This window comes from Pituophis catenifer, unplaced genomic scaffold (genome assembly GCF_029215685.1).
Source record: "Pituophis catenifer annectens isolate HBS135680 unplaced genomic scaffold, rPitCat1.0.hap2 SCAF_1, whole genome shotgun sequence".
Taxonomy (NCBI): domain Eukaryota; kingdom Metazoa; phylum Chordata; class Lepidosauria; order Squamata; family Colubridae; genus Pituophis; species Pituophis catenifer.
In genome coordinates this window covers 72,002,934-72,139,547 of record NW_027256881.1, presented here as the reverse complement: position 1 = coordinate 72,139,547, position 136,614 = coordinate 72,002,934, and the positions used below count along the sequence as shown (strand labels likewise).

The 136,614-nt window shown below is 38.0% G+C and overlaps 5 protein-coding genes across 9 annotated transcripts; 2 read left to right on the top strand and 3 right to left on the bottom strand.

Annotated features, from left to right (window-relative positions):
• Positions 1-48,901: 48,901 nt before the first annotated feature.
• On the bottom strand, positions 48,902-57,623 carry PSMB1 (proteasome 20S subunit beta 1). The gene is made up of 6 exons (XM_070932584.1): positions 57,466-57,623; positions 55,784-55,891; positions 54,272-54,353; positions 53,190-53,319; positions 51,115-51,221; positions 48,902-49,212 (listed from the first exon to the last, which is right to left on the bottom strand). The coding sequence occupies exons 1-6, from the start codon at positions 57,570-57,572 to the stop codon at positions 49,027-49,029; spliced, it is 720 nt and encodes a 239-aa protein (XP_070788685.1). The 5' UTR covers positions 57,573-57,623; the 3' UTR covers positions 48,902-49,026.
• A 2,450-nt stretch (positions 57,624-60,073) lies between these two features.
• TBP (TATA-box binding protein) lies at positions 60,074-73,522 on the top strand. Of its 2 annotated transcripts, XM_070951085.1 has the most exons (9): positions 60,074-60,105; positions 65,956-66,187; positions 68,496-68,824; positions 69,923-70,010; positions 70,854-70,945; positions 71,126-71,293; positions 71,933-72,027; positions 72,874-72,997; positions 73,332-73,522. In XM_070951085.1, exons 2-8 carry the CDS (start codon positions 66,134-66,136, stop codon positions 72,951-72,953), a joined length of 906 nt encoding a protein of 301 aa, XP_070807186.1. In that variant the 5' UTR covers positions 60,074-60,105; positions 65,956-66,133; the 3' UTR covers positions 72,954-72,997; positions 73,332-73,522. The 2 variants fall into 2 exon arrangements, with proteins under 2 accessions (XP_070807186.1, XP_070807178.1); XM_070951077.1 differs by having other exon boundaries at positions 72,874-73,522.
• A 664-nt stretch (positions 73,523-74,186) lies between these two features.
• Positions 74,187-81,208, bottom strand: PDCD2 (programmed cell death 2). 2 transcript variants are annotated; one of them, XM_070932582.1, is made up of 6 exons: positions 80,844-81,201; positions 78,601-78,843; positions 77,337-77,468; positions 76,607-76,722; positions 75,770-75,886; positions 74,187-75,573 (listed from the first exon to the last, which is right to left on the bottom strand). In XM_070932582.1, exons 1-6 carry the CDS (start codon positions 81,136-81,138, stop codon positions 75,415-75,417), a joined length of 1,062 nt encoding a protein of 353 aa, XP_070788683.1. In that variant the 5' UTR covers positions 81,139-81,201; the 3' UTR covers positions 74,187-75,414. The 2 variants fall into 2 exon arrangements, with proteins under 2 accessions (XP_070788683.1, XP_070788684.1); XM_070932583.1 differs by lacking the exon at positions 75,770-75,886 and having other exon boundaries at positions 80,844-81,208.
• A 4,947-nt stretch (positions 81,209-86,155) lies between these two features.
• GNPAT (glyceronephosphate O-acyltransferase) lies at positions 86,156-121,248 on the bottom strand. Of its 3 annotated transcripts, none has more exons than XM_070932577.1 (16): positions 121,083-121,248; positions 113,539-113,730; positions 112,151-112,327; positions 106,602-106,731; positions 105,509-105,636; positions 105,138-105,213; positions 103,350-103,501; positions 101,794-101,924; positions 101,143-101,366; positions 99,371-99,616; positions 98,145-98,224; positions 94,116-94,256; positions 92,736-92,835; positions 92,552-92,645; positions 90,457-90,518; positions 86,156-86,747 (listed from the first exon to the last, which is right to left on the bottom strand). In XM_070932577.1, exons 1-16 carry the CDS (start codon positions 121,131-121,133, stop codon positions 86,704-86,706), a joined length of 2,028 nt encoding a protein of 675 aa, XP_070788678.1. In that variant the 5' UTR covers positions 121,134-121,248; the 3' UTR covers positions 86,156-86,703. The 3 variants fall into 3 exon arrangements, with proteins under 3 accessions (XP_070788678.1, XP_070788680.1, XP_070788681.1); XM_070932579.1 differs by having other exon boundaries at positions 113,539-113,727; XM_070932580.1 differs by lacking the exons at positions 86,156-86,747; positions 90,457-90,518; positions 92,552-92,645; positions 92,736-92,835 and adding an exon at positions 93,031-93,266.
• A 94-nt stretch (positions 121,249-121,342) lies between these two features.
• FSAF1 (40S small subunit processome assembly factor 1) lies at positions 121,343-134,663 on the top strand. Its single transcript, XM_070932581.1, has 7 exons — positions 121,343-121,532; positions 124,051-124,394; positions 130,484-130,540; positions 132,342-132,437; positions 133,438-133,524; positions 133,942-133,994; positions 134,496-134,663. Exons 1-7 carry the CDS (start codon positions 121,421-121,423, stop codon positions 134,620-134,622), a joined length of 876 nt encoding a protein of 291 aa, XP_070788682.1. The 5' UTR covers positions 121,343-121,420; the 3' UTR covers positions 134,623-134,663.
• The last annotated feature ends 1,951 nt before the right edge of the window (positions 134,664-136,614 follow it).

Genomic DNA, 136,614 nt, shown 5'->3' with positions numbered 1-136,614 from the left:
GAGGAGGAAAATAAGAAAAAAGCTGATTGGTGGGTGGATCGGCCTCCCAGAATACCCCCAATCAGCTGTTCCCAGAGGTGAATTTTAGCAACAGGTTTGTTGGTTGTGAGCTCTGCGCCTTGCTTTTTTTTCAGCCTCTGAAACCTCTGTTTCAGAGGCTTTTTTTCTGAAGCTCCCTTTCAGAGGCTTTTTTTTCTGAAGCTCCGTTTCAAAGGCTTTTTTTCCGTTTCAGTTTCAGAGGCTTTTTTCAGCCTCTGAAACCTCAGTTTGAGAGACTGGGCGGGGCTATATTCGGCGTATAAGACGCACCCAGATTTTCACCCTCTTTTTTGGGGGGGGGGGGGAAAGGTGCGTTTTATACTCTGAAAAATATGGTAGTTTTTTCAAAATCTACAACTCAAATATACAAGAACAGGTGTCCTTCACTTGCAACGATTCATTTAGTGACTGTTTGAAGTTACAACAGCACTGAAAAATGACCTACGACCAGTTTTCATGCTTACAACTGTTGCAGCGTCTCCAGGGTCACATGATCAAAATTTCAGCACTGGTAACACATGTACAGGTAGTCCTTGACTTACAACAGTTCATTTAGTGACCGTTTGAAGTTACAACAGCACTGAAAAGAATGACTTATTACCATTGTTCACACTTATGGCCATTGCAGCATCCCAGTGGTCACATGATTTACATTCAGATGCTTGACAACTATCTTTATGATGGTTGCAGAGTTCAGGAGTCATTTTGCAACCTTTTGACAAGCAAAGTCAATGGGGAAACCAGATTCACTTAACAACTATGTTACTAATTGAACAACTGAACAACAACAAGGATTCACTTATCAAATGTGGCAAGAAAAGTTGTAAAATGGGACAAGTTCACTTAACAAATGTTTCAATTAACAACATAAATTTTGGGCTCCATTGTGGTCATAAGTTGAGGACTACCTGAATTTACAGCAGTCAGACTCCTGGGGTCATGAGATTGTCCTTTGCGATCTTCCCAGCCAGCTTCTGACAAACGAAGTCAATAGGCGAAAGTGGATTCACTTAATCATTAAGTTATTTAACAACTGCAGTGATTTGCTTAATAACCAACTGGTTGTAAATTGAGGACTACCTGTAATCCTCAATTTATTATCAATTGTTTAATGACCATTCGAAGTCACAACAGCTTTGGAAAGGATGCCTTATGGTCTATAGAGCATTCCTGGCCGTTGTAAAATGTTGCGCTGCCTCCCAGCCCCAGTGTTCATGTGACCATATTTTGGGCGCTTGACCACCGGCTCACATTTACATTGGGTGCAGTTTCCCATGGTCATGTGATGATGATTTGAGGGGGGGGTTTAAAGCTGGTTTCCAGATTTTTTGCTGGTTTCTGGCAAAAACCGGCCATTTGGGAGAGTACATTTGATTTACATCCACTGTAAAAAAAAAAAAAAAAAAAACCTGTCAAAAATTGGTCATCGGTGCCTCCATTCAAATGAAAGATATATTTTGGAATGGAGAAGATGGATTGACTATATTCAAAACAAATATGGGATTAAAAAGTTTCAAATATTTTATGAATGAATAAAGAGACTTTAGAAACTATTTAAATTTAGTCATGTAAAAGGGGAGTTAAAAGTACAAGAGGGAGATAGGAGTCTATAATAATAATAATAATAATAATAATTTTATTTCTATACCGCCCTTCTCCCGAAGGACTCAGGGCGGTGTACAGCCTATTTAAAAACACAAGACAAAACAGCAGTTAAAAATTAAAATGATTAAATAGATTTGGCTCAATTTAAAACCCCAGAAATTTAAAAATACCCCAATTTAAAATTATTATGTTGATAGGCCAGCCTGGCGGAACAACAGGGTCTTCAGTGCGCAGCGAAACACCCGGAGGTCGGAGATCTTACGTATTTCCGGGGGCAGTTCATTCCACAGGGCTGGGGCTCCCACAGAGAAGGCCCTCCCCCTGGGTGTCGCCAGCCGACATAACTTGGCCGATGGCACCCTGAGGAGACCCTCTCTGTGGGAGCGGACTGGCCAGTGGGAGGCTATTGGTGGCAGAAGACGGTCTCAAAGGTACCCAGGTCCTATGCCATGGAGCGCTTTAAAGGTGGTAACCAACACCCTGAATCGCACCCGGAAGACCACTGGGAGCCAGTGCAGCTCGCGCAGGAGAGCGCGAGATAGATAGATAGCATATGTTAGTATATGATTGTTAAATGCTATACCCTGCATTTTGCTCTGGGAAGTCGGGGGGGAGAGGGTTGGGGAGGGAGGGGGAAGGTGGGATGGGAAAACATTTGTAAAAAAAATTTTTAAACTTTTTAATAAAAAAAAAAATTGGTCATCAGTGCCTCAAGTTACAACTACTACAACTTATATCCAAATTCCAGTCCCAATTGCAGTCATAAGTCAAAGAATAGTTTTAATGTGGTTTAAGTTTAACCATGGTTTGTTGGGTTTGGATAATAAAACAATCCAAGCTTGTCCAGAACATCTTGTTGTGACTATCGGATCAAACATGGGAAAGAATAGGCAGGAACTATTTTCTTTATTATTGTAAAAAAAATAATAATGGTTTATGTGAGTTGTGAACATAGACATCAGGAAAAAAGATGCTTTGAAACCAATGGGATTTTTGAATCAAATACAGAAAATAATATGGGGTCTTTTTTCTGTTTTTATTCTCACTTGCGATAATCAGTCACACATAACTCATCTTGTAGAAGTAGTTTCATTTTTTTCTACCAAGTTCCTTCTGCTCAGGAAATAGCTATGCCATTTGTAAATACAAGCACTTACATGTCTATACATTAACATATTCAGAAAGCACCTTGGATGGATGCCAGTTGGCAAAACCCAGGAATCAAAGAGATTCAAATGCAAGCTGTGATTCCTATCTTTTTTTTTTCCTGGCATGCTTAGCTGATCTCTGGCATGTGTCCATGTCAGGATGGCCTGTACCTAGTACTTGTCTTTGTGGACATAATTGCAAAATAAGAATTTAAACTTGATGTCACTTGATGTCACACAAAAACAGCGCTTAAAATTAAATAAACTATTGTACAGTTATCAAATACTGTAGATTTAACTGAAGTTAAGTAGAGAGTATTCAGTTCAGATAAATTGAGAATATTTATGATAAAAGATTGTCCTTAGGAATTATATCTGTACTACATCTTTTTATTTCATAATAATTATAGCTTACCATCTGAAATATTCCTATAAAAATCCTATCTATCGCACCTATTTTGTTTTATTTTTCCATGAATCTATGTGGAAATACCTATTTTTTCTTATTCAGGAACTTCAACATAACTTTCAGGATCAACTCTTTATGTTATTATCTTTGTGACTTTTATTTTAATTCAGGCCAAATTAACTTTTTTAATGTTGAAATGCCAACCTAATTATGTCATGCACAGTTGGTCTTCATTTTGATTTCATTATTATGGGTTCATCTTCAGTTAGTTTACATATTTTAACATGCTTTTACAATTTGACATTTATGTTATAAGCTGCTGTGGGAGGCCAGGGTTTTTAAGAAGTAGCTGAGTATCCCAATTTCCAATTCCCCCTTTTTTTTTTCAAAAAACATTTGAAACCAACCCACATCTAGTGATTTGCAAAGCTCTCAAGTGCTGAGAATACCATAAATCTATCATAGCTCCCTCCATCTGACCATTGGAGACTGCTAATAGTGGCATTCAGTTAACATTCTTCTACCTCCACCTATCTTTATTGCAAGTTGTGTGCATCTGCTTGGTATTTTCCCAAAAGAAAAATGTGGTAGGAATGGGAAAAGGCTGCCAAGGCATCATCTGTTTGCTGCATTTTAAACAGTGGGAAATATTAATGTCTTAGCACAAGATATTGTCTGATTTTCTGTTGCTTTAGTGGATAACATTTTGGTAGCCAAGAGTTATACTAATAAGGGGGAGGGAGGAGGAGAGATGCAAAGTGGGCAGTGTTGTCACACAAGGGAGGTTGGGGAGGAATTGGGTGAGTCTATCAGCCCTTTGAGGTTGTCCACGCAGGAAACCCAGACCATGAGCACTAATACTACTTATTATAATAGAGAATTTTCAAGTCGGAAAGGCCTTTTCCCTGCCTTTATCCTTCTGAGAATTAGGGAGGGTCCTTCCTGAGATGCTTTCTCCATTCCCATTCCTCATTTGGACTCAGATGTCTATCAGATTATAGTCCAAGCTACAAATCTTGCCCCTGTCTCCCAAGGTTATTCTTGGAGCCCATTACTATAGTCTTTGTCTATAATTGCAATACACTAGCTTTCATCTGCACCTCTATAACTGTCTGGTTTGGTTCTGCAACCCAACAAGACAGACACAGACTTCAGAGGATAATTAGAACTGCAGAAAAAACAATTGCTACCAACCTGCCTTCCATTGAGGACCTGTATACTGCACGAGTCAAAAAGAGGGCTATGAAAATATCTACAGACCCCTCACATCCTGGACGTAAACTGTTTCAACTCCTACCCTCAAAACGACGCTATAGAGCACTGCACACCAGAACAACTAGACACAAGAACAGTTTTTTCCCAAATGCCATCACTCTGCTAAACAAATAATTCCCTCAACGCTGTCAAACTAGTTACTAAATCTGCACTACTATTAATCTCATCGTTCCCACCACCCATCTCCTTCCACTTATGACTATATGACTGTAACTTTGTTGCTTGTATCCTTGTGATTTATATTTATATTGATTATTTCCTAGTATGATTTGATTGCTTATTGCACTGTATGACTATCATTAAGTGTTTTACCTTATGATTCTTGAAAAACATATCTTTTCTTTTATGTACACTGAGAGCATATGCACCAAGACAAATTCCTTGTGTGTCCAATCACACTTGGCCAATAAAAAATTCTATTCTATTCATCTGTCCACCATCTCAAAGGGGTGGGAAAACAGGACCATCAGTTTTCAGTTGTCTTGATCCAAATGGGCACCAGGAAAGTGACAAGAAGATTCAGGGGCTGCAGGCCATTCTGAGTATAAAAGGCTTACCTCTGTCCTACAACAGAAACAAAGGAACTGTGAAATTGCTCATAAAGAAATTGCCATTTGATTATGCAGGATGCAGTCAAATCTTCACATGGATGCTATTAGTTACTGAAGTCTGAAGTTGTATCAAATATGCGATTATTCACACATGCAGCATTTGAAAACTATTGCCATCAGAGGGACTATTGTTTAATTATAAGTTTAATTTCAGAATATACTGGAGCCTTAAAACTTCTCATTCCCTTTTCAATATTCCACTAGGAGTATTCCATTCACGGTAAAAGTTACATGAACTGTATGGAAACCATTTGTAATAAACCACTTGTTAGCCTAAGATGAAAAGCCTTCTAACATTCGTGTGATCTAAGTATGCTGATAAAGATGAATAAGAATCGTTCAAAAAGGCAGACCACCGTGGGAGTCGGAATACAAGTCATTCAAACAAAAATATTTCTAATGTGAAGATGACAAGGTAACATCCAGGTTAAACCAAAAGGGAAAGAAAAGCAAACCCAGGGAAAATCCACTTTCTGAATCAAATGACCAAAAAGCAAGTGATGGCCCAAAATACCTCCTTGTTGCCTGGCAATTCTGATTTAAAAAAAAAAAAAAAATCCTCAACAGAAAAATAATGTTTGTAAATTGCCTGGCTCTATTGCCACAAGTGAGTCTCGGTTTAGAAGGGGATTATATCCAAATTATATCCTTATCATTAAGAGATTGTACTAACCTTTCACTCACAAAACCTGAAGAAAAAAATTAAACATTGTCTTCAGTGCAAAGCTAGACCTTATTTTTAATGAGCACTGATTATAACGCAGTATTGCAGGCTAACACTACCCACCGCCTGGAGTTTGATCCTGAGCAGCTCAAGGTTGACTCAGCCTTCCAAGGTCAGTAAAATGAGAACCCAGATTGTTGGGAGAATATGCTAACTCTGTAAACCGCTCAGAGAGTACTGTAAAGCACTATGGAGCAGTATATAAATCTAAATGCTATTGTTATTTTCAGTTCCTTTGTAGCAGGATTACATATTTCTGACTGTGGTTCACATTAATTCTCTGGAAATTAATTCTCTCTAAACCCCAATGCTGTATGTATTGTAAGTTAGACCATTATTGGCAAGCAAAGTAAGCTGCTTCACTCTGAAATGCAGTATTATCATATTTACATCATTCTAGCAATATAGTTTGAATCTGAAGTACTGCTCTTCATTATTTGGGATTTGGGATTAATGTATGTGATATGTTATGCACTAACTACATCATATTTTAAGATGAACAAATATGTGCAGCTTTGCTTAATTTTCACATGAACTTTGCATCACTTTGAGTAAGTTGGACAGCCGTATCAATTTTCTTAAATAAATAAATCTAAATGAAGAGCAGAAGATAGTTGTATGGAGATATTTTCATTCCCAACAAAGATCTGATCCCAGCCTTCACGTTCTAAATACCACTGTTACGATACCTCATTATGGAGTAAAAAGGATATAAAGCCACTTTAAACAAGGCTAAAGACACATTTTCTTCTAAAGCACACGAGCTTTGAAATACAAATGGTTTGATTAAAATTGGGTACCACTAATGTCTCAATTTATACAGATAAAGTATCTCTTTCTCAGCCAGATCCTCTACTTTAGGGGTAGAATTGGGCTACTAAATCTGGATTGCAAAAAATCCAGAGGATTGGTAAACAGTGGTATTTTGCATCTTTTGTTATCCTCCCAGTATTTGCAGCCTAGGGCGGTTAGCTACAAATTCAAGCTGTTGGGAAAGCAATGGAGGTCACCAAGTTGGAAAGACTAGTAGAAAATGTGGTAAGGCAGTTTCAACATTGGGTCAAACTGAAGAAGAAGAGGAAACATTTAACACTGCAAATACCAAGCAAGTGCTGTGAATTCTTTTGTTACCAATAAGCCACTTCTGAACCTGGGAAAGTTTGCTATATAAGGGTGGCACATAGAGCAGAGCTGGATCAAATCATGATTAGAAACTGTGCCAACAAAATGGATATAACTGTTTAAAAAACAATTTTGGGAAAGATGTTTAAAATCATTTCTGGAGCCCTGGATAGTGCAGCTGGTCCATGGCCTTTATCTTGAACAGCAAAGGCTCACTCCCAATTCACAATAGCCCTCCTATTTATCTGGGCTCTACCAGTAGCAATTTGCAACAATGGAGGAACAAAGCTGCCATTTGACCTAGAATACAATTTTCAACTAATTAATAAAGTGACCATTAGTGCCCAAGGGGATAATAACAGGAGTAAGAGCAAATTACTGTGCTAACTAATGCTTGCTAAGGGGGTGCAAAGGAGACCCGGCCATTGTATTGCAAATGTCTTGAGGCTCTATTCTTCTTTTCTCCCACCCCACTAATACTCTTAAAGTGCTCCCACTCAACACTTGCTCCTTCTTAGGACCCTTGCAAAACTGTGTAAGAATTAGCTCTTCAAAGATCAATCAGGATCTAATTGTTGCTAACAAAATGCCACCTGGTGAGAAATGTTACAATATACCTTCATTACAAAGCATTCAGTCTCTTAGCCCTATAACTGCGGTAAAGAGCTGGTTAGTGGGAGGGAAGGAGGGAGAATCTCTATTCCCCCACCCCCATTGCTGTTTTCAGGCACCTGCAAGACTTGTAAAAGGACTTCAAGGCAACATGCCTTTTATAGGATCAGGGCAAAAACAGCTCTGTTATGTATGCAAAAATCTAGGAACAGTTATTCACAGGGCTCAGATGCATTTTTCACCAACTAGCCGTGGTTTCAGGGTGATGCAGCATACTAAGCATCTCCCTATCAAGAACATAATTGCCTTCATCCCTCCAGGAATTAAATAAAACTTTCTCATTTCTCACCTCTTTACCAGTGTTGGAATATCAATTTTAAAAAAGTCAATTGCAGCATTATCAGCAAATATATGTTAGGCTTTGCAGATGTATTGTGCTATATTGATATATTAGCTAATAATGCTGATATTTTTTAAAAAATGAGATTCAATTACGAAGGAGAAAATTACATCGTTGAATACAATATCAAATAACATAGGGTAGGCGTACGTATAAATCTACTCCTTTGAGTTTAAACCACAGAGGTATAACTCATACCAAAGTGGCCCTAATACCTTCATTATCTAGTTATAAGCCCCATAATTACCTTTGAAGCAAAGCACAATACTATTTCCTCCCATGTTGCTGACAAGGAGACTGAGACTGAGAGAGATAACTTAACCTAAAACCAACTAATAAGTTCACGGCCTAAAATCCACAGGTTCTAGTTGCAGCTTGGATAGATTGTATTAAGTCAAGCTGTTGTTATTTGTCTTTTAGATTTCTCTGTAAACATCAGCCCTGAGTAAGAATAATGGAAAGATTCAACATTACGTAGGCAAAACGTTCACAGGAACTGCTGGGGAGAGGCCTACTTACTAGGCTTAACATTGGCATAGTTTAGCTAAGATCCTAGTCCCCTTGAGTATTTTGATTCACACAACATATAGCATTCGTTTTGCCAAAAATTGTGAATCTGCAAGAAAGGAAAAAGGCATGTAGAAAATGAGTCAGGTTCATCAGAAACCAAATATCTACAGCAGAGGTCTTCAAACTTGGCAGCTTTAAGATGTGTAGACTTCAACTCCCAGAAGCTGTGCTGGCTGGAGAATTCTGGGAGTTGAAGTCCACAAATCTTAAAGCTGCCAAGTTTGGGGACCCCTGATCTACAGGGTCTGAGACTACACCAAGACTTTGCCTCATTACAAATGAATGATTTCTCACAGGTAAAAGAATGAAAGAGAGGAGGGGGGAAGCATAGGTATCTTTTGGACATAACCATTGGTCTATGAATCATATTATCATAAAGTTTCCTGGAACACCCAGAAAAAGAAAATACTCCTTTGCAATACAAACTGTTTTCTATAAAAGAGGAAAAAGTGGCTCAGGTTGTTGAATATGAGTTTTCAATGGTAATGGAATGGTACAGTCAGGGGTGAAATGCTACCGGTTCGGACCGGTTCAGCCAAATCGGTAGCGATGGCGGCGGGTGGTTCAGAGAACCGGTAGCGATGGCAGCGTGAGGCTCCGCCCACCCATCCAGTTGTCGTACTTCCTGGTTTTAACCAGGAAGTAACCTGTTTTTTACCCTCTGCGCATTCGCAGAAGGGTTTGCGCATGTGCAGAAGTCTGCACGCACACGTGACGCAGTGCATGCACTTCCGAACTGGTAGGCAAGGTAAGTAGATTTCACCCCTGGGTACAGTCGTATCTCATATATGATATTCCCACCGTTAAACAACTGATACTATCACTGATTAATTATACCAGTTAATCTGTTCAGTAAAACCATAATAATACTCATTGTAACGACACAATAAAATTGGTTGGAGTTTAGTAGACTCTTTAATCTCCTTGCTCACAGTTAGTGTCTGATGTATCTTGGCTGAAAAATAAACTTGGGCAAGAAATTTCCTTGTGTATCTTCAGGAGAATGAAACAATAATAAGCTCCCTGTCACAATTACTGTACAAGTAGTCCTCAACTTACAATAGTTCATTTAGCAACCATTCAAAGTTACAACAGCACTGAAAAAAAGCAACATGACCATTTTTCAACTTATGACCTTTGCAGCATCCCTGTGGTCACGTGATTTACATTCGGATGCTTGACAACTGGTTAATATTTATGACAGTTGCAGTGTCCCAGGTTCATGTGATCCCCTTTTATGACCTTCTGATGAGCAAAGTCAATGGGGAAGCCAGTTCCACTTAACAACCGTATTACTAATTTAACAAGTGTAGTGATTCACTTAGCAAATGTAACTAGAAAAGTTGTAAAATGGGGCAAAACTCACTTAACAAATTTCTCACTTAGCGACATAAATTCTGGGCCCAATTGTGGTCATAAGTCAAGGACTACCTTCGTTTTGATTGAAGGTTTCAGACTGAAGGTTTCAGACATCTACAGACTGAAACATATTTTTCTGAATAGACTGGTGTTTCTACTCCAAACTATTTATGGAGATTTTGATCACTGCACTCTTAATATATTGAAGAGAACCAGTTTGGAGTGGTGACTAAGGCACTGAGCTAGAAGCCAAGACACCGTGAGTTATAGTCCTGCCTTAGGCACAAAGCTAGCTGGGTGACTTTGGGTAAGTCATACTCTCTCAAGCCTAGGAAGAAGGCAAGGGCAAACCACTTCCAAAATCTTGCCAACTGCAAGAAATTGTTCAGGCAAATCACCAAGAGTCACCAACAACTCAAAAGGCAAACAGACACTCTTAATGTGGAAGGTGCTAGGTTGGAAAGACTCACCAAGAATTCCTTGAAAGGGCAAGTTTTCATTTCTATATAAACAGTCACAACTTGATCTGCAGCTCATCCGGTTCTCAGTGTCAGCCTAACACCAAATAGCCTTTTCAGGATTAATTTATTAACTACAGGGTAAGCTGTGAATGTGGGGTAAAACCAGATATGGACAATTGTCCCTGATTTTTGCAGAATGCTTGCCCATATCGCTCACTCTGTGAGGCGTCAATGAATTGATTCCATAGAGGTACCAAGGTTGGCCCATTGCTAGGTTGCGTGAAAGCACCTTAGGTCTGTTCCCCTATTGACAGAAAAAAGATGGATGGAGATCCAAGTATCATTAGCATTAGAGAAAAGCACCTGTGAAAATCTCTCGCACCCTGAAAGGCATCACCTACCGGTATCTACTATAATATATAAGAGGGGAAATGACACATGAATATTTTACCTCTTTTCACTGTTATTTTCTCAGCATGTTTCAGCTTGGTTAGGAAAGGCTTTGCAGCCAAATAAGCCACTCGCTTTCATATTTTGAAATGAAAAAAGGCTCAAGCATGGATAGGTGTCTCTATCTCTGAGTTTCCTTGATCTTCACTGGCTACAAATATGCTGCCACTGGAGGTATATTGGGTGTTTTCTGCCTTTCTGATACTGAGATTTTGTATTTTATGTATTTTAAAACTCTTTTCCCATTCATTACATTTTGCGTCTACCCCAGATCATTGGCAGGGTTTGAGGAAATCCTGAGGAAAGTCTCGTTGCCCTTAAAAGTGTTTAAATGGTGACATTGAAGCAGATGGCTTCTATTACAAAGAAAAAACCCAGAACCAAAATTACAACCCAAGCTGTACTTATAAAATGATACTGCTATCAGATCAGCTCCTGAAAACTTTAAATTGGATTTAAAATTCTTTCTCCCTCCCTCCCCCATCTCTCTCATCTCTCTCATCTCTCTCTTATCTATCTATCTTATCTATCTATCTATCTATCTATCTATCTATCTATCTATCATCTATTTATCTATCTCTATCATCCATCCATCCATCCATCCATCCATCCATCCATCCATCCATCCATCTCTATCTATCTATCTATCTATCTATCTATCTATCTATCTATCTATCTATTTATCATCTTTTATGAGACAGAGCGAGAGAGAGAGAGAGAGAGAGAGAGAAAATAAATAGATAAGGTAGGACACCTAGGCTTTGGCATTCCCTGTTAATTAGTGTTCCTGGGAAAACCTGCCACGGATGAAGATAAAGGCCCTTCCGTTAAACCCACTGCATTTCCTTTTGTGCAGCTGAATGTTGTTAACAATGTTGCATTCTGGTGAAGTAAAAAATCTAAAACTGCATTGAAGTGTGAGTAATTGGTTCTTGAGCAGATTCTCTAATGCTATTCACTTTTCCCTGCTAATCTTCCTGTGTGAGCTATAACAATGCAGCACCAAGTGAGAAGGAAATGTCAGGTTATGTTGCAGGGCCAGCCTCCTGCCCACCCTCCATCTGTGCTGATGTCAGGGCTTATTGGAACATATGCTGCCTGTTGCTCACTGGCCATCTGTTAGCTGAGCTGATGAAGTGTTCCAGTTACTGGGGCAACGGAACCCTTGATTGTAAAGGCCACCACAAACATTCTCTGCTCTGGTTTCACTTTTATCCCTGCTAAGGAATGGCAGGACGGGGATGGGCTGCTCAGGCTCTCTTCTACCACCTCTCTTCCAGAGAAGGCCAGGTTAAAGTAACCAAAGGGTTTAAGTTTCCAGTCCTCTAGGGGCTTTTGAGGGAATATGAATTGAATTGAACAGAAGGTCATCCTATGCAAGTTGTGTACCCAATGTAACTGTTGTAGCTCCTTGGTTTTTAAAAGCGGGGAGGGGGTTCCTACAGTTTTCCTGCTTGCTATAATGACCCTCAGATATGTCACTGTGATTCCACAGGAATCCACAGGAAATATATGTTAGTTATTTTACAAATAATAGAATAGAATAGAATAGAATAGAATAGAATAGAATAGAATAGAATAGAATAGAATAGAATAGAATAGAATAGAATAGAATTCTTTATTGGCCAAGTGTGATTGGACACATAAGGAATTTGTCTTTGGTGCATATGCTCTCAGTGTACATAAAAAGACAAGATACACTCGTCAAGAATCACAAGGCACAACACTCAGTGACAGTCATACGTACTGGTGGGTTGCTCCTGGTTCAGCCCGGTTCAGGTGAGCCAGTAGTGGTGATGATGTGACATCAGCAAACCGGTTTTCTATGACTGTGAGCTGGGCCCTCCCACCCGCCCCCGCATTATACCTACCTTTATTTGTCGTTTTTTAGCCCAGCTGATTAGGCGCGGCAGAGTGGACTGTTGTGCCTCAGCCGAGCAGAAATCTAATGCGCTTGCACATAGCGCAACTTTGGAGCGTGTACGAGCAAAGCAAGCAAGAGCGCGGCAATCGTGCAAAAACCACTGGCGTGAAGAGAACCGGTTGTAACATCAGCTGGAACCCACCACTGGTCATATGGTACAATAAGCAATCAAATCATACTAGGAAATAATCAATATCAATATAAATCACAAGGATTACAGTCAAATCAAAGTTACAGTCATGCAGTCACAAGTGGGAGGAGATGGGTGACAGGGATGATGAGAAGACCAATAGCAATAGTAATGCAGCCTAATGTGAATAGTTTAACAGTGTTGAGGGAATTATTTGTTTTGCAGGGTGATGGCTTTCAGGAAAAAACTGTTCTTGTATCTAGTTGTCTTGGTGTGCAGCGCTCTATAGCGTCGTTTTGAGGGTAGGAGTTGAAACAGTTTATGTCCAGGATGTGAGGGGTCTGTAGATATTTTCATAGCCCTCTTTTTGATTCGTGCAGTATACAGGTCCTCAATGGAAGGCAGGTTGGTAGCAATTGTTTTTTCTGCAGTTCTAATTATCCTCTGAAGTCTGTGTCTGTCTTGTTGGGTTGCAGAACCAAACCAGACAGTTACAGAGGTGCAGATGACAGACTCAGTAGTTCCTCTATAGAATATATATTTAGTGGGAAATAAATACATTTAGTAGTAATTTTACATTTAGTGGGAACTCATTCAGAGCCCCGGAATTTTTCTGAAAGTCCAGTTTCTTGAATAGCCCTCATTTGGCTGTTGTGATTGTGTTGGAAATTTATTCATTTATTTGGGGGCAGGGAAGTTGCCTTTCCTTTATGAACATAAAAACGTTTGTCAGGAACCAAAGAGTTTATATGTGATGTAGAATTATTTTGAAGGGGAGGAAAAATTATGTTAAATTGTTTGGGATCCATTCTATTCACTGGACTTTTGACAAAATCACTTGGTCTAATTTTTAGGCATTGCTCCAAATTGCAACGGCAATAGCTGTCTGGCAATTTCCAGAATTGTGGAAACAAAGACTTTATCTTTTACTCAAAGGTGCTTTTTCAAAAGGCAATTGGACTGTGACAGCTACGACCTTTGAAAAAGCACCTTTGAAACAATTATGACTTGGATGAGTGAGAATCTCCATAGACATTTATCTTTTATTCTTTTTTTCCCTTGTATTTGGTTAAGGGCATTTAACCAAATTACCCAGAGAGCGATAACAAACAGATTTTTGAGAATATCTTTTTTACATATTTAAACTTTTTTTTTTTACATTTATATCTGTAAGTATTCAGCTTTTAATAAGAATTTTTCAACAGTTGATATCAGGATGAAGATAGTGGAAACTGGTGCTTTCAAACTGGGATCTCTCTAAACATTCATTTCTAGAAATCCATCACATTCTTGATATGCTTCTATCATTAAGACATCAGCTATTTTCTTTTATATGTACAATGTAACATTTTTCCTATGTCATTCTTGTAAATTGTCATTTTTAAATCCACTTTCAAATCAATCTTATCAGGTAAAACTTGTTCCTCTTCCATAATATCTTATAAACACAATCTATAGAGACAGACACTCTTGAAATTAATTTCTGGGTTCATTGCTCAAAAATATCCTTCCGTATTACTGTATTTTGCCTGGTTCTGTATTTGTAGGTTGAGTTTAAGCCAGTGGTAGAATTCAATTTTTTTTACTACCGGTTCTGTGAGCATGGCTTGGTGGGCGTGGTGTGGCTTGGTGGGCGTGGCAGGGGAAGGATACTGCAAAATCTCCATTCCCACCCCACTCTGGTGCCAGCCAGAGGTAATATTTGCCGGTTCTCCGAACTACTCAAAACCTGTCAGAACCTGCTGAATAGCACCCCTAGTTTAAGCGTTCTTCTCCTTTAATTGTAATTTTTAGTTCCTTCTAGTTCTTTTTTTAATTTAATTTAATTTAATTTTAATTTGATTTATATGCCACCCTTCTCCGGAGACTCAGGGCGGCTTACAATGCGTTAAGCAATAGCCTTCATACTTTTGTATATTTATACAAAGTCAGCTTATTGCCCCCACAAACTGGGTCCACATTTAACCTACCTTAGAAAGGATGGAAAGCTGAGTCAACCTTGAGCCTGGTAAAATTCGAACCTGCAGAAATTGCAGGCAGCTGTGTTAATAACAGGGTGCATTAAACCACTGTACTACCAAGGCTTCCTTAATGTCCAATGTTAATGTCCAATGTTCACCTATGTATCCTAATTCAGTAAATGGAGACTGCACTCCTTTTCCCACACTCCATCTTTTGGATGTGATGATGTTCAAGTCCACTCTTCAACTCCTCTCTTTGCCTAATTCCATCAGACCCAAAATGACCCCCCCATCTGCCCCAGACAAAGCTATCTTGTAATCCCATCTAGACCTCAAAATAGAAGTTCCCTATCAGCTCACAGTCTAACCCAAGGAAACCCTTACAAGGAAATTGCAAACCGGAGAACCCCCAGTCTTCCATCTTCTTATTAGCTGATGACATCAACATTCCATCTCCTTAACAGTGGACTTCTTCTTCAGCTCTGCTGTCTTCCTGAAAGGTCCCTTTTGTCTAACAATAGAAATAATCCCATGTACATGGACAAGGACCTGCCTAGCTTTCACAATAATCATTACAATAAACATGGTTCTTCTTGGGGTTGTGTTTCTTTTAGAAAAATCTATGGCAATAAAGCCACCTTCCTATGACAAGGGGTAACAGGATAAATTAATCTTCCTCAAACCATCACCCTCCAGATATGTTGGAAACTTAGGTGCCTGCATTTCCTGCTGCTTTCCTCTAAATGAAGAAAATGGGGCCACCCTTCATTCTGCAAACTATGCTTTTCAGGTGCATCTCTAGTGTCATGCTACTCTTGTAAGATTGTCACTCACTCATGCTACCCCAGGGATGCTGCTAGTCAAACTCTTAAAATTATTTATTTATTTATTTAATTTAATTAATTAAATTAATTTTTTTATTTAGCATTTGGCATATCATACATGGACTAGCAATATATATTAACATTTCACCTAGATTAGTAAATAATAAATATCAATATAAAATACAAATATTAAAAGATTCTATGTTTAAATATCAATATCTAGGCGATCTAACCATTGAAGAGCAGCTATATTTATATGAAAAAAAAATCAGATACTGGACCAGTATATGCCCTCATCTTATAGCCAGTTGTGATGTGATCTACAGTTTGATGAGGTTCTCCATAGTCACATTGAGGGAGGATATTATGTCCCATTTATACAGTAAATCCGGGCAGATGCCATGGTACCCTTTCTGTGGGGTCATTTATATGTCTTCCAAAGTTCCCTAACTTTCAGTTGTCCTGATTGAGAATTCTAAGGGGTACCAATATAGAACAGACTATATGTAGCCCCACAGGTTGAACTGTGGAGTCAATTTTAGGAGGCCAATACAGTACATCCCAAAAGTTGTGTTCAGTTGTCTAACAACAGGAAGAAAAAGAGAAAATGACATTCTTTATGAAATAGCATTGGTCATAAATCTATGGCACATTATATTTTCCTCAAATGGGACAACAAGAGGCACATGGACATTTCTTTGCCAAAGATATCAATGGAAAATGTGAGCACAACTTCAGTCTTGTTAAGTTTTTGCTTGCTGCAACAAGAATTAGCTCTTTTGTGGCCATTATCCTAAGATGGCTGACTATATTCTTTACCATTTAGGGGTGTGGCCTCAGATCTATTGATGCATGCAGCATTCAGCTAATAGAAAAGCTGAGGCATCTTGAGAATTTCCATCCAGCCCTTGGCCCCACAGTATGGCTGTCCACTACTGTTGAGCATTTCTGCACAGATGTCCTCGTGGCTGTTTTCTTAGACTTCAGTAGATGAGGACAGGAAGGAAGATCTATCCAGTCGGCCATGAAGGGAGAGGGTAAATTGGCATCCTCACTGTGGAACTTCCTTGATGTTTCTTCTTTCCTAGCAAGTGATGATGGTGATGGTGGAGAGACAAGGGCCCAGAGTGTCTATTCTTGAAGTTGGCTGCTAGTAGCCAAGTCATGGGATGAAACAGGAGTCCCATCAAACTGTCCTCTCAGCATTTATCTAGGCTGAGACAAAACAGGTGCCAGTTACATAATGTGAAAGCAAAAACCTGTTTCTAAGATCTGAAGCTCAGTTGTGCCACGGGTTATTACATGAGAAGGGAAATAATTTAATGGCTCCATATAATTCTTATGGATATATAAACCCCCTGTTTGATAACACATTGCAGCCTGCTTGCCCGCAGCTCCTTTTTCACATTCTGGCCAAACACATTAATGAACATATTGGTGAGGTTACAGCTATTTTAATGACAGCGGTCTCCTGGACAATGAATAAATGAGGCAAAATAGTTTCTGATAAAACATCCAGGAGATTTAGTCTTGGGTTTGAGCTGTTTTGTTTTTGTTTTTAAATAACAATCATCCTTGATTGGAGTGAGAAGAGGAATAGATGGAGCTTGTCTGGGTTTTTTTTTTTTTAAACTATCTGCCATTCAGAGCCATCTGGTCATTCCAAAGAGAAGCATGGGAGGGGGAGGGGGGCCTCTATTCATACGTACTTCCTCACCAGCACAGATGCTTTGCTGTTATCCTGATGTGAACCCCATCAGCACTAAATTATTCCAGACTTACCTGAAATAATGCACACCGATTGTTTAGTTGCAGGACAGAGAACTCTCGGCTGCAAATATATGGGTGTTCGGTATTAGGCATTTATATATCATCAACATGTACATTTCCTGAAAGGGGAAGAAAGACTTTTGGTAGAGATTGTGTTAATTTTCCCAGGGTCCGCCCTGATTCTAGTTAAGCTTCATGGTCTTTCTTGTCCCTCAGCCAGAGTATGCCTTCAAATCATCCTTGGAAAGTGAAGTGTGAAACAAAGTGTGATTTTTTTTTTCTTGGTGCCATTTGCTTTTTAAAGACTTCTATGGCTCTTTTCACACCAGTAGCGGTGTTAGCTATTTTCCTTTTTTTAACCTAGTTCCACCTTTGGGCTATTAGGTATTTACATTCCCATGCTACTTAAATTCCTTCACTTCTCCTGGCATATCCACCAACAAATGAGTCTGCTTTTATTTTAGTATTCTAGGTGCAACAGAACAGTTTGCTTCCCCCCCCCCCCCCCGATTTCCAAATGGATACCTGGACAGTGTAATCTACACTATTGAATGCCTTGATGGTTTGATAGATCAGTCATTCCCAAACTTATTTATTTTATTTTCATGTATTTATTTTTCACATTTTTGAACCACCCATCTCCTTCAGAGAGAGACTTTGGGTAGTGTATAGCCAAGTTATCTTCTGGAGGGTTTGCAGATGTCTTCATCTTCAGCTTCCACCTTGGCAGATGATGATTGGAGTTGTGGTGCAGCTTCCACATCTTAGGGAAGAGAAAAGCATCCCACCCTATCTTAAACTGATTGGAACTGTTTTTTCTGCAGCTTGGGAAGCTGTTGGTTAAGAAACTCACACACAGAGAAGAGTCATGACATATGGAACTGGATGCACAAAAGTTATGAATCTTGGTGGGGGGGGGTGTTTTTAAGTTTACATTTAAGAATGTTCAAATCAATGCTGCTCGCAGAATGTTCAGACTGTTGATAAGAGATAATAATTTTTACCAATTCCTTTTTTCATGAAAATGTATTTAGTGTTGGAAGATAGTATGGGGACAGGACACAGAAAGAGGTATTGGCCAAAATCACTTCCTTCAGTTCCATTCAAAGGGGAAAAAAACACTCTAGATGTGGCTTACTTTTTAAAAATATAACTTTTTAAAATCAGGTAATACAAAACAAGTGTATGAATTATATAGTCATGTAACTGGCTGGGGGATTCTGGGTGTTGAAGTCCACTTGTCTTAAAATTGCCAGGCTTGAGCAGTGCTGCTGTAGTGTTCCAGTCAAGCACTTTTTCAACAGCTAAAATCAGGGTGATAGCACAGTGCTTCAATCATCATCATCATCATCATCATCATCATCATCATCATCATCATCATCATCTCCTGTGCAAAGCACATTGGGCAGCAAGTGTTTTCCAGCAGTTTCAACCATTTGCAGCATCTTTGGCATCATCCCAAGGGATATTAATAATCTTAAGATCTTCCTTAAGTGTTTGGTGCCAAGTTTTCTGAGGCTGACGGTGACCACATTTCTTCTCCTTAAGTCACTCCACTGCAGATGTTTCTTGTGAGGAGGGGTGGGGCGACCTTCTTCTGAGTATTTATTTATTTATTTATTTATTTATTTATTTATTTATTGAATTTGTATACCGCCCTTCTCCCAAAAGGGACTCAGGGCGGTGGACAGCCAAAATTAGAATACATACAATACAAAAGTTAAGATAGCTAAAATAAATTAAATCTATCGGCCTCCCAATTTAAAACCCCAAGTCTATAAAATTTAAAAATTTCCATTAAAAAACCATTTAGGCTAGGTTGGCTTGCTGGAATAAATAAGTCTTCAGGGCCTTACGGAAAGTACAGAGGTCTGGGATCAGTCGTATTCCAGGAGGTAGCTCATTCCACAGGGTGGGTGCCCCCACAGAGAAGGCTCTCCCCCTGGGGACCGCCAGCCGACATTGCTTGACTGACGGCACCCTGAAGAGGCCCTCTCTGTGTGAGCGTATTGGCCGGCGGGAGGTTATTGGTAGCAGCAGGCGGTCTCGTAGGTACCCTGGCCCTAAGCCATGGAGCGCTTTAAAGGTGAGAACCAACACCAAGAGTAGCCTTGCAGCTCTTCTCTAAACTTGCCTACACTCTATTCTTCATGCCCCAACCAATCCTCCCTTGTGTCTGTGAAGGCAGGCAGCTCTCCGTCTGGTCAACCACCTCCAGGTGGCCTGGGACAGCATCGTCCTCAGTCCCAGTCTCTCCAAATATGCCAAAGAAGACATGCTACCCCTGTTGGACGGTCCCAGTTCCTCCTCCTCCTCCAAAATGGGCTCTGTTGACGTCATGACAGGTATAGATGGTTCACCTTCCCTTAAGCTCTTGGAGAAGTGAGATTCAATTGATACATTACCTCATGTCTCCCTGTACAGAGTTTTTCATGACTTTGATGATTTTTGTATTTTTAACATAGTGCATATACTGTGTGGCATTTTTAGTTGCAGGAGACATCACATGTACAATATATGTACTAGCAGTCCTGAAGGGTCACTTTAAGCTGACAGCTGCAGAACTGGCCAGGAGACCACAAGGTGTTCAACTTTTGTTTGCAGACAAACCTCACACCATGTTATAACAGGAAAATGGCAGCTTTGTCTTCCAGATGGGAAAGTTCTGAGCAGAAAAGGCTTTGTCTTCTCTCCATGTCTAGCCTGCTGCCCATGGCTGCTTAAATCCCATGTCCCACCTCTGTGGCTGTGCTTGTTGGGGCTATGATATTTGTACAGTGGATCTCATCCTACAATCCTTGCAAAGAAGAGATGGGCTGGGTGCTAATTAGCCCCTCTGCCAAAGCCTCTCTGTGCATGATACCTGTTGTTTCTGTGCTTCAATGCACATAAGGCAGGAAGTGGCTTGAGTTGTTGGTCCTCTCAGCCTGAGTAATTCAGCACTACTTGAAGCACTCCTTTGTGAGACTGAGGGTAGGGAATGGCTTTCCTCCATTTTCTGGGTTGATTGTTGAACAAAGATGTTCCTTCTTAGCAGGGGTGAAATCCAGCAGATTCCGACAGATTCTGGAGAACCGGTAGCGGAAATTTTGAGTAGTTCAGAGAACCGGCAAATGCCATCTCTGGCTGACCCCAGAGTGGAGAGGGAATGGGGGTTTTGCAAAATCCTTCCCCTGGAGTGGGGTGGGAATGGAGACTTTGCAGTATCCGTCCCCTGCCATGCCCACCAAGCCACGCCCACCAAGCCACACCCACAGAACCGATAGTAAAAAAAATTGAATTTCACCACTGCTTCTTAGCATCTCAAAAACAACCAGCTTTCCCCTACAAATGTAAATGACTATGGTCTGGATGATCATGAAAATGGTTGAGAAGTCTTAGGATGAGGAAAGTTGCTGCAGCATAGATCAGAATGTCCAACTCCACCAACAATCTGTCCCCGGTCTGTCCCTCAGTGGTAGTAGCATCTCCATGGCTACTGTCAATCAGGTGGAAGACTGAACTATGTCCTTCAAATCTGGTGTCATTTTGGTCCCTGCTAAGAGTTTCTTTGGAGAACTGACTCTTTTCTTGGGTCCTGGAAGAAATATTAAAACGTATGTCACATTTCATTCCCCAGGTCTCTTGAGTTAACCAGCTGGCCCAGGAAAAAAATCAAAATAATTTTGAATATCACTCCACAACCTCCTACCCACCCAAATTTGTGACTCTTTTCCAAAGTGCTCAGAACTACCCCAGGAATTGTGACTCATAGTTTGAGAACCTCTGGATTAGTGACCAGTAGCAGTTCTTACTTTCTGGAGAACTGTATTTAAACCCTGAGCTATGGATGGATTCTTGAGGACAAATCATAATATTTGCTATTAAGCTCCAAATCTTAGTTTCCAAAATGTAATCTTATTGAAGCCACTTAGGCTTACTTCATCCCAGGGGTGGGTCCTAATTTTTTTTACTACCGGTTCTGTGGGCGTGGCTTATTTTGTGGGCATGGCTTATTTTGTGGGCATGGCTTAATGGTCATGTGACAATTATTTAGGATTTAGCAGAAGTACTGGTCTACCAGGCTGTACCGATCTACCCATTTATTTTTGCAGGCACTGGTCTACTCATGTATTTTTGCAGGCACTGATCTACTCATGTATTTTTGCAGGCACTGATCTACTCATGTATTTTTGCAGGCACCAGTCTACTCATTTGTTTTCTTTTAACACTGATCAGCTGTAGGGCGGCTCTTTGAAGCCCTGAGAAACAGTTTTTTTCCCTCTAGCCATCAGCTGGGACTCAGGAGGCAGCAATAGATTGGGGGTGGGGCTAAATAAAAGGTAAGAATGCGGGGGGTGGGTGGGGGCGGGGGTGGGGCCAGAACCAGTTCGATGACATCATATCGTCACTGCTACCGGCTCGGCGGAACCGGGCGGAACCGGGAGGAACCCACCACTGCTTCATCTTGTACGTACACCCAAATAAACTTGGCATTTCTCCTTCCCCCTCATTTTATTTGGTTACAGGAGGTTTTTTTTCCTATTCTGAAAGTGAAAACTAGAACTGTCTTCTCCTTGTTTTCCTTCTCTTAGATAATAGAAATAGTTGGAAATCTAAGGAAAGGTTTTCTCACATCTTCCACCTTGCTGAAGTGATTCAGTTTCAGATTCCTACAGAAAACCCACAGAGCATTGCCACTGGTGCTAAACTGGTAATGTGCTCCATAGCTGAAAAAAGAGGGAGAAGAAAAAAAAAAAGATTAAGAGATACCTTTCCTTGGGGGCACTAGCTCATATTGCAATGAGGCAATTGTTTGATAAAAGATCCGAGACTCTAGAGAACATTGGCTGGGCTGCCACTGAGATGCTTTTCAAAGAGGCATCTGTGCTTAGCATATGGCAACTATTTATTATAGCTGTTGCACTGAGAAACAACAATTCCCATGACAATTTTTTCTCATATATCAAGATGCTTCCATTTCTGTTTCCCACAACATTCTGCTAGTCTGGATTGCCTGTGCCAACTCTACCCTGGTCCTAGCAGACAGTCGTCTACATTTTGTCATTATTGAGAGTAAACAGACATGACTTGAGTGGGGAGGTGACCTGCTAATTTAGTCTGGCTTTAATAAAGAACTGTGAATGGGGTATTTGAATAATTGGTCTGCAATATTTACCAACCACCCTTTTACTGACACCACCCTTTTCTCCAAAGCAGGCATTGTTTCTCAACCTTCATGCTTATTATTTTGCCAGAATGTGATGTAGAGACACGATTCCGGAGGGAATCTTTCATGTGTTAAAAAGAGTGTTTTGGCAATTAATCTTAGTAGTAATTTCCACCCAACCCCAATATGTTCCACTGTGTCCAATATAATCAGAGATATAGAAAATATAAAGAGCTATACTCCATCTCTGGAGATCAGTATGTGCACCTTGTTAGTGCAAATGTACATTACAACTACTTTTGGATCTTCTCAAATCAAATGGGGCATGTAATATACATCTTTACCTGGGCACAAAGTTACACAGTCCTGATCCTGGACCATAAGCAAACCTGTAGAGGACTAAATTTAATTCATGAGAGCAAAGATTCAGAGATAGACTTGCTTTATGAGACATGCTGTTTTGTTTCTAGTGGGTCTGTAACAAGTTATTTTTAAAAGGAGGGATTTTAAAATTATCCTCTTTTGCAAAAGAGGTATGTAAAAAGCACTTTTATTGAGATTTTAGTAAAATGGCTAGTTTTGGTGATAGCAATAGTACTTAGACTTATATAATGCTACATAGTAGTTTAGAGCCCTCTCTAAGCAGTTTACAGAGTCAGCATATTGTCCCACAACAATCTGGGTCCTCATTTTACCGGCCTCGGAAGGATGGAAGGCTGAGTTAACCTTGAGCTGGTGGGAATCGAACTGCCAAACTGCTTGCAGCTGGCAGTCAGTAGCCTGCAGTATTACATTCTAATCACTATGCCACCATGACTCTTATGATGCCATATCAAAGAATATTTGTGTCCTTCTCCTCAAGTTTTGTTTATATAATATATCTATTCTATGGAACATAAGATTACACGTAACATCCTGTTAAGCATTCTGGTTAGCTACTCAAACATTAACCTCCATGTATCATAATATGGGGCTCCTTCAGTGACTTTAGGTCAGTTGCTATCTTTTAGGCCAGTGGTTCTCAACCTGTGGGTCGGGACCCCTTTGAGGGTCGAACAACCCTTTCACAGGGGTCGCCTAAGACCATCGGAAAACACATATTTTCAATGGTTTTAGGAATAATTTTATGGTTGGGGGTCATGAGGAACTGTATTAAAGGGTCGCGGCATTAGGAAGGTTGAGACCCACTGTTTTAGGCCAACTCATCTCACAGGCTTATTATGTTAGCTCAAAGTCCTCCTTCCTTTAGAAGGACGATAGATTTACAAGATACTAATGAAATAAATCTGTCACCTCACTTTTTTCCCCCTGTCCTCCACACCACAATGCTCAGCCAACTAAATGCCCACTGAACTTTTTGCAGTGCTTGGTGGTAGGGTTTTTCTCCACTAAAACTTTCTCAAAATCCCTGGTTTCTCTAACCGTGTTGAAATCTCGGTCTTGCCTGTAGTTGATGATGAGCCACTGTGATCCTTCAGCCCTAGAAGCAATTAAAATGGAACTCTGAGGAATTTTCAGTACTCTGAAAATTAGAAATCTTTGCTTTTGGAGAACTTATATTACTGTCATGACTAGTAGCCATTGACAGTCACTGTACACCTGAAATGCTATTCTCTCTTCTTAGGATAGTTGTATGATTTAGACCTACGGTGTCATGTTTATAAGAATTCCATGGGTACTAAGTAGATTCAATCTTCACTGAAATCTTTGAAGCTCCCCTTCTGAAATCACAATCAGAGAGGACCCAAAGCAAAGTATTTTTTGGCAGTCAAGGCCCTTATAATTAAAGACGGCATAATTTGGTTCATTAATTTATTTTTAATTTAGTCTTAAAGACAGCCAAACAAGATCTGTGTATCTTGCACTGATTTAATCTGCTAGCATGATATATCTTAAACCCGTTTACCCTCCATACCTTTCACGCAGGGAACTGTGCACTTGGATTTTGTACCTCACTGTACTTCTACATTCATCGTTAAAATTGGGATTTGAAGCCAGTGTGGCAGCCATTTCACTTGGCACAGCATAAAGAGTTTTCACTCAAATCATCGGCAAGGCTGCTCCATGAGGCGGGATGAATATGTAATCAGTAGAAATAATGAAGCAATAGTCAGCTGCAAACTGCTGCTCCATTTCAATATGCACATGGCATTTTGTTTAGCTGGCACATTGCTGAAGTCTATTAAGTTAAATTATGAGAAGTGTTTGAGGCCTTTTAAACCAAATGGTGAAGCTTTTGACTCCTTATTTAAACACGACAATATATGCACGAAAGATGTTCAACCCATGAATTATCTGCTGAGGAAAACAAATCACAAAACAGATCTCTCCCGCCAAAGAAACTGGGTCAGGATTATTTTGCTTTGTTTTGATTTTTTCCCCGTCTAATCTCAAAGCAAAGACACGTTCTAATAGAATTTTCAGATTAATTATTCAAACAGCTTAATTGATGTATCACAACAGGCAGACCTAATTTACATGGCAACTGAAAATGTAATAACAGAGTTTTTCATACTAGTAAATAAACCAGCTGAGCAAATGGTCTATCCTCATCATCTCAACGTGGTGTCCTCCACTTATCTTTACCATGCTGATGGTCAGATGATGAGAGCTCTTCCAACAATGAAGTAGTCAAATCCTGTTCTTTTGTATTGATTTATCGAATTTAGAAACCACCCATCACAGAGGGACATTGGGCAGCATACAAGTAATTATGAAATCAATATATATGCCACTATTTCAGCTCTACTCTGTGCTGTGATTTTTAATAGCATATGCAATTTAACAGGCCTTTGTTCAAATGGAATGCTAATTATTTATCTATGAAAACCACTATACTTTCTGAGGCCATCAGTGAAAATCATCCTCCAAGTATATTTGGCGCAACTATTTCTTTTATTATGCTTTTTAGCAATAATCTTTAAGTAAGAGTTTCAGTGAGAAACCTGGTTGAAATCAACTTTATTTGCTGTTTGGCACGATAGATAGATAGATAGATAGATAGATAGATAGATAGATAGATAGATAGATAGATAGATAGACAGACAGACAGACAGACAGACAGACAGACAGACAGACAGACAGACAGACAGACAAAGATATAGCTGATGAAGACGGATGATAGATAGATAGATAGATAGATAGATAGATAGATAGATAGATAGATAGATAGATAGAGAGATAGAGAGATAGAGAGATAGAGAGATAGAGAGATAGAGAGATAGAGATAAATGATAGATAGATAGATTGGCACAATAGATAGATAGATAGATAGATAGATAGATAGATAGATAGATAGATAGATAAAGATATAGATGATGAAGATTGATGGTAGGTAGGTAGGTAGGTAGGTAGGTAGGTAGGTAGATAGATAGATAGATAGATAGATAGATAGATAGATAGATAGATAGATAGATGAGAGGGAAAAATATAATAGTTTTCTTGGACATCATAGAGGCTAACACATGATATTGAGAATTACACTGATTTTTTTTTTTTACTCTTCATTAGCAAAAAAATGGAAAATATACTTGGAAATATGTTTTAAGTCATATATTCATGTTAATGGATTACTTTAAAAGCCATATCGAGAGGCAGGCAACAAGACCTTCTATCAATAACTGAAACACATCTGAATTTACACAGGCCCTGTGACACAGTGGCACAGTGGCACAGTGGCCCTGTGACACAGTGACACAGTGCCATTTTTAAACATGGGGATTCCAGATTCAAATAATGGCCTGGCTTAACTACAAAGTGGTATAAAATGGCAACTATGCCTGAGGTGCAAAAATCCACTAGTTAGCGGGGTGGGGGGGGAATAATTTTTTTGAATGTCTTGGTAGCTATCTAGTGGTGATCTTCATTTGCGTGGCACGGATTTGATAGCTCTAATGTGTATACCTAAAGCAAATGAATTAATTGTGTGTAACTGTGAGATTAAAATATCATTTTTAGCTTATTTTAGGAATGGTGCAATAGAAAAACAATTCAATTTGGTACTACAAGTAGATCATATGATCCTACACTACATGTTCCTATCAGTTGCTCATATCTAAGAAACTTAACTCTTTTCTGCCATTACATTCTGATATATTTGTTAGGTTGTAGGCTTATTTCTAGGTCCTGTTCATATCTGGAGGAATTTAAAACAAATGCAGAAGAAAACAGACCTGTCCTTGTGTCTACGTTTGTGGGGGTACAGATCACCATTATTGGAAGGTGTTAGATAACATTCTTGTGCTGATGACTTCTTTTTGTTCTTTGGACTCACACCAGTGGAATAGAGGACTTCCGGAGCTTTGAAATGCTCCCAGTTGCACCTCCCATTACCCCAAGGGCCAATAGGCTATTGGAAGTGGAAGTAAATCGGTAGCACAGAAATGAGTGTCACACTTTCAGAAATATAATGTCTTTCTGGCCTAGACAAGATATATCAGAACTGAAGCCACGTAGAATAGCCAACTTGAAGCCGACTCTTCCTTTCAATTTTTTTTTCCAAAGAGTTAAACAGAAAAAAAAAAAGATACCAGCTTGATTTGTTGAAAGGAGGAGCATGAAAGAAGCAGAAATTTTCTGGAAAATAATTGAGAAAATAATTGACACAAACTGTTTATTGTCATATTACATTGGATGGGGCTGGTTAATCTAATAGATTCATAAACTTCTACAATAGAGAGACTACCTGACCTAGCAATGTAGGCCTTTTCCTCTTTTCTGAAAATTCAAGGCAATTTGTTTATTTGTTTGTTTGTTAATAAATTTTATGGTCGTACATCTTAGAGGAAACACCAGACATACATTGAAGTCTTCCTGATGCTCCCCACTAAACAAAGACCGATTGAGGTAGCCTGCATTGTGAGAGAACGGAGAATTTGAAAGAGAAGAAAGAATTTAATCCATACATGGACTAGAACATGGACTCATCCTGGACAACGTTAATTGACCTCACTCATATACCAAAAAAACCACATTGTGGAAAATTCCATCCTAAAAGTAACACCAACATATTTACTTTCTACACAAGCTGAATCTAGTTCAGAGCAGAAAAATCTAATTTTCTTTTCCTTTTGTGGAATGTGAAAATAGTATTCAAAAGGGATCACCTGTTGAAAGCAACTTTTCCATAACTTTCCATGATGAGACCTACACTGTATCCACACCAGGAGCATTTCTGAACAAGAAACAATGCTTTCTCACTACTTCCGGTACTTATGTTCTTATTCTACACCAGGTATAGAAGAGTTTCTATTGAGCATGTTTATGATAGGTCATCTGCCTTAAAATCCCATTTTGAAATGAGAAATGGAAACAGAACACTATATTTAAATTTAGTTTTTAAAAAAGAGCCTCATGCTTAGAACAACTGTTTTATCCCTCTCAATATGAATTGAAGCTAACACAGGTTCATCAAATCTTCACTGTGTGAATTTCAAGGGAGGGATGCAAACTGAACGAAGTGTCAGGGCATTATAACTTTGTCTTGACTTTCTAACAACACAGTTCCCTGCTGAGGGGCTGTTCTCACATCAGTGTGAACGAGTAACATCTCATCACCTACAAAGCTTAAAGGTGAGATTCTGGTGACCCTTCATTATTCACAACTTTCCTTGGGAGAACCAAAGGGGTCAGTGATGAGGGGAGGAAGAAACACAGAAAGAAAAGAAAGGTGCAAGTTAATTTTTTCCCCTGTTCTCCTTTTCATATTAAGAGGAAGGTGGCAGAAACTTCTAAAGGGGCAAAGGATAGCTCCACATGTCATATCTCCCAAAATTCCTTTGAGCAATTCACTTCTGGAAATGATACCTGAGACGTCCTGGGGTATCTGAGATGTGAAACTGGCAATGCTGATGTTCAAATCTTATCTATGTCAGGAGAGAGACCCATGATCAACCTTGACTGGACTTGGAGGAAGAGGATATTACAATTCTTGCATATTTAAAAAATTGTTGTGAGAAATTGTATCTGGACTTTAAAAAAAAAAAACTAAATAAAAATACAAAAGGGAAAGAATCTTAACTCTGTTTAACATTCTAATTAAAGAATAAAGCAAATATAATAAACACAGCCATTGACAAACAGAACCAATTGGAGTCTATTGCCCAGAGCGCAGAATACTGATAAAAACATTCTGCTTCTTTTGAACACCCCTTGAACCATCCAAACAGAAAAGAGCAAAATCTCTTGAAGCAAAGTCTCATTTGCTTATCTCAAATTTCAAAGAGACCATGTGGGACTCTCTCAAGACATTTTGCTGCTGCAACTGGGGTCCAAGCAATGCTCCAATTCAGGGGTCTCCAACCTTGGCAACTTTAAGACTTGTGGACTTCAACTCCCAGAATTCAACTCCCAGCAAAGCTGGCTGAGGAATTATGTGAGTTGAAGTCCAAAGTTTTAAAGTTGCCAAGGTTGGAGACCTCTGCTCCAATTGGTACAGGGCCAACCATATTCGATTTACAGGGTAGCCTGAACTACGTCTCTTCAATTTGCTACCAGTTGGGTGTAGGCATTTTTTTTCCTAAATTAATTTCAGGCACACTATGTTTTAACTGTAACTATAACTAACATTTAACTATAAATGTTAAGATGTATGGTTTAGGGGTTTTCCTTTAAATTTTTGTAAAAAATAAAGAACTTTTGCACTGCTATAGAATTTGAGCATATATTTTTTTTAAAAAAAAAATTCTAGTTATCTTCATTTTTCAAGGTAAATTTAAGAATTTTCCTCCCTAAAAATGAAAAATATGTTTCTTCTCTCTTCATCTGTAGGCATCTATTTCTCATGCCTTTCTCTTCTTCTTAGTGTGGGAAAAAGAGCCCATGGTTTGTCAGGGTCCTGCTTGCATTGTAAAAAGTAATTCAATTTTACACCATAGCAATGACATGATCAAGGGAATTCATAGAAAGCTTTGTGGTCTGAAGCATTTAGCAAGGATGTGAAAAGTTCTCCTACCTCCCCCCAAGAAAGACTGATTATGACAACGGCAAATAACTAAGCAAAGCTAAAAAGACGATAAAGGAGAATATTTGTAGTTCAGAGTGGAAAAGAGGCGTCCTTGATACACTCTGAACTCAGAGATGGCCAAGGATCCCAGAAAGCTAAAAAGAAAGGTTTATGAACAAACCTGAACTTAAAAACACAGTATTTTCATACAATTATTTCATCCAAAACATAAAGTCCAATTTAACATTTATTAAGATTAATTAATGACTCTGTGATCCTTTACTGATACTCTAATCTGATACTGGAGACCATAAATGAAATAGATACAGCCCAGTACAACTCTTTCTAGATATTAAAGGTACATTTAATGTAGCGAGTTACATGATTGGTCTGAATTAGTGGCATCGGGAGAGTAAGTGTTAGCTGTCAGTCCCTTGGGTCTACATCAGGGGTGAAATGCTCCCGGTTCGGACTGGATCAGATGATCCGGTAGCGATTGTGGCAGGTGGTTTGGAGAACCAGTAGCGATGGCGGTGTCAGGCTCCGCTCACCCACCCGGGTGTCGTTACTTCTTGCTTTTAAAAGATTAAAAAAAAGGCTCTGACAATCACAGCTGTGGCATGCGATCGTCAGAGCCTTTTTTTACCTTTTAAAAGCATTTTTTTACAACCTATTCGCCTGAATAGGTTGTAAAAAAATGCTTTTAAAAGTTAAAAAAAAGGCTCTGATGATCGCGTGCCACAGCTGTGATTGTCAGAGCCTTTTTTTTAATCTTTTAAAAGCATTTTTTGACAACCTATTCAGGCAAATAGGTTGTAAAAAAATGCTTTAAAAAAGTAAAAAAAAATTGGCCACGCCCACCTAGTCACATTACCACCACCCCCCACTAAGCCATGCTCACAGAACCTGTAGTAACAAATTTTACATTTCACCACTGGTCTACATATTATACATATCAGAGAAATCCACTGTTGTGAAGATTAATACTGCAATCCTAAGCATGTTTATCCAAAAATAAACATCATGTCCATTTGGTGGAACCTTCTCAGAGAAAGATGCTTAACATGTCACCTCGTCCTGAGCTGCCTCAGAATTAAAAGATGAGAAACAGCTAAGCAAATGTTTGTGGTGACTAAAGACAACAAAAATGTGTCTATAACCTACTAGATATATGACAGCAAACATGCTATATAATTGGGACAGTTCTATTCTTTGCTAGCTGGCTATGGAATAAACACCATGTAGCACCAAGGGGCATACAAAAATGTTGATCAGGTCACTCAGCACCCTACTCAGGACTTAAGTCCTCTTGTTTCAACCTGAAGATGCCAATATTGTAAATAGGGGTCTGTAAATTCTACAAGATTTCGAGCCTCTTTGCTAGCAGCTCTGAACCTTCGTGTTAGAAAGATAAGTTGACCAATTTCAGCTCCATTGTGCTTGGTGTGGGATTTGTTTTGTTTTTAAAGGCAGTATATGTTTTTTCCTCATGATTGGAACTCTTACCTTATCCTTCCTTCCAGCACCTATAAGAGAAATGGTAGCTTGATGGTTTTGCAAACTCCTCTCAGTAGCCTACCTGCAGTAAGCAAAACTGAAAGTAACAAGTGTGTTGTGAGTTTTGGCAAAGGTACCTGCCTGTCTTGTGTGGAGCAGAGGTGAGGGAACTTGGGCTGGTGCAGCACCTGCAGCAGATTAGTTTCCTTTAAATTTGGGTTTGGACCGTGAAAAGGTGTGGAAATACTCTAAATTATTAGACATAATTTCATGCAGCTGTATGAAAAGTTTCTGACACATGGCTGAAAGCTTTCATTCATATTTATAGCATCTCTATCACTTTCTTGTATGTAGTTGTCAACTCCACTCCATAAGATCAGACTTCCTTCATTCAGAAATTATACATTTCTCTTAGAGATGCTGAGAGACACCCAGCATCTCTCTTCTTATTTCACTTCTTTCATATGTTAAATCCTGCTCTTTACTCCACATACATTCCAAACTTCAAAAGAACCAGTCAACTTTGACCACAAGTTCAACCAAAATCTTTTTTTCCCCAGACCATACTCATACTATTCCATGAATCTAGAACCTGGGACCTCTAATCTACATAAAGTAGACCACTTTACACACTGATACACCCCACCACCTAAGAAGTATATGCAGTATACAACATATATTTAAGATGCAGGGATATATGAAATTCATCTATATTGCAAAGTTTAAGCTTCATTTAAGCTTGTCCTATAGTTTTCCAATTTTGGTTTAATACTTATTCTATTTTTAAAGGAATTTTGGAAATTGCTATATAATTTGAATCTAATATAATTTGAATTGTATATGAAAAACATGGATTTATGGCACTGAACATCTTTCATAATAGAAACTTTTTAACTGCTACTTCAGCAGTGATCTCCTCTACTCTTTAGTCCTATTGAACTTAATAAAATTAGTATTCAACTGACATGAATATACTAATATCTTTCTATCCTGGCTTCTATCATAGGCTGTTTCTTATTTTATCTTGAATTTTCACCTCTGTTTGAGGAGTTCATCAACTTGATCCAGCCACAGCCTTCTCTGTCTTCTCCCTCTCCTTGGGCTTCATACATTTATTTGGGGAAATGAGCCTCATTCATTGCTTCTGTATAACCAAACCAACTCAATATCTTATTCCCCCCCTTTTTTTATATTTGGTCCATTCAGCACCATTTCTCCTTGATCTTACCTCTTCATAGTTTTCCTTCTACTTTTTCACTATGGTAACTCCTCCCCGTTGCATTCTGTTTAATTCTATGTTTGTCCTGAAACACCCAGCTTTTACTTTCCTATATCAACGTGAGCAGAACCATTTTGCCTCTTTCAGCAAACACTCATTGCTCACAAAAGACCGACTACCTCTCCACCAACACTTGTACATCTTTAACATTTCTCCACCCATTTTCCCATGACAGAAGACATAAGTATACACTTACTCTTTCACATATAAATTATAATGAGTTGTCAGTGGTGGCCCAGAATAAAGAAGGTTGTGTTATCATTCCCCCTTTTTAAGGAATAGAGACCCAAGAGGCTAAAGTTTACATATTATTTACACATCCATCCTTTCCAGAGCCCATTAACAATGTTAATGCTGGGCCGGTCTTTGTTTTGTAAATATTTTCCCTCTATTATGTTCCCAGCCTATCTAAAGGCCATCAACACCTAACTGAGGATAAACTGAGAATGCTCACCTTCTATAGTCATTGCCTCTCAAATGAACCATGAAAGAGCCTTTGGAGATCAAAGGATCAGCTTCTACCCTTCCCCCACCTTTCATACTAATTTGGCTGAGATACTGATGGGGTTTAGCACCCATGTGAGATATGGATATGGCCCAGGAGCTGAATGATCTGAGAGAGAGATGGCAAAGGAAAAGGTGTTGGATTTCTTAGGGTTTCCTTACAATATAGTTAAAAGCCAAAAGAGAAAGCTGCAATGATCTCAGGTACCTTTTGTTCATGCTCAAAGGGATATTAGTCCATTTGTGAGGTGGTCTTGCTAATTAATAAATCAACATTTCTCAGTTCAAATGGATTAGTCATATATACTCTGATATACATGATTTATTCTCCACAGTGTAATGTTTCTTTGCTAGAAAGTTTCTTTCTCCTTTGAGAAAATGATGTGTATTTTTAGAAGACTTTTAGGACAGAATGTGCAATCTAGACCTATTATACCAGAACTTTATAACCTTACTATACCCTAGTTGAAAAAGGATACATAATAGTTTTTGCACCCCAGATCAGGTAACCTAATAGAATTTCCTTGCCAGGATGTTGTAAGGAATTATTTTCCAATGATTTTACTATAATATATTTTTTTACTTAGTTTAACTGATGTGGGCTGTATAATATTCTGCAAGGGCACTTTTAGGAAAACATCCTTAATGTTCATTTTGGAAATTAAGAAAAAAATGCACATCACGAAGCAAATTCCCCCAACTTAACATCTTTCAGATATATTATACTATAGCTCCCATTATCCCCAATCACCAACCTCAAGAGATGTGGAATGTGATAACTATTACCAATCAGAGACACAAGGCTGAGAAGACTTGAAATATAGGCACAACACATTCAATTCACACCTAAATTATTACTTGATTTTCACAGAGCAAAGTTCCTTGCATAATAAAATGAAGAAATTACTGACCTATGTATTCAAAGTAATTTAATCTTCCTATTTTGTAGAGAAAGAGATGTTTTGGAGTCCTGAAGAATGCAGTGATATCCCATTCCCATTGATAAGCTCCAATATGTGGAATTAAATTGGAATTACTGTCCCTGTCTGAGAAATATAGGATTATATTGTTATGGAGCTGGAAAATCTGAAATAAGGGGTCTCCATCATCTTTTGCAAAGTTGCCACACCAGTGCCAGTCTACCAACTCAAAGAAATAATGATTGAAGGGAAGACAAAAGTTATAGGCCAAGTAAAGAATTAACTAAAGAAAATTCAAGGGATTAAAAAAAATGAAGAAATATATTTTACAAGGTAGGAAGGTTTTGAAAAGTATATACCAATTATTAAATGTGCAGAGAGAGAGGTTTTCAGATTGCTGGGAATTGCTGAGAGATTGCTGGGAAGAGAGATGTCCTCTCCTAAATATTCCATTCACAATGAGGGCTTTTTCCATGGGCTTTTCATTGGAGAATGGGACTGAGAGCATTTTCATTTCCCAGCCCAGCATGATAATCTTTTTTTTTTTTTTTTTTGCTATGTGCCCTCACCCCTAAAAGAGGACAATGGCCCTCTTACTGGGTGAATCCCTGTTGACTGACAATTCTAGCACAAAGCTGAACTTTAAGAAGTAATTCAGTTAGGAGTCATCCATTTTTGCCACTTTTCCTTTATACCATCCTCTTCCTCACCTCCCCCACACATTTCCTCCCTGCCCCCTTGTTGGCACAGGATTGCCATCTACCAGCTGTTCACAGTTCCTTTATTCTCTTCCCTTTCAACTACCATGAAATACACTTAAGAGGAATTGCTTCTAGCTCAGAAAGCCCTTCTTTTCTCTGCCTTGGATGCTGATTTAATAATAATATTTTTTTTTTAACAAAAAGCAAACCAACTTTTCTAGCTTTCCCAAAAGTCACTTCCTAAAGTGCAAAGGAAGTTATTATATATCCTATCCCACCACAGTTCAGATTTGCCAGTCAGCTGTCTTTTAATTGATTTAAACCGACCTCTGAAGTGTTTTTCACAATCTGTATTTTATTGTGAGTTGATCTTACGCACAAAATGATCATTAGCATTTTCTGGAAAAGGTTTTTACCCACCAAATTAAATGCAAACAAAACTGTGTTTCTTGCAAGCACAATAGCTATGAATGTGTAGGAAGGCTAAAGTAGCATCTCTCATTACTATTTACTCCTGTAATTGAGATAGTCCTTGACTTACAACAGTTTATCTAGTGACCGTTTGAAGCTACAATGGCACTGAAAAAAGTGACATGATCATTTTTCCCACTTACAACCCCTGCAGCATCCCCGTGACCACGTGATCAAAATTCAGATGCTTGGTAACTAATTCATATTTACGACATTTGCAGTGCCTTAGAGTCATGTAATCAGCTTCTGCAACCCTCTGACAAGCAAAGTCAATGGGGAAACCAGATTCACTTAACAACCGTGTTACTAATTTAACAACTGCAGTGATTCGCTTAACCAAATGTGGTAAAAAATGTCGTAAAATGGAGCAAAATTCACTGAACAAATGTTTCACTTAGCAACAGAAATTTTGGGCTCAATCATGGTCATAAATTGAGGATTACCTGTAGTTGAGCTAGCCTAATATGGTAAGGATCCAAATAAATATGTTCCATGCATGTCCTATCATTGAACAGAATGTAATGACTGCCCCAGACTGGATAAAAGTTGATGGACAGCAGAGAGAATGGGTTTCATGAAGCCTTGGAGAAAAAGAACTGTGTTTTCCTCAGGTCTGCCCTAAAGCCTTCAACTGTGGCAGAGGATGCTATCTTCTGCCAAAACCAAACATTTCAACTGCTCAATTTTTGACTGCTCAGTTTTTCTGTGTGGAATGCAGAAGTGGGGTTAAGGGGGGGGGTTCCCTTCAGACAGTAAAAAATCTTGCCCTCATTTTGCCTATTCCACATGACAAGCCACTCCTTAAGCTGCAATGAGATGACTCCCAATACCAGCTGGTCAATGGCAAAGGGATCTGCTATTTAACCAAAACTATATAAAAACAACAGCCAACCAATAATGGTGCAGAATTGAAACTATCCCTTTCTCATTTTAATTCTAAATTTCCTCCCATCAGGGTACTTAAATAGGAGCACCTTGTGTTGGAACAAAACTGGAACAAAAATATCAAGTAGAAGTAAGCTCAGATTTGGTTAGTAGAGAAATGTTATCAAACCTCAGAAGCTCCTTAAAAGATTTAGACTCCTTCCTTCCCCCTCCCCCACACTTGGTTTATTCATGTTTTTTCTGTTCATCTGGGTAATAATTATATGTAGACTGTATGTCAGTGACAAGAAAGAACTATGAGCAAGCCATGGTAGAGTATGCAAAGCAAAAAAAGAAGGAAGGCAATTCACTCATATATGGTATATTAACTATATGATCGTTTCATATCAATAATGCAGAACTCTTAGCTAGTAATTATTATATGGCATTTCCACAATTTGAAGGATATTGCTGTCAATAAAGTGTCACATAAACTCTCTTACATTGGCCCCCAGCCTTTTGGGCACCAGGGACCGGTTTCGTAGAGAGAGGTTTTTCTGCACACTGATGGGGCGTGGTTTTGTGTGCTGCTTGTATCCCATGGATGGGGCTTAGCTTGTTTGTGTGGCCCCGTTTCTGGCATGCCACGGCCTGGTGCCAGTCCATGGACCGGGGGCTTGGGGACCCCTGCTCTTGTAGTCTGATAGATAGATATGACCAAAAGCATAACACAACACTCAAAAGAAAGAAAATAATTGTTGACATCTGAGTGCAGAAATAAATACATTACTATATATAGTTCACAAAAAAGAGGCAAAAACTTCACTTGGATTGAGCTTCTTTCTGCCTGAATGGTTTTTTTAATGCAATGGAAGCCAAAGCAGATTTGTTTGTTTTTTTTCTTCCATAAAAATCATTTTACTTTTCCTTAATAGCAAGATTCTATACTTTTGCATTAACTGGAGGGTTGCTTTTTCTTCTCTTTTCTAAGAAGAATTTCCATGGATTTGTTTAAGCTGCCTGACAGTCTATGCAGCTATTTAAATATGTGAAATTAAGGAAAGCTTGATTAACGATTCCATTCTGCTGAATCATTTTCATTTTTATATAGGAGGAAAGGATTGTTGGTAAACATTTTTGAATAGGCAAAGTTTTGATCGTACAAACTTTCAGATTGAGGAAACATGACCAAAAAAGGATTGTGGTGTAAAATCCATATTCTGTTAACTTCAAACCTAGTTAAAAGAGCCTTGCTTTCAAGTGAAAGCAAATCTTCATGCATCTGAAATGATGAAGGGAAATGTACATTCTTGGTAAGAATGTATGGAAATATTTCCCCAGATATAGTGAGGGAAACATCCACTATAAATACAAACTGTTTGGAACCATTGGTTGTTTTAAAAGGGAAATACTGGATACATACACAATTGCTGTTTCAGTAATGTAATCAGTTTATTGGAGATAAAAATGTAAGTGCTTTGAGGACCATTATTCAAAACAGCAAAAGGAAAGACTATAGGCATTACCAACATTAAAATATATGCAGTAAAGTTCACTATAGACTATGAGACTTATATTTAAGAAGGAATATGTGTTGCTTTTCCTACTAAGAAGTTATATCAGCCTTAGGCCAGTGCTCCGTTCAGTTGATTCTGCACCCTACAGTTGAGTACTACAGCTTTTCTGAACTTCCCGCCTCTGCTCCCCTTTTCATCCCTGCTTTTGTCTTAGGATAACACCATTTGGCATTTCCTGGACAGCCTGGACTCCATAAGGCTGCAGAGCTCGAAGGCTAGAATGACTTGAACATTGCCTGCTGAGTCTGAAGAAGAACTTGAGTGAAAATAATCCTTTCTTTTGTTCCACCCGGCTTGCTTTTTGTTTGCCTGACAGATGTTCAGCCTCTGTGCGGGTACACAGAACGGCTCCTCCAAAGAGTCACCAGGCCTTGTGATCCATCAGCTTATTGATTTCTGAATCTCCGCCTGCTTCTTCTGGCACCCACTCAAGGCAGGCCTGGCTTCAGAGCCTCTAAGGCCTCCCCCCTTCCTCTCCTGTCCCCTTCCTTTTTCTGCTCTCCTTGACATCTACATATTGATACCTGAACTGGGACACCTCCTATTGTGAAGCCCCAGAGGAAATCATATCTCCCTTTACTTGGGCTGACCATGCAACTTTAAAGGGCAGCGAGCGGGGAGGGGGGGAGCGAGGGTACAGCCCAGATGAAATTCTGTCAAAGAGGCAGATGTGATGATGTGTCTTGATGTGTCGTGACATGTCATTTGAAACAGGAAAGCCCTTGGGGATGAGAGGCCCTGCCACTTCTCTAAGCTGATTTTGGCTTGATCTGAATAATAGATCTAGGGGTGGAACAAAGGTATACATCTGAATGTGACTACGCACACTACACAGTTGTTAGGCTGGATGAATCTGTATCCCATTTATTTAGTTGTTGGCTTCTTTAACCTGGAGTGCTTTGTGTTACTTGCTGCCTTATATGGTTTTTAATCTTTTCAGAAAGACAAGAATAATTCTGCTGGATTAAACCTGACTAATCCAACAATGTGTTCCAGCAGATGCCAAAAGACCCCTGTAGGAAGCTCTAAGTATATTGACAAGCAAATAATGTGCTGAGCTTGGAGTGCATTAACAGGCAAATGACTTGCTGAGCAATGAACTAGCATTTAGCATGTTATCTGAACCCAACTTCTGTGCTTACTTTATTGTTCATTGCAGGAGAATCAAAGACTAAGCCATGAGTTAAATTAGCCTTAGATAAGCACATAAGTTGTGTACAAGAGCTGAAGCCATCCACGAGATATATAAAGTTCAGAAAAATCTATTAAGTTACCAACAGGTATCAGTAAAGTCAGGCAAGTTACAACAGGATGTGTTATCTTTATACAAAAGATTTTTGTAGGGCAGGTTGCAATTCCAGTTCAGTCATTTCAATCAGTAGAGTTGATTTAACCTTGCTTCCATACAGTATCTGCATCTTAGCTCCTTTGCACAGTATTTTCACTGTTCTTGTGATGCTCTCATAAGCAGATTATTGTACATTTTTATAGGTCTGATATTGTAGAAAGATATAGTCATTGTGACTGCCTGGACTATCTGGCAAAGATTACCTCATGAAGTCCCAATAATTTCATCTAACCCAGTGTTTTTCAAACTTGGCAACTGTAAGCATGCTGGGAGAATTCTGGGAATTGAAGTCCAGATATCTTAAAGTTGCTAAATTTCAAAAATACCAAGCTAGCCCATTTAGATTTGGCTCTACACTGGATCACTCAATATTATTCAATTCCTGTGGAATAATTAGGTTGGTTCTATTGACAATAACTATACTGTATATCAATACTAATTCAGTCTGCAGCAATTCATCCATGTGTACAATCTTTGCCTGATCGTAGCCCATGGGGTGATAACAATATGAATCAGATTTCAGAATCTGATCAAGTGAAACATTTAGCTTGGCAGGTTGTCCAACAATCCCAATATAGTTGAAGGTTGTATATCAACATGTGAATTGAGCACCCATCACAAAAGAATGGAAAAAGAAATATAAAAAGAAAAGATGTACAATATTCCCATGGCTACTACCATAATTAAAAAAGGAGTAGCCTATTTAACATTGATACAAAATCTCAGAAAATTAATAATTGTGGAAAATATTTTTCATGGGACAACAAACATATTTTGTTCTTTTTAAAAAAATTTTTAAAAATTTTTAAAATTTTTAAACATTTTTTACGAATTCATTTTAAAACCTAATGACATTGAATAGAATATCAGTTGCTGACTTTCTGCTCCTGATACTTGAAAGTTGGCTCATTTACACAAATCTGGGCATATGATGAAGCAATTCACGAGCTGTTTCCTGGCTGTGCTGAGGGCTTTTTTATGTTTCTCTGCTGCTGTGTGTTTTATTTCTTGTTTATTTTGTATTTGTGTATATTTTTATTTGTTTTAATGTTGAGAGCCACCCAGAGTTATAGATGGACGGCTCTGCAATTTGATTGACTGACTGACTGACTGACTGATTGATTGATTGAATAAATAAATAAATAAATAAACAAATAAATAAATCTAGGTAGCTATACAGCATAGCATGCCACAAGGTATTCTCACAGTAGCAAGATTAGGTGGATGTATAAGTATTAACATTACAGGACCAAATTTTCCAGGTGTTTCTATTTGTCCTGTCCAATCTGGCAGGAGTGGCAAGTTGTAGATTCCATCAGCCAAAGAATGTTGGCTGGCAGAATCCTGAAGACCCTTTTCTGTTGATCTGCCTTCCACCTGGAACATCATTCCTCCTGAGATTAAGTTGACCCTCACCATGCTTGCCTTTGAAAAAGCTTTGAAGACCAGGTTCTTGCCAGACCCTGGGGCCCTAGATGAGTGACAGAGTCCATCTTTTGGCTATGTTGAGGGTTGTTATAATTGAGGGGTTGTTACAATGTCTAGTTAATAAAAAGAAGGACTAGGGATGACATGATAGCAGTGTTCCAATATCTAAGGGACTGCCAAAAGAAGAGGGAGGCAATTTATTCTCCAAAGCATCTGAAGGCAGGACAAGGAGCAATGGATGGAAACTAATCAAGAAGAGAAGCAACCTGGAACTAAGGAGGAATTTCCTGTCAGTTAAAACAACAATTCCTAAGAAGGAATTTCCTGTCAGTTAATTCAGTGGAACTGCTTGCTTCCAGAAGTTGTGGATGTGCCAACAGTGGGGTTTTTTAAGGAAGATGGGACAACCATTTGTCTGAAATGGTATAGAGTTTCCCGCTTGAGCAGGGGGTTGGACTAGAAGATCTCCAAGGTCCCTTCCAACTCTCTTATTCTGTTAAATGTTCTTGTTGCTATTTTCTTTTAATGTTTGTATATGCTTTAATTGTTTTAATGTTGTACTTGATATTGATATGAGCAGCTATAGAAACTGAGCAAATAAAGTAAAATAAAGAAGGTTGTTCCAAATCTCCATTATAATATTAGCAGATATTAACTTTTCTTCAATATCCTGACTGTGATCTTCTCTAAAAAAATGATACCTACCTGGTGTTTCTGACTGACAGTGCTAGAGGAGTAATTTCTCTGACCTTGAGGGAAGTTGGACCTTTTCTCCCTAACACATCCTTTGAGGCGTGAAACTGAATCTAATTTTAATGTTGCACAACAATGGGGGAAAATAGTTGTGAGAAAAGCGGCAAAATCTTTCTAAAATTTATTTTACAAGTGTATCTCCCTATTCAAAGATCATAGAAGTTGCCACTGAGGAAGGAGTTAGGGAAACTTTTAGTCTGGGCAGCTGTTAAAACTGTCCATTTACCTCTCCATTTGGCTGAAGGAGTGAATGTAGCACCAACAAGATTGTGAGTCTACTCTACAGCTAGCAAATAAACACTTATCACTCCGTATGTTTGTTGCCACATCTGCTTAAGGGATGGGATTAACTATCTGCTTAATGTCACACATCATTATCCTGCATTTAAAAGATCCTTCCAGCTAAATTTGAGAGGGGGAAACCAATTGCTAAGCATGAGATTTGTGAGAAGGGTGGCTTTCCTGAAATCTAATCGGAACAGAAATACCCCATGCATGGAAGGGACGATAATAGCTTTTGTTACTGGCATGTAGGCAATATCAAATTCCTCCCCAAGTCCTTTCAGATTAGAAAAACAGTTTATTTTCAATGATGGTAGAGATAGAGATCAAAACTGACCAGGATCTGAAGGACAGGGGGTGGGGGGAGTTGTCATTTCCTGTAACTTTTAATACCTTCCATAGTCATTGTATAGGGTAGTTCAGAGCTCTTGTTTCCGTTTAATCCTTCTGCATGTTTGGATCACATCCTCCCATATTAAAATTTATTATGGGATTGAAATCACTTCAATTTACTATTTCTAAGAAAAAAATACGTAGAGGAAGTCTGGGAGGAGGAGGAAGGGGAGGAGGAGGAGGAGGAAGGGGAGGAGGAGGAGGAGGAGGAGGAGGAGGAGGAGGAGGAGGAGGAGGAGGAGGAGGAGGAGGAGGAGGAAGCCTCTACTGGATGGTACATTCTACCTCCCATTTCAGTTCATTTGAATCAGTAGTTATCAGAGCTTTCTATACATAAGAATATATTCTAAATGTATGTTCAACCAGAGAAGGAAACATGATTCAGTGACACAGGACACGCTCTGGAAATGGAAGATTTCAGACTCAGTCAGTGCCATCTCAGAGGCATTTCTCACGGTATCCGAAAGGATCTGATAGCAGATGACAGGACCTATTAGTCAGGGAACTATTGCCACTCTGAACAGGCAAATCAAGTTTTCTGCCTTGAACATGGCAAGCAACAGATCAATTGTGACAAAGCATTGCCATTTAAGAAAAACTTACAGTAGCTGATACAATATGGCATATATAATAATCTGAACCAAACATACGTTCAAACAGAAAATGATTTTCTGTGTGATCAATTTGAAAATAGGGCTTTTTAAAAAAATGTTCATTCTATAGCTGAGATCAAATAGATTGTAATTCTAACTATCCTACAATGTAAAAGGCTTGTTTTGAGAACCTTATTTAAAAATGAAGTTGAAAAAAAGTAATGGCATTTTTATGTGAGATTTTTAGAAGTGTGCTTTATGTTATAAATGTCATTAATGTGGGATGGAACAGGAAGAGTAACTGAATGTGCATAACAAGGTGATACCTTTACATCAAATAAATTGAGCCAAAAGAAGCAGTAAGCTTTCAGGTTCTCTAGAACCTGCAGATAAAGATACTAAACCACTATGGATTAAAATTTTAGATATTTTCCCCATCAACAAACATTATTTTTATTTTTATGATCACATATATTCACTCATTTAATTGTCAAAATGACACGAACATATAGGGTTGTTTTTGTTTTGTTTTTTTGCTGAAGCCACATTTAATATTAGTCCGATTAATTCAGATTCAGCTTGCTGAGGGATTGCTGCTACTATGGCATGGTTAAAATACAACTGTTTGCTCAGTTAGCAAATAAATACACTTCAGAGAGAGGGGGGAGGGAGGGGGAAAGAGGAAGGAAGGAAGGAAGGAAGGAAGGAAGGAAGGAAGGAAGGAAGGAAGGAAGGAAGGAAGGAAGGAAGGAAAGAAGGCAGAGCATGGGTCCACCTTCTGGCGTACTGAAATCTCATCAGCTAAATGGCAAACTGCACACTGGTCTAAACTTAAAAATTTCAACCCACAGAATGAACCACAAAACTCTGAGGAGTATTGAACAATGAAGAGTACAAATGAACCCATTTGTTCTTCTGGATTGTTTTCAGATCAAATTTAAAGTGATCATTACCTCCCCATTTGTGGCAACTATGGCTTTCAAAGGCTACATTAAAGTATCCATGGTCCCTTCTTCCCATTTATATCTAGAAAGAAATGTTAACCTATGTGGAAAAGAGATGATGGGCTACTGCTTAAATTGTTAGCTGGTAATGTACTGAAGCCCTAATGTAGGCTTCTGGGCATCATAAAACATGTATATTGTAAGACTTTCATTAAAGTTATACAAAATATGAGAACTATGTTTAATCCTGCACATAACTTACCTCCTCAGAATAATGTTTGAAAACCACACACTTATACTTAGGATCAAGGATATGTTATGCAGTAAAAGCAGATTGATTTCAGTAGCTCTTCCGAGAACATCCAACTCACAACTGACAGTGAGAACATGGTCAAAGATAATTGTAAGCTCTTTTCGAGATTCTGAACTGTGCACTGATAACTGAACATTCATGTGTTTGAATGAAAACTACTTAGGATTAAAATTGGATATCTCTGTGGGTTGACATTATACAAACGTGAAAGAGCATTGTATGATTGCTATACCAGATGGCCTACTTAGGAAGATGATCCATGAACAAAAAATAAACTCATTATCCAATTAAAATGGGGGATTTCTGAATCCTCTGGTCCAGAATATGACTTTGCCTTGGTGTTTACAGAGAATAGATGGACTGCTGAACTTTCAGTCATTCAGGGGCTATTAGCTGTGTTTGATCATAATGGCTGAGCTTGTTTGAGGAGGGACATTACTAGGTGATGGAGCTTGTTATGTTTAAGGCTTTATGACAGCAGCAAATGTTAACTTACAATCTTCTTACTAAATAGTGTGTGATAAATAGACCTTTACCACAATAAAACAAAACCAAGCAACAAGATGACCGTATGAATTGCAAAAAGGGGATGTCCCTGAAATATGCATACCAGCCTTTCCCCATTTGTTGTCACTCTGAACTGACAGCTTCATAGATTTGCATTTACAAGGGACCAAGTATAATTAAATTAGGTAAGCAGTATTCAATAAGCCAGTCTGATGTAATACTTAAGGCATCAGGCTAGAAACCTGGAAACTGTGAGCTCTAGTCCCACCATAGGCACAAAGGCAGCTGGATAACCAGTCATTCTCTCTCAATTTAAGGTTTGTTTTGATGGCTGTACAAGTAGTCTTCATTTAACACTAATTGGCACTGAAAACTCCATCATTATATGACAATTATTGACACAATCATAAGTGGAAAAACCTTGTGACAACAGGTTGGCAAAGGTTGGTACACATATTTCATGTAGTCCTGGTTGCTGTTGTTAAGTAGCAATAGCAATAGCACTTAAGACTTATACACCGCTTCACAGCCTTCTCTCTAAGTGATTTACAGAGTCAGCATATTTCCCCCAACAATCTGGGTCCTCATTTTACCCACCTCGGAAGGATGGAAGGCTGTCAACCTTGAGCCTGTCAGGATTGAACTGCTGGCAGTCGGCAGCCTGCAATATTGCATTCTTAACCACTGCACCATCATGGCTCTCATGTAACTTGCAACTTCCTGCTAGCTTTCCCATTGACTTTGCTTGTGGGAAGCCAGCAGGGAAAGATCATAAATGGCAATCATGTGACAGCAGGAAACTGCGACAGTCGGAAGTGCAGACTGGTTGTTGAACACCCAAAACATAATCACATGACCAAAGGGATGCTGAGATGGCCACACCTTTGAGGATCCGTTGCATGTACTACTCATTTGGCATCATCATAGATCACTGAATGAGTGATCATTAAATGAAGACCACCTGAATAACGTTTTGAAAATGTGCTTCTCTTATTTTAGTCCCACCTTCCTCTTTGCACTGCGTTGGGCCCACAATTGCTGGAATTCCCGACCAATGAGAACTAGAAGGAATTAGGTTAGGAAATGCTATACATTTGGCACTTTCACCTTTCACGTAGCATCCAGCTATTCAGTTGTGTTAAAAATGTGGATTTAAACCTATCAGGAGACCTTATCCTTGACTGTTTGGCTAGGATTCTGGAAGGATTGCTCACTCTAATTTATATCAGGGCCTAGCTTTTCATGGCATGGTTCACGATGAACATCACTTTTTTTTTATTTAGGGAAAAAAATAAATCACAAGACATGATTGTTAGAGTAATTGCATCCTTCATCAGTGATCACTCTGCCTATGTTTCAGAATTATAATTTACAGCAAATTCAACCACCAGGAATAGAAAGTGAGGTTGGAAGTGGAGAGTAGCAGCATCTGATGAGGCAAAGCTTCCCCCTAGTCAAGGTGCTGGAGATGTAACTCCTGAATGTTGCCTAAACTGTTGCATAAAAGAAGACATATATGCTGAGATCCTAACAGCAGGATTTAGTATGCAGAGGAAATGTGGCAGAGCTGAAATTGATTAATCTCAGATATGATAGAGGACACTTAGTAAAAATCCTGGTACTATTTTGGTGAACATGAACTAACTTTAAAAATACCATATTAGATCTGTTGGGAGTTTTCTATATCATTTGGAAAAGCTCTTCACTTACCAATTTTTCCTCCTAGCACCTTGAATTTATTTTTATTTTATTTTTACAATGTATACAAAGCACTTGAACTAGTCAAGTGAAAAGCACGCTGGGGAAGAAAACTCAATATAAAATCATATTTGAAGTACTGCACTCAGTTCTGGGTTTCTCCAAATCACCAAAAGATATCAAGTACAGAAAAGAACAAGATATAAAAGGACAATAGCTAGAAAGGAAAGGTTGGAAAATCTGTAATATTTTGGTATTTAGACATACCGGTATTAGTAAGAAAATGTACGGCAAAGGGGGATAAAATCATACATATTTAAGGAGAAAGAAATTTGAACTCCCATTGCCATAATGTTAAAACTTGGGTTCACCAAATAAAACTGAATGGTAGGCAATTCAAGGCAATATTGTATTTTTATTACTTTATCCTGATTACTATTTATCTATGAAAAATAATGATACCATCTATATTCTCCTGATAAGAGCTTCATGCTAAGACAAGTATCCTCATATTATTGAAATACCTGCCTAGGAAGGTGTTAACAGTGATATAAGGACATAATAAGTTAAACTTTCATCATCTGTTTAGATAACTACCATTCAGAAAGGTTGTCCATGCTTCTTAATCATAGGACCTCTTCACTTTCTAAAATAACAATGCTGCCACCTAATGGCCACTAATGCCAAAGCTTTGCCAAACCCTTTGGTAAAAAAAGCAATTGTCCTTGAGGCCTTTAAACAAGTCAAAGAATATGGGGAACACAGCATTTTCTCATCTGTCACTTTTAACCAAAGGAAGAAAAATCCAGTTTTTTTCATAATGGTCTTGAGATATACCAATGTATAAAAACTGCTTGTAGACTGCTCAACACTTTCATCATTCTAGACGAACAAGTGAAATTGCCATGTCATGTGCATGAAATACACATTTATTTTAAATCAATTATCTAACTTCAGATGAGCCATTTTTTTTAGAACAGAACACCTGGTTTCCAATTTTAATGAAAGAATCATCTTTTTAGAGAGGCACAGACCTTACTCTCTTCTTTCATATACAGTATCATAGGAGAATGCAAGTTGAAGTTCCAGGCAAAAGATACATGAATTCTATTCATATTTTAGTTACAAAAGCAGAAATGCACTAGATGTTCTTTCTGTTAAATAAAGAACCATCTAGCCCAGCAGTGACCAACTATGGTAACTTTATGTATGTTGGCTCAGGAATTCTGAGAGTTAAAAGTCCACAGGTCGCAATGTTGCCAGAGTTGTCCACCCTAATCTAGTCCAATATTTATCAACACTGATGAGACCAGTTATTTTGTTCTGGAGATGCTACAGACTTAATTTGGAGTTCTTCTGCACACATAGATAAAGGTAAAGGTTCCTCGCACATATGTGCTAATCGTTCCCAACTCTAGGGGGCGGTGCTCATCTCTGTTTCAAAGCTGAAGAGCCAGTGATGTCTGAAGACGTCTCCGTGGTCATGTGGCTGGCATGACTAAATGCCAAAGGCACACAGAACACTGTTACCTTCCCACCAAAGGTGGTCCCTATTTTTCTACTTGCATTTTTCACATGCTTTCGAACTGCTAGGTTGGCAGAAGCTAGCATATATCAGAAGCAGAATCATAGCATGACCTTTATTGCCAATTTGCAGCCATTTCCATGCATGGTTTAGCTATAATTAGCAATTAGCCAGCAATAGGTTGCTTATATCCATATTCCTTAATAGATTACCAAAAGGTGACAGGCACCTTGATCTCATAATCAGAAGTTTGCTGATTAGTTGTAAAAAATATTTTGGAACAATTTCCAAGCAAGAGACTAAGATACATGATGATACTGTACATGGAAATCTGGGGAATGGAAGAAAAGGCAAATGAAGAAATATACACCGCAGTATCATGAATGCTAAGTCTACTCCTTCTGTATTTGCTTCATCACATTGCTTCCAAGTATGTAAGGGATGGAGCTTGCTTTATGGTGAAATTATACAAGTTTCATTGCTTTGACAAAACCTTGGCTTTTCTGCAGACACTTCTGGCACCCTATCATAGTTTGCTGAACATTTTAACTATACATTAGGGAGCAATGTTTGAATAATTAACCTTAGAAGAAAAATCATTTTATTTTAATCTTGCCCATATACCTAGAGGATATTTCATGGGAAAGACATGTATATGTCTTAAAATATATTTTGTGTCAGGTTTCGATGTTATCTCAAAATAAATGAATTTCCAAACTGCCGATCTTTGAGGAAATTTTCTCTTTATTGAGCACAGCGATCTGATCCTGGCTCTTTCGTGGTCAGTACTGACCTTTATCCCCCAATCCCTCCCTTTCCGATCCCCAATTCTCTGCTTCTCATTGGCTATCTTCCAAGCCACTTTCCTCATCTCTTGTCAGATCACAGGAATGTCTCCCCCACTCCCATCTCCGAGGAGACAGAATCTTCAAAGGGATTTAGTAGGCAAAAGTTCAAGCTTCTCCTCTCTTTATATATGTCAGTGCTGGGACGCTGACATTTTGAGCCAAACAAATACCTTAACATACATTGCATTTACCAGAAGCAGATGCATTTAAAAATGCAAATTTAACTTCTGAAAGTGCAACAGTATTCTGTGGGATGATGCTTTTTAAAAAAATGATTCTGGAGCAGTGCTGAACCTCAACATAGCACCTTTCCTTTATGCTACTAATTATAGTAGCCATAGCTTTATTTAGGCTCCTGTAAAAGTCTAAAAGATGTGGCTACTTTAGTAGAGACATTGCACTTACATCCTAAAGCACTTCTTCTGAATCATTTTTGAAGAATGCAATCAGTATTTGAGAGGAATTATCCATCAATAGTTTCAGCAAGTGGCATCATATGGTTGGCATGGTCAGGCTTAATTAGTACTTAAATAGGAGCTCAGTAGGGAATACCAGTCAAGGCAGGGAAGTTTTAAAAAAAAATCCCAGGAGGCAAGACAATGGAAAATTACTTCTACTGTATAATGCTGACAGGAAAACTACATGTCATCCATTTTCTTTGTTTTAATAAATTGGTACCAAGAAATGGCAGTTTCTCAACTGCTGTTTTTTTTAATGCATATTATATATAGATATGCATATAAGTTATTCATTCACATGGCTACTTTTAAACAGGGTGCCCTCTAGAAATGTTGAAATTTCAAGAATTCCCAGTCAGCTTGCCTACAGAAATACACAACAAATGAATCCTGTGGCCTTTAAGAAATTCCTTGTATCTTGCATCAAATAAAATTTTAGATTGTACAAGGAATACATTCTGTCCACAACCTAAGGTCACATAACACAAAGTCTATTTATAGAACATGCCATGAAAGATTAACAATGGGGTTTTTATTCCTTATTTTAATTTATCAAATGTTAACAATGCTACCTGTAAACAATCTGCATAAAAACGACTGTTAGAGACCGAGCATTTTAACTTGAACGGTGCAGTGGTTAGTCTCTTCTCAATGGAAAGCTTTCTTCTTTAATTCCATCTTTTGTGATAATGCAGATCTTTAGTGCATCTCCTGTATAGACATCTCTTTCTGCAGCAGAAATGAAGACATCCTTTACCAGCTGCAAAGCCTTTTCCAAGGACAAAGGCAATTGACTCATGCCCTGCATGTTCTTGAGGCCAACCTTTTAAAGAGAAAAAACATTTTAAATACTGTTACCTAGTTAGGGTAATGAAATGTCTGCAAGAAAACATGCAAGCTCAGAGAGCACCAAAGACCTCACATTTTAAATAGTTAATAGCACTAGCACTTAAGACTTCTATACCGCTTCATAGTGCTTTACTGCCCTCTCTAAGCGGTTTACAGAGTCAGCGTATTGCCCCCAACAATAGCTTGGTAAAACAAGTCTACTGTGTTGATTACAACAGTAATGGTTCAGCATTACATTATAACAATTTCATCTGTTCAGATGCATTAATACAACTTATCATCTGAAAATGTAGCAAATCAACATACTGCAAAAGCAAAGGTGCTCTTATTTAAATAAAAGTAGCATTCAGTTCAGTGAGGAGTATCAAGAGGGATGAAGTTACTCTGTTCTTCGCTTGTACATGGGCAGACTTCCAATGTCCATGGCTGGACACAGCTCATTAGATTGCAGCATGGTTTTGTAGGAACACGCACAAGCATTCTACTAAATGACTCTGCAGAAATGATTAGCCTCTCACTTATTCGCAGAGAACCTGTCAGGGAATTGCATAGCCGGTGTCCAAATGGAGTCAGAGACGCTGACACCAACCAGTATTATAGAAAAGAAATATGTGTAGAGTACATAAGATAGGCAAACAGGAGCATCACCAGGTAAATCACCACAGAAGTAACATCAGGAGGTAAATCACAGAGAGCACATAAGGCACACAGAAGAAAAAAGGCAGGAAACAAGGAAATTCCTTCTTTTCACTCACAGCTCAGATTCCCTCATGCAGGGGCCAGCTCTCTTCAACCAATAACTTAACTGTGTGTTCTTACTCACTGTCCAATCCTTCACTGCTCCAGCTGAAGAGGTTGTAAAAAAAATGTTTTTAAAAGCCTCTGACGATCCCAGCTGAGTTGCCTGATCGGCAGAGGCATTTTTTTCTTTTAAAAACATTTTTTCTACAATCTCTTCGGCTGAATAGGTTGTAGAAAAAATGCTTTTAAAAATTAAAAAAAAAAGCCTCTGATGATCCTGCGGCTCAGCTGGGCGTTGGGGGGGGGCAGGGATGTTTGCTATCGGTTCTCCGAACCACCCGCCACCATCGCTACCGGATTGGGTGAGTCGATCCAAACCAGGAGCATTTAACCCCTGATCTTAACAGAACCTAAAGCTAGTGTCAACCTGCAAAACGACTTCAACTGAAACCATGCTTACTTCTGCTTCGTTTCTTGGTTGCCATTCAAGGGGTGGGTGGGTGGGGTGCAGGGAAAGGAATTTAGGAATGTGAAGCATTTAGGAATGCCTCAGCTGTCTAATCATAACATCTACCAGCCCGCGTGTGAACCAAGGTCATGACATCGGACACTTGTCGGAGCCACAGGAACCAATTACTGGCCCATGTGACCTGAGAGACCTGGGATGGGGGGAATCCTATTCTTTTAACTATCCCTATGCACAGGAATAATTTAGCGCTAGCTTCATCTTTCTAAGTGCCGATATGATGTATTCAATAAAGGGATTCTTGAACCTGAGCCAAGTTTCAGAATCCTGACTTCATGGACTTCATTACTCGGAACCATGACAGCTAGTAGGCAAGAGAGAGAAACCAAGTTGTACAAAACTATTCAATCTAGGCTTATTTTAAACTACCATAAGCAGAATGGCAACAAAATGTCACTGGTTATGAATTTACTTTTCTTATTCCTACATTGTTTTCACAAGATATAATTCAAAATGAACAAATCACATTATGTCCTAGGGTGATGGATCCTTGCTTTGTCCGAAAAATTATTCTGATAGCTCCCAAATAATTTCAAGTATTTTAGAAAGAGTTAAGGCCCCAGACATCACTATATCACAATAATTGCACAATAATTGGAAGACACTTACCTGATTGTCCAGTAGAGGTTGCAGCATGGCACTAGCTGATCCACCAGCTTTGAAACTATCTCTCTGATAGGATCCTACTGGATCAAAACTGTATACTGCACCTTTCCCTAGAAAAGTAAATACATTTATGGCAATGTCAAATGCTGGAATAACTTGACAGTTAAGTACAGTGTAACAAAATTGATTCAAAATGATAACCACTAATAAAGCGAGGACATAGTACAAAATAATGAATCAGGTTAAACCATCTAATGCAAACGGAAAGATTTGTGTTTCCTAAGCAAACTTTAGTTTAAACAGAACTTTAATTTAACCTTGCATTTTTAACCGGTGTATCTGTTAAACAGGTGTAATATATTTGAATAGGTATGACACCTAACTGATTGCAACAAGAAAGTCATACAAATAAGGAACTAAATAAAAATTTTGCACTATGTAAAAGTATAATGTAAAGTCTGTATCATATTTCCCAAAATTTTTGCCACAGATGTTTACTATAAATGGAGAAATGAAACAAGAAGAATCTCTTTGCTTCTTTTCTTAACATATGTAATCACAATGACTAATCTTCCCTGAATTTTTTTTAAAAATTAAAGACTGGTAACAATAGCTAAGGGCATACTAAAAGCTTACTATCCAATGATAAATATTAAAAATTTCTACCTATTCTTTTAGCTCTTTTGCAAAGTCTAGATTTTCTTGCTTGTTTACAAAATAAAGAACAATGGGTTCCAAAGAGGAATCATCATATTGATAGAAAGAAAATTCTGAATCGGTCCTTGTGAATATGTAACAATTCAAATGGAAATCTTTGTTCCTTGTTTAGAGTTCTTCTTTGGGCCTGTTGCAGGGCGTAACACCCCATGGAGTTCTTCAAACATGGAAGAGGCTTTTCAGGGGAGAAAAGCTGAGGATAAAAGGCGGCTGCACTTGCCTGTTGAATGCTTGTCTTTTGATCCAACCTTATATTTGTGTGTTTGAACTGTATGTCTAGAAAGATGAAACTCCCTTCAAAAAAAAAAAACCCTTCCTTTTGAGAATTGAACATAAATATCCATAGAGGTGGTGGTGTTTTTTTCCATTTTAATTTCCAAAAAAATTAAAACGTATTCCACTATAGAATAAGTTTAAACATCGAAGGACTGCACTTAACTACCAACTGTGATTTATACAACAATAGAAAACTGTTATGGTGAAACCATATGTTCTACTAAAGATTTACACATTTATAAATATGCAATTATTATCCTGAGATTTACATATTTGGGGAGGTGGAGTTGTCATGCTTTGTTTTCATGGTCGTTTTGTTTTTAATCATTTTCATTCAGTATTATATTTTGTAAGCACTGAGAGTCCACTACAGTGGGCAGCTATAATTAATTTCAATAATCTTTATATTATAGTATACGTATGTGCTAAACCAAATACTGCTATATTCATATTAAAATATAATCCACATCAGAAAGATTTTACTATTTCACAGCAGCACGAATAGCCTTCGCTCAAAAATGGAAAGAGAAAGATATTCCAACTGAAGAGGAAATATTACTGAAAATCTTTAACTGCGCAGAAATGGACAGACTCACTTTGGAACTCAAGGATAAAAGCGAAACTAAATACTACAAAATCTGGGAACAATTTTATGATTGGATAAATAACAAGAGGGTAGCCAAGACAAATGTATAGTGTTAGAACAAAAATATAGTTGTTATTATAGATAAATGTATGTTTAAGAGATAAATATACAAAAATAAGGGGGAAAGTATTAATATCATATCATATTATGTTTAAATAGTGAACAAAGCTTAAGAACTATATGTTTACATTAGTACTAGTATTACTGTAAAGTGACGGAAGATGTTTGGAACCAGTGATGTCATATCTATGTCCAATGTTTTTTTTAATTTTGTATTATTAATAAATTTAAAAAAAAGTTAGAAAGATTTTACTATTGAAATAGTAATTTCAGAATCATATTGTAAGAATTGCTTTATTTTCCCAGTTAAGGCTATTATCCAACATCTCAGGGGAAGTTATTTCCTTGCATTTTTACACGAATCCAAACAGAACTTTACCTTCCTCATCCAATCCACCAATTATGTTGTAAACATAATAAGGGAAGAAGCGTCGGGAGTATAGGATTGTAGAAAGCATGGCTGCAATTGCGCCTGAACTCATGGTCTTGTTATTGGAATGCTTGTACATCTGGAACATATTTACAACAGAAATAAGCAAATGTTCTTGCTGAAATTGTTCCTAACACAAATTAACCAGCAAGCAGAGACCCATTGAAAAAACATAACACAATAAAAACAGCACTCACTTGCTGTTAACCAGGAAAAATAAAAACAGAATTCATTAATGAAAAAACGAATAAGGCTGATTATTTATTATATTGCACTTTCAAAGGCAGAAGATTGATTTTCTTCTTCTGCTACAGCTAGCACTGAATTTCTAATTTTGGTTACAAATTCAGCTCTTTTATACAAATTTGCAATAAGCTTTTCTAACAGCCATGATCACTCATTATTACATGTTTCCTACATTTCATTTATGCAACCAAGGTTAACCACAAAAAGAATGCAACCAATTCATTTTGTGACTTGCACTATCTTTTAACAACACTATACAAGTGAAATATATTCTAGCACCTTCCTTAAAGAAACATTCATTTGAATGTTACATGTCAGTTTGAAAGGATCTCCTAACAATTTATAGAATAAGAAACCAGATAGTTTATAAAATATAAAAGATGAAATTTGTAAAAAGAACAGTAAGAAACCTTGTCCCAAAAGTGCTTTTTCAAAAGGCAAGTGAATTTTGTTTTAGGAAAAACAAAGTCCAGTTGCCTTTTGAAAAAGCACCTTTGGGACAATCATGACCTGGATGACTGAGAATCTCCACAGACAGTAAGAAACCTTAGACATTTGTTTTGTATATTTTCTGGTTTTTTTATAAGGGTTTACTGTGATGCAAATTATATATAAATTAACACTAGCAGGAAAAATTGTAAAACACTTATGTACCAATCTGAGCAAGCAGAAATACAGAATTCATTATGTGCACAAGGATGAAACTGAGATTTAAGTGTTAAAGTATCAAATTAATGTAACAAATGAGTACAGCTTCCAACACTAAGTCATATACAATAACCTACCTTCAATCTTGCTTCAAGGATTTTAGTAAGGGTAAGACAGTCTCCATGAAATCCACTGCAGCCAATAACTGTTGTATCTGTCCTGTACACAATATTGATAAGATTGTAAATAATCTTGATAGACTACATCAATATATTTTCATAGGGTTATTTTATTTACCGTATCTTTCAGAGTATAAGATGCACTCCCCCCTTCAAAATGGGTGGAAATGTCTGTGCGTCTTATACAGCGAATGTTGCCAAAGCCCAGCCCACCCACCTGCCCCCACCCTTCGGCCGTTTTCGGCCTCCGCATGCTCCATTTTAGACCCATTCTAGATTGTGGGGATCGTCACAGCACATCACTGCTGCCCACCGCCTCCACATGTTGCATTTTTCACCTCTACGCATCGCATTTTCGGCCTCCATTTTTGGCCTGCACTCCCCTCCCCGTTTTTGGCCTCCACGCATCGCACTGCCTGGAATGGCCTGAAAATGCGATGCACAGAGGCCAAAAACGGGGTGTACGGAGGCCGAAAACGTGACATGCGGAGGCGGCGATCAGTGGCAATGTGCTGTGGCGATCCTGGCAACCTGGAACGGGTCTAAAATGGAGCGTGCGGAGGCCAAAAACGTGACGCGCGGAAGCGGCAATGGGCTGTGGCGATCCCCGCAGCCTGGAACAGTTGATTGGCAGTATTCTGGGAGGCCAATCCAACCACCAATCAGTTTCTTGTGCTGAATCAGGTTGTGATAACATGCTGAAGCTGACCAGGCTGTTTGCTGCTTGTTGCAAGGACGCTAGCCAAATGAATACCGATGGATGCTGGCAAGCAGAGGCAGAATTTTTTTTCTTGTTTTCCTCCCCAAAAACTAATGTGCGTCTTATACTCTGGAGCGTCTTACACACTAGAAAATACAGTGTATATTTCTTCCCATACTGCAGTAATCTGTGTCAAATATAGAAAGTATTCGTTAACTCCTCCTGTTCAAATTTTTATAAACCATTAGAGAAATTAAAGTTTACTACTTAAAATTCTAGAACTAAAAGTTGGCTCTGGACTCCAGTGCTATGATTCTACACATACAGGATCTGTGTTCACTAATGCATGGTGACCACAAAGTGTGAACATGTGCCTGTATATAGCAGTTCACAATATGCCATTATATGAATATATTGACACACAATGTGATTGTATTTATTTACTTTAACGGCTTAGGAGGGATGTTTTGACCAATTTTATTGATTGTATATTCACCCACAACTATCATTAATTTATTCATTTGAGTCATCAAAATGACTCAAAATTTGCAGGACCATCTCCTGCCTGCCTCCCACCGTCCTGTCCAATCACACAGGGCTGCCCTCCTCAGGGTACCATCGACCAGACAATGTCGGCTAGTGACGTCCAGGGGTAGAGCGTTTTAACACAATTTTAGTATTTTGACATAGAAATAAATGTTTTAATGGATTTGTTCCAGATATGACTAAGTCTGGATCAAACTCAAAAATATCTACCACTTTAAACTTACAGTTTATAACATTTAGGGCTCTCTCGGCTATGAATTGCATAGTCTTCACTCAGTCGAGTGTCTGAGGCGACAACAACAAAGTCTTCACCAGCAATTGCCAATATGGTCCTAAGCAAAAGAAAATAATTATTTTTTTGGTAATTATTTAGCTTTCATTCATTTAAATTTACTCTGAAATCTTGAAATTTGAGCATTTTAGCTTTAGCTGTGCATTTTTTCCTTTTTTCAAAAACGTAAGAGGATTATATTCAGTGGCTCATATCCATAACATGAAAAAAAAATATGTGGCTTCAGTCAGGGTTCAATAGCTTGGGAAGCTGGGGCAACACTTCTCATTGATGATACATAGGGGCACACAGTATGAGCTGGGGAGAAGAGGGTTGTCTCAAAAACATTTACTTTTTAGAAACATTGGGGAACTTCTCCAACACTCCTATATAAAGTTAGTCCTAAGTGTCTATTTCGTACCTCAAGTTGGTAAGAAACTGTTCTTCCAATCTGCCACAAGTATGCATGGATGAGAGATTTCAGGGTCACATTGCACACTGATGCTCCAAGATGCCCTCTTTTAGTTTAGATGCTATTTCATTAACTTGGACGTCTTCCCTAATATTTTTATCCACATTTAAAAATTACAGAATCTACTAAGAAGGAAAACTTTTAAGAAAAACTCTTGCCTTTCTTTTAAAACATATGTGTAATATTTAAAGATTTGGGGTTCCCTAAGTAAGCTGGATAAGGAACAAGAAGTAGCATATAAGAAAATTGAAGGTGGAATCTGAAGCAGGACAAAATTTCTTCTGCAAATAAAACTATGAACAATTTTTAATTTTTCAATGTCTTTTTATAATGATTTTTTAAATGTATTGTGAGCCGCCCTGAGTCTTCGGAGAGGGGCGGCATATAAATTTAATTAATTAAATTAAATTATGAGGCAATGGTTTCCAAAAGGGCAAAAACCACCCTACACTCTTACTTCGTGCATTAATATTTGTGCCCAAAGAAGCTTCTCTTGGAGAGTGATAACTATTTAGGAATTTGTAAATCAAGAAAGCAAAAAAATTGTGCCGGCTTTAGAAAATCAATCTTGAATTATAGCCCTGGCACAAGATAATTCCAACCAGCTGCTACCGGTAATTCAGCCTCACTTAAAATGCTGGGTCACTTTTGGAAGAATCCTTACATTTAATGCACCACTAAAACCCACCTTATGCTCTGCTGCTACTTCTAACATCAAGGTAAAAAGCCTTTGTGGCTCTAATGGTCTTGTTGAGTTTTTAACCACCCTTTGTATCCATTTAGTTAGAAGCCACAGGGAAGCCTTTTCAGGGGTTTATAGACGAGTTTTTAAATTATGAAAGAAACAGGAGTTTGAGGAAAAAAACACTATTACTGTTGTTTTACTACTTCGCAGGGAGATGAGAAAAAGAAAGTAAAACCACTGGGGGGGAGAATGCTTTGTCCAAAGCAGGAGTCTCCAACCTTGGCAACTTTAAGCCTGGTGGACTTCAACTCCCAGAATTCCCCAGCCAGCTTTGCTGGCTGGGGAATTCTGGGAGTTGAAGTCCTCCAGGCTTAAAGTTGCCAAGGTTCGAGATCCCTGGTCCAAAGGCAGAATCGATCTTAAAGGGACAGGAAGTATCCAAAGAAAAGCACCGGCGCGCAACAAATGAAGGACATACCCGCCATTGAAAGTATACGGAGAGAAGCGACGTTGCGCCGCAGAGCTCTGTCCAACCTCCCTGGGCAACCCGAACACAGGTTCAGCGTAAGTAGCGGCCGACAGCATCGTTGCTCCAAATCCACCGGTTTCCCCGCTTGCTGCTGTCTCACGGCAAGATGGTGGGAGCGGAAGCGGAAGCGGCTAATGTCGCCACCCCCGACGCCGATCGCCCTGACTCGTCACAGCGCCCCCTCTGACGAGGCGGGATATGAAAAAACTCAGGTTGTTCGTTCGCGTCGCGGAACTTGTTAACAACAGGCAACAGAAAGTGAAAGTTGGGTTTGCACAACGTTGTGGCTAAAGCGTGGTCGGCTGGTGGTGTGAACGCTTTGGGCAACAGATAATCTCCGGAGATCTTGCTGTGAGGATTAAGGTTTAGGCAGGACGGCGTCAGCCAGGGTAAACATTGAATTGAGCATAATTAGAAAAGAGAGTATTTTTGGAAAAGGAAGAGCACGCACTTCCAGTCTTTCCAGCAATTGTTGGCTTGTGAATTAAAAACGATGCCATAGCCCTCCAGGATGGGGATCAGAGGGCTGGACTAGAAGATCTCCAAGAATCCCTTCCAACCCTATTGTACTATTTTCTAAGAGATGGCTCACCTGTAGGCATTCCTTAAAGCCTGTGGTGAGCCATTGGAACAAAATGATCAAAAAATGGAAATTATCCTGGCAAAAATTCAACTGCTGGTATATGTGCAGACTTCAACTGATTCATTACTCTTTCTAGAGATTCTTGAAATCTGCATTCTGAAATTAGAACACGGGAGTTGCTGATAGAAAATTCATAGAATGGGCAGAACTAAGTCACATCATAGCTTTTCTGAACATTGAAAGCCAGCCTGCCTGAGTAAGGACTACAGATAGTCATCAACTTACCACCACAATTGAGCCCAAAATTTCTGTTGGTAAGTGAGACATTTGTTAAGTGGGTTTTGCCCCATTTTCTTGCCACACTTAAGTGAATCATTACAGTTCATAAATTAGTAACCCAGCTGTTAAGCGAATCTGGCTTCCCCATTGATTTTGCTTGTCAGAAGGTCCCAAAAGGTGATCAGATTAACCTTGGACGCTGCAACCGTCATAAATATAACCAGTTGCCAAGCACCTGAAATTTGGTCGCATGATCATGGGGATGCTGCAAAGATTGTAACTATGAAAAACGATCCCGAGTCACATTTTTCAATACTGATGTAACAAAGGTATGGTCACTAAATGAACTATTGTAAATCGAATATTACTTGCAGAGAGAGGAGCAATTCTACCTGCCTGTTCCCGGGGATCTTTTTTAATATTTTGTGCTCTCCTCCATTGATCCCTTCAACTCTGCAGTTTAGCAACTTTGTTGCACCTGGACAGTCAAGTGGCGTTTAGAAACTCGAGGGATGGATCTGTTATTTCCACACACCCCCCACCCCCCATTACCTTTTAATAGCGTGGGGAAGCTGGGGCAACACTTCCCATTGACACATAGGGGCACACAGTATGAGCTGGGGAGAAGGGGGTTGTCTCAAAAATGTTTACTTTTTAGAAACATTGGGGAACTTCTCCAACACTCCTATATAAAGTTAGTCCTAACTTGTGTAGGAAGAAATATCCTTCTGGGTTCAGCTCCAAGTAGAGAAAAAGACACTGGAAACATGGAGACTGCTTGGAAAGATGGTTAATGGTGGACAGGATCACACGGCTTGAGTTCCTGAACAGAAAAGGGCGAGATGCTGCGAGTCCCCGGGTTTTATGCCCTCTCTGTTTTTGAACTTCCTGGGGCCCAGAAAGAATATCCTGATTGGTTGTCAGACTCCCAAGGGATGGGGGTCTTAGCTAGCAGCTCTGGCTGGTGAGTTTCTGTTGCTAGATGGGTCCTATTGTGTTAGTTTCTGTTGCTAGATGGGTCCTATTGTGTTGCAGATGGTCCATTGACAAAGATTGGGTTTCTGCCTCTGGCCCATATACAAAAGGGGGGGAAGCAGGAAGGTGGGAGCTGCTCTGTCTTCAAAACACGTTTCTCCATTTCTCATCCAGGGAAACATACTCTGCCTTTGCAATATTTCCCAAAATATTCCATCCCTCTAGGAAAGGGGTGGGTGCTAACTTCCTACACTTCCATTTCTCACCTCAAGTTGGTAAGAAATTTGCCACAAGTATGCATGGATGGAGATTTCAGGGTCATATTGCACACTGATGCCCCAAGATGCCCTCTTTTAGTTTAGATGCTATTTAATTAACTTGGACGTCTTCCCTAATAGTTTTACCCACATTTAAAAATTACAGAATCCACTAAAGAAGGAAAGCTTTTAAGGAAAACTATTTTTCTTAAACCGATGCCTCCAAAAACCCCTTGCATGAATCCATGTATCATTCCCATTAGGCCCATGCATTGGCTGGGGCGGGAGGACGCGGCGCTGCGGGCGACTTCTTCCAGGGACAACTTTCGGAAGGCGGCTTTCACGCCCTCTCTGCCGCCCTTAAGAAATGTGGCGCCCGCAGTAACGGCTCGTGAAGGTTATCCGCGACTGGTATATTGATGACGCAAAAGAGGCGCGCCGCCGGATGAGACGAGCGCGGGGGCACGGCTCAGGTCGGGAGAACTTCTGGAGCTGGTAAGTCGCCGGGCCCGGCAGCGTTGCGCCTTTATTTCTGGCGGGGGGGGGGGGACACCAGTCTGCCGGCCTCGGGCCCCGAGAGAGGGTCTTATTTAGGGCGCTTCACAAAAGCGGAGGAGGTCTGGGCCAAAAACGGTTGCAGTGCAAACCCTTATGCACCCCACTCCCGGTTACTTCGGGACGTGGAGTCAGCGTGTCCGTTGAGTGTTGCTTGGGGGGGGTTGAGTCGCTGCGACGCTTCAATGGGAAAACTCAGGAAGGGGAGCTTTGCTTTTTTTTTTTTTTTCCCTTCCTCCCTCCCCCTTCCTTCCCCCCCCCCTCTCTGCCAAGGTGCCAACCTTGAAGAGTCAATGCAATTGATGTTCCCTGTAACTCCTCGGATAACTGTTGTGTATTCACACGGACCCATCCCTGGGCACGGGGTTAGCCTCTGAAAACTCCGTCCCATAGGACTAATTTGCAAGATTTGCTCGCCCGTTGAAAGAATATTATCCCTGGGCTGAACAAAGAGGTGGTAGTAGAGTAGGTATGAATGCATGCATGCATGCATGCGTGCCTCTGAAATTCATTCCAGGGGTCATTTGAATGGGCTTTCAGCTCTCTCTGAGATGGTTGAAGATGGCTTTGGCTAACGCGGATCTATGGCCTGGCCTCTTAAGAATGGCATGGTTTTGCAGTTTTTAGACTTTGCCCTTATGCAAAGTCACCCCATATGTAGGTGGTGACATATGTAATTCATCTTATTCAAAACTTGGTGAGACAGTCTTGCTACGTTTGGGAAAATTTTTGTTAAATGGAACAATGGAATACTGTTCCAAAATTCTTCCCTTAATGGCCCCAAGCAGCATGAACTTGTTTTTAGTGGCTCTATACTAGTTCAGGTACTTAAATGTAAATGGATCGACCTAACAAAGAAATCAGGTGATTTTTTTACATTGTTGCTTTAAATGTAGTAATTAATAGTAAAGGGATTTTTGAAGTTCAGTGTATCAGACAAATCTACTTGATGCCTTTGAGACTCACCCATTTGCAATTTTCCCCTAAATGCACTTCAAAGGTGTAGTGGTATTTATAGGCATCATACCCCCCACTCAAGCTTATTATATTCATGATAGGATCTGTCTGTGGTGGCCGCCTATTTGTAATGGGGAGGAAAGAAAAATCTTATACCACTTCTGTTGTGATCTCTTATCCACTTCTGCAATCTACTATACATTAGAGACATTCTTCTTATCCTCTTACAGTATTTTAGAAATCACTGCAGAGAAATGGTCACAATGTAGAGATTCTGTAGAAAATGAAAGGGTTAGTTATCCCCAATGAGCATAGTCATACTTTGTTTTCTCATGAAACTGAGAATTAGAGAATAAATTTATATGTTTTAAATGTAGAGGAACTGTAGACTTAATTGTGGCAGTTTAATATTTGCTCTGATTTTATTTGTGTTGATAAAACCAGGAGAAATAGATGAGATTTCTTAATCCCATTTATACTACTGACATATTAGTTTAAATATTAATACTAGTACATACATTCCTCCAAATATTGATAAAATGTAACCAAAGTGTAACTATTCTTGTTTATAGTTCAGTCCTCTGCATGTATAAATTCTATGGTTAATGTTGCTTATAGACACAAAACCATACATAAACCACAAAACAGGAAATGTCCTTTTGAATTTAGAATATTTTGCTGAGGGGTCTTTGGTTTTTTCTGAGCTTGGTTGTTTTCTTGCAGAAGTCTCATTATCCAAACTAGTAACATCATCAGTGCTTGCCCTATCTGTGTTGGTGGGAGTGGTCTTGGAGGGTCTTTGATTGAGCCCTTTAGGGAGGTATTTTGGTCTTTTTTCCTTGTGATTGGTTAAGACTTATTGTTATAGTTTCAACATCCTGGAACAAGCCAAGTCCAAAAATGCTAAAGAATTCTTAGAAGCCTGGCACACTAACAAATTGGCCATCAATATACGTAAACAACATCTACATGTGTGCAAAAGAGACAGCCAACAAGCCAAAAAGTGAACAAAAAATCCAAACACCTCCTCACCATCAATCATCACTCTGATGATCATAGATTAATACCAAGATTACCATCAGACCAACAATCAAGAAGTAAATGCCCCAATCAAGGAACTGCCAAACAAGATAACAGTAAAAAGTCCAACTAAAGAACCTCCAAGACCATTCCTACCAACAGGGCATGCCACTAAACTGAGAGCAAACTCTAGTTCTTACTATTACTGATGTTTAGTTTGAGTAATGAAACTTCTGCAAGAAAACAAGCTTAGAGGACACCAAGGACCCCTCATTTCAAGCCTAAGCTACAAATATTCTCCTTTATTGGAACATTTGCTATATTCCAATAGCATATTGGAATTTGCTATATTCCAATAGCATTTTTTTTTTTAATTTGATTTATATGCCGCCCTTCTCCGGAGACTCAGGGCGGCTTACAATGCGTTAAGCAATAGCCTTCATCCTTTTGTATATTTATACAAAGTCAGCTTATTGCCCCCACAACTGAGTCCTCAATTTACCTACCTTAGAAAGGATGGAAGGCTGAGTCAACCTTGAGCCTGGCGAGATTCGAACCTGCAGTAATTGCAGGCAGCTGGTCTTAATAACAGGGTGCTTTAGACCACTGTACTACCAAGGCTCTTATTGGAATGCTGTCACACCTTCTTGTTCACTTTTGACAGGTAGGATATTTAGATCTTATCTATTTTGGTTACAGTTATTGCAGGTAAAAATTCTTATGGAAAGAGAATTTCTTAAGTATTGATTTATGTTTTAAGATAGATTATTGAAGTTATGTGTCCAATTGAATAAGCATTAAATTTTATTTTTCATTTTCATTACTGCACTGTTAAATCATAATTCTTAAAATAAATGACTCCTCCTAGTAGTGGGAATGACCATTAGTGTAACTTGGCTTCTCTAGTGGGGATGACTAAACAAAGTACAGGATTTGTGGTTTATTTAGTGTGTGCAAATAGAAAAGTCTTGTACTACTTTTGTAACAAATTAGAATTTGATAACCATGTTCTTGATTTTTTTATAACTTGTTCTTGGTGGGAGAAAGTGACAAGGATCCTCTTTTCCATTTGTGCTAAATATACAATGAAAGGAGATTTCATGGATTCTTTATCACCTGCTAAAAGGAATACCACAAAGAGACTGACTGAACTAGTCATGGTAAGCTAGAATTCTTCTGAATACTAGCTAAGAGTGACATACAGATGAGTTATTTAATTGAACTATGTACAGTAATCCTGGTTAATTGATTCTTGTTTATTAAAGGTGTTAGAATCTTAAGAGTAGGATGGATCCACATAAGCCAATTCATGATTTGTGCAGGAATTCAAATTTAATAATCTCCAATCATTGGTTATTTAGGCTCATCTTAAAACACATTTAGTGAAGAGAATCAGCAGTTTCTCTGGGAGTCAGTTTTCCAGTTGAACTGTTCTTACTGTTAGGAAGATTTTGTAAGTCAAAAATCAGTCTTCCTATAACTTAAATCTGTTATTCTATGTGCAGTACTCTGAACTATAAGTCTTAACTTTCTTCTCTGTAGTGTACTTTCAGGTTTTTGAAGAGTAGTATTTCATTGTTTTATAGTCCTCATAGCTCCTTCAATCTCTCTTTATTAGTCTTAATTCTAGCCTTGAATCATCCTTATTATGCTTCTGTAAACCAATTTTAATCAGTCTAAATCATTCTTTAAGTGTGCTGTCCGGTATGGGTCACCTAAACTCAAAGTGGAGGTTACCTCATGCAGAATAAAGTATGTAGAACACATACTTCCATTTGGTTACTATATTTCTATAAATGCACCCTCAATATCAGGCCTGTCCAACCTATGGCCCATGGGCTGTATGTGGCTCTGGACAGTTAGTAAGATGGCTCCACAAAATCATAAACTTTTCACATTATATTATTTATATAAATTACTTGTATGTTTTATATGTGGCCCATGACAATTCCTCTTCACTTAATGCAACCCAAACAAGCCAAAATGGTGGACACCATGCTCAATATTCATTTGCCCTTTTTGCTGCTATATTTATTTCTTCTTTCTGGACTGAATCACTCTTGAGTAATTCAGCAATAGCAAAAAAATACATCTTTCAGATCACCAGTGGATCAGTGTGTTCTGGGAGTGATCGAACACCAAAGCAGACCTTTTGAGGCCAGAACAACATGTCTTGAAACAGTTACTGCTAAGAATATTTTGATATCTTATTTTACTCAACCTGTGCATTTAAGCTCTTATCAATTATTTGGAGTAAATAGGCGTTAACTTATGAGCCAGTGTTTCTTAATTTTTTTTGTAATTGAAAATTATCCGATAAAACAAACCCTCTCTCTACATTTTTGTCTTTAAAAGCATAAAACATATCTGGGAAGAAATAAGTATAGTTGCATAATCGAGGAATGACTAGGTTCCCATTCCAATGAACCCCCTTTTTTAGATATTTATCATCCTATTTCCTATTTGTACTTTTCTTTTGGAGCTGCTTGTGCAAAATCATAGTGCCACTTAACACAGCACATGTTGACTCATTGTCAGGAACTGTGCTTGAGACCTTTTTACTATAATAAGTTTTCCAAATATTAGTAGTGTGAATAGTGTCTCTTGTATGTTTCATTAAACCAGTTTTTAGCCACTAATCCATTTTTGTAAGCCATTGACTAGTCCTGAACCATGAGGAGGTGGGAGCTGAGGTGATGAACATACTCTGGCTTGGCAGGCAATAAGCTGAGGCAACAATTTGAGGCAATACGCAGGTTGGTGAATGGAGGAAGGTTGCAACAGGCCACCTCCATGAAACACGGTTCGAGAATCACTGCTATTAAATTGCTGGCACAGGGTAAAATTGAACAATATTTTGTTTTACCTGGCTTTGGATATGTTTACCTCTCCTTGATAAGATTTCTTCTTTTTAATGAGGAAACTTGCCTTATATTCTTGCTCAGGACCATATCCATTTGAATGCAAATATCCATTTGAATGCAAATATCCATTTGAATGCAAATGTTTCTTTTAAAATAAGGTGTGACTGTTCTGATTTTTCTGAGGCATTTTCTAGCTAAATGTATGCAAAGGAAATTGATGTATGCAGGGATGTAAGTGAAAGGACTAGGCAAAATCCTTTCTGTCTAGAAATTTGCCTCAAGAGAAGGTAGATGACTTTCTTGTGTGTAATAAAAAATAGGACAGAACTAATTTAAGTATTTTTAATTTACTCAGTAAGTTTTGTTTTTTCTTTTATTACCTCATCTATTTTTAGGTTATTTTGTTTGGTTTGTTCTTCTTTAATAGTTACAATGGAATATAAAAGTAACAAGCTGTGACAAGCTGATTTGCTGTTGCTTGTTATACTTCCAAAATGTAACTAAATTATTCCTTAATTCAGGGCACTACTGATGCAGGAAAAAGAAACTAAAAGTTAAATGTTTTTTCTATGTGTATAATATGCTTTGTTTTCAAAGTTGAGTCAAGTGGGTAATGTAATTTCTTTTTTTGCCCATTTTCTGGGGAAAAAGCTTGCCACAAACTCTATGTACTTTTTGCTATAATTTTAAATTTATATTGCACTAATACATTGTTTATTTAAGTGAAAGCTTCAAAGGTAAGATTTATCATTGCAGATTTTTAATTGACATTTTGTTATTTAACTATATTTATATGTAATTAATTTCTGAATCCAATGCCTGTGGTGCTGGAAACAGCAAACCTGAAAATAGTGGAAAATCTGTGGAAAATAGTTACTGCAACACAGCAGTAATATATGTCATGAATTTTACTTGAACACAGTAATGTGTGACTTTTTCTCTTTTTCAGGTCTGGAATCTTTATTTTATATACTTGATGTTTTATCAAATATGTCAATACAGACTGCAAACTAGTTTTTGGTATGCTTTAAAGAAAGCTACTTCCTTAAGGTAGATGTTGTGAAGCTTGATTTCTGGATTTAATTTCTGGAAGTAGTCCTCATTTGATTGGACACCCGATTGCTGCAATGGATCAAAACAACAGTTTGCCACCCTATGCTCAGGGTTTAGCATCCCCACAGGTAAAAATATATCAAACTAATGAACTTATTGAAAAACAAAGCTTTCAAAACAGTTTTTAGAGACCTGCAGTGTTGGATGGGTTGTGGATTCCATATTTTTTACCTTCCTTTGCTGTTTCTTTTCCTTGAATTTTAAAACAGTCGTGTTTATAACATCTGTACCTCGATACTAGATTGGTTGCTACTTGCTATGCCAGCCTCTGCAGGTTAGGACAAGTTTTGGTTAATTCTTATCTCTATCTTTTCAATGGGATCAGTGATGGATATTAAGGCAGTAAGAACCATTTATTGTTATACACTTTTCACTATTGAAACTCCTGGCATGAACAAAACAGTAATTGCTTGACAGACTAATTCCTCAAGTTTATCTGCTTGAGATATACGGACATATTTCTTGATTTTGTCCCTCTATTTTAAGGCTTTCTAACCTTACTGGAACCAGAACAGAAAGCATTTTCTCCTCCTTTATTTTTTGTATTTTTTCTAATAGTTTTTATTAAAGATTATTTTAATCAAATAAAGCTAATTCAAAAGTCTAATACAAATGTACATTAAAAAAGAAAAAAGTGAGAGAACCTCCCAAAAAACCTAAACAATAGTAAAAAGAAAAAAAAAGGAAACTTTCCCCTTCATCACCAGCAAGTATTATTAGCATTAACAGCTTATCACTTGTCTGTTACAATATAATCAAATACATCTTCATTCCATACCACAAGCCCTTTTCTATCTTCTCTAAATCTTCAGCCCTCCTTATTCAGTCAACAGAGGTCCAATAACAAATACCCAAAATACCTAATCACACAATTATATAATTCCCCTTTCCATATAGTCTGAATCCCCTAAAATCTATATTTTGCTTCATTCTGTAAAATGAGTGTTCTCTAATTGTAATCTTTAGTTCCCTCTAGTATCCGAGTTTTAAAGTTTTTTGTTTTTTCTAAAAAAAGACATCAAAACAGAAGCATTTTCCCATAGAAAATGTGGGAATTTTTTTATAAATTGATTCCAGAATGAATTTTTTATCTGAAGTCTTAGTCCATTTGTAACTTTTTAAGATCAACATTTTAATCATCTTTTTGCTCTCTCCCTCCCCTGCAAAACAAAAAGTTCCTAAACTTGCAGTTAAAGCTTCTTCTGCTAAGGATGGAAGGAAAATCATTTTGGTGCTCTAAAACTTGTGGAGGCAAGGGTCCCTAATAGCTGCAAAAGAGTTAACAATTTCCAAAAGAAATTAGAAAGAAAGTATGTGAACATACTGTCTTTTGAAAGCTGCTGACTATAGTTTGAACCAGATGGCTGTTCTTTCATCCCCCAGAGCTGTAAATCTGATGGAGACTGCTGTCTTGGGGTTTCCTTGCAAGGAGTTGCTGTCTGAAGCACTTGGGCAATCTCATATCCTCTCCTTGTCTGGAGCAGAATTATCATAGAGCCAGTTTGCTCACTAAGCTCTTCATTCCACTGCAGTTGTGAGATCCACTTTTTCTAGACCTGTTCTTCAGTTCATTTCTTCCCTGAAAATCCTTTTCACCGTTCAATTTTTGTTGCCCACTAGAATACTTTTAAATTGTGCTATTTAATTTGGCAGCAAAACCATCCATTTTCACGAACCCAATAAATTATTGGATATGTGCATAAATTGTAAATGAACAGTGTAGTGATGTCCCTTTTTCATTTAACGGGGCAGAATTCTTGCTAGCTTCAACTTTGGAAATGTTGATGTAAAGACACTGAGGATTAGCTAAAGCATATCTGGTAAAATCAAATTTTGATTGTTTCAATATTGAATTGAATACGAATTTATTAACCAGTAGGTTCCAAAATTAAAATATGGTTGCAAAAGCAGCTTGGTGAATATACATCTATGTTGTATTATATCTTGAACAAAATCCGTTGCATGGTTATTCAGAAGCAAATTGCTCTGCAATTAAACTTGCTTCCAGGATAAATGTGCATTGTATTTCAGTTGTGTTCTATGAGCCATGATGACGCAATGGTTAGAATGCAATATTGCAGGCTAATTGTGCCCACTGCCAGCAGTTCAATCCTCACCGGCTCAAGGTTGACTCAGCCTTCCATCCTTCCAAGGTTGGTAAGATGAGAACCTAGATTGTTGGGCAATATGGTGACTGAAAACTGCTTAGAGAGGGCTGTAAAGCACCATGAGGCAGTATATAAGTCTTATTGCTATTGCTATGATATCCAGAATACAGCAGCCATTCTTTAAATAATTCGATGCATTCCTAATCTTGTTCATGATAGCTCATATATATTGCAACTTTAACTTTTAAAAACTCTATTTATTTTGTAGAGTGCAATGACTCCAGGCATCCCTATTTTTAGTCCTATGATGCCCTATGGCACTGGGCTCACACCTCAACCTGCTCAGAGTACCAACAGTTTATCTATCCTGGAAGAACAACAGAGGCAGCAGCAACAACAAGCAGCAGCACAGCAGTCCACTTCACAACCAACACAAGCAGCATCTGGTCAAACCCCACAGCTCTTCCACTCACAGACTCTTACAACGGCTCCTTTACCAGGAACCACACCTCTCTACACCTCTCCCATGACTCCCATGACCCCCATAACGCCTGCCACCCCTGCTTCCGAAAGCTCTGGGATTGTACCGCAGCTGCAGTAAGTGCAGATTCCACTCTGCTCACAAATTTATTTTATTTATTATTTATTAGTCCAATTTATATGCCGCCCTTCTCCGTAGACTCAGGACAGCTTACAATGCATTATAGAATAGCCTGCATTCTTTTATGTATATACCTGCTTATTAGGGCTTTCGGCCCCCCTAAGCGGTGTTGTTCTATACAAAGCTGGCTTATTGCCCCCACAATCCGGGTCCTCAATTTACCTACCTCAAAAGGATGGAAGGTTGAGTCAACCTTGAGCCTGGTGAGATTTGAACTCGCACTAATTGCAGGCAGCTGGCAGCTAAGTGCTAGCACTTAACAGCACTTAGTCTGCTGTACCACAGAGGCTCTTAATCCTGTACAGGTAGTCCTCGACTTAACAGCAGTTCATTTAGTGACCTTTCAAAGTTACAGTGACAGCAAAAAAAGTGACTTATGAATGTTTTTCACCGTTACGGCTGTCGCAGCATCCCCATGATCATGTGACCAAAATTCAGATGCTTGGCAACTGGTTCATATTTATGACCGTTGCTGTGTCCCAAGGTCACATGATCTCCTTATTGCAACCTTCTGACCAGCAGAGTCAATGGGGAATCCAGATTCATTTAACAACTGTATGACTAACTAAACAAATGCAACCATTCACTTAACAACTGTGGCGAAAAAGAAGTTGTAAAATGGGACAAACTCACTTAACAAATGTTTCACTTAGCAACATAAATGTTCTGCTCAATTGTGGTCGTAACTCAAGGATTAGAGCAAGGTTGGCAAGCTGCATTCTTGAGTTCATGCTGCCAAGTGGCTATGTTTCAATTGCATATGTTGCTGTGTTGAATGCTTGACAAGGCCTTTGAAAACAGGTACCTTGCAGGCATTTATTCAGAATGTCAGTGCATTAACTTGGATTTAAAAATACTTTCTTTCAGTTGTTTAAATTTTCTTTGATGTCTCTGAGGATTTTTAAGTTTAGATTTTTACTGGTATTGTGGCTTGTAACTAGTGCTCACATGGTTTCTTTTGTAATCAGTTTTTGTAGAGTGTCTTTATTTGAAGCTTTTAAGATTACCTAACATATCTCTTAAATTCTCTCCAGGAATATTGTGTCTACAGTAAATCTTGGTTGCAAACTTGACCTCAAAACCATTGCCCTTCGTGCTCGAAATGCTGAATACAATCCCAAGGTAAGATATAATGGAGAGGTGACAATTAATGTTACATTAATCAATGATGATTGTTTGCTATTTTTGCTTTTGATAGTTTACGTGACTTGCTTGCAAAGGAGATTTCTGAGTATGCTTTTTAAATGTAACCAAGAGAAAGATCTTTGGGGCTGCAATAGTAACCTTAAAGAACAATGCCTCTGTGCATTCATGTTGTGTCAAACCATTTTATACTAAAAACTTTGCAAAATATATAAGCATTTGTTGGGATATACAGTAGTTTTGGTAAAATAAAAGGTAAAATTTGACAGAAGTACTAAATCCCATTTCTAGTTGGCCATCAAGAATGGTTTACAAAGCTGGCTGTGTTCATACCTCATGCCAAGCAACCTACATTGTGACTTTCCCTTTTGGTAGTAATTGTGGAAAGACGATCTTGTTAACCCTCTTGTAAAAGAAGGCATAGAAACAAGGGCAAAGCTTTGCAATTAAACAAAAATTTTACAAAGTAATGGAATATTACATGAAAACAATAAGTAATTGTTTTCATTTAAGCATTCCTAAAGCAGCCTCTTCCAGAATTAATTTGATGAAAAAGTACTATCTATTCTACTTGAATTCAAACCAAACTTAACAGCAATGTTTTGGCTATCAAGTTTGAGAAATGTGTTCTCCATAAACGAACAAAAGGAATTAATATATTCATTGTATTACATTGTACTGTATTTGTAACTGTAGATGTTTTTATATTTTTTTGAAGTGAAGAATGGAGATTAATGCAACTTCAGTTTACTAATTAATGTACGTTTAGGGATTTTTGTTGTTGTACCTTAGTTATAAAAATGTTTGTTCTTTGTGTTTCAGCGTTTTGCTGCTGTAATTATGAGAATTAGAGAGCCACGTACCACAGCTCTCATATTCAGCTCTGGAAAAATGGTGTGCACAGGAGCTAAAAGGTATGCAAGCCGAAGCAATTGTTTGCAGCATTTAACTTATTAGCATTTGGCCCAACAGATATGGCCATTTGACACAGGTAATCTGTTAAAAGCCAGCTAATAGGTATGTAATTTACAAACTCTATGTATATCATTCAGAGTTTCCTTGATGAAATACAATGCATCTTATATTTTTTTCAGTGAAGAGCAGTCTAGGCTGGCTGCAAGAAAGTATGCTAGAGTTGTACAGAAGTTGGGCTTTCCTGCAAAATTCTTGGATTTTAAAATTCAAAATATGGTTGGCAGTTGTGATGTAAAATTCCCTATCAGACTTGAGGGATTGGTTCTTACGCATCAACAGTTTAGCAGGTAGGCCAAAAAATTATGTTATCTTAAATGCATATTGAAAATATTTTCCTTTATGTTTCTCGGTTTTATTTAAAATGTCTTATAGTTGTTTTGGGTCATTTATATACTTCTTTGAATGCAAAAGAGGGGCAGCCATAGGCAATTCTGATATATCTTTGATGTATAGATAATTTCAAACAATTTTAAATTTGTATAACATTCTGTGCTCAATTCTTCAATACTGAAACAAAAAAGCTTTTTTATTTGAACAAAAAATTGATCATCTGTTGATATGTGTTGGTGTAATATGTATTAGTGTAATTTAAATCCTTAAGAGTAGTAATGGAAAGTAGATGAGATACATTGCTACTTGAGCAACTCTAAAAGTGAAAACTGAATTTCACACAGTATAGAATTGGAAATAGTTCAATAATTCTTATGTGCAGCTTAGTATATTTTTGCCTGAAAGTTTTGTATTGAGAAATTAGCACTAATAATGAAAAAGTACAGATAGACCCTGGGGTACGTAAGATATGACATAATATCATCCCAGTTTAATCCACATGTGGCAGAAGGAAAAAACGCATTTCTATTCTGAGCAAATACTTTGATCAATCTACATTAGCTTTACATTTTGCTTACATTTAACTTTTCTTTCAGTTACGAACCAGAATTGTTTCCTGGTTTAATCTACAGAATGATCAAACCAAGAATTGTACTGCTCATATTTGTTTCTGGAAAGGTAGTTTTAACAGGTAAGCCATATTTGAAATTACTGTGCAAACAGAAAAGTACCCAACAGAGATTTCAAATAGCTAATTAACAAATACAAATATATTAATGAATTCATGTGTGCCTTTTTTGTACTTTATTATAATATACTATTTTTTTTACCTGAATATTTTTATTTGTCCTGTAGTGTTAACATGTTGCAGCAATTAAATGTGTTAATATGCCTTTAAAGACCATTCAGAAAATACACTTGGTACAAAATACAGCCATGTCACTTGCTAATTGGTGTTGGATGCAGTAAACATACCACACTTGTGCTACAGGCCCAGTCTTGGCTGCCTATAGGTTTCCAGGTGCAATTTAGAATGCAAGCTTTGTCTGATGAAGTCCTATATGGCTGCGTGCTGCAGGGCCTGTGGGACTGCCTCTTTCAACAGAATCCGATTGTTGGTAGCTCCACATTACCATGGAATTGAGAAGGAAATGCTTTTCTGCTATGGCTTGTTTTGTGGAATAGACTTCGACTACCTGGTTCGGAGATTAAGCAGATTAAAAAGCCTTCCAGAGGGCTTTTTAACTAGCACCCTAGGAATTGTTCATATTGCCCCAGTTTAAAATAAATGTTAAGTATTGTTTTATCACCAGATAGTGATGACGAGGGCATGGGTTACTGCCAAAGGTCCTCCTATGGAATCCAGCTCTACCTGCTGAGCAAAAGCTCTATGAATTTGGTGCACAGGTTTGAATTATGAGCAATTTCCACATATACAATTTGTTAATGCTTTCTTAAGAAAATTAGAAAACTAATGATAATGGTAGCCATAGAATCTCTGAACGTAGTGGTTAAATATACTCCTCTTTCTTTTTAGGTGCAAAAGTCAGAGGTGAAATTTATGAAGCATTTGAAAATATTTATCCTATTTTAAAAGGATTCAGAAAAACAACGTAACAGTTCCATGTGCTTATTCATGAACCCGGAGCACATTTTTAAAGGTATTGATTATGGCACAGCAGTAACACACACATCAGGACTTGGAATATTTTCCCAGATAGTGCCTCTTTCCCTGTTTTTCATGGGAAGGGAACATATCATTGTGTGTTTCGTCTGCACTAAGTTACTGTGCATTGCTTCACCGTGTTCTCACACAAGAAAAACTGAGCTTATTTATATTTATGGCTCTTAAAATGGCTAATTTTTAAAATCTGAGAGTCTTATGCTGACAAGCTGGCTAAACTGTATTATCCAACATTTAAAACTCTGGGGTTACTTACAGTATTCTTTCAACCGTGGATTTTATAATCAGAAACGTTAATTTTATGCTTTTAGACCTACTTCCACATTCCCTACATTTCCAGTGTTCAGCAGGACAGAAACTTTGCTAGTGAAGACAGATGGCTGTATATATTTCTCATTTTGTGAAGCAATTCTAAATGTATAATTACTTGACTAAATAATTTGAATAGTAAAATTTGTGGTCAAACTTTGCTTTTGCTGTTTTAATGTGCTAACTGCATGCATATAGCTAAAATAACTTGATTTTTATAAGATTTTTATTAACAATCCAGTATTAAAATAATGTTTTGCCATTTCAGTTATTTTTGTGTTGTTTCTTAATAGTGTCTTAGTTTCAGGTCCTTATCTCCAAGAGGACTTACAGCTACAGTATAACATTTTTCCCTCCAGTATTAAGAGGAAGAATGGGTTAATGATAGAAATAGCTTGTTTCCAATTGGTTTTTTCCATTATCAAAAACAAACAAAAAAAAATCATGAAGCAGACCAGGTGCTGTAGTAGAAGGGAAATGAATTCTGTATATATAAAGATATCATGTCAACATATCCCACCCGCACTACTGTATTCCTACTAGGTAGGGGTGGAGAGTGATTTATATATATTTAAGTACAAAAGAAAAAAACATTTCTTCCTCATCCCTCCTCCTCTATAAAGCTAGTAGGTGAATTTCAGATATAATTTCTCTTCACCTTCCTTCCCTTCCCTTCCCTCCCTCCTTCTCTTAGAATGGCCAAGGAGAGGTTGAGCCATTCAATACCAAAATGACAAGACTTTGCCTCCATCATTATTTTTAGTATGAACTGATCAGTAATTTCAATAAATGAGTGATTTCAGACCACAGCCAATGAAAGGATGGGACAGACTGTATTCAGAAATATACATAGCAGCTTATTTTCATTTTTTTTATTGAATTACATTGCAAATTATCATGGAAACTTTGAACTCAAAAGTAAAGCTTCCTATCTATTTGCACTTCAAGACTCATCCCATTGGTTTATTTCCACCGCAGTGACAAATATCCACTATTCATTTTATGACTTGTCAACTACAAGCCAACCAATTTCTTAATGAAAACAACCTTTTCTAACAGGATGAATGTGAAAATTCTAGACTCTTGAATGAGTGGATGTCTTCTCAGATATGAACAGCATATTCCAACCAACATGCTGAAGAATATTAGTTTAAAAAATTGCTTGCTTTGCTTTTTTACTAACCTGTATGTTTCAAAGATGCTAATCTTTTATTTCCATTTCTCATCAAAGAAACTAAAGAATCAGTTCTTGGATGGGATGATCTCACTATAGTGTTCCATAGTTATATAATGGAATAAACTATGAATTCCATATTTCGAATTTCATTCTATACCTGGTTTTCCCAAAGCTTTCCTGGTTTGTTAAATTATATTTCAAAGTAATTAGTCCTTTGAACCAGACTATATTACCATTACCGTGTTTCCTCCAAATAAGACCCGGTCTTAAATTAATTTTTGCTCCAAAAGACGCATTATGGCTTATTTTCTGGTTAGGTCTTACTTTGGGGAAAATACAATACCAAATGCCTCCGTCTGCTGACAATCTTAACGGGGGTTTATTTTTGGAGTAGGGTAGGGCTTATATTATGAGCATTCTGAAAAATCATGCTAGGGGTTATTTTCCTGTTGGGTGTTATTTACAGGGAAACAGGGTACTTACATTCTACTTCAGGATATATATCATTCTAAGGCAGCATCCAAAATGAGCACAATGAAAAATAAGTGATGAGGATCTTGCCCAAAATGCAACTGATGGTAATGGTTATGGGACAGGAGCAAATTCACCTACAGCAAATTCTGACAGGCTCTTAAGATCCTTCACCAAGGGTGGCAGTGGGAATGGTCTCAGGAATGAGTGGAGGAAAATAAATAGTGGAAACAACAATTCATTTCTCACTTGATTGTTTATTATAGTGAATGTATCACATCATGTCTATCATGATTTGATTTTTTTCACTTCAAAGTTCTAGTAAAATGATCACCTCTCTAGTCTCATGGCGATCATTGTTATCAGCTTGAATATAAAAGGTGAGAAAAAATTATGATACGGAAGAAAATTATCTCACTGTTTAAGCTTTGCAGAAATTAAACAGAATTGGAAATGTCCTGCTTCCAGATGAACTCTTCAGCGTAGTGGTTTCCTAGATCACAATTCACAGCACATGTGTAGATAGCCAGTGTTCCCCAGTCAATGCTTTCTCCAAGACTGTCAACGTTTAAGTGAGCTAGAAGCTGTGGCATCACCTTAAACAGACAAGATACTTTAAGTGAGCTTTTAAAACTAAGCAGTCAAATCACTTTAATCTATAACTAGAAAGCTCAGTGTATTATTGTATTATCAATTTTTTAAAACATCCAAGAGAAAAGTAGACAAACAAAGAAATTGTGTTAAAAAGCAGCTTTATGGCCTTTTATGTGCAGTCCTGCCAAACGTCCATACCTGGAATTCAAATACTCTTTTACTACCACATTGACAGTTGGGAATATCTGGGTCCTGAGGAACATTTAACCCTGAAATCCAGATGGGCCCTTCTCCATTTCTGCAGTATCTGATAACCTGAAAATAAAATTATGTTGATTTTGTAGGAGTATATATCATACGAACTAAGAAATTCTTCTTCCCTTTTTCAATTGACAGAAGTATCTTGTATTAAATGCTGATTTCTATGTACCATGTAATTACTTAAAGTGCAGGATTGTATGAAGCATGCTTCCACTAAAGTGATTATCATCTTGGTAGTTTCCCCCCCAAACCTGTTCCATAAGCCATTGTAAAGGGTTAATAAGTGCATCACCATCTTGCATTCTATCCTTCTATGTGCAGAGCTTAACAATGACGTGAATATGGAGCCTCTACTATTAACTATAAAAGCCATATTTTGAAGCTCAGGCTTTTTGGGTTTCAAATTCCAATTTTGGCAAATGGAAATGACAACCAGTCCAAGACTGCATGATTCCCTTTTTTGGTTAAGACATAGCTGAAGGATGAGGCATAATATGCACACATTTGTTAATGTTTTACATTGATTTAGTATGTTGTGGCCTTTGTCTTACTAGCATTTCCATGCAGAACGGTACTAATGGCTCAATTTGCAACATCCAACTCTTTTAAGTTTCATTTAATTTGTTGCTAGTCTCCCATCTAAATATTTTGGTAGCATGAAGTACAAAATTAATTCAAAGTGACAAAATTCTGGGCTGGATTATTCATATCCAATTCCCATAGTAATACATCAGTATAAAGCATGAATGGACACGAAAAATACATTTAAAACACCTGTTCTGGTTCCAAAGATATTCTTTCTTTGAATATTTGAAAAATTCTATCTTCCGGAGTTTCATGTTTTGCCATCATCTCCAAGGACATGTCCTCTAATAATTCAGAAGCTTCATCTGGGGAAAAAAATACAGTATTTAAGTTGTAATGTTGAAATATTGTTAAAAAATGATTTTGGCTCAGTCTCTAAGGGATGAGTCAGTATTCGTGCAATTTGATTTAAAAAAAAAAAAACTATCAACAACGAAAAAGATTGTGTCCATCTTAGAAGCTTGCAAAAAAAAAAAGGAGAGAATGAGATCTGTGTTGTGGAGAGCCAGACTGCTAATTGATGTTACAAGACTCTTCTCTTTTCATCTGAACTGGAATAGGAGAATTTGGTGGTACTTTTTTAAAACCAATGCTAAATCCATTTTACAACTTCTGTTACAGTGGTATCTACTTTCAATGTCAAAATGAGAGGAAAATGAATCAGACGTTTTTAGCAATTACACTCCAACACATTTCTGACACAACATACTTATATGTCAGAACTGTATTGGAGTGTAATTCCAGAGTCTGAGGCTACTTTTAAGCAAAGTCTAAGTAAAAAATTTTTTTTTGAAAAAAAGCTGTCATTTGGAAGCTGAAGGGCAGATCTATACATTCTTTAAGATATACTTCAATTTAAAATAAACATTTAAAAAACAGCATTGAAACATAGACTCATTCATATTTCTTACTAGATTACCTGTTGTTGTGTCCTCATTTTTGCCTAAATCTTCCTGCTCTGTATCATTGACAATAGCAGAATCCAACTCCTCATGTTCTCTTACAATTTCATACTCGGGGAACAGAAATTTATGATCCGGAATTACATCTTCTATAAAACAAGAAGCCAATTATTCATTTACTTTCTCCTAAATTTTATTATTATACAATTGTCAGAGGGTGGAGAAAAGGCAGGAATTTTCCAGACAACCCCCATTCTCCATTTACAATGATATTGACTATATACTATGGCTTTATTTTAACAGTACAGATACAGCCTTAAACAAAAAAAATTCAAATAGAATTTTCACATATCTATTCCACTCCCTCTTTCAGCTACATTTTGTGCTTTCACTTCTTGGCTCGCTTGTATCCCAGGGAAGTTAATGAGAACAGGGAAAAATGACTTGATTGTAGCATCTTTGTGAAGCTGTCTTTGCTAATCTGGTCTCCAAAAATGACAACCCTTTCTACCAAATAGTTTGTTTCTCAGTTCTCTGAGTCCTGCTTACTCCTCCCTGACACAACTGTCAATCCATACCACCTAGAATGATGTGTGAGCTCCAGAGAGCCAAATCAACCCTTTTAAAAAGCCCCATAGTATACATGTTTAATTGAACAATGGATTGATGTTTTAAAGAATGACAATTCTTCCAAAAAGCTTTAAAGCAAACTACTGTTTTGGCTAAAACTCCCAAATAAACAACCAAAGGGCATAATTGGGGAAGCAGCAAATAGGGCCCTATAGCATGGCAGGGCCAACTGGAGCTGACAATGCTAACCCTAGCATTTTTGCTTTTAAAAAAGAATAACATTAAACAAAATAATATTTATAAAACCACCAGCTAAGCCATTAGCTAGGCACATAGATAACTCTGTTCATTATTTTTCCTTTAGAAATCTTTTAAAGAACACGGTGCTTCTTTAAGAAAAATACCAACAGAGGGCATTAAAAGGGCATTGCCATATAAAATTATTAATCCTCTTCCAATTCTTTAGAACTACTAACATAGAAAATAAACTCTTACAATGAGTGCTAATGCACACAAATCAAGGGACTATATCTTCCAACATAACATTCTTTTTAAAAAAAATATTTTTATTCAACATTTTTAACCTTTAAAATCACAATTACACTATTACAGCTTTCCGTTATTGGTCAACATAACATTCTTATATTTATTATATTCTATATTATTATTTTGGTGCACTCTTATGGTTCAAGAGTTTTTCTAGCTACCTACCAGGCTGCAAACATGATACCTTATGTCCTGCTTTCCAATCTTTGATCTGATGGTCTTTACTACAATAATGAGCCTTATGACATTTGGAACATGTGCTGGGTCCCAAACAACCACAAACTCTGCAAAGCATAGCTCCGCATTTTAGCTGCAGATTCACAGAAGGTAACTCTTCCAAAGGTGGCTCTTCAGGCGGTGGATTATAAGAATAAGTATCATTCTTTCTTGGAAGCTGATTCCTAAAAACTTAAATGAGGGGGAAAAATTATTATCTAACAAAAATAAGCATGACATACTACTCTTATGTAATTCTAGTTTAGTCTCTGCCCACAATGTGCCAAAACAATACACTGGGATGCCATGGGATTAACCTTTGTGCATTCTATTTAATTCTTGAAGGTCTTATAGAAAAATATTGTCAAGAATATAGAATAATAGAATAGGCAGCATATAAATGAAATGTTTTGCCACACTAATATTTATTTCATTCACTTCCTTGCTACATTTTTACATAGAGTTTTGTATTGCCCTGAAACGTCTGTCTCCTATCTTCCTCTGCTCAAAGCCAGAATCATCTTTAGTACATCCTTTTGGCAAGATCATGCAGAAGGCGAGATCTGTAGCATGGTTGGTGATAGCCTTGGGAGAGCCAGCTGAATGAAGAAACTGCATTCTTTGAGGGGGCTGGCCAAAATTTTTGGTAAACAATCCAAAAGAAGCAGGTTGTGGATGCTCCACTGTTTAAGAAAGCTTGGGCAGCTGACAGAACATGTGATCATGTTCCTTTATGAAAAAGTTGCTAGGTGGCACTTCAAAGAACTCCTTTAAAACTTTGCAGAGACATATCAACTGCTCTTTTGGACGTTCAATATATAACCAAGACATACTTTCACACAATTATTTATATTATTTATATATTGGTATATGCAGTGTAGTAGTTATATTACAAGGCAACAGTTTTATGGGTGCTTAACTTTTAATACATGAACTGTGTCCTGTTTCAGACAATTCACTTCTGGAAAGGCAAAGTGAAATGGTCCGGGAGAAAAATAAATGATCCAGAGTGTTTAGGAATCACCTCTGCAATGAGACATTGGACCCATTTCTATAAACCTGATTTAGTAAATGTTTATGAATTAACCCCAAAAGAGATCATGATAATCCACTGTTGTACCTGAAGAGCTGCAGTAGCCTCCTTTAATATGCTCATAGTGACCTAACTCAATAGTCTATCCTGGAGTTCAGAAAAAAAGCCATATTTTATTAGAAAAAGGGTGGTAGAAATGCTTTGCATATATAAGGTCCACTATTAATCTCTGCGCACAAGAAGGTGAGATTCCCCAACTTGTGGGTGCTCCATCAATGGAGATTTCTAAGAAGAGGTTGAATCACACCATCTGTCTGAAATGGTACAGTCTCCTACTTGAGCTACAAAATTGAAGAAGATATAAGTTAGACTAGAAGACCTCCAAAGTCCCATCCAACTCTGTTCTTCTGTACACCATTCTGAGAACTGGCTTACCAAAACAGTCTTTTTTGCATGTTGAAACCTACAGTATCTGACTTGATTTTATTACCAGCTATTTACAAGCCACTTCCGCTTCCTTTACAGGAGGCAGCCCGCTTGCACACTCTCTGCAGATGTTTAACTAACTCCCAAGTGAACATGCAGAAGAATAGAATAGAATAGAATAGAATAGAATAGAATAGAATAGAATAGAATAGAATAGAATAGAATAGAATAGAATAGAATAGAATAGAATAGAATAGAATAGAATAGAATAGAATTTTTATTGGCCAAGTGTGATTGGACACACAAGGAATTTGTCTTAGTGCATATGCTCTCAGTGTACATAAAATAAAAGATACGTTCATCAAGAATCATTAGGTACAACACTTAATGATAGTCTTAGGGTACAAATAAGCAATCAGGAAACAATACCAATATAAATGTAAGGATACAAGCAACAAAGTTACAGTCATAAGTGGGAGGAAATGGGTGATGGGAACGATGAGATTATTAATAGTAGTGCAGATTTAGTAACTAGTTTGACAGTGTTGAGGGAATTATTTGTTTAGCAGATGCTATACATGCATGCATGTATGCATACATACACACACACGCCTGCGCGTGGAACGCTCGAGCTGTGTCGTCCCAATCGGGGTTTGCGGGCCCACCCCCGACTCTTTCTCGGGTGGGACTCTTGCAAAGGACGATTCCCCACCCACGTGCAGCACCCCCTCACCTCTCAGGCTGCCCGGGGCTGGGCCGGCGGAGCGGTAGCAAGAAGGCTGGCGGCAGCCGAAGAGGAAGAGGCTCCTGTGGAAGGCCTCGGCACGCTCTTGCACCGGCGCGTAGAGTTGCAAGAGGAAAGCGCACGGCTGCCCGCACACGCCGCACCGCAGCTCGGAGGGCCCCGGCAACCCGGCTTCGCCCAGCCAAGCCGGCCTGCCTCCGACCTTGCAAGGGAATTGGTCACTGCGCAGCCGCCAAGGTGCCGCTTCTTCCACGAAGCCCAACTCGACCTGGTGCGAGCACATTCTTTTCTTTTCTTTTTTTTTTAAGCAATCGGCGGCGGCGGCAGCAGCAGAAGATCCTAGAAGCGGCGGAAGATGTCAGCAGCCGGGCGAGAGGAGCGAGCGCCTCTAGCGGGGCGGCGGCTTCTCTGTCACGGTCCCGCTGCACTTCGCAGTCGGTTCCCAAGTTCAGCATGTAGCAAGTGTGGGCAACGATGGCCATTTTACGACCTGTGGACTTCAAGTCCCAGAATTCCTGAGCCAAGCACGATTGGCTCAGGAATTCTGGGACTTGAAGTCCACAGGTCCTAAAATTGCCATAGTTCAGGGATGGGCAACTGTGGCCCTTTTACAACCTGTGGACTTCAACTCCCAGAATTCCTGAGACAGCCAAGCTGGCTCGGGAATTCTGGGAGTTGAAATCCACAGGTTGTAAAAGGGCCACAGTTGCCCACCCCTGCCATAGTTGCTCATCCCTTGGCATAGAGCAGGGGTCTCCAATCTTGGCAACTTTTAAGATTTGTGGACTTCAGCTCTCAGGATTCCTCAGCCAACTTGCTGGCTGAGGAATTCTGGGAGCTGAAGTCCACAAGTCTTAAAGTTGCCAAGATTGGAGACCCCTGGCATAGAGGAAGGCTCCACTCTGTAGTGAGAGCAGTTTCCGAATCAAACCTGACGGATAAAAAGCATGTCCCATACATTGGACTTGTGAATCGTGCAATCGGTTCGATACAGGGACTTTTGCTTTTTGATGCTCTCTTCCAAACTCGGGTAGTAGTGTAAGCAGATTTTGGAGGGGAAAGGACGACGGTCTTCTCGCTGTGAGATCAAATGCTCCTCCATTCATGCAGAGTGGATTCTTGCTGTGACTTGAGGCAGTTTTGAGGATCGTGATGAGTAATGATGAAAGTTGGGTAATGAAAGGTCTGCAAGAAAACAACCAAGCTCAGAGGGCACCAAGGACCTTGCCGTCTTTAGGATCATCCTAACACCAACTGTGTGATTTAATCAGTGTGAATTTTTTTTTGCAGTTCTCCTATTTATATCCCCATCTTTTTAAAACAACGTTTTATAGGAGAGCTGTGGTAGTCAGAGGTACCCCCACCCCAAAACAGGGAGAAGCATACTATAGTTTTTTACTATAGTAAAAGGCATGCAGTAGGCTTTCATGAACTACAGTTCACTTCATCAGACAGGTTGCTTGAGTCATAAAAAGAATTACCAGATTAGATAGATAGATAGATGATTGATAGATAGATAGATAGATAGATAGATAGATAGATAGATAGATGATAGATAGATGTTTTTCTTTCTTTTTTGTAGGTTTTATGTGTATTTCTCTCTAGCCAGGTTCCATCTACGTAAACCAAGATATTATGCAGCCCTAGTTCAGTGAAATCACAATTCACTAGTTTCTGGGCTTTTCCAGCAGACTCTTTGCTGCCCGTTGGGAGACTAAGATAGATCTATTTCGGCCTTATAAGGCCTCATCAGTTAGCCACACCCTCATCTCATGTATCCTCCCTGTAAAGGTACAATATTTGTTTTTCTTTCTTTTTCGTAGGTTTTATGTGTATTTCTCTCTAGCCAGGTTCCACCTACGTAAACCAAGATATTATGCAGGCCTAGTTCACAATCACAATTCACTAGTTTCTGGTCTGCTGGCTGCCAGAAAGAAAAAAAGCCCAGAAACTAGTGAATTGTGATTTCACTGAACTAGGGCTGCATAATATCTTGGTTTATGTAGGTGGAACCTGCAGGCTGGTGTCTTCGGCTTCGTGCTTATGCAAGGAAACCGTGATTGGAGCTGCCGTCTCTCTATAAATACTGGTGGGGAGGTGTGGGGTGCTGGCTTTGTTGCTGTGAGCGGGTTGGTTGCCTGTGTTGTTACATCTTGATTGGTTGATGGAGCTAATGCTTGCAGATTAGTCAGCTGTTTCGTAACATCCTGTGGGTGAGGTCCTTGATGTGTGCCCATTAGTCTTTTGTGTTTTAACGACCTGGATAATGGGCTGTGTGTTAACATCCTGAGTTCTAGTGTTGTGAACACATGGCAAGACCTCAAACTCGGAGCCAAACCAAAGCCCAGGATGTGGCATCACAGCCATCTGCTCAGGACATTACATTAAAAAACTCAGGATATCACAACTCAGGAAGTTAAAACTATATATATGTTTTCTTTTCTTTTCGTAGGCCTTTATGTGTATTTCTCTTTAGCCAGGTTCTTCCTACGTAAACCAAGATTTTTATGCAGCCCTAGTTCAGTGAAATCACAATTCACTAGTTTCTGGGCTTTTTTTCTTCAGGCAGCCAGCAAGCACCCTGTTGCCCTTAGTCTCCCAATGGGCAACAGGGAGCTTGCTGGCTGCCTGAAGAAAAAAAGCCCAGAAACTAATGGATTGTGATTTCACTGAACTAGGACTGCACAAAAATCTTGGTTTACGTAGGAAGAACCTGGCTAAAGAGAAATACATACATACATACATACATACATACATACATACATACATACATACATACATATCTTTCTGAGTGTAGGTGTTGCCCTTACATCTGAAGGTAAAGATGGCCATTTATTTTCCTTTTGTATGAAAAGTAAAATAATGTTTATTTACCTTTCAAATAAAGTGAGGCTAAAAGAAAGTTTTTTTCCAAGATTCAGAGGCAGGAGCCTGGCTGGCCTCTTTTATATTTGCCTTCTTACCAGTTGAAGAGCAAGGTATTGATGCCTGCAGATGCGCCCTGCCCAGTCTTTAGCATTTCAAACCTGATTCTGTGAAAGCTTCACTGTAATTCTATGTCAATTTTAAATTGTTGATGAGGAATGGAGTGATAACTGGGGAACTGAAACAGCATAGAACTTTTTGGATTTGCAGTATTTTTTTCATAAAGGACCTGGAATGTGCTACTTTTTTCTTTTTACAATATTTAAAAGTCTTGTTTACTCAAACTTATAGTGTGGGGTCTTTGGTGATCTCTGAGCTTGTTTGTTTTCTTGCAGTAATTTCATTACCCAACTGGGTAACATCAGTGCTAGAAGAGATTGGGGTTTGCTCTCTGTTTATATGTGTGTGTGTGTGTGTGTGTGGCCTGCCCTGTCAGTGTTGATGGGATTGTTTTTGGTGGTTCCTTGATTAAGCTGTTGTTTAGTTTGATTTTTTTGTTGGCAGTTCCTTGCTTAGGATATTGTTTACTGCTTGATTGTGGTCTAGTATTGGTCTTGGTGTTAATCTCTGCTCATCTGGGTGTTGACTGCTGCCAAGGTGGTGTTGTGGTCTTTTAACTTTTTGATTCTCTGTTTTGAATGGCATGTAGATGTTGTTTATTTCTATGTGCCTGTTGTTGAGTGCCAGGCATCCAGGAAGTCTCTGGTGTTTTGGGACCTAATTTAGTCTAGGATGCTCATGGTTTCCCACTTGAAACTATGGTGAAGTCTGTCCATGTCTTGTGCAATTAAGGCATTTTCATCATGTGTTCTGCCAGTTGGTCGTTAGAAGGTCATGCTCTGCTAATTTATCTTACAAAAAGGCTGTAATAGCTCTTATATTGTATGTTGTAGATGACTCCTGTTTTTATTTCTAAAGCTACTGGGTCTTTTGGTTTTCTTAAGATGTCTCAGGGGCTTTAGTTGATGTGTGTGCTATGGTGATGTCCTGTGGTTGTAGTACTCTCTGGGTTGTTTCTGAGATGTTTTTGATGTATGGCAGTGATATCCTTTTCACAGCTTGTGTTAGTTGTGCTGTAGTGGGCTAAGTGGTCAAGAATGTTTTGATAAGTTGTGTATCTATTTTGTTGGAATGTGTTGGTGTAGATGATGTTTCCTTTTTTTGATGTCCAGGGTTGCTGGAGTGTTTATGCTTGTCTAAACAGCTTCTCTTGTGGGAGGTTGGATTGTTATTTTCTAGTGGAGCCCTTGCTTAGTGTGGGTGGTTTTGTGATAGACTTATGTTTCTAATTTGTCGTCATTGCCTTTGCTGATAACAATATTCAGGAAGGGTAGTGCATTGTTTTCTTCTTCCTTTATAAATTTTAGTCCTTTGAAGATGATGCTGATAGCTTCCTGTGTCTTCTCTAGTTGTTCCTTTTTTATGACAAAGATGTCATCGACATACCGCATCCATACTTTGGGTTGTATGCATGGAACCTATAATTCTATGATAGGCTATAGTTTCTAGGCGTTGCATTATGGTCTTTGCTATAAACCCAGAGAGTGGTGGTCCTATGGGTGTTCCTCAAATTTGTTGGTATAGTTATTTGTCAGATTGAAGGTAGGTGGTAAAGCAAAGGTTGATGAGGTCCATGATTCTGGGTATTTCAATCTTAGTGTATTTGGTATTATATAGTTGTTCTGCCATGGATTATTTCATTAATTCTGGGTCTATGGATATAAAGAGTGCGGTGACATTGAATGAAAACATGATCTCATCTTCTTCAAATATCAGGTCTTTGATTTTTTTTTTTTTTTTTTTTTTTTTTTGAGAAACTGTAATAGGGGAGTTGATAGAATATTTGCTCCTCTCTGTGAGAGATACTTTATCATAGCTGCTCTCAACATAAATATTTTAGATTAACTGTGGAGTTGATTTCCTGATCTGGTCTATATGGAGGAACTGACATACTGTATGTTTAATACATGACCTGTCCAAATTATCTTCTGTAACACTGGAAAGCATATCAAATATATAAAGAGGCTGGTTTAGTCAAAAGCACCCAAGATTGTGACACTAAGCATCTAAGTGCATGATATGAGAGATGCACTGTAGTGGCAGGCATTGCATGCTCACAATTACAACATAGCCTGTGTTACAACTCTGCCTTCACCTCCAACTCCAAATCTATACAAGAGGATTTAAGAGTTTACAGGAGGCTTGATGGTTCTGAGCAAAAATCAGTCAACAGGGGAGGACAGCTGATAGTGATCTGACCTACCATTGTGTTGTGTTCCATTTTCAAAACCTAACAGCAAGGAAAGGGGGAAAAAAATGCCATGCACATTTAAAACTGTGTGTGACAATTGAGAACAGCAAGTAGCACACATGCCTCCTGTGTTAGTTTTTAATATTCCAAGAGCTGCAAATACCACCTTTTTTTAAATCAGTTACATCATTAACATTTTGTGGGAATTAATTTCCATGAAACAGATTAATCTCTTCATAAATTACAATGGCAATCATAGTTTTCTTTAAATATTGCTTTCAACGTTATATAACCTTAGCTTATTTTTTTTTTTCACAACCACAAAACAACCATATAAAAGCAATCATCTTGTTATCATGGTGAACATTTCAGGTATTACCTTACTATTCAAATATTAATATCTGGATGAAAGAGGGAGTCAGGTGATATTCACTGCAGGGAACTTGAATGTACAAAGACTCCTAAGCGTTAACGCTGATAAAGTTCCTCAAGTGATGGTGTAAACAGTTTGACTTCTGGAATTCTTCTCCACCACTGTGTAGCAAAAACAAGTCAAGGTGGAAAAGGTATTTTGTAGTCTTCAATAACGTTTTCCTCACTGTGTGCCTCATTTCCATCCGGGCTCCACCGTTAACAGTGTATATAATGACAAGCCATTCTAGCCTTCTCCAATTAAAGCCTTGCAGTCACTGCATTCCTTACAGGTATCCTAGATTCTGAAAAAGAAGGAATACAGTTGTGCCAACAGTTTTGAGCAGAGAGAAGGAAAGACCTCAAGAAACATTCCAAAGCTTTTATAGAAATAGTGTACATTGTTAAGTATGCATCTGAGACAGAAATATTTAATAAACTGAAACTAATTGTCAGAAGTGGTGATATTTTAAGTATCCATAAAAGTCACTGATTTTTATAGTCTGATAAATCATGGCGAGTCACAAATAATCATGAACAAATAAACTTTTGTCTAGGAAAATGTATTTTCTTTACTGTTGTCTTTAACTGTTTCTATTAATAATGGTAGAATTATTAACATCCATTGAAACCACAATAGAGCTCCAATTCCATTTCATTGCAACGAATGAAAACAGATTATATTAATACTGTACTTTGAGAAATGTAAAAATACTAAAATGTAATACCTTCTGCTTTCTGCTTTGAAAAACATAAGAGACTTACGTAAGTTCCCATATTCTATAGCAGCGTTGGTGAACATTTTCGGCACCAAGTGCTGAAACAGCATGTGCGCTGTTGATGATGATGGAAGATTGGAAGATGATCTTCCAATTTCCAGTGCATGCATGTGCACTGGCCACCTGGTCTTCTGGTTTCTGGTGCGCATGCACACGTGAAGACCAGCTGGCCAGTGCAAAGGTGCGCACCGGAACCCGGAAGGTCATTTTCCCGGCGCGTGCATGCGCACCAGGTAGTTGTTCTTATGGTTTCTGGCGCTTCCGCATATGTGAAAACCAGCTGGCTGGTGCGCCGGAACCCAGAAGAGCAATGGGCGACGGCTCACGTGCCTGGAGAGATGTGTCTGTGTGCCACTTCCGGCACACGTGCCATAGGTTCGCCATCATGGTTCTATAGGATCAAATATTAATTCAGCATGAACAGAGTATAGTAAAAAGCTAACTTTTACTGAACCAGAAAGTATTAGTTGATATAACTTAGTACTCTGCCTGCACTAATAGGAAGTAGATTTCCAAGGTTTTATTTGGAGTTATTTGTAAGACAAAAGCTTACAATTTAAAAAAATACATTCATAGCATGTAAATCCTCTAAAGCTTACAGACCTAAAAGTTTCTCCAGAATTTTTAAAACTCTTGATCATTGCTAAGGTCATTAGCATGTATTGTTATCAATCACTACCATTAGCAAGTCTGTGAATTGTTTACCTGTTTTGTCATGGAAGTTAAGTAATATTATAAAAATGGAATAATCTACCCAGACAAATTTTGAATTGCAATTAGTAGTCAGAGAGAAAGTTTAGCCCACACTATTGTCTCTCTCAAGGAAAAGGCTAACTTTAGACTGATCTTAAATTTCTATAACAGACAGCCCCAGTTCCTTATTGGCTTGTTTGTTTGTTTGTTTGTTTGTTTGTTTATTTAATATAATATAATTTGTATGCCGTCCTATCTCCGTAGGACTCAGGGTGGCTCACAACAAATAAAAACAAACCCAATAAAACATAAAATACATAAATATGCATACATAAAATACATAAATGTATAAATATATAATTTAAACATATATTAAAACCCATTAAAATAATCAAAAAACCCCTCAGTCCAGGCTGGGCGATGTAAACAGCCATGTTTTTAATTCGCGGCCTAAACTGCTGACAGCAGTTAAAACAACTTTCACTCTGGAAAAGTATTTACATTTAGAAATGCCATCAGTGGAGAGACAGTTATTTGTTAAATTTAGATTCAAACTTCTAGATACCAACGTTAGATTCGGCCGCTATCGGAAAATCCCGTGTGACAAAAGAATATGCATATGTGGGGTAAACGTCGTGGAGGACACGGCGCATATAATATTCGAATGTAGTCTCTATCAAGAAGTAAGAAAACAATATCTGTCCTCAATTATAAATAAATTTCCCCACTGGAATATAAGCCAAAAATTAGCATTTCTGTTGAGGGCTGACTCTCCTCCCCTGGTAAGAGCGATCACTCGATACCTTAAAAGAATGACGGCAATACGAGCCAGTTATATCAAAAAACATTTTATCGATTGTAAGGAAGATGAGCTCAGTTAGAGAGGAGCTATCCTATTTGGGTTATCTAGTCTTGGCAACTTAGCTATTGAAATTTGATATTGTAAAATTTTAATGTCATCTATCATATATTTTTAGATTGCTATTTTTGTAACTGTTTTATCTTTTTCCCTTTTTCTTTTCTGTTTTGTTTGAAAAGGCCTTCGGGCTATTCAATAAACTATACTATACTATACTAATTCGTGGCGGAAGGTGTGAAGGACAGGAGTCAACTGAAGCCCCAGGGGGAGTTGATTCCAAAGTGTGGGCGCGCCCACAGAGAATGCTCTACCCCCTGGGGGCCACCAGCCGACATTGTCTAGCCGATGGCACCCAGAGAAGGCCCTCTCTGTGAGGACGCACCGGGTGATGGGAAGCCATTGCTGGCTGCAGATGGTCCGACAAATATCCTGGGCCTAAGCCATGTAGGGCTTTATAGGTCATCACCAGCACCTTGAATCTCACCCGGAGGGCAACCAGTAACCAATGCAAGTAACGCAGGAGAGGTGTAACATGGGAGTATCGGGACCCTCCCATCACAACCCGCGCGGCTGCATTCTGCACCAGCTGAAGCCTCCGAGTGGTCTTCAAGGGCTATTTATTAGAATCAAAGCAATCAAGCAGCCAAAGGTGCACATACAGTATATGTGCATACTGTACAAACATATGTATGAACATTCAGTATATGAAATCCATGTCTTAGTTCAAGCAGATAAAAATGTAGGCAGTTGACTTCTGAGTCAACACACCGCTTTTGACTATTAATTTTTTGTACAAAGCCTGGCTTTAGTAGTTTTAAAAAATATTTTTCTCCCTAAAATAGTTCCAAAAGGATAAACCATTCCTTGTAGTTTAAGGACATTTCACAAGTTCCTATGTTCCTTAGGAGTTGTAGGTTGCTTTACAAAAAAGTACTACAAGAAGCAGCTTTGTCAATATGGATAATAAATCTCCTTACAATACCCAAAGTGCCTCCTGCCACATTCAATCTGTGGCATGCCAGGCTACCGTAGGAACCCATTAGAGAAGGACTTTTCCGTGCTTTCTGCCATGAGCTCGACAAATGGTAGTAGTAGGTTTATTACATTTTTAAAAACCCAGCACAAATAGAATTTGATGAAATTTCCCCACCCCAACTTCTCTGTAATTCAGTAACTCCTGCCGTACCCATTTTCAAATCATATTAAAATTTCTAACTTGTAGTGGGTTTTTTTTTTTTCATCCACAGCAAAACAACAATTTTAAAACTGAGACATAATAGTATATCAACAAAATTATCTTAGGTCATAGTTCTCATTTCCAGGTTTCTATATATATCAATTATGCAGGTTTATACTTATCAGGTCTTAAAATATGACCATCCCAAATTACAAACACATGCAGAATACAAAGGAGGTTTTGTTTTGTTTTGATGATAAAATTCCACCCATTATCTAATTGACAGGAAAGAAAAAACCGGAAGAACAAACTAAGAATGTGAATAGTATAAGTCTGTGGCTATACACAAGTAAGAATGTTGGACATTGCCAATTGCCAACAAGGTGTTCCACCCTAATTTATGTAAAACTGGTTTTATTTGCATGGAATAAAATGAACAATCTATATAAACAGAGTGATGCAATGAAAGGCAGGAAGATTTATAATTTATTCAGATACACACTTACCAAACATTCCTGCAGTCTTAGCCAGGGACTCTTTATTTACTCTGTAAGTGAATCCATCATTTCTGGGGGTGGAAGTGAGAAGGGAAAGAGAAAGAATTTGAATGAGGTTCTGTAACATCCAATCTTTATTGTGGGGAAAAGGGACTATGAATTCTCTATTCTGAACATGCAACAACAGTAACATAATTAATCATGCCAACAGTGCAAAAATTTCCAGACATTAAATGCTGAAGTACATCATTTAGCACATTGATAGAGTTGGCAATGCTTCTTACTGTTTGAAACTAAGAACTTTATTGCCTCTTTAAAAGAAAAGTAATAACAACCATAACCATTTGTTTTAATCTGAGGGATTGTTGTTAATTTATTATCTAAAAGAAAAAAACAAATAGCACATAAAACATTTATCCTCTGAACTATTTTATGATGTCATCAGAATCCCTGCCACACTTGTTGGTATGGTTCAGGTCAAGTATTGATGTTGTCATTAGTTTAACTATGCAAAATAATTAGATCAATGTATTTTATTTATCTTTTAATTTTTATTTATTTATTAAATGTTTATGACTCCTGTTTTCCCTATGAAGTGGTTCTGGGCAGCTCACAAATTATAAACATCATACACTAGAAACTTTGAAGAGCCACAGATTTTATTGTAAGGCAAATGCTAATGCCATATAATAACATTTGGGTAGTCTTAAAAAATAAAATAAGATGTTTTATGTTACCATATATTACTATATTGGGCTATTAATACTTGCTCCAGGTATGCATTTGGCTACAATACTTTGTAAATACAGCTCAGCCTGCAGAAGGTATTAATAATTAATTCACTACAGGTAATATTTGCTATCTGATTTAAGGGTTTGGAATACCCCATCTATAGTGCAGGTCATTTTATTATTACCTGCCAAGGCTCATCTACAATATGGCCCCAAATTTTATGCGAATAAACACACCAACTCTCTGAATTTTGTCCTTCATGAGATCATTATATATGTGTCAATTAATGGACATCTGATCTCATACTGTGAGTCATGCAATAGATACTTGAGTGTTTGCTCTGGCTTTCAAATTAGGACCACTGAAGAGAGCTGTCACTTTTCCTGACATGGAATTCCCAGATTCTCTATTACATCTGATATTCCAGATTGTGGTAGCAACAGTACTGGTAGAATTTGCAGGAACTTTCTAGCAGTTTTCTTAAATATTTCAGTTTCAGTCCAATCTATTAGATGTACAACCATGCTTATAGGTACAGAACACCTGCTTCTACGCAGTGCCTACTCCTCCTATATACCCAAGTCATAAGAAGGTATATTCTTTTGAAGGTTGCCATGGATTTGCATTTCGTGTCAGAAATGGTTGTGCCCATGATACAAACCAGGCTATAAAACAATTTGCCAGGAGAAGAAGCAAGCCCCTCCTTACATTTTAAGATGGGGCGTAAAACCTTATTCACAGAATCTTTTAATGGTTTATTGGAATTTTTATATTTTTTTAATTAAAATTTGAATCATCATTTTCATGGATACTTGATTGTACGGTACGCACTCAGACTCACGAAGGGATCAAGTGAATATAAATCTTTAGAAAAAAAATAAACATATACAAACTTGCTACCTAATCTCCTTTGCGGTCGGTATATATTGTACTGCAATATATAATGGTTCCAAAACTGGGTGGAAAGTGAGAACAGGGCAAGGAAAGTTCCCTCCATGGGGCAAAAAAATGCTCATGATTTTAGCTACAGCTCTAGGGGACCTGGGCAAGGTCCATACTAGAGTTCTTTTAAATTTTGTAATTAGCACTGAACGCTCTGTAGAATGGTAATAAAATTACATTCCTTCTTCTGAGTATTTTCTACTGTTAGGAGATTGATACTAATTCAGCTTCTTTGTTGAGTTCCAGACAGTGGTGGGTTCGGTCCGGTTCTGCAAACCGGTAATAATAGTGGCGGGAGCTCCGCCCACCTGCCCAGACATCATCATGGACGATCTGTGCATGTGCAGAAGCGCGCGCACGTGTGTACTCCTGTTGCAAACTGATAGTAAAGGTAAGTAGAACCCGCCCCTGATTCCAGATATATACTCACGTTTTCATTCTGGCCACCATGCCTAGTCTCACAAAAGTAGCCAAAGCATTTTTCTGCATATCCGAAGATAGGACCTCATAACACTGAGTGCTCCCTAAACAGGAGGAATGGGGACAATGAAAAATGTGGTCCTTCTATTTAAGAGCTAACATCAGTATAGCACTGTAATGTCCAAATCCCACACCTGTCTCCAGAAGCTGGGAAGCAAGGCTTCGGACTCCAAATACAAAGTGCTTCTCAGTAAAGGCTTCATTTGTTTCATTAAAAAGGTATTTGCAGATTATCTAAGAAAAACACATTTAAACTGAGGTTACATTGGTGTTACTAAGCTCATCAGAAAATAGCCACTGTTCTTTTTTTTTACGGGAAAGTAGGCACACAACAAAACTGAAAACATTTGAGCTGAAAAATACTTCCACGTATTTAAAAGAGTTGAAATTGATGGTTAAGAGCTATTTTCAAAAAAAATATTCCCACTAAAAATATATTTGTCTTTCTTCTTTGAATGGAGATTTTCCCATACTATATACCTCAATCTGTTTCTGGAACTTCTATGTTACAAAGCACTTTGTAAACAAGAACTGGAACTGTCTGCGTCATGAGTGATATAAGGATAAGTAAAAAGCCAGAAAGACCGACAGGAAGAGGCTTGGTGAGACGATTTCAGCCCTTCCATTCAATATTCATTTCACTGCCTCATGGATACACTGTAATCCTATAATATAATAATGTTCAATTATATCTAAAATATCAGCTTAGTGAGGTGATGCAATCTTACGAAAAAGGGTGTGCGCATTTCATTTTCCTTTGAACATATCTGTGCTAATCAATTAAGAGCATATTGGTAATACTACAGTTGCCTTGCTTAAATTAGAAAAATGGTGGTAGTGGAGGGAAGAGATTATCATCCAATGAATTAATTTAAAAGTAAGCCCTAAATAGCTTCAAATATAGCCACGATAGGTCACATGGTGGCTCCCTGGTAGTATTAGAAGTTAAGCACCAAATGTAGACAGCACAGCTGTGAGAATTAAAGACTCAGCCATCCGAAAAGTAACAAAACTGCCTGCTCTCATTTGAATATATTATAAATCAAGGTCATCACTTGGGGGCCCTTCTTTAGGTGCCTTGGCCATCATAAATTAGATAGAAGAAAAGGAAGCAGAAGGCCTTTTTCATGGCATTGCCCTCAACTCTTCCTCAGGGAAATTCATATTCTCTCCTAATGTGATGAACTGTAATTGTTGGGCAAAGGCTTCTTTACTTGCCAGACGTCTTAATTCAATGCTAGATATAATATTTGCACTTTAACGCTAATTTTTTGATTCGTTTTTTGCTCATCCGTAAAACTCTGCAATCTTGTTTTCAAGATAGACTTTGAGATTCTTCTTCATTTTTATGCTCTGGAAGCGTATTTCTGTTGCAGACACAAACACTATTGGAATTGGGAGACAATATATTTACAAGAGTTAAAGACAGAAGCTCAGCACTGACATGTAATATTTATTATCACTCCTAACAACAAAGATGACCACTATAGAAAAGAATGTGGAAAAACCCATACCTGATAACCTTCCACAAATGGCTTAAACATCTCACTCAAGAAAGTAATTACTGTATTTCCTTTCTCTGTGACAAAGATTTGCTGTGATGTGTCTTGAACAGCTCCACATTTTGTAAGCAAGAAACAACCTTCTTCAAAATCCTAGAGATTAAATAAATCTCTATTATTATTTTTTTACTGGCTGTAAACTCAAATGTAATATCTATAATTTGTTCTAATGTCAACCAATATGCACAGAGTGTAAAAAAACAAATCTATGGATCATGTTAACATCTCAATATTTTTTATTAAAGTCCAGAGTCATGTGACAGTGAGATGGATGGATGGATGGATAATGAATGAATGAATAAACAAACAAATAAATGTTACTTAAGTAACTGGAGGGAGGGTGGGAAATCGGGAATCTAATTCTGAAAACCACTAGCAGCATTTACTGTTCTGGGAGTCCAGCTACCTCATATACTCTAAACCAGGGGTCTCCAAACTTGGCAACTTTAAGACTTGTGGACGTCAACTCCCAGAATCCCTCAGCTGGCATAGTGATTGGAGAATTCTGGTAGTTGAAGTCCATGCATTTTTAAAGATGTCAAGCTTGAGAAAACACTGCTCTAACCTATCAAAAACAAAGCCAAGCTGTACATATGAGGCAAGATGATATGGTGGAAATAGAATCCAATTATAGATCTCTAAATGAAAACCTGCTTTTCAAGAAAAAAGACATTAGACCCGATATGCACTCAGACTAGTACAGTCCTTTTGCCAGAAGATAGTATTTATTTTTGGTTTTTTTTATTTTCTATCTCACCTCTGCTAGGGTATTGAACAGTTTCCAAACAGAAAATGAAAATGCAAGTTACATAGGTACTTCCAGTTTGCCAAACAACCCTATTTCTATACTCAGATTACACACACTTTTTAAATAATTGTTACACCATGTATATTATACAACTACATTCTAACAACACCTTAAAGACTAACCAAACCCTTGTGGACATGATTCAATATTAGAATTAGAATTAGGATTTTTTTTTATTGGCCAAGTGTGATTGGACACACAAGGAATTTGTCTTGGTGCATATGCTCTCAGTGTACATAAAAGAAAAGATACCTTCATCAAGAATCATAAGATACAACACTCAATGATAGTCATAGGGTACATATATTTTTATGAATTTAATTACAGCATTACAAAATAATCCCAAAAACTCAGCAATGCGATCTATGTTTTGTAGGACATGAAGAATTTATATTTGTTTGCTTGTTTGTTTTACCCGATTTATAAACTACTCCAATTCCAACTGATTCTGAGCAATCTTCACAAATTGTATTATGTGAAGTGAAATACATGTTTTAATAAAATAGCAAGAATGTCAAATAATAAAAATAGCAATATATTGAAACAGCGAGGACTCTAATTTAGTAACACAGAGATTCAATACAAAGGCAAAACCTTTCAATCAGAATGAATATGAACTACTTTCCAAAGTGGAATGACAACAAAAAAAGGAATAGTTTGCAGACAGATAGGACCATGACATTCCTGGCCTCAATGGTGCCTACACCATTCATCCCCTTGGGAGAGGAAGGACAAAGAGAGGGAAAGAGAAAGGGAAAGGAAAAGGGAGAAGGAGACAGAGAGGGAGAGAATGCATATGTACGCCTATGTGCCTGCTAACCAAAGACAGAGGACTTTCTGTAACTATGAGCAAGATCTGGTTCAGAAAACTTGCTGGTAAATAACCAGTTGCAAGTTCAGATATCAAACTACAAATTCCAGCAGACCTCACCACTAGCTAAGTAGGGCTGCTGAGAGTGGTAGTGCAGCACAGGTTCTCAATTCTTTCTTAAATGATAAATAATGTACATCTCTAAGAATCCTCCAAGTATATTCTAGCTGCAATGGTAGCTGCGACTGTTTTATAGCCAATTATTTATACTGTAACCTTCAATCAGAGCTATTGTACTACAACATTCTTCTTTCCCAGTTAATACTGATTGAAGAATTATAACCCGGAATGCACCTGACCTAATTGGAATGACCTGATTGTGGGGCAGAAATCAGCTCCAGTATGCCCCACCCTTTCCAATACAATTTCAAGATAGTTACTGAGGGCTTTCCCTGCGGCTTTGAATGATTACAGATTATCAGTTCAGCAAACTATTGCTTATCTGAAACAAGTCCATTTTAATCCAAAATATGACCAATGAAAGTAGTTTCCTTTAACCAGCTGCAATTAAGAACATTCACAATTTGGGTTTGGATGTAGTAGAAGATTCACTTTTCATTTCCTCCACATTTGCATTGATAGGCTTTCTGTGTCCATTTGCAATTTAAACTACAGGTGATCAAGCTTTTTACATGTTAAGTTTTGCAGCCCCCTCAAGGCAAAAAGGGTTTAGTTGGTAGCCTTTTTCTATTTGTTTTGGGGACGGGAGGGAGCGAAAGGAACAAACTAAACCTCATGGAAGCTTAATCATCCTATTTTGTATGTTTGTTTTTCTAAAAATTGTAGAAAGAAATCATATAGCTGAAAATCAGCAGTGTAATCAAGGAATGCTCTGGAATCATGGTCATTATCAGATCAATTGTTTTTTCACCCTCCCCTCCCCCACCCCCAATTTCTAGAATTCTGAGTCTTCCATTGGGAGTTTTGCTCCCAACTGCTCTTTCAAACAAGCGCAAATAGTTTTTCTAGGGCAGAAGAGAAAGAATTTGTCAAGCGTTTTCTGTATCAAAATTAGAAAAGAAAAAAAAAGGGGGGGGGGAGACACAGAACTTGAAATGAACTTGAGCATTTTGGAACTAAGCACTCTGTGCTGCTTTGAGGATTCTTGAAATATTATATTGATACAAGATGAAGTGCTTTTTCAACCTGAAGAGGCAGAGTAACAGAATTACACCACAATGTCCATAGCAAACAGTTGTGACTTGGCTTATGCAAGAGTAAAGTGAAGGACCCTTATGGCCCAGTAACCACACTTGGGAGAAAACATGCGCTGAAGCAATCTCTCCTTAAGGGGGGGGAGCAACCAAACTAGAATAAGTGGCTGTTCATGTACTTTTCTGCCAGCCTATTCATTATGGTTTTCCTCTGGGTCAAAATGGGTATGAATTAAATGCGGCAAGGCCTCAAATCCAAGCAGTAGGCAGAGGGGGTACGGTAACACCCCTAGGATAAGAGCAACTGTAGTGGAAATGAATAGGGGCAGTGGAAGCTCCCCAGATTTGTGGCAAAAATGAAAAAAAAGAGCACAGACTGTTATATGAGAAGCAAGAAAATTACAAAAACTAGAAGATTACAGAGATGGTTGAGGGCACGCAGGACGGAGCTCTTGGGAGACAAGAATTTTACTCCACCCACTTAAAATGATCCTGAAAACTGATGATCTCTTGGTGTTTTTTGTTTTGTTTTGTTTTTTGTTTCCATTTTCTAATCTTTTGAATATTTTCCTATTTAAACCTATTATTATCAGTGGAGCAATTAGGTTACCTGAAAAACACTCACTCTTAATTGGGATATCAATGTAAACAAAATAATTCGGGGATGACTGGACAAAGGTTTATTTAATACAAAAAATCTTTGAAAAACTTTGAATATTGTTTACCAATGGATAATGATTTTTTTTCAAGTGATTAAAATAAAGGAGAAGGTATTTGGATGGTGGTTGCGAATTGCAAAATGTTATCTTCAGACTGTTTTGAGTCTGAAATTTCATGAAATGTGTCCCATCTACAGTCCCTGTAGAACTGCTGGTTCAACTTAGAAACTCATAGTGCTCTGGAAATGCTTTGAGCTTGAAATTCAGTATTTTTCAGTTTGGATCAGCTTTGTTTCAAGCTCAAAATACTCCAAATAGGGGAGTTTTTGTTTATATTTTGTTTTCATAGAAAAGAATATCAAAAAGAAAAGTTAAAAAAAAACAAAAAAAACCCACACACCCAATATAGAAAACTGTCCCTGGTCTTAATCTCAAGTAAGTCTTGACAAATTCCCTCAAATATTAAGAACTCAAGACTTAACAGTTTACCTTCAGGGATATTCCAGGAAAGAAGACAAATTCTTCAGAAAAAACATCACGCCAGAATGAAAACTGGTTATAGACCTCTTCTGCAAAACATAATTTTTTTATGAGTAAGATCTTTCTTCAAATAATTTTGCTATTAAAAGATAAATGTAAAAGATACAATTTAATGTATACACACACACATACACACAAATATACAGTGGAACCATTGCTTGATAAATGAAAATGTGCACAATGTGGACATAATTTGGAAATGCCTTCGGGGTTCTCTTGCATGAACCCACTGAAATGATTCAGAATTCCAGAGAAACAAGAATGTTCCAATGGCAAACAATAACATTTCTAGCTATCTACTATCTCCAGCATGTTGCAGAATTATGCTTTGATGAATAAAATCTGAATCATGGCTACAGCTGCACAGGAATTATTCCAATTGAATCTACATGGCTTAGACCTACTTCAGCCCAGAGCCCCAAATAGTCAGGCTATGGGAAGAGTACATGTGGACCATAAAATCCTATCAATGCTACCTTGAAGAGGTTCAAATTTACCCAAGCTTCATATTTTACTTATGCTAAATTAATGTGTGCGCGTAATGGATGCTAAGGCTGGCTGAAATGGTTTACTGGACACAATTAATTTGATACCATTTATTCACTTGCAGAATAAGGAGAACAAAAAGACGACAGGAAAAAAAATACGATTGTGTCTCACTGTATGTCTCTACTATTAGAATTAATACCACCAACAGGTTTATTTCCCCCTGTTCCTGCAAATCTCCCATCTGGTACAGAGATTTTAAGAGACCCACCAACCTTGGCAACTTTAAGACTTGTGGACTTCAACTCCCAGAGTTCCTCAACCAGCAAAGTTGGGTGAAGAACTCTGGGAGTTGAAGTCCACAAGTCTTAAAGTTGCCAAGGTTGGAGACCCCTGATCTAAGGTGAAGGACAAGATTTGCTCAAAAAGTAACTGAGCTCAAATCTATTTACAAAGTGTTGGTTAGGTCATAGGCTTAAAACCAAGGAAGATTTCTATGTGAAAAAGCTTCTTTATAGCTATTCACAAAACATGCTTATCTTGGTGCACCTGTATGCTTTGAGCTCTAGGACCCAGGGACAGTATTAAAATTCAATGTTTGTCTACTTAGTGACTTATGCAATTGAGCAACGGGGTTTATCTGTGATTTAGATGTCATCTTTGTAATTATAATAGAGAAGTGAAATTACCTTTTCTGGAACTGTGTGTGATTTGCAATGCAATTGCTACAAGAGCTGGTCGCACAAAGATATTAAGCAACTGATTCTTATAGGAGCCACACAGGAGGTTGGAGAAGGCTCGCCTAAACACAGGATCCTCTGTAGTAACAAATCCCATTTCTTTGTCATTGAGGATCACTTCCCCATTGACCAAGCTGGCAATGTTGGAATGCAGCGCCAAGGCGGATTTTACAGCTTTGCTGGCACAAAGATTATCTAACAACAATAACAACAATAAACAAATGCAAAAGAATATCAATACCTACAAAGATATGCTTTTAGCTTTCTGCTTTACTATGAAAATAAATTGGTGGGAGGAGGTGTCTTGCAATTCACATATTTTCACAATGGTCAATCTTGCATTCAGAATCGACTGAGACTTTCGGGGAAGTTTTCAAGGGGGGGGGGGGAATCTTTTTGAAAAAAATGTCCAAAAGACCCAGCTACTCTGTTGCTATTAGCCTTTTAAAAAAAAACTTCCTAAACTTACCAAAGAATGAAGAAATAAAGGAAAAACAGCAACCAAGACTTCTGGCTAAATTTTTCCCCCTCAAGTTTCCAAACTTTAAAAATGAGGATTTATCCAAAACAAATATATTCTTTGCTGTTGCTGGCACACTGGGGAATGACATTTTCAGCTCAAGTGGTCAATGTGCAAGGAGGTTTTTTTTTAAAAAAGAAAAGCTTTCCAGATTTTAGATTAGTTAATATTAGAACATTTTGGAAGCAGCTAAATCAGATCTTGTGAAATCTATAAAAGTGCAAGGAGGAAAATCAAAGGCAAAGGCAGCAGAAAACCTCAAACAAATACAGGCAAAACTGGAAAGAAGAACCACATTCTTGTACATGGGAGAAAGATGTCTGAACTGGGAACTTGCACATAAAATAATAATTATTTCCCCTTATCACCCCAAACAACCAGCAAGTACAACAGTATTCTATTTCCTGCCCTCAGCACCTAGCAAAAATATCTACAATATTGTATGGCAAACTAGTGAAAAAGAACAAAAAACCCCAAAAGACCTGCAGTCAAGCATCAGGAAAAACGGGAATTGAGGAAGATTTGTCCTCTTCCCCAAGTAATATTAATTCTGACTTTCAGAACCTTATTGTAATGACAAACTAGAAATGGGCTTATGGTTGGGGGGGGGGGAGGATTTTGCTTAAATTTGCCAGAACACTTTTTTAAAAAATGATTTATAAAACATTTTAAAAACTGTTTTATAATGTGTCTTCTACTTTTAAATGATAATATTTTTGTACATAACTGAAAGTCAAATCAACTCCTGAACAAGGGTTGGATAAATTCATCAAATTTTATCCCTATTGGGATTTTCACTAGGATGTAACTCAAGTTTGGTGCAGTGGTTAAGGTGCTAGATTAGAAACTAGGAAACCAGGAGTTCTAATTCCTCCTTAGGCACAGAAACTCGCTGGGTGACTTTCTCTCAACTCAACCCACCTCACGGGGTTATGGGGAAAATAAGGGGAGGGTACATAATTAACATTGCTTCAAATTGTACCATATAAAGATAGGATTTAAATCTACTATTTTTTTTGAAAAAATACAAAATGTTCCTTATTCTCCATGATAATCAGACAATCAGAAAGAGTTTTAGCTTTCTAAAGAAATATTCTTCAGTGGTAATTCTAGTCTTTGACTATCCTAAAATAGAAGCAAAGAATAATATAAACTATACTGCTTTCAGAAAAGGAAAAGATGTACAAGTGTGCTTGCATACCAGGCCAGTCTAGGAATCCTCCAAATAGCTGAGTTAAATTTTTCAACCAAAGTGTCTTTTCCACCAGAAGTTCAAAATCTATGGCTGGTAAATTCTGGAGCAAGATAGTGCAAATCAACACCCATGGATTCAGAACCATGTTTTCTATTTGTAAGAGCTCTATTTGGTAGGCTACATCAGTGACAAATTTCTGTATTTCCTCAGATGGCTTTTGGGGAATGTGCCTAAGAAGAAAATGTACAATGAGCAAAGCACTTAGAATGGTTATCTTGCAATCCCTTTTCAGCTTTAATTGAAGCATAGAAGAGTCCTTGGGTTTCCTTTCTTTTTCTTTCCTTTTTTTTTTTTTTTGCAAAGAATCTTTCAGCCCCTCTAAAGCAATTTATCTTTTAATAAACAAAGCCTTTTCCAAACTTCTATTACACACACACACACACTCCTTACATTCCAGTTATCCAATGATTTCAAAACGCAACAAAACAGAGCTACCAGATCTCGTTACAGACATCTGAACAATTACTAGAAGAGTTTCTCTGCATTGCTAGTCAATCATTATTTTTGCAGATAATATAAGAGCTCTATGAAAGACAGATACCAAAGCCTTTTTTTTTCTTGCAAGCTATTAAAAATACTCAACCATGAAATGCATACCTTGGAACTAAATTAAACGGATATTTATTCATTCTTCCAGCTTCCAATGTTCTGAGTGATACAGGCTGCCCAAAATGCACATGTATGCTTCCAAAATCTTCATTTAGAATTTTTCTGGCTTTCAAGAGTCCCTGAGGAATAAAAATGAAATAAAAATAAATTTTGAAGGCCGACTGATTTTACATAGCACCCGATTTCACAAATGTGATGCTGGACAAAGCAAACGACAAAGATACATAAAAATGTATCTTAAAATAGCAAGAAAAAAAACAAGAAAAAGACATATGAGAAGAACCATGGAAGAGTGTTTAAAAATCCATCCATAATAAAGTCACCTTGCAGGTACCCTGTTCCCAAAGAATCCTTAGGCCTTCCGAAAAAAGTTGCTCATGGCAACTTGAAAGCTTTGCAAGTTGACACACATCCTAAGAGATATACAGATGTCAAATCTGTAATATAATTATGTCTGTAATGTAATACATAATGATATGTAATACATACATAATGATATATAATATATATAATACATACATAATGATATGTAATATAATACAAATAGATATAATACATTTATTATTTATCTTCTTATAATTTCTGCATTACAGGTAGTCCTTGACTTACAACCTTTCGTTTAGTGACCATTCAAAGTTACAATGGCACTGAAAAAAAGTGATTTATGACCGTTTTTCACATTTACGACTGTTGCAAGATCCCTATGGCCACATGATCAAAATTTGGCACTTGGCAACTAGCATGCATTTATGACAGTTACACTATTCCAGGGTTACTGTATATGATCACCATTGGCCTTTCCAGCCGTCTTCCAACAAGTATAAAGCCAGATTCGCTTAATGCCCATGTGATTCATTTAACTGCAGCAATTTGCTTAACAATTGTGATAAAAAAGATCATAACATGAGGCACAACTCACTTAACAACTACCCTGCTTAGCAACAGAAATTTTGGGTTCAATTGTGGTCATAAGTCGAGGAAACCTGTACTGCTTCTTAAATTTGTACAGCTTTATTACTCTTACCTCTTTTATCCTCACAAAAAGTCTATGAGGTTTAATGCTATTATTTTTATTATTTTACAGAAGTAAAGCTGAAGTGGCCCTTGAAAAGTGGTACCCTAAAGAGAGTAACCAATTACAATTTAGCATACTAAGAATTAAAACAGAAAGCAATGAATTCTCTTTTTTTCTGTTTCTTTTCTTCTTAGGTGCACCTGTAAGGAGTTGGGAAGCTTCTGCCTTCATTTCAGATTACCCAGTTTTGTATACCGTTCAGTCTCCTAATTCATGTCTAGTTGAAATAAACCAATACCATAAACTATGGTTTAAAATTGGCTGCGATTAATCTAAATTTTCAAATTTCCTCTTGCAGCTGCATTGAACAAAGAAAAGGGAAAATATGGTGACACCTAAACTCACTCCAGCTTATTTTATTTTCGTAATGCTGATTTACAGTTTAGTATTATAATCACCCTACACCACAGGAAATAGCAAGACAGTATCCAACATTTCTCCCACAAGTATGCCAATTTAGATTTCTTACCGATGTAGATTCTTTTGGTTTAGGAACTCCCAAAAGTTCATATGCATAAAGAAATTCTTCCAACACCCTCTCATAACTGATACTGATTGGGACAAGATATACATCAAAAATCTCCCTTTTAAGAAAAGGATCCATCACAATATTGAGAAGACCTGCAGATACAAAGAACACCTTTTTTAAAAAAGAAAAGTACAAAAAGCCTTTTTAAAAGAAATCTAAGTTAATACCTAATTTTCATGTAGGAATTCAACCCTATATTTTAGGACTGTGCAAAAGATTCTGCATATGAACCATTTCATGCATAGAACAGGAAGTTCTTATCAATCCAGAGTCTTCTTTTTTTAAAAAACACAGATCCAAAATATCTATGTTTGATCCAGGCACAGAACTGGAATATACATGTTAGACAAGGTGTTCCAAAACAGATAAAACAGGAAGTACACAGGATGTAGGAGAAAAATTAAAACAAGGTAAGGGGAAAGGAAGAAGTGGGAAGAGCAAGGGAGGGGCTATCACCACCTAAGTATATGGAGCAGGGGTAAATGTAGTTCCCAACTAAAAGGAAAAAAGGCAAAAGAAACTTGGGAAGATTGAGGCAGGCAGTTGGCAGTTGCCATATGCGGTGGGTCCTTGGACAGCAAAGGTGACTAGCAAGGAAGTACTGGAGCGCATAACACCAGACATGTCACTGGAAGGCAAAATCACAAAACTGCATCTCACTAATTTTGACCATAATACAAGGGAATGCACTAGAAAAAGTAGTTATGCTTGGAAGAGTTAGTGGTAAAAGGAAACCAGGCCACCAAAGAACATGGTGGATGGATACCATCAAAGCTGACATCAGCCAGAGCAAAGAACAATTCAAAGTAGTGCAAGATCAGAAGATGTGAAGAGACCTGGCCCACAGAATTACCATGAGTTGGACATAACTGAATGGATAATATCATCATCATCATCACCATCATATGTGGTGAGATGACAACAAATGACTATGGGAAGGGGAAAGGAAAGATTGAGAGGAGGTGGGCACATGCTGAAGAAAGGAGGGGAGGATGAGATGCACAAACCTAGCTTTACTCACCCAGATGTCCCTACCAGGTATGTCTTGACTCAAACTAGGGAGCAATATTTTCTGGGTTTCAGTTTGGCTAGACTATAACCTACACTGGAATGGTCTGGCTAAACGTTCAAGCCACAATGTGTTTGTTCCATGCAAAGAACTTAACACATCCTTCATTTCAGGCACATGTGTCAGTCCCTAGTAGCTGTTGACAAATAAGGCTGGATTCTCCCCAAAGTTTATCAGCCAGAGTTACTAAAAAGAAAAAATAGTACAGAAATTTGAAAATTAAATGTTCTTTACCATGCCACTTGTCACTATATTCATTATTTTATTGTAAAGAGTCCATTGCTTGTAATGCTGCTTGCCTCTTGAAGCAGGGAGAGATTGCAATTTACTTCCCTCATATGGAAGGAATATGCACACATTCTGGCTCTGGAATCTTCTGGAATCTTCCAGCCTCTGAGAAGTCTACTAGATCAGGGATGTCAAACTCACATCGTCGCATTGTCGTCACATGACATATCACAACTTTTTCCCTTTGCTAAAACTGAGGTGGCCGTGGCCAGCGCATGACGCATCTGGCCCACAGGCCGGGAATTTGACATCCCTGCACTAGATGCTCCTATCAGATTTCTAATATCAATTTAAGTATTCACAGCCACATTGTACTAAAGGTACATTGTACAACTGTGCCTACAGCAGGTGTAACGTTTTGACCAACATACCAAACTTTGGAGACAATGTCTTTGCAGTACGGCTTCTAGTACCTTCAAGGTAAAACTCAACAGGGGCATGTCCATTCTTGAGAGAGGAGAAAAGAGAGAGAGAAAGAGAGAAGTTAACAATTAGCAAAACAAGTAAGATATATACATTTTTTCAGACAAGCAATTCATAAAATTGGGAGGGGGGGAATGAAGCAGCAAATAACTGTAAAAGTTAATTAAGAGGAAAACATGTATCTCTGATTTTCAAAATCTAAAATTAAAAGGAATCTCTTGTTCCTCAGGACAGATATATATATTTACATATTGCCAATGAAGTATCTACCATTAGCAAAAACCAACACAACATTACTGGCTATTATAAAGTTATTCACCTTTAAAATACATTTGACATATTCAGCAAACACTGCCCAATATAGCTTGTTGCCACCAAATGTACGTCGCATAAAAAAGGCACCTGATTTTCGAAGCAGCTCACCGACTATTTTCATTCCAAGGAAATCTGGCAAAAGCACAGAAGATAGATGAAAGAAGTCAACCATTGTCAGTCTTGCAAGATAGTCCAAAAGCTCTAACCTTATTATAAAATTACATTAATAGCATCTTGCCAACAAGGAAAGTCTATGTTAGACTCACTTGCTAGATCTTAGTAGAGTTTCCTGGATACTTTGCATGGCTTAATTAGACACATATATAAGACACAGCATGGCTAATAAAAATCCCCTTTTTAGATCCATTATAGTTTCCCCCCTTTTTTTCCTTACTTATCTTACTGTTCAAATGAGTTTTGGGCTACGTGTCTTGACTTTGAACATGGATGATGATTGTTGACCTAACTAACATCTCTGCCTTGAGAAGCTGGCTATTAATTAAACCCTGCTTAGTTAATAGCTTCTGCTTCTTCAATTAATTATCTTTAAAATAAAGTCTGAACTGCCATTCAATGTTTCTAAATCAAAGTTAGTTTCAATTCAGATTTCCATTAAAAAGCTAAAATGTATGTATACAGAACATGCTAAACTTTTTAACATATTCAATTTATATACTGTACCTTTACAAAGTGCTCAAAAAGATATTGAAGAGCTTCAGTATCTATATCTGTTTTTGGCATTATGTGATCATTTGCATCTCATGTTTATTAAAGTTTACAAGTTCATATATATTAGAAGCTGAAGTTCAAAGTAATTTCTGAATATGGATTACATGCAGTCATGAATTTGAATTAACTTAAAACAAGTTACTCTGTTTTCTATGAATGGGAACAGGGGGAGGGCTGTGAATTCAGCCTTTTTTTTAATGTTGGTGTTTTTTGCCCAGAAGTATAAATGATTTACAACAAACACACAGAAATCATAAATAAAGAAGAAATGTTTCAATCCAGTTTTATAACAGTCAGATCAAGCCAGCTTCAACTAACATAAAATTCTGGGAACTAAAAGCAAATTATAATAAAATTAAAATGTTTACCTATTCCTGCTGCAATGACGGGCAAAGCCAAGTCATAGCTATATGACACGTAGGACAGTAAGAGAAAATCGATGTAGCTTCGATGGCTGGGCAACAGGACAACGGGATGTTCTTGGATTGCCTGTTGTAACTAACAGGACACAACATGTTATTTACGTTTAAGAGACATCGTGAATGACTTTTTGTTTAAAAAGGCAATGCTTTACTAAAACAAATACTACAACTATGCCATTTGTTTTCTCCAAGCTAAAATGCTAATTTTATGAAGAGATGCACATTTTGCATTGAAATCCATGGGCTACATCTACCTGCAACCCTGTACCAGAGGTGAAATGTAAAATTTGTTACTACAGGTTCTGTGGGCATGGCTTGGTGGGGGGAGTTAATGTGACTGGGTGGGCGTGGCCAACCTTTTTTTTTTTTTTTTTACTTTTAAAAGCATTTTTCTACAACCTCTTCGGCTGAAGAGGTTGTAAAAAAATGCTTTTAAAAGCCTCTGACGATCCCAGCTGAGTTGCCTGATCTGCAGAGGCTTTTTTTCTTTTAAAAGCCTCTGACAATCCCAGCTGAGCTGCACAATCATCAGAGACTTTTTTTTTTTACTTTTAAAAGCATTTTTTCGGCCGAAGAGGTTGTAGAAAAAAACTTTTAAAAATAAAGCTTTTTAAAAAAGCTTTTAAAAATAAAAAAAAAAAAGCCTCTGATGATTGAGTGGCTCAGCTGGACATGGGGAGGGCAGGGATTTTTGCTACCAGTTCTCCAAACCATCCGCCTCCATCGCTACCGGATCGGGCGATCCGGTCCGAACCGGGAACATTTCATCCCTGCCCTGTACCATTAATGATGGCCACAGATTATATTTTCTATCGCTCACATGTGACTCCCTTAATCTAAAATTAATTCTGGAAGACTAGAATTCAGAAGGCATATTTGTTTATGTTAGTTATTTATTTATAGCAATAGCATTTAAAACTTATATACCGTTTCATAGTGCTTTACAGCCCTCTCTAACTGGTTTACAGAGTCAGCATATTTCCCCCAACAATCTGGGTCCTCATTTTTACCGACCTCGGAAGGAGGGAAGGCTGAGTCAACCTTGAGCTTGGTGAGATTAGATCTGCCAAATTGCTGGCAGCCGGTGATCAGCAGAAGTAGCCTGCAGTACTGCATTCTAACCACTCGCCACCATGGCTTATAAAATTTATTGGCCACCCATCTTAGCACAGGGCAACTCTGGGCGGCTTACAACCAACCACTATATAGGGACTAAATGTGCAAAAACATGCCTGCAAAAATGGGAATTTAGCTCTGTACTTTGACAGGACAACAACTATGGGGTTCACAACTATAATTCACAACTCTTTTCTCCCATATTTCACTGATAACAATTCCTTTGATTGGATTTTAAAAAATTTTGCTTTCCCACCCAAACCAGCATGCAATGTATTTTGTGTTAAATAACTCCCAATAATTTCTATCTGGAAAAAATGGTGGGTGATTTCAGTTGCGTTGCCCGAAGTTCAAATTAGTTCACTGAATCTTCAGTTGAAGTACAGATCAGTGCTTAGTACCAATCTGTCATCTATATACTACTAAAACTCTTGTGTCTGTAACTTTTACTGGGCAAAATGTTGCAACATAGGGCAAAACATTTTCAAACAAGGCACCTCAAATAAGCTAACCTACAACATGTTGGGACCTGTTACTCCCATGGGAATGAAATTTTGAAAAGTTTTTGCCATTTCCTTGCTGCCACCATGCTGCTGGGATCATACGATCCTCATTTACGTTGTCTTGACACCTTCCCACAAATTAATGGGGAAGGCCTCAACTTACCACCACAATTGAGCCTAAAATTTCTGTTGATAAGTGAGACATTTGTTAAGTGAATTATGCCCCATTTTATGACCTTTCTTGGTACAGTTGTTAAGTGAATCCCTGCAGTTGTTAAGTTAGTAACACGGTTGTTAAGTGAATCTGGCTTCCCCATTGACTTTGCTTGTCAGAAAGTCGCAAAAAGTGTTCACATGACCCCGGGACATTGCAACCATCACAAATATGAGTCAGTTGCCAAGCATCTGAATTTTCATCAAGTGGCCATGGGGATGCTGCAATGGTTGTTAAGTGTGAAAAATGCTCATAAGTCACTTTTTTCAGTGCTGTTATAACTTCGAAGGTCGCTAAATGAAGTGTTGTAGGTCAAGGACTACCTGTATATCTGAAAAAATGATCCAACGGGTCAGAGGTTGTTTAGTATAAGAAAGCCAGACCCTTTCCCAGATAGTTTTCTAAATTGTAATAGACAAAAGATTGATAGAAACTAGGTGGTCAGAGTCCAATGCTTTTAGAATTTAGATTATAAACTAGGAAACAAAAACAAGTTCTGGCTATGTCCTGAATGAAGTGCATCTATATGTCTGTAAAAGCTTTGCTGTTCTGTAGCTAGCTATTTTATTTGCTGCTTTTTACCTATTTCTCTGGGTATATTTTTCATAGTCAGATATATTTCTTAAAATCAAGGAGCTACAAGACACTTGTTGGTAATGATCTGAGTACTAACTTGGGTAATTTCTTTGCTTATATTAGTTGTGAAAATCACGCTGATCAGCAATATGGACCTTTAACCACTAAATGTAGTCATGTGGTAAGAAAATACAGGGAATCACAAGGAGTCCCTCTGTGGGAAGATGGGTGGTTCCAAAATGTGACAGATGGATGGATGGATGGATAGAGATAGATAGATGATGATAGACAGACAGTCAGTCAGACAGATAGACAAACTTAAGCATTCCCATACATTCCCAGCATAAGCAAAGCAAAGTTTGTCTCATCACTCAATATGGAACATTGTGATTTACAAACATTTAGCCTTTCTCAGCCTGGTGTCTTCCAGGTGTGGCTGGTTCAGAATTCATGAAAACTGCACAGTCAAGAGTATTAACAAATACTTAAACTTTAAACATAATTAAAAAATGGTCTACTCTGATCATTTTTCAGAATGAGTTTGGTAGCATCTTATCAGACTAACAAATTTTATGAAAAGACATAAGCTTTCTAAGCTAGGACTCACTTCATCAGATCCATGAAGAGGTTAAGCTGATGTAGGATGTACAATGGAATGAGGTAGGCAAAAGAGAAGGGAACACAGGATAATTATAGAGATGAAGGTTACATGTGAGAGACACAAGTACCTTATTAATTAACAATTGTAATATGTTAAAAATCCAATCTATTTATTAACCCTATTTGAGAATGACTTTATGTCTAAGTTTTACTTATGAAAGTGACAATTTCAACCCAAATCTTTGGTTACAGTGATTGCCACACTTCTAAAATGTTACCAATCTGTCCCTTATTCCTGCCTTTAAATATTCCTGTGAAAATATGAATATGAGCCAATATGAAATATGAAACCAATCAGTTTCGTATCCCAACTTATTTTGACAAAAAAAAAATACAAGATCAGGTAAATAAATGCGCTTGGAAAAGGATCCATTTGGCAAAACACAATGGTTTCCATCTTCCAACTCAATATCATCTATCAATTAATCTTCCACATGCAAATATTCAAATCCTCCCCAGCAAATTTTGTGATGGAGGTGGGGAGGGAATAAGAAGTTGAAAAATGGGGCAGTTCTATTACAGACATAAGCCTACAGCACTCCAAAATTAAGCCCTCTTGCATAAATCTCCCCTCACTTTATAGATCTGCTCCAATTGCAACCAAGTTTTGTAATACTTCTAAGAAGAAATCCTCATCACATATTTCTAACTATGAATTTGGTTAATTCTAGGTTTATCTTTTGATAGGTTAGGTGTGGTTAAATAGAACAGGCACACCTGATCATTTTCTTACTAGTACACCTGAGACTATGACAAAACAATTTACCCACATAGTGCTGAAAACTATTTTAGAAAGCAGAAAAGATAAAGCAAAAAAAGAGAAAATGAGATCAGCTTCAACATGTGACTTAAGAAAGCAAAAAACCTTTTTTATGAAAAAGTTGACTGTTAGGGGAAACTCTCCTAAAGTATCAATATTTATGTTAAAGCACATTTCCACATAATATTAGCATTGCTTCAATTTATGATGAAAACATGACATAATTACATACTTCCAGAATAGATCTATCCATTTGTAAGGTGACAGAGCTGTCTACAGGTTCTTAGATGGTAACTACTCTCACTAACTCCATCCCACCTTTACAGTTGTCTTCATTTGTCAAACTAATTCTTGCTTTTTAAAAGGTTTTTTAGAATACCTATTGTTTTGCTGTTGCTTTGCATATAGAGAAAAACTGTAGGAACTTTGATACCATCTATCTAAAGAAATATCATACAAGAAAAAAATTGTTTGCATAATTGTTACTTGTTCTTCATCCACTATACCTATTCTTATATGCCCCACAAAGTAATCTACAGTCCCTCAACGTTAAGCACAATTGTAATATATCTAGCATTGTGAAAAATTACAGTTTTTCAAAAAAAAAAAAAAAGGATTGAGTCACATAATTGGTTACTGAGATTTTCTCTCCTTCAGCTAATGTTCTACCAGCTGGGTAAATCTTCCAAGTACTTACCAACTAGTTACAAAACACTGAGCAAACAAAGACCTACCTCCCAGAAGCTATTATACTTGGCTGTGGGAGTCTGGTTTGTTTTATACCTTGAGACTTTCCCTGTTTGGGATAAAGAAATCCTTTTTAAGAATCATCTCTGCTTAGGCATCTGTTATGGGCAGAGACTACACTGCACTAAAACAGAAATGTGCTGGAGTAAAAATGAATTCAGTGTTTCACCTCAACTATCATTTCTGAAGGTAGGAAAAGAAATAACTTGATTTCTAGTAACTTACACGGTCTCATCTACACCATTTTCTGGCACCACAAATAAGAGGTTTACCACCTCTTTCTGGATTTTTATTTTTTATTATTTTTTGGCTACCTGGTCTCACCTAAAGCCCTAAACATCCCATCAAAGTCCTCATCCTTCAAAGCTGAGTCTACTTAACTTTCTAAATCAAAGTTAGCTAGGCCTCATCTTGTAGCTGGGCAATGGTAGAAGAGAGCTAATCAAAACAGGGCCTTAATCTTTGTGGGACATGTTTAAGAACAGCATGAAAAGATGGGCATTTTAGGATTTTACTGATGGCTAACAAACAAGCTAATGATAGGTTACTACTTTTGATGCCTTTACAATTGTCAGTAGCGAGACACACATTTTAAAGCAATAACAGACCCTTGGAATTATTTTGCAGTTTACTCCAATCCCATATTAAGAACTGCATATAATTTTTGTAAAAATTAATATTTATTTATTGTTGCATATGGACATCTGCAGTCACATTTCTTTCTGTTTCTTGTTCTGAATCTTGGTATGACGATCCACAACAAGTAACAACTTTTAGTGAAGAGTATGTTAATGGGATAACAAATGCACAACCCAAGGAATTTGGAAAGCTTACTGTAACTAGCAAGTCTTGCATTAATTCACCCTGATTGCATTTGCATAAAATGCTATTTTATTAGGAATTATTCATACATACTTACTTTTTGCATGCCATCTTCATTTACGTACACGCTCTTGAAAAGGCATTTAAAGATTTTGCTCAGAGTGAAAGCAAAAAACCGAACAGCTCCCATATGCATGCCGTGTCCCATCTCATCCAGAATTTCTGATGCCTCTTCTTGAATAATATCAAGGGATTCACCAGTCTCTTTTGATAGCTAAGCACAGAAATCAAGAGCTTTAATTAATAAAGACATCCCTCAAATATTCTGAATTTATGGACTTGCTGAATCAGAGTAAAACTCTGAAACCTAGACTTCTGCCCAACGGAGGCCCACCAAACATCTGTTAAAACCCATAAAAAGGACATCAGAAATAACAGTGCTTTCTGCTCATTTTCCCAACAACTAGTACTGGACAAATAGGTACATAATCACCATAAATGGCAGCCATTAATAAGCTTAACTTTCATTACAGGTAGTCCTCAACTTACAACAGTTCGTTTAATGACCGTTCGAAGTTATAACGGCACTGAAAAAAATGACTTGTGACCATTTTTCACACTTATGACCGTTGCAGCATCCCCATGGTGATTTACATTCGGATGCTTGACAACTGGTCATATTTATGATGGTTGCAGTGTCTGAGGGTCCATATTTTGCGACCTTCTGACAAGCAAAGGCAATGGGGTAGCCAGATTCATTTAAGAATTGTTAATTCTAATTTAACAACTGCAGCAATACACTTAAGAAATGTCGCAGGAAAAAGTCGTAAAATGGGACAAAATTCACTTAACAAATTTCGCACTTAGCAACGTAAGTTCTGGGCTCAATTGTGTTCATAAGTAGAAGACTACCTGTAGTTGATTAAACAGTAAAGCCTTTTTAATCCATTTATTTATGAATGTATAAACTGCTTAAGACAACTCTGAATAGAGTATAACAGCCACGTTTTATGCAAAAAGAACTATAAAATTCAATCATATATAAGAAATACGATATATAATTATAGTAAATTCCTGGCATTTCAGTCTGAACAGCTGTATGGATGGATGTATCCCACCCAAGAAAAGAATTGGGACTAGCCTCATTAGACATTACCAAGACATTAGAACTATATCTCCTTGAGTGGTATATCTCCAAACAACTTTTTACAAAATTAATAAATTACAATCAGCACAAGTCAAACAAATCTCCCTGATTTGGAAATACGTCTTTAGGGAGCTTCAAAAGTATAATGAAAAAGCACAGTTATTTCAAGGAAGAGTTCTATCACAAATCTTGAAGAGAGGAAAAAACAACAACTAGGGAGCCAGGATAAGACTTCATAATTAGGATAATGGTGGATAATAAAGTTACTGGTCAAATCATTATAAACAGCAGCTGACAAATAAACAACTGAAAGGGGAGCAGATAACAGGTTGACATACCTGCTTGATGACATACTGAACCTGTTCAGATTGTAGAACAATACTTTTAATGGCACTTGGCTTGCAGGGAGAAAGTTCTTTATAAACAACAGGAGTATAACATTTCATTGCATATCTGAGGTCGCTGGACTGCCGTCGCTCTTCCAAAATATCTTCAAATTCATATTTTTTCTTTGATGTGAGATTTTTCTGCTGGGAATAATACAAATGGAGAATTAGACACTGGCCACATTAGCACACAATTTTAAGTAAAATAATCTATCTTTTTTTTTTTTTTAATTTGATTTATATGCCGCCCTTCTCCAGAGACTCAGGGCGGCTTACAGTGCGTTAAGCAATAGCCTTCATACTTTTGTATATTTATACAAAGTCAGCTTATTGCCCCCACAAACTGGGTCCTCAATTTACCTACCTTAGAAAGGATGGAAGGCTGAGTTAACCTTGAGCCTGGCGAGATTCGATCTTACTTTAATTGCAGACAGCTGGTGTTAAATTACAGTGCTTCTGTCTGTTGAGCTAAACCAGGCTCCTCAGTGTCATCTTATTACACTTCTATATATAAAAATGCATTGTTCCAGCATTTGAAGTCCCACCAGCATGAGTGGGCAACCAAATAAAGCAGGGAGAAGTAAACATGTTGTGTTGTGTTGTGTTGTGTTGTGTTGTGTTGTGTTGTGTTGTGTTGTGTTATGTTGTGTTGCCTGCCTGCCTCCCTCCCTCCCTTGGTGAGTCTGTGTTGACTCTTGGTGACAGCCTGGACAAGTCCTGTAGTTTCCTTGGCATCGTTCTTGGAAGCGGTTTGATCCCTGCCTTCTTCCTAGGATTGAGAGTGAGTGACTAGCCAAAAGGAATTACTTAGCCAGCAGGGATTTGTGCCTAAGGAGGGACTAAAACACAGAGTGTCTTGGTTTCTAACAGTGGTGAAATCCAAATTTTTTTACTACTGGTTCTGTGAGCGTGGTTTGGTGGGCGTGGTGTGGTGTGACTTGGTGGATGTGGCTTGGTGAGCGTGGCAGGGGAATGATACTACAAAATCTCCATTCCCACCCCACTCCAGGGGAAGGATACTGCAAAATCTCCATTCCCACCCCACTCTGGGGCCAGCCAGAAGTGGTATTTGCCGGTTCTCCGAATTATTCAAAATTTCCGCTACCGGTTCTCCAGAACCTGTCAGAACCTGCTGGATTTCACCCCTGGTTTCTAACCTGGTACCTCAAACCATTACACCAAACTGGGCCTTACGTTCTAATAGAGTTGTGGTTTATTGCATATTCCAAGAAACCAAGATCTGAAAGTCAATCTATAAACCCGAGTTTACAGAATTACCCTACATTCAAGAAGACAAGCAAACAGAAACCAAGTTTTAAGCCGTTTAGGCATATCAAATAAATCCTAGCAACCACAACAGATTTATTCCCAGATAGGTATGGCAGCTTTAACGATTTTGTTCAGCTTTTAAGATTTTATAGTAATAAATGTTATGTAATACTTTTGTAATGTTTGCTGTCAATTTGTAAGATGCAATCAACCCACACATATAAGACACAAGGGATTATTACTGGCATCTACAGGTTCTAGAAAACATATCCTATTGATACTGTCACTTCCTTCCTTCATCTGAAGCTACAACATTAAACCTGGCTAGTTCTGTAACAATAGAGTCCTCCTACTTGCATCCTACTCACACACTGGAAGAACTCCAATCTTTAAAAGTTCTTAGAATGCCGAAATCCTTATAATGTGAGCCCAGAAGAAGTGAAAAACATTTACACAAGTTTCAGGATCTGGCATTCTGCTCTGAAGAACACTATTACACTCAGGGGGTCATGTGGCAGGAAGGAGGCACAGAATCTGACACAAATTACACTCTGAATCAAATGTTCCTGGGACCATTAACTTATCTGTAAATATTTACTGATAGTAGGTAGCATTGAACTTAATGGAACTTATACATATATTTATGTACATAGAAGTAAGTGTACATAGAGCAGTGTTTCTAAACCTTGGTAGCTTGAAGATGGGTGGACTTCAACTCCCAGAATCCCCCAGCCAGCGCTGCTGAAGTCCACCCATCTTCAAGCTACCAAGGTTGAGAAACACTGACATAGAGGATTGCATTAGTAGAGTCTAGGTAAAATCCCTAACATTAGTAGAGTTCCTTAAAAATCTTAAAATATGAACAAAAATGATAAAAGTGTGAGAAAGAGGATTCAGAAATGATTACCCAATTTTACTAGAATTTATTCAAACAATCCCTGCCTCCTAAATCAGTTAACAAAGAAATGTGACACATCCTCAGATCATTCAGGTCTTTCATGTGTCATGTCAGATTATATTGTAAATCTGACATGACACATGAAAGACCTGAATTAGTTTCTGAAGGTTAAAAAGAGTGGTGAGAAGATGTTTGGTATTTACATTAACACTTGAGGGTTTCTATTATTTTTGCTTTTAAAAGCCTAAATGAGGCTCCAAACAAAAAAATCAAAGAATCATCTTACTGCACTGCCTTTACAAGTAATCCTCAACATACAACCAAATTTACAATGTACCCCAAAAATAGAATTTAGAACCTGGTTTTGAAGTTACAACATCGCGCCCCCCCCCCCCATCACTTGACTACATTTTGGGTGCTGGGCAACCAGCTCACATTTACAGCAGCTCTCTGGAGTCAGATGATTATGATTTACATTTTTGCGGCAATCAGCTTTTTTCTGGTTACTGGCAAAACCCACTCCATAGCATTTAACAACATAAAGTGTTTGCTTTACGACGGTCATAAAAAAGCTCACAAAATCAGGTCTGGTTTCATGGGGAGCTGCTTTGTAACCATCACGACTTAAGATCATAATTGTGGGCTCAATTACACACATAATTCGGAGGACTACCTGTACTTCTAACAGATTTTAACCTTTTTTCAATAAGAATAATCCCAAAGCCGGACTGAATATAACAAATTGATATACCAGATTGTTTCTGGGCATCACAGAGTTTAATGGCACACCGACGCAATAAAACATACCGTATTTTTCGGAATGTAAGACGCACCAGAGTATAAGATGCAGCTTAGTTTTTGGAAATAGGGAAAAAAAATCTGCCTACCAGGTATTCATCTGGCTAGCGTCCTTAGTCTGGTCAGCTTCAGCACATTAGTTTGCTGGTTTTTTATCCCCTGCTTGGGGATAAAAAAAACAGCTTCTAAAGCACAACTGATCTTTGGAGAGAGAAGCAATGAGAAAAGCAGGCAAACCACGGAGATTGCTTCACTCGCTCGCGCCTCTTTAGGGCTGAAGAAAAGCTTCAGAGCTGAGAGTGGGAGGGAGCAGACAAAGCAGGGAAGCAGAGATTGCTAGCGCCTCGTTAGGGCTGAAAAAAAGTTTCGAAAAAGCTACATTTGGAGTATAAGACGCATCCAAATTTCAGCCTCTTTTAGGAGGGGAAAAAGTGTCTCTTATACTACGAAAAATACAGTAGTTTTAACTGATCATTGGAAAGAATGGGTATCTATTAAATAATTCCAACATTCAAATATCTGTGGTTGACATCATTTGTGCTATTATGTAATTGGTCCTTTTAATCCGTTATTCAGATCTTTTTTCCTGCAACTTTGGTAACAGAATACACAAGAAGATATGGAAAGTATCTTTGTTCAAACCTTGACATTCCCAGTTTCAAATATCACAGACAGAAAGGGTGAGAAAGAATTGCTACCCAAAACTTTGAAGAGCCATTTTTAATCAGAATAGACAGCAAGATGATGTAATACTGTGATTCTATATAAAAAAGTCTTGATAACTTTCTTGGATATATTTTCCCACAAATGAGATGCATAATCTGCATTTGTCACTGTACTGCTCTGCCCAGAGAAAACTTAGTTTTGTATTAATGAATACCCAAAGAGGTGAATGGTTCTGTTTCCTTCAGTGGCACTATTAAAATCTTCCTGTTCTTTTACAAGAAATCAGGAGGGTGTAATACAGGTAGTCCTCAATTTACAACAATTCATTTAGTGACCGTTTGAAGTTACAAGGGGACTGAAAAAAGTGACTTATGACCATTTTTCACACTTACAACCGTTACAGCATCCCCATGGTCATGTGATCAAAATTCAGATGCTTGGCAACTGGTTTATATTTATGATGGTTGCAGTGTCTCAGGGTCATGTGATCCCCTTTTGCGACCTTCTGATAAGCAAAGTCAATGGAGAAACCAGATTCACTTATAACTGTGTTACTAACAACTTCAGTAATTCACTTAACAACTGTGGCAAGAAAGGTTGTAAAATGGGGCAAAATTCACTTAACACCTATCTCACTTAGCAACAGAAATTTTGGGCTCAATTGTGGTTGTAAGTCGAGGACTACCTGTATGCTATAGTACAGTATTCACTTCTTGGGAAGGGAAGGATAGGATACATATTAATAATATGTGAGAATGAAGGATTGCACAAGTCAGTCTAGAAAAACCAATCAGTTAAAGCACAATCATATTTCCATTAGCATTGAGAAGAGCAAGAGGACTCTGTGGAAGTATTTACACATTTTCCAGTTTCCAGCAGTACGACACTTAGAATATGTATTTAGCTTCCCTATTCCACAGGGACAGTAAGATATGTTTTTTTCTTCTGTTCAATCATGTCCAATTCTCGGAGGCTGCACAAGTCCCTGTAGTTTCGTTGGCAAGGTTTTTCAGAAGTAGTTTGCCACTGCCTTCTTCTTAGGACTAAGAGAAAATGACTAGCCCGAGGTAATCCAGCTAGTTTTATACCTAAAGTAGGACTAGAACTTGGTTGATGCCTTAACCACACCAAACTGCTCTATCTATCTATCATATACCAAGTTATTAAAGATTCTCTTGATAAATTTATTATATATATATTTTAAAAACCCTCTAAAGATACTGAGGCAATTGTCAGGACTTTTTGGTTGCTAGAGATTCTTCCAAGACCACATGGATATATCAGTTTTGTGGTGTCATTCTTTACCCTTACTCTAATTATTTTTGAGATGTGGTTATTAAATGTAATTTAAAGTATTTCCGAAACATAAGCATCAGTATTTACAGATACTAACTCCTCCTGCATTATGATTGAGTCAGCAATCTATTACCTTTTGATAAGGTAAGCAATTTGATAAATCTCATATTATTCCAACAAGATCACACATGCTGAAATGCTGAATAGAAAATAGACTATTACAAAACAATACTCTCTATCTTAATGGTTTGTTTTTGGTGGCAATATAAAGAAGTACAAAATAAAAGTTTACTAATGTGAATAGACTAGACTAGACTAGACTAGACTAGACTAGACTAGACTAGACTAGACTAGACTAGACTAGACTAGAATAACAGAGTTGGAAGGGACCTTGGAGATCTTCTAGTCCAACTCCCTGCCCAGGCAGGAAACCCTACACCACTTCAGACAAAGGGTTATCCAATATCTTCTTAAAAAACGGTCATATCATCACCGCTACCGGCTCGGCGGAACCGGGCGGAACCGGGAGGAACCCACCACTGGTGCTGCCTTACTCCAGAACAACAACATGGGTACAAAGAAATCCAAACAAGCAGGTCTGGTCCTTGAATCTGTGGGAAGTGTACCTCAGGGGGACAGTGCCAGGGACCTCATAGCACCAGAAACCTCAGAAAACAGTACCAAGAGACTCAAACCAGCCCTTCCCCCTTTAAGAAAACCAAGAAGCACCATCTGAAAGAAAAACACAAAGCAGCCCTGCTCAGAGATAGAACAATAGAAATACTTAAGTAGAGGCATTAAGATAAGGGGAATCAGGCTAAAAATTACTCATCTGGGAGCCCCCTTTTCCTCTTTTCTGGCAGAATTAACCCCCAGGATAGCAAAGACAAAGCCCCAGGAACAGGATTAACCCATTAAGGCAGGAAGACAGGATCCAGGGCCATCACTTTAACTAAAGGCACACAAATAAACCCATCAAGCTGAAGGTGCTTCAAAGGGGAATTAAGAATAAAAGGTTCAGAGTCACACTTCAAAGTTGGATTGCAACCCAGGAACCACAGCTTGAGCTGTGCCACACCTGCTTTCTTGCCTTCCTTCATCAAAGAATCCCACTTTCTGGCAGCTGCTTCAGAATTCATTTCTTTTCAGAGTCCGTGGTTTTTCCCCAGCTGGGAACAAACTCCGGGAAATTTCTTCCAACAAATCCATACATGTGAGAGGCAACTCATCACACAGAGCACATGCGGGTGCATGTGGCAGCCTTCATCCACAGCCCGATGCTCTTCCGCGGTGGGCAACGACAACTCCCACCATCCCCAGCCAGAAAGTGTGGTTTGACACAGCTACAATAAAAGGATTATCTGAACATGCTTTAAATGTATACTGTATACTGGAGTCAAAAAGAGGGCTGTGAAAATATTTACAGACCCCTGGCATCCTGGACATAAACTGTTTCAACTCCTACCCTCAAAATGACGCTATAGAACACTGCACACCAGAACAACTACACACAAGAACATTTTTTTCCCAAACGCCATCACCCTGCAAAACAAATAATTCCCTCAACACTGTCAAACTATTCACTAAGTCTGCACTACTATTAATCTTCTCATCGTTCCCATCACTCATTTCCTCCCACTTATGACTGTAACTTCATTGCTTGTATCCTTATGATTTATATTGATATTGGTTGGTTCCTGATTGCTTATCTGTACCCCTATGGCTATCATTAAGTGTTGTACCTTATGATCTTTGAACGTATCTTTTCTTTTATGTACTCCGAGAGCGTATGCACCAAGACAAATTCCTTGTGTGTCCAATCACACTTGGCCAATAAAGAATTCTATTCTATTCTATTCTATTCTAAATGCTGGCAGGGAATAATGGTCGCCGGGGGAAGGAGGACCGCTGTTGCTGCTGTTAAAACTGCTGAGCCTCAGGCAACCATTGCAATACCCGCTTCTTCTAGCCCAGTGTTTCTCAACCTTGGAAGCTTGAAGATGGGTGGACTTCAACTCCCAGAATCCCCCAGCCAGCAGCGATTCTGGGAGTTGAAGTCCACCCATCTTCAAGCTACCAAGGTTGAGAAACACTGTTCTAGCCCAAAAAAGGAAACAGCTGTCCCATTACTATACGCGCAACGATACCCACGAAGGGATTTTACCTAGACTCTACTAATGCAATCCTCTATGTCAGTGTTTCTCAACCTTGGTAGCTTGAAGATGGGTGGACTTCAACTCCCAGAATCCCCCAGCCAGCGCTGCTGGCTGGGGGATTCTGGGAGTTGAAGTCCACCCATCTTCAAGCTACCAAGGTTGAGAAACACTGTTCTAACCCAAAAAAGGAAACAGCTGTCCCGTTACTACACGCGCAAGGATGCCCACGAAGGGATCATGGGGGGAAAAAAAAAGAGGCCTTCGGCCGACGACGCTGCAGGGCTTCCAAGCACGCCTCGCTTCTCCCTTTCTCCTTTCACCCTGCCTGAAGCAATTCCGCCTCGGCTGCTGCTGCTGCTGCTGCCAAACCCCCTCCCACCACCCTGTCCCCAAAGCGGGAGGCAGCTACTTACCGAGTATACAGGGGGTCCCCGCCGAACGACTGCCCCGGCCGCTGCGGCCATCGCCAGGCTGCTTTCTCCTGCCGGGGTGCCCGGCTGCACTCACTCCTGGCTGGCTGGCTGGCTCCCTCCGCCGGTTAACCGGTAGCACCCATCCACCCGCCCCTGCTTGCCGACGCCCTCGCCGCCCCAGCTCTGCGAAGCCTGGGAATCTGTCACTCGGGGAAGAAGGGCGGAAGTACCAGACGGGCGCCGCCATCTTGTCCGCGACGGTATTCGCGCTGGACCAAACCTTCTCTCGGGCGGTGATCGCCTTTGGTGGGGGGAAGGGAAAGGGGAAAAGAAGCGGCATGGTGGGAATCGCGGGCGGGCAGAGCCCGTCGCCCGAAGAGGACGAGAAGGAGGACTTCGCTTTTGCAGAAGGGCTGCTGGACACCGTCCTCGGTTCCCTGTATGACTTCGGTGGGTGATCTCGAATCTGATTTTTCCCAGGGACTATGGGTTTCCCCCTGTTCTTATCGTGGGATCCCTGCTCCCCTTTTTTCTTTCCCGTTCCGGATTCTTGGCCATCTCCTGGCTCTCAATATTGTACTAACAATATTTCTGCGGGGCAAGGGGCTGGCGCGATGAAATGGATGCTGGAAACAAGGGGAGCTGGTGGAAGTGAAATCTTGGAGAACTGAGAAACCTTCACGTGTTATATAGTTGCATTGATGGTTTTTTAGTAATGTAGTTCTTTAAGCCAAAGCGAAGCGATCCGAAACGCCCAGTTTCTGGTCATTGAAACCAACCAGTCTTGATTAGAGACCCATAAATCCAAGAGGGCTTTCAAGCAACAAGGCAGCAGATAGTTTATGGGATCTATTTTTTGTTCATTCCGGACAGAAACCCTGTTCGAATACTTACCCCAAGGTCCTAATTTCGGTTTCTTAGCAATTCCACATCTGCAAATTGTTTTTGAATTACTGAATACAATTACTGTTTTCACGTTTGGTGTGTTGTGATGCCCAATAATCTGTGGATAATAAGGAGATACAATAGGTAAATTATTCTGTATATACTATGAATGTAGCTCTGTGTAGATCCCCTTTAAGTTCTTACAGAAAGTTCTGTGTTCTTCATTGTTCCAAGTATCTACATCTAGGTTCTAAAATACGAAATGCTCAACTGTAGAGCAAGTTTGTTAAAGTATTTAGCTAAAATTTAAATACAATAAGAGAAATATGAAATGATATATATATTTAAAGATGCATAAATAAAAAAGGTCTCATTGAGCTCAATTTTTATTTTATTTGTTAAATTTATATGCCTCCCAACTCAGTATTCAGAGTGACTTATGGGCGGCTTATAATGTAATAAAAATAGAAATTTAAAAACAATTATTAATATAAGAGCAATTAAAATTATAAGAATTAAATGCAGATCCCCAATACAGCAGTTACTAGTGAGTATACAAAAATGCTTCTGTTTTTATGGCAACAGTACAGATTTGCTTTCCATTGCCGCCTTTCAGGATGCTTTTTAGCCTAAAAATTTCCTGATATTCTCTCATACAAATAATAACCAGGTCCAAGTTTGCTTGGCTTAAAAAAAAGTGCAGCCAAGGACAACAAGATGCTGTCATCTGCTACAATTTGTGTATTTATGAGTTCATACATATCTGTGAAATGTAAATATCAGTATACATGGCACCCATGATAGTACTTAGGAAAACATTCTGCATAAAAGTAAAATCTATCTCCTATGCTACCCAGATGAATGTGCCAAATTGTTCCTAGTGGAACCAAGAATTTTCTAACAATGCTTAAGAGCTTATAAGAAGTGTAGAAAGTTGGCACCCACACCTTTCCTAGAAGAATGAAATATTTTGGGAAATATTAAAAAGACAGAATATATTTCCCTGGATGAGAAATGGAGAAACATGTTTTAAAGACAAAACAGCTCCCACCTTCCTGTCTCCCCCCCCCTTTTGTCAGTGGGCCAGAGGCAGAAACCCAATTCTTTGTCAAAGGACCATCATCTGCAACACAATAGGACCCATCTAGCAACAGAAACTAACATAATGGGACCCATCTAGCGACAGAAACTCATCACATGGCACCTGGGAAGATTACATCAGCCAGCAAGGCTAGCTAAGACCCCCACCCCCTGGAAGTCTGACAACCAATCAGGATACTCTTTTGGGGCCCCAGGAAGTTCAAAGCCAGAGAGGGCATAAAACCCCGGGGACTCGCAGCATCTCTTCCCTTTTCTGTTCAGAAACTCAAACCATGTAATCCTGTCCACCATTAAACTCTCTTTCCAAACAGTCTCCATGTTTCCAGAGTCTTTTTCCTCACTTGGAGCTGATATTTCTTCCTACAGAAGTATATTTAAAAATAAAACAAAATATTTTAGCATGATTTGCGAAAAAAATGTATTAGAAAAGACTTTTGAGAACACCAAAAATAGTCAAGAAAATAAACAATTAAGTCATAGAACAAATCAGTCCCAAATTCTTATTTAAGGTACAAATGATGAGGCTCAAACAGTAATTCTCTGGGCACATTATGTGAAGACTTAGTTCCCTTGAGTAGCCTATATAATGCTGGGAAAAGTGGAAAGAAAGAAAAAAGGCAGACAAGCAACAAGATGATGGATTTGATTACAACAGCAAAGAAAATGCACCATTGAAAGATTTAACAGGCTTGATTGAGGACAGATAATTCTGGAGAAAATCTACCTATGTGGTTGCTAACACTTGAGGCTATACTGGTAGCACTTAATACTGCAATTTGTGGATATGAACAGTGAATTTTGAGTTCTGAGCATGATAAAGTGTGTACATTGCTACCCATTTAAATGGGAGATGTTTTGTTTGATTTTTGTTTGTTAAAAGTAAAATATCCAGTATAATTTAAATTTCCAAAAAATACAATATTTTGATCCTTTTGGGTTGAATGGAACAAGGGAGATGAACATGTTTGCTTTTAAACTATAGGTGAATCACCACCAGAAAAATGCAAAAAGAAAAAGAACAAGAAAAGACACTCCCAACAAATAACAGCAACAGTGGCCACCCCTACTATATCACTTGTCAATCCTGAACTTTGTACATCTTCTTTGGGCAAGAGAAAAAATGTGTCCAACTTCTTTGACAATCTGAAAGATGAACTGGCAAGTGTTCATCAGAAAAAATGTATCTCGGGTTCCAGTTCCCCTCATCCACTCCCATTCAAAAGTGCCCAAGAAGAAAAGACAACACAGGTTGAAGTTGTGAGATTCCAGGGTCGACACAAAAAGAAGAAGGCTAAATTAGAAATTCCTGGAAGTGATGATTCAAAGGTAAGGCGTGAAGAGAAAGAAAGGACTTTTCATTTTGTAAATTTACTCTGGTTATTTAGGAATAATTTAGTTGGCTAGGTAAATTAATATTTGCAAGCCTTTTTTACTGTATGGGAATTCTTCATAGCGCAATGTTCATAAATATATTCAGTGTTAAAATTATATCACATTTAATTGCAAGGTGAAATGGGAATAAGCATTTTGTCACAATACTCAGCCTCTTTACTCTTCTCTTTGCAAGATGAGTAGTGATATTGGGATAGGGCAAGATTTCCCTTGCCCAGTTGTATCTGACTTTAGGGGGCGGTATTCATCTCCATTTCTTAGCTGAAGGAGGCAGTGTTGTACGAAGACATTTCCATAGTCATGTGGCTAGCATGACTGTACGCTGAGGTGCCTGGAACATTGTTACCTTCCCACCAAAGTGGTACCTTTTTATCTACTCGCATTTGCATGCTTTCAAACTGCTAGATAGGTAGGAGCTGGGGCAAGTAAAGGGAGCTCACCCCATTGTTTTACAGGGGTGTCAAGCTGTCAGTTCAGCATCTTTAACCACTGAGCCATCATACACTCCCGATTATCAGGATACTTTTGATTAATTCATAGCTTCTCATTTTCTTTGAGCTTGAGATGTTATACCAGGTACAAAAGAGGTCCATATATTAATTCAATTTTGAATTGACCTACCCAGTCTTGTCTGTGGAAATTCACATAACCACCCATGCAATAATAAAATATGTATCTTTTTGCTACCATTTCTTGACTAAATGGTTTTTTGCAGCCTAGATCTGGTAACTCTAAATAATTTTCTTTAGAAAAGATCAGTTACTAGTCATAATTTACTGTATTAAACAAAATAGGAGACTATGAGTAGTTTGCGCTTTCAAATAAAATGCCTAAGTGTACAAAGCCATACTCAAATTTCAGCTTCTTAAGCCAAGGCAAAATTTGTTGAAACAAGACCAAACCAAATCACTCACTTACTGGACTTCCATGGAAATTAGCAGTTGTGGAAAACTGAGATAAAATTTAATTGGAATTCTGTAAAATTCTTTTATATTTTATGATCTCTGTCCTGGCTTTTGTGGTCTTATTTATTGATTTATTTATTGATTTATTGATTTATTGATTTATTTATTGATTGATTGATTGATTGATTGATTGATTGATCCAATTTATATGCCGCCCTTCTCCGTAGACTCAGGGCGGCTTACAATACATTATAGCAATAGCTTGCATACTTTTTGTATATACCTGCTTATTAGGGCTTTCGCCCCCCCCCAAGCGCTGTTGTTCTATACAAAGTTGGCTTATTGCCCCCACAATCCAGGTCCTCAATTTACCTATCTTGAAAGGATGGAAGGCTGAGTCAACCTTGAGCCTGGTGAGATTTGAACTTGCACTAATTGCAGGCAGCTAAGTGCTAGCACTTAACAGCACTTTAGTCTGCTGCACCACCGAGGCTCGCTAACCGATGTTCAATCTAATCTATTGGCAGGATTTTTTTTTCTTTTGACAATCTTGCAAACTTTATTTGAGACAATGGGAATTATAATTGAGTCAGGTTAATGTGGTACTACTTCATTTCTCAGTGTTTCTAGCCTATTCTTTCCCAGTATCTATTTTAAATCTAAAACTACCACATGGGATCCACCTATTACAAAACTGGTTTGGGCTCACAAACAGGTAGTTCAGTAGATTTCCATGGTTGCTGTTATTGCCAAATACCAGTATTTCAAAAGATTTAAGCAAGAACCAAATGACTTTAATTACCAGAGTTTTATCATCAGCTTCTGAGGTTAAGACAAGTTTTTAAAATTAGATTTATTAAGAATTTTACATTGAACAAAAAAAACTATTCAAAGAAAGAAAAGAAAAGAAAGTGCAAGATATGAAAAAGAATTTTAGAAATATACTGTATGAATGACTTCTGACCTTCTTTTCAACAGATAATTACAATTTTATTGAGTTTTATACTCAAGTGTTTAAAGCTTTGGAGCATTGGTTCACATTATTTATTTTATTTATTTATTTTATTCGGCTTATATGCCGCCCTATCTCACAATGGACTCAGGGCGGCTCACAACAATAAAACACAAGTCACAATAAAAATAAAGACTAAAATCTAAAAAACTTAAAATTAACCCATTAAAACCCTTAAAACCCCATTCCCCATATTCACATTATGTGAATATTCCAAGGTGGATTATAAAAAGAATAGAGGGAATAGTAATAAAAATCCTATAGACAAATATATTTCTCCACTGCGATAGCTGTTAAAGATTTGTTTAATCTAATGCCAATTTACTGACTATAGAATCACATGTTTAATAATTTATAGAACATGTTGACAATCGTTAGAGCCTTACACAAGATGAAAAAAAAATAGTCCCATCTTAAGACCGTGGAAGTAAGTAGGTGTTTATGATGAGTATGACCTGCTACTATCCTGATGCAAAACTGATCAAGGTAATTACTGTTGTTTATAAATAAATAAATAAATAAATAAATAAACAAACAAACAAACAAACAAACAAACAAACACATACATTTCTGTGGCTAACAAGGAACACCAATTAGGAACACTTAAACACATTTGTTGTTGTTAGTCGTGAAGTAGTGTCCGACCCATTGTGACCCCATGGACAATGTTCCTCCAGGCCTTCCTGTCCTCTACTATCCATTTAAGCTGACACCAATTGCTTCAGTGACTCCATCCAGCCACCTCATTCTCTGTCGTCCCTTTCTTCTTTTGCCCTCAATGTTTCTCAGCATTAGGCTCTTCTCCAGTGAGTCCTTCTTTCTCATTAGGTGGCCAAAGTATTTGAGTTTCATCTTCAGGATCTGGCCTTCTAAAGAGCAGTCAGAGTTGATCTCCTCTAGGACTGACCGGTTTGATCGCCTTGCAGTCCAAGAGACTCGCAGGAATCTTCTCCACCACCATAGTTCAAAGGCCTCAATTCTTTGGCGCTCAGCCTTTCTTATGGTCCAACTTTCACAGCCATACATTTACTTTTTATTTTTATTTACATACATACTTAAACACATAGCCTGCATAAACAGCAACAAAACCGAGGCCAGCAACACATTCACTTCAACAATACAATAACAGCACCAAAAAAAAAATCAAACCTCCTTCCTCAGCACTATTGCTCCACTGTAATACACTTGCACAGTGCACACTTTTGCATTTGGCAATCTTTTGGAATGGAAGCACAACACGATCACAGTTTTTTCATTAGCACCCAAGAAATGTAATCTCCCTAAAGCATACAGTTTAAATACACCAAAATGTCAATCTATCACACCAAAAAGAAACAGTTTTCTTCTTCAATTCAAAATCATTATCAGCCATACTTATTCTTAGCTAACACTCCCCAGTGTTCTCTTTGAGTATCGTGGTTAATAGTAAAAAGATTGAAATTATTGTCTGTTGTATTGCTTAACATGCTACATCTGTGTGGCTTAAAGAACTTAAAAACTAAGCCACCATAAGCCAATCATGTGAAACAACCTGATATTTAAGGTCCATGTTGTTCTGAGCTTTGGACATCTCCTTCCCCCTCTGATATTTAGGTGTGGTCATAAGAAGGAGATTCAGAACATTGTGTTCCTTTTTAGTTTAACTCTGGTTCCTTGTTATGTCCAAATATAGAACAACAGTTTGTCTTTAGTGCAATTGCAGGTAGTTCTCAACTTATCACCATTCATTTAGTGACCATTTGAAGTTACAGTGGCACTCAAAAAAGTGACTTGCAACTGTTCCTCGCACTTACAATTGGCACAGCATCCCCATGATCATGCGATCAAAATTTGGCATGGTGACAACCAGCATGTATTTACAATGGTTGCAGCCTCCCAGGCAGGGATGAAATGCTCCCGGTTCAGACCGGATCACCCGATCCGGTAGCGATGGAGGCGGGTGGTTTGGAGAACCGGTAGCAAATATCCCTGCCCCCCACCCCCATGCCCAGCTGAGCCGTGTGATCATCAGAGGCTTTTTTTTTCTTTTAAATGCCTCTGATGATCCAAGCCTTTTAAAAAAGCCTCTGCCAATCAGGCAATTCAGCTTGGATCGTCAGAGGCATTTAAAAGAAAAAAAGCCTCTGCCAATCAGGCAACTCAGCTGGGATCGTCAGAACCTTTTGAAAGCATTTTTTTGCAACCTCTTCGCTGAAGAAGTTGTAGAAAAAATGGTTTTAAAAGTAAAAAAAAATTGCCACGCCCACCCAGTCACATTACCCCCCCCCTGGTAGTAACACATTTTAAATTTTACCACTGCTCCCAGGGTCATGTGATCGCCACAAGCAAAATCCATGAGGGAAGCCAGACTCGCTTAACGACCCACATGATTCACTTCACTGCAGTGATTCCCTTTACAGCCACAGCCAAAAAATTGGGGATGATTCACTTAACCACTGCCTTGCTTAGCAATCAAAATTCTGACCTCAATTGTGGTACTAACTTGAGGATGACTTGCATTTTTTTAAAAAATGGCTTGAAAAAGAACCCCAGTTGATTGTGTTTTTGTTGTTCCAGTAGTGTATCCCGCAAAAAGAGCTCAGTTCTGTCAAAATGTTCCCATCATGGAAAAGCCATTTTTCACAGATTTTTCTCTTTATTTGCTTATCTCCCATCTATGAAGAGAGAATTGATCCTGAGGTATTTTTTCTTTTTCTCTGTTCTACCAGCAGAAACAGCCTGCTATATTGGAAGTTTTCTTGCAGTTTTCTCTAAGAAGGGTTTATTCTATAACCAGCTTGTATAGCATGATGCTGTCATGTTTGAATTGACAAAGTTAAGAGTAATTATGTACTTGGAAGACTAAACCAGTTCCAGTGTCCAATCCAGATTGGATCCTACAAGATTGGTTATGGTCAAGGAATTGGATTGCATTATAACTTGTGGCTAAAAGAAATTGGAAACAAAAGCACATACTAATAAATATTTTATTGTTAACGCTGTTAAAGTGGTGAAATACTAATACTTTAAATGCTAATATCTACGAGACCGTCTTTTGCCACCAATAGCGTCCCACCGACCAGTTCGTTCTCACAGGGAGGGACTACTCAGGGTACCGTCAGTCAAATTATGCTGACTGGCGACTCCCAGGGGGAGTCTCTGTGAGGGCTCCAACCCTTTGGAATGAACTGCCCCCGAGATACGAAATATCCCTGATCTCCGTGCTTTCCTCCGAGCCCTCAAAACCCTGATGTTCCAACAAGCGGGGCTAAACATATGAACATGTGAATGTTTTTAAAATGTTATCTAATTTTAGGTTCTATTTAATTGGGCCAAACTATGTTATAATAATAATTTTAATTAGCAATTTTATGATGTTTTGTGTATCTATATTTTTCTTGACTGTACACCGCCTTGAGTCCTACGGGAGAAAGGAGATATAGAAATATAATAAATAAATAAATAAATAAATAATATCGGATTGCTGGATGTAATTAGGGCCAGTATCTGTGTTCTCATCCTGTTTGGTGTTACATCATAATTGCTAAACACCTTGCCTCTCTCTGATCAGATTTGGTACAGGCTGGATCTGTACCAGCTATTCGTATACTTGAGATTTCCTTTAGTTTGGGGCTCTGTTAATTGAATCGCTATCATCTGAACTGAACATTGCATAAGAGTGAGGCTCTCCTTCCACATTCAATGCTATAGTTAGTTCATTTTTCACCATGCTCTACAGCTCCCAGATATAATAAGATTTCGCCTGCAAGTCAATCTTGACTCCTGGGGAATGGCTGGACAAGTCCCTGAAATTTTCTCAGCGGCATTTATCAGAAATGGTTTAGACAATGCCTACCCTATTTTTTTAAGATCCAGAGCACACCTATTGTGCATGTTCAAAAGTCCCATTGAATTCATTGAGACCTACTGTCAGATTAATCTATAATAGTAGCATTGACGTGTTTGTTTAAATAATGTAGTTTTCTATATTCAGAGTTCTGTAACCATCATCATATTCAAAACATCTTGCTCTAACAAATTTCTAGCTTAAGCTGTCAATAGGAAATAATTTGAAAAATCTTACTTAATAGCAAAACATACTATTTTATGTTTTAAATTGTATCTAGGCAAAAATGGCTGCTGAAGAATCATGTATTGACACCCAAGAATTTCGCTTGGAAAAAGTAAGTTAATTTGATGTATGTTTAAAGGCAGGGTGGATTTGATTTAAATCACTAGTAAAAAGACTTGATTTAAATCAAGTCGATTTAAAACATAATTTTTAAAGAGCAACTGTCATCTCTGTCCTGCAGAGGCTCCTCCTCTGACCCGCTGTTGACTCACCGACAGTCCCATTCACTTTAATGGGATGGCTGATGATGCGGCAATGACACAACAAAATGAGGGACGTGGCGGGCAGCAGGTGAGTGGATGCCTGCTAACAGGTGCTGCCATGATGGATCTGAAATGACAGGTGCTCTTTAAATGTAAGGACTCATTCTTGCTGATAGTTAGAATTTTTTAATATTATTATTTGCAAACAAAATGAAGGTTTCCTACTTAGCTTGTAGAGCTTGGATTCATTAAATGAGTTTACCAAAAAATGTAAATATTGCAGAATATATAGCCTCATGCTACATAACTAAACTCCATTTCATGCTCAAAATTAAATTATTAATGTATCTTAAATAGAAAACTTATCTTTAGATAGAGTTTTTCTCCAAAAGTATTTTGTTAAAATAAATTTGATAAAAACAAAAAAATCTGCTTTTAAAAAAATCCAATATTTTTTTATTTTTTTTAAAAAAACATCGATTTTAATCTACCCTGTTTAAAGGTAAGCACGCGGCATGGAGTCTGATGGAGAAAAGATAGAATTGTCCATAGATCATTAACCAGGCCCCAAACCTACCAGGTTTTTTTTCCCCATAAACCAGACATTCCACAACTATTTAGGAAGGTCTGCAATATTTTAGGCCTGAAACTAGAGTCATACACTCAGGGACTGTTTGTTAAACGCTTGACATTAGAGAGTTTCCCAGTGGTAAATCTATCATATCCTTCTAGTTTCTTAACATTTTTTTTTTTTTAATTTATATGCCGCCCTTCTCCGGAGACTCAGGGCGGCTTACAGTGCGTTAAGCAATATAGCCTTCATGCTTTTGTATATTTATACAAAGTCAGCTTATTGCCCCCACAATCTGGGTCCTCATTTCACCTACCTTTGAAAGGATGGAAGGCTAAGTCAACCTTGAACCTGGTGGGATTTGAACTTGCAGTAATTGCAAGTAGATGTTAATAACAGTGCATTAGTCCACTGTGCTACCAAGGCTCTTGGTATGCCCAAAATGAACAAAGATAGGTACAGCAATCTGTATCTGAATTAGATGAACTGTCATATCAAAAAATCTGGAAGGAAACCTGAATTCCTGCATAGAATACTCAGAAAAAGAAATTCCAATCCTTGCTGGATCTCCAGATATAAGCTATATCAACTGCTGGAATTTGGATTTCACACATATCCCCCTAAGATACTGCTTATCTGACTATTACCTAGTCTCTGGTTCCTCTTCCTATCTCTCAAGGACATTCGCACAAACCATTACAGAACTTTACCTTTTTAGGTAGTGACCTAAATGATGCAAATGATATAAAAAGATCTACTATGATGCAGATTACACTCTATGTCCATATTGTATCAATTTGTCAATTGTTCAGGATCGAAATCTGAAATAACAGTTTGCAGTTAACATATGAATCTTGACGATTGTTGACCCCACCCTCCAAAAAATCCCTCAAGTTTTTATTGTCTGTGAAAACAGCTACAGAACATTTCTTCTGCTTATGCAACATGGTGGCATGATGTGTTAGGCAATTCTTCAAATGCGTTTCTTATGAAACTTCAGCTTGTATGTTTATGTTTCTTGGAAAGCAGAATTGCAAAAGGCCAAAGGAAAAAAATCAATTGTCTTTGCAATGCTTTAGGCCCGCTTGGAAGTACACCGCCTTGGAATTACAGGATTTACAAAGAAAGAACAGAGAGTATTGGAGCAAGAACGTGCTATCATGTTAGGGGCAAAGGTATGACATTTTCTTGTGAGTTGAGAGATGATTTACAGAAGAGGAGACTTTAACCTTAAAACAGTCCCATTGCCAAAGCCTTTGGCTGTTTTTTTTTTTTTTTTTCAAATGGAGGAGAAATGGCAGGGTCAAAGTATGGGAGAGGTTTGAGATTTCAGAAATAAATTGTGGATGAGCAATGTAGCATTCTTCATCCAGAATTTCTGTATTAAATTCCTTTTAAAATTTTTAAAATAGTACTACTAAATATACTTGGGTATAAGCCAACTCTTGAATTTTTAATCAAAGTATAAAAAATGTACCACCCATAGGTAAACAAACACACATTTTTTGTGATATTTTATTTAAAAATCCAAAGATTGGCTTATCAGCGAATATATATAAGAAATATGGTATTTTAAAATACTTTTTAAAAGTATTACCGTATATACTTGAGGATAAGCCCATCCACAGACGTCAAAGCTTAATTTTGGAAGTGTATTGCATTTGAAATGTTTGGCTTATCCACTAATATATATGGGAGCTCTTAATACCTAAATGTGAGTGGTTGCATAATTATTTTAAAACGTTGCCTTAGTATTGAACATATTTAGAAATCTTATGTAATTCAGCTTTTTGCCTCTTGAATTTGTACTGCCAGCAATACATTCACATCAAGACTTAAGAAATAGAGAAGATGGTGTTTGCATTTCTGTCAAACATTATCTACATAAATGTTGTCTCAAAGCATCCAATCTTTTGAAAGAAATGAGAACAGTGATTATGAATCGCTAATCATTTCATAAATAGCCATATTCCCAAACATCATAGCTACCTCATTGATAAGGCTTATTTTAACCACATTTCTATTGAAAGCATCAAATTAAATCATGTTAGCATTTAAAGAACCATCATTATACGTGATTGTATTATCACTATGAACTTTTCTCTCTCTCTTTTGGTGTATTTTTTTTTTTTTTTTACAAAATACTGAAATAGAGTTATTAAAATCTTATTGCAGCCTCCGAAAAAGGAATATGTGAACTATAAAATTCTTCAAGAGCAAATCAAAGGAAAACAAGCAGCAAAGAAGAAAGAAAATATGATGGTTTGTGTGAAATATTTCATATAAAAACAAAATGTAAAATCAAGTCAGAAAGCTCTAGTACAGTGGTTGTCAACCTGTGGGTCGCGACCCCTTTGGGGGTCAAATGACCCATTCACAGGGGTCGCCTAAGACCATCGGAAAACACATATTTTCAATGGTTTTCGGAATAATTTTATGGTTGGGGGTCACCACAACATGAGGAACTATATTAAAGGGTCGCGGCATTAAGGAAGGTTGAGAACCACTGCTCTAGTACAATGGTTTCCAGTAAGACCTGGGCTATGCATTTAGCTACAGGAAACTCTAACAGCAAATTGGTCAATTTCCATTGCATTTGGGACCTATATCTGATTTATGGGAAATGTTGTAAATGACCATTTAGAATGTTCATTCTCCTATTCCTATTTTCTTTAACAGGAAAATAAATCTGATTCTCTGAAGAGGAGAAAAAAGAGAGGGCATGAAGAGAGGTGAGCCCGGATTTCAATTTTATATAAACAAAGTGTAATAAATTGGATTTATTTTTTTATTTGTTTTGGTTGTACTTATTAAGCTTTTTTCACATCTGCTGCTAAACAATACTGTAGTTTTGGCATTAAATGACTGAGCCTTTAGCTTCTGTTTTATTTCCTATTTATGAAGCGTAAAGAGAAATAATTAGTGTTTGTCATTGAATGGGACTGGGTAAATATAAAATGGTGGTTCAGTTTCAGAAACAATAGGAATCTCTTAATAGTTTGAAACTTTCAGGATAAAATGTTGAAACAATTGTTATAATTAGAATTTTTTTAAAAAAATATAATTGCCAAACTCTAGAAACAGGTATAGTTTCATTTGTTTTGTATTTATACGTAAAAACATCATGAGAATCTATCCATGTGGTTACAAAGAGTCGACTTTATAATAAAAATCAGTCAGTATATAAACATGTATATATACACAAATACATGTTTTCTTTTTTAAAAAAACAGAAAATCCAAGAAGACAACAAAACAGAACATATTGCCATCAGGACGATTGGGAAAATTTAAAAATGGAACTTTGATTCTTCAACGAAGTGACATAAGGAAGATCAAATCTTCCAAGTTGAATAAATGAACTTATATTGAACACAGAATAGGATGAAGAAACTGGGTAACAAAATAACTCTTTTTAAAAAAAAAAAAAATTAATTGTTCCATTTTTAAAAAAATAAAAACTCATTTAAAGGTTCTATTTGTAATCTGAATTTAATAGTGTATTGTTGATTAATGTGCAATAAGAAGAAATACATCTGAAAACTAAATTTTGCAAATGTTACCAGAATTGCATAATTGTTTCCACTGAACTGGTTACCAACACATATGCTGAAGAGTTCGTCAGAACGTTTTACACTGAAATGAATATGTACAGAAAATATTCTGATTAATTGCTCTGAATTCATTATATTTTTCTACATTTCTATGAGTGTTCTATAGGAAATGGCAGTTTCCAGTATTACTCTTGGGATGACTCTTTAGACTTAATTTGGACTCCTTTATGATGCTCTGATCCATTTTTAAAACTTTGCCTACAGCTTTAATCGTGAGGAAAAATCTAGTATTTAGTATTTGGTTGAAGAAGATCAAATAGTCCTCTTCCCATTGAAAACATCTTCTGTACATCTTCAAGTGCTGACCACATATAATATTGAATGCTAGGAGAACCAGTTTGGTGTAGTGGTGAAGTTGCTATTCTAGAAACCAGGAGATTGTGAGTTCTAGTCCTGCCTTAGGCAGGAAAGCTGGCTGGGTGACTTTGAGCCAGTTATTCCCTCTCTCTCCCAGCCAAACCCACCTCACAAGGTTGTTGTTGGGAGCATAGGAGGCAGGAGGAGGCATAACCTCCTTGAGTTATATATTAAAAGGGTGGGATAAAAATATAATAGTAATTTTTCTCTTTAATAAATTCTTAAGTAGAATTGTGTAGGTGTCTGGGCTTCCCAGAGTAGTAGATGGGAAGAACAAAATCTAAACTTGATTTTAATTTTTATAGGCTTATTATCCAATTAAATATTGAATCATTTTTCCCTTGCTGACACATTAAAAATATAATTTGATAATGGTATATGGAGTTCTCAATAGGGGGATTATTTCCAAGTCTTTTGAGTCCCCAGGTCTTTATGCACCTCAGTTCTAGAATGGTTAGAGATGGTGCCCAGATTGCAAATTAACTAAAAAAAGAGAGACTTTTTTCCTGCTTTGAATTTTCATTTCGCAACATTTCGCAGAAAAGAAGTTTTTTTTTTAATATTCTGCAAATCTGTTAAAGTGTGTAATACTTAAGGGAATAAAAGCTTTAACAGGACACCATTGACTCAGACCTACAACCTCTTAAATAAGTCTTTATGGTGTAAAGATTGTATCAACATTTTTGCACCTGTTTTATAAGGGAGTAGAGAAGTAGCCTGCTTAACTTGTCTGCCAAAGAGTAAAATGTGTTGATTTTCCATAGAAAAGGTACATAATCTTCAATGTAATCTGAAGATATAGAACTTCTCCATGATTTGTGTAACTCTCAGAAATATTTCATCATTTCATACTTGTAATTTGGGGAAACTATTCAGTGTCATTCTTTTAAATGACTTGATAGCAGTATTCCAATATTTGAGGGACTGCCACAAAGAAGAGGGGGTCAAATTATTCTCCAAAGCACCAGAGGGCAGGACAAGAAACAATGGTTGGAAACTAATTAAGGAGAGAAGCAATCTGGAATTAAGGAGAAACTTCCTAACAGTGAGGACAATTAACCAGTGGAACAGCTTGCCTTCAGAAATTGTGGGCGCTCCATCACTGGAGGTTTTTAAGAAGAGACTGGACAGCCACTTGTCTGAAATGGTACAGGGTCTCCTGCTTGAGCAAGAGGCTGGACTAGAAGACCTCCGAGGTCCCTGCCAGCTCTATTCTATTCTAAATGTAACATTATATATAGTTTTTGTATCCCCATTCCAGGAATTCGGGCAGGAAATGACTTGATCATTTTTTTGGCTTTTCTCCAAATCAAGATTATGATCACCGCTGGCTTTTCAGAGTGGAAGTACTTTTTTATGGAATCATATCAGGTGCTTTACAG

What these genes read in the sequence shown, in the direction of transcription:
- PSMB1 (XM_070932584.1), bottom strand. Translation starts at nt 57,572, where the DNA reads ATGCTGTCGGCCGCTACTTACGCTGAACCTGTGTTCGGGTTGCCCAGG. An exon ending in CCGTATACTTTCAATGGCGG is followed by an intron (nt 55,892 to 57,465) that starts GTATGTCCTTCA and finishes TCTTTTGCTTAG; the next exon opens with GACCATATTGGCAATTGCTG. An exon ending in AGCCCTAAATGTTATAAACT is followed by an intron (nt 54,354 to 55,783) that starts GTAAGTTTAAAG and finishes TATTGTGTACAG; the next exon opens with GACAGATACAACAGTTATTG.
- TBP (XM_070951085.1), top strand. Translation starts at nt 66,134, where the DNA reads ATGGATCAAAACAACAGTTTGCCACCCTATGCTCAGGGTTTAGCATCC. An exon ending in GTGTGCACAGGAGCTAAAAG is followed by an intron (nt 70,946 to 71,125) that starts GTATGCAAGCCG and finishes TATTTTTTTCAG; the next exon opens with TGAAGAGCAGTCTAGGCTGG. An exon ending in TGGAAAGGTAGTTTTAACAG is followed by an intron (nt 72,028 to 72,873) that starts GTAAGCCATATT and finishes CTTTCTTTTTAG; the next exon opens with GTGCAAAAGTCAGAGGTGAA.
- PDCD2 (XM_070932582.1), bottom strand. Translation starts at nt 81,138, where the DNA reads ATGTGCTCGCACCAGGTCGAGTTGGGCTTCGTGGAAGAAGCGGCACCT. An exon ending in AGCCCCGGGCAGCCTGAGAG is followed by an intron (nt 78,844 to 80,843) that starts GTGAGGGGGTGC and finishes CCCTCATTTAAG; the next exon opens with TTTTTAGGAATCAGCTTCCA. An exon ending in AAAGAGTATTTGAATTCCAG is followed by an intron (nt 75,574 to 75,769) that starts GTATGGACGTTT and finishes TGTCTGTTTAAG; the next exon opens with GTGATGCCACAGCTTCTAGC.
- GNPAT (XM_070932577.1), bottom strand. Translation starts at nt 121,133, where the DNA reads ATGGCCGCAGCGGCCGGGGCAGTCGTTCGGCGGGGACCCCCTGTATAC. An exon ending in TTCCTGGAATATCCCTGAAG is followed by an intron (nt 94,257 to 98,144) that starts GTAAACTGTTAA and finishes TTTAATCTCTAG; the next exon opens with GATTTTGAAGAAGGTTGTTT. An exon ending in TAAGACTGCAGGAATGTTTG is followed by an intron (nt 86,748 to 90,456) that starts GTAAGTGTGTAT and finishes CTTCTTTTTCAG; the next exon opens with AATCTAGGATACCTGTAAGG.
- FSAF1 (XM_070932581.1), top strand. Translation starts at nt 121,421, where the DNA reads ATGGTGGGAATCGCGGGCGGGCAGAGCCCGTCGCCCGAAGAGGACGAG. An exon ending in AAGAATTTCGCTTGGAAAAA is followed by an intron (nt 130,541 to 132,341) that starts GTAAGTTAATTT and finishes GCAATGCTTTAG; the next exon opens with GCCCGCTTGGAAGTACACCG. An exon ending in AGAAGAAAGAAAATATGATG is followed by an intron (nt 133,525 to 133,941) that starts GTTTGTGTGAAA and finishes TTTCTTTAACAG; the next exon opens with GAAAATAAATCTGATTCTCT.